The sequence below is a fragment of the Diadema antillarum genome, unplaced genomic scaffold, assembly GCF_040938485.1.
Source record: "Diadema antillarum isolate AM-2024a unplaced genomic scaffold, OU_Dant_1.0 seq00000415_RagTag, whole genome shotgun sequence".
In the NCBI taxonomy this organism is placed as follows: Eukaryota; Metazoa; Echinodermata; class Echinoidea; order Diadematoida; family Diadematidae; genus Diadema; species Diadema antillarum.
In genome coordinates, this window is record NW_027271401.1 from 420,549 (window position 1) to 524,843 (window position 104,295).

General features: G+C 39.0%; 2 protein-coding genes across 2 annotated transcripts; both read left to right on the forward strand.

Moving 5' to 3' along the window:
* The first annotated feature begins 15,435 nt into the window (after positions 1–15,435).
* Positions 15,436–76,799, forward strand: LOC139732365 (CD81 antigen-like). Its single transcript, XM_071643231.1, has 6 exons — positions 15,436–16,129; positions 64,052–64,249; positions 65,409–65,582; positions 67,644–67,766; positions 68,602–68,685; positions 76,713–76,799. The coding sequence occupies exons 1-6, from the start codon at positions 16,061–16,063 to the stop codon at positions 76,797–76,799; spliced, it is 735 nt and encodes a 244-aa protein (XP_071499332.1). The 5' UTR covers positions 15,436–16,060.
* Positions 76,800–83,595: 6,796 nt separating this feature from the next.
* On the forward strand, positions 83,596–95,702 carry LOC139732372 (meiosis 1 arrest protein-like). Its single transcript, XM_071643239.1, has 12 exons — positions 83,596–83,644; positions 84,481–84,638; positions 85,870–86,052; positions 87,462–87,616; positions 88,229–88,311; positions 89,080–89,169; positions 89,673–89,758; positions 90,477–90,611; positions 92,439–92,552; positions 93,418–93,657; positions 94,356–94,487; positions 95,517–95,702. The coding sequence occupies exons 1-12, from the start codon at positions 83,596–83,598 to the stop codon at positions 95,700–95,702; spliced, it is 1,611 nt and encodes a 536-aa protein (XP_071499340.1).
* Positions 95,703–104,295: the final 8,593 nt, after the last annotated feature.

Sequence of the window (104,295 nt, forward strand, 5' to 3'; positions counted from 1 at the left end):
TCGTATCATCACCCACTGTTTACTTTCCTTCTCTTTTGTTTCACTGATCTCCCTATCTTTTCCCCCTCTCTCGCTCTTTCTCTCTCTCTCTCTCTTTCCCTATATTGGAGATATGAGAAAGGAAGGAGAAATCGGTGTGTAGCTTTGGCATCATTATTCCTCTCACTGTTTTTCCTTTTATATATGAGATATAATATATCTATAATATATATATACACACATATATATATATACCTATATATATATATATATATATATATATATATATATATATATTATATCTTCTCTGTCTCTGCCTCTCCCTCTACACATGTTTTAACCTGAACGTCATTGGTTTGAAGAAGTAGTCATCTGATATTGTAACTGATTCATATGGAATGAGTAAAAAACTAAATAAGAAGCCTGGCCAAATTTTGTTAGCAACCTTGTACAAGAGAGAACCGCTGTAAAGCGGTGGTGGAGAAGCGGATCATTTAGTCATTATGGTTCATTACAATTTCACCCTGATTGTTAATCTATGTTTTAGAAGTTATACAAATTATTATGCTGTCGGAAAATAACTTTTAACGACACCTGCAATTCGCAGTCATGATTATGAGTAATTCTGCGAACTGACTGCGACATGATAACTTTTCTTCCATTTCCATCCCCATTATTACATGCTTTATGTATAATATATTTTTTTTTTCATCTGCTACTCATTTTCATATGTACTTTGTTAAATCACGTTCTGCAATTATTACAAATATCTTGTGCATATGCATTGTATATACTTTTTTTTTATTTGATAGAAGTAAAAATAAATTTGAATCTTGAATCTTGAATCTTGAAATTTTTCTTTTTGATAATGGGTTCGGAATAATTCTCTTTCTGCAGTGTTCGGTACAGCTAGTTAAATAAACTGTTAGATCCTATTTCATGTTACAGCTCAAAAGTAAACGGTTAGAATTAAAAGATGTTCCGACTTAAAGGGGAATGAAGCTTATATATATATGTATATATATCAATATTTGAAATATGTATATATGCATATATATATATCAATATTCCAATACATATATATATATATATATATATATATATATATATATCAATATTTCAATATATATATATATGTATATATGTATATATATATATACACACCTGTACATGATATACATGTATGTATGTAGATTGGGTAACCAGTGAATATAAACATATCAATAGGACACTTCAGTGAAATTTGAGGAAAATCGGACAATACGTCCAAAGAAGTCACGAATTCATACTCATGTACCGCCATGGCTGGATAAGAAGGGTGCACGTCATGAGACCGACACTCACGAGTCATACAGCCCACGAATCATACAGCCCATGAGTTCGATACTAAGCAAACAAGGCCCACGAGACCGATACATTAAACCCTGTGTCGTATCTGTCGAACTCGTGGACTGTAGGACTCGTGGGAATGGGTGTCAGTCTTGTGGGATGCCTCCGATAAGAAGACTTCAACAATAAGTAATGTTACAGTTTGACAATTACGGTAAAAATATAGAAAATAAAGTATTTGACATGCATTTCCAAACACAATAACAGATCTTTTGGCTTACCTCTTTTAGGAGGCAGGTAGAAGGTCATTACACTTATCATCGTTATGTCAGTTGAAGGAATGAAAAGTTTTCATAAAATGTTAAATTTATGGCATTTTCATCATGTTGATTAATTGTGATTGTGCTAACATCAAGTAACTTTCAACAACAATTATCACGTTCACATTCTTTCACCAAATGATCCACAAAGCATATTGAAACTACAAAGAGGTACGTAAGTACATGTATCCTTGAAAGAAAGTGTCCATTGCACATACATGGACGTGTGCTCTTAAAGTATAGCTTTCAATCCAGGTGTATCCAATAAGGTTATATTATGACGTCTTATTTTCCTTTCTTTATCCTTACCTCCCTCGTTGGATCTTTCTTTCATTCTTTTTATAGTTTTTTCTCTTGCATTCTCTCCATTCTTCTTTCCTACCTTTGTTTTACTTTCCTAGCTGCTTTAATATACTTTCTCTTTATTCCCTTCATTCTCTCTTTAAAGGTGATGTCCTGGCCGAATTCCACTCCGGAGACCTTGAATTGCAGACCGGAATATCGAGGGTTTGTATCCTGCTACGACGATGAAATCTTTGACCAAGACACTAAAGTGTTATGACTTTGACCTGATATATTCAACAGGGAAAATAAAACAAGTGATAAAACTAGGCTACAGTAGGTATCAGTTTCCGTAGGACCGTATTACAAATGGCAACCTAATTCTACACGAAGGGTCCATTCGAGGGTTGCTGACCATGATTTAATCTTAAAAGTGAGAAAAGAAAATGATTCAATGGAAAAAGGTGTTGTGTTAATGTTGGTATAATTTTTCACACACGGTTTCTGTTCAATGCGATGCAAGTAGACTGACCCCCGAAGTGATAATGTCACAGTCTCTTGCCATAGCTAGGGTTGGGACCAGGTGCGAGCACAATGAGCAACGTTAGGGTTCACAGACCGGGCTGGGTGAGGTGTTTTAGAACCAATTTCCATAACGATGCATGGCCATGACATCACACTTTGCTATTCTATCAATCTATAGGGGCCAAATGGAGGAATATATTGAACCTGTTTTGAATCTGACATAACATTTATGATCTGGTTGGCTACTGGTCTTTAAGCATTGTTAAGTAGTCGGCGATTGGTCGGGAATTGGTCAGCAACTCGTCATGTCGTCGACCAATAATCGTCATGGCAAGAGCCAGAAATAATCTCTTATGGCAATCAGTTGTCAAGAATTTCAGGGCCAATCAAACACACACACACACACACACACACACACACGCACAAATGCCAAACTAGTCTGGTCATCAAAAGGTTCCTGATGCAACGTTAACCTGACAACCACGTGCCAACCTCCAAGAAGCAACTGCCCATCAAGACCAGTCAATATTGATGGGGTCGTAGAATGGTCGACAACCGGTCTTTGTTTATGGGTTACCGGTGCCTTTGAAATAATCAGGGTTGTTTTGTTGTCACACATGTATGAAGAACACTCCTTTAGGATGTATTCTTGCTATTCGTTGGTAATTAGATTTGTGTCATTTATTAACAAAGGAATTGATCTGTCCAGGAGGGTCATAGTAAAGATAGAATAAGTAGAACGACAATAATGAATTTACCAACGGGTGAACATTACTTTACCAAATCGCTGGCACTGGTATTTAACTAATGCAAATGAGAGTAAAATGACATTGCTGTTGACATTCAAAACAAACTCGGGGCATGGTACTTTATCGAAGAATTATTGTAAATAATTCGATCTCCTGTTCTTGTCCAGACCCCCCCCCCCCCAAGTCAGAATCGCACATGAGGGCGACAGAGCACGTGTATACAAGTTATACACCCTGCAAAACAACCATAAACTTCCACGGTCCGTTTTTACGTCAGCGCGTCATCAGAGTTGCGTAATCTTTGACGTTGCAGGCTCCTCAAGTTACCAAACTCTGTCCCGGAAACAGAACTTTTCAAGGTCTCTCGGCTCTCATATAACAAAAAAAAAAAAGTTAAAGATGTAGTACTCGTCGGTTATCACGGGTTTTCTGATCATTGTCAATGTTTACGTATGAGTAGCCAGGTTTGTCGAGGAACAACATTAGATAAGAATGTATTCTTTCAATTTGCTGGTGGGGTGAGAATCATGTTAACTGCGATATACTGTATCGTGAATAAATTTGAATTTGATACGTCAGTGTGTGCCGCCGCCTCTCCGACCGTCCTTCCTTTAACCTTCGCTTATCGCACATAACATTGATTAATTCTTTCCCTTTTCTATAAAATGTGTAGCTTATTCAATGATGCGCACTGGCAGCACAACAAACATAGATCATGATAATGTTTTTCAAGGTCGTCGTTGGAATAGAACGGAACTGGACAAGTTCCCCCTCCCCCACCCGCACATATACATACACGTCACATGCATACTTTTATTGAAAATTGCATTTACTGCTGGAAAAAAAAAGAAGTATCGCAAAAGCCTTTTAAAAGTATATATATATATATATATATATATATATATATATATATATTGTATAAGATTGTCACTAAAAAGCAGCATTTATTAGTAGTCTGTCTCGTATCGTGATTTGCTGGGTGGGGTGGGGTTAAAAAAGGGCATGTATACTAATCACTTTCAAGAAATTAAGAAATTATACAGTATGCCCACTCCAACAAAAAAAAAAAGAAAGAAAAAAGTATCATGTCTTCAAGATTAATATCATATAAAGAAGGGGGGGGGGGGATATTGTCCCGAATCTTCGGAGAGAGAAAGAGAGAAAGTCAGAGAGAAAATACCATGGACCAATTTCGTAATATATTAGTCCTGGTGTTTCCTTGGGTTGCACATCGAATACTGTTATCCAATTTAATGTTTGGGCACGTCGTAGATCATTATACACTTCCGTGCTCATCCCTTTATTTTGATGACGATGATAAGTTAACTGAACAAACCGATAAACATGTACAAATACTCTGTTCAGAAACAACATTACCGGAAAACTTCAAAATCTACTTGTCTGATTAGAAAACCCTAAAAAAAAACTGCATTATCAACTTTTTTTACCGAGGATAAAGGTATTGGACGCAGATCTTTTCTTTCTTCTCTTTTGAAATTGAAAAGAGATGAATACAAATTCATGGAGATTGATTTTGACTCATTACGATTTTGAATATTTGATACTCATCTCTCATAATGATGAAAGACAGAAAAAAGACGTTCTATTTAACAACTGTCTCGCCGTGATAAAATACGGTGCACACTTCAATCCTGAACTGTTTCAAGAAACGGTATTTTTCAAACCCACGACAAAACCTCTTCCATAAAAAACAAAAGCAAACTAGAACACACACAAACAAACACAACGACTTCAGGAATAGTTAGATCCATTGTTTCATGCCCTTGCGATCAATATACCGTTATAATATTAGTAACCACTCCCATAAATGAAAAAAAAGGCTACTATAGCTGCACAGACAAAAGAAATTCCTCGCACAAAAACAAGACACAACAATAAATTACAATAAGGATTGTAGACAATCGTGCTGGTATACACCACTGACGTATCCACTAACACGAAAGAATCTCTGGCTACATTTTTGTTTTACACTCCAGTTTTTTCCTGAACCTTTTTATAGGATATCTTTTTGTTCGAGTTTGTCAGAACACTGCGCGCTTGTCAAGTCATTGTGTTGTGCTTTTGTTTGTATTTCTGTCAGCCTATAAGAGTTTATTGACATTTCTCTTCTCTACCAGTAATTTTCGTGACATCTTATCCCTGTGTAAGGGCTGAGAATGTGAGGGTAGCAATTTTCAGGCAAGTTGCCAAAGAAATATTGGCATTTAGAACAATCGCTGTTAAAGCAAGACAACAGAGAGACTTCGGAATAGACACCACGCTGACTTGAACATGGGAAACCATGCACATTTTGGCGACCTTGAATTGATCTTGTGTGACGTCGTATATCTAATCCTCCAGATATTTCGTAAAACGTGCCCCCGAAATAGATTATGCAATAAGGGAAATTGCGTTTCATTTTCATCAAGCTTTATCCATTCAGTATCTATAAGATTTACCTAAGAAAATTACGATATTTACACGAAGTTACCCAGACGTACCTCAAACACACACCATTGTAGTTAGCCAAGCATAAGCATAAGCTTTCAGACGAGTTTTAGTTTGTACGGAATTCGTTTTTGTCCACCACAGCTAATAATTGTAAGGGGCATAATACATTTCAGCTAAATACTTCGGCGTGTACGTTAAAGGAGACCTCCGGATGACTTTCAGATTTTTACATTTTAACAACTATAAATCAGTTATAATGAGGACAGAGTTTCAGAATTTGTGATAATTGGGATAAAGAATAACACAATTTTCACAATTTAGAACAAACTGCAATGAGCAAGGATGATGCAGAGTCACCATAAGAATGCATGAGTTGGGGCTCAAGGAAGCAGAACAAAAGAAGAAGAAGAAGAAGAAGAAGAAGGCATGCATAGATTATACACAGGTGAACTCGTAAGCAAGCGGTATTGTAATAAAAGTACACTGCTACATCTCTGAAATATGTGAACCCCATCATCCTTGTTCAGTGTAATTTGTTTAAGGTTTTTCAAAGCATTGTTTCTCTGCTCAAGAACCAAAATAAATTCCACAAATCTATATAATTATGGAGTTGTCGATTGATATGTACTACATGATGTGAAATTATGAAAATCGTCTGGAATGTCCCTTTAAGGAAGAGAATACCTCTAATGCACAGAAAGGGACGGAGAGTAATTCAGGCCATGATTAAACATCCCTTTGCCGTAGAGGGGGCTTGACGCGCTGAGGGTTCAGTTCGGGACATCATTACCTATTCCAGTAGAGAGTAAGTGTTTACGCAACGTCCATGTAATGCACTTCTGTCCATTCAATTAACAGTTTAAGTCAGTGAATCTAATTTCTAGTCCAGGGAAAAACTTAACATGACTGTATACACTCATCATCACATCTTAAATAGGGTAACAAACTCATAATCTGAAAAAGTGGTTGCATGCACAGGTGAAGTGTCCGTATTAGAATGTCCTAGTACAATATGTATGCAGTACAGAGTGAGTCAGAAAAGCAATATCCCATCATTTTGAAGTTGGCGTGTTTGAAGTATGAACATTTATCCAGGGTTTCATGACATGCCTTGGTAGAGTTTTCCTCCACGCATTTTCTTGTACCGATTTCATGTGGATCCTTGCATGCATGACTGAAATAACGGACATCATTTAGATAGAAGACGGCAAAATCTCACTTGCGCCAAGTAGCAGGGTAAAGATTGATCTTTTAAAAGAATGTATAACTCTTCGTACACAGAAAGACACACACACATCCTCAAACACTCACATGATTTTTTAAACATGGATACCACTAAAGCACTGATTATTCAAGTCAATGTAGGGCAATTTGTCAGTTGCAATGAACAAATCTCGACGGAAGAATTTCACTATCATTTGACGTTTGCATTACACAGGTATATATATTGGTTGGAAATGAGAATAAAAACATGCCTGAATGAATGAATGCATGCATGAATGATTGACTGACTGACTGACTGACTGACTGACTGACTGAATGAATGAATGAATGCCTGACTGACTGACTGACTGACTGACTGACTGACTGACTGAATGAATGACTGAATGAATGAATGAATGAATGCCTGACTGACTGACTGACTGACTGACTGACTGAATGAATGAATGAATGAATGAATGAATGCCTGACTGACTGACTGACTGACTGACTGACTGAATGAATGAATGAATGAATGAATGAATGAATGAATGAATTTGAATAACTGAGCAGTACCCGCTGCATATTGTGAGGATTAGAACCAACACTTTGCTGTAGGGCGGAAGCTCGGTGGCCTAGTGGAGATGACGCCTGTGCGGAGATCAGAAGGACGTAGGTTCGAATCCCGCTCGACTATGTACGCCAATGATTGTTTTATCATGGCTACTACTAGCACACCGATCAATTCATTGCTTACAACGATGTATTTACTTCGATGGAGTGCAATTTGTAAATCAGTTGCAAAGTAAAAGATTGTTTGACGTTGAAAATGGTAATGAACAGACGTAAAACAGAATGGCGAAGATAATAGTTATGACTATTCGTCTCATGGATGTTCTTTTCAGCTTTGTTTGTGATTTTTATTTTCCCGATTTCTCCTTCACTCAAGGCCCAATTCGTAGAAAAAAAAGTTAGTGACAAACAAGGACATATCTTGACTTCGTATTGTTTTGACCAACCTCATTTTGAAACATAAATTGTAATATGAGCCTGCAGCACTTTTCATCGGGTTCACATAGGAGAAAAGAGAGCGAAGAAAATGTTTTATTATACCGGGTGTCCCCCCAAAAAAGTGGAACGGTGGATTTTCAGTACCTTGCGTTCTAAAAGTGATATATTTTTTGACATCATTAGAAAGAGCATCTTCCGCAGAAGACCATGACACCAAAATCATTAAATTTAGTTGAGCACTTTTTATTCTACGCTAATTTCTGTAAATGCAGTCATTTTCAATTTTTTGCGACTTATGAGATAATAATTTGGGTGCGACACGCGTTCCATACGGTGAATTGTGTAAGCTCGTTGATCCATGTCAACAAAAGATAACGCTTTCATATTGGGAGCGCGCGCACACACACACACACACACTGTTTTTTCTTGGCCTGAGCCCAATGTGAAAGCTGTATCTTTTGTTGACATGGATCACCGAGCTTACACAATATTCACCGTATGGATCGCGTGTCGCACTCAAATTCTTATCTCATAAGTCGCAAAAATCCGGCAAAATTTGACAATGACTGCATTTTCAGAAATTGGCGTAGAATAGAAAGTACTGAACCAAATTAAATGATTTTGGTATCATAGTTTTCTGCGGAAGATGCTCTTTCTAATGATGTCAACAGATATATAACTTTTAGACCGCAAGGTACAGAAAATCCACCGTTCCGCTTTTTTGGGACACCCGATATAGTCTGAAATCAAGAGATTATTTTACGCGTTAAGATTTGGGCTATGAGTTTTGCTCGGTTTTACTGCCCTCTGCAGACAAATCGAAGAAAACTAATAGCTCAGTAATAATTTCGTCTGTTGCAGTCATAATGATAATGATGATGGTGATGATGATAGTAATAGTAATAGGTTACCAGTCAAAGATCGCATTATTTTTAAGATTTGACTTTTGACTTTTCATTGCATTCAGGGCGCTGCTCCTCAGTATAACATTGACTTACTCCATAATTACATCCCTGCTAGATCTTTACGCTCATCCAACTCCGGTTCTCTGATAATTCCAAGATTCACTACAATATGGGGCACACGTGCTTTTGGCCATGCTGCTCCCACCTTATGGAATAACTTACCTTCAGCCGTATTGTTCTTCATCAGACTCCTTTAAAAGCAGTCTAAAAACTATGTACTATGTACTTGATATTTGTATGTCCTTTATCTCCTTCACTTTCTCTTCCTTCCGCGCCTAGAGCACTCTGCAGAGTGGATTTGGCGCTATATAAATCATATCAATTATTATTATTGTTATTAGTAATAGTAATAGTAATAGTAATAGTAAATTTAATAGTAATAGTAATAGTAATACTAATAGTAATAGTAATTGTAATAGTGATAGTAATAGTAATGATAATGCTAATAATGATGATAATAGCAATAGTAGTAATTATGATAATAATGATGATAATAATGAAAATGATAATGATAATGATAATAATAATAATAATAATAATAATAATAATAATAATAATATAATAATAATAATATGATAATAATAAGTTCTCATTTATCCACGGTAGCTCTCCGGAGGGCCTGCCATTATCATTACCCCGGCGTTGCTATGTACCCATTCATACATCTGGGTGGAGAGGGACATGGTGCATATGGGTAAGAACATAAACCAAGGAACATGTCCAAGGACGTGTAAGCACTGGGCGGGAATCGAACTCGGGTCCTCTGATTGGTAGTCGGGATTCTTACCCCTCTATTATGTCACAACGCTCCAAGGGTTCATTAAATGTATTTGTAATTTACCGGTACATCTTCATCGATGATAAAGAGGCGATATTCTAATCTTCATGTAAACAATCCCTCTTCACATCTTTACAGAAAAAAGAATATACATAACCTGAATTCCGAAGATTCTTTCCTAATTGTAATATTTGTCATTGATCACACGGACATTTGTTTAAACAACGCAATAATTATTATACAGAGGTTTTTCTCACAGACTATACGTGTGTCACCGGATGCTGATTCTGAAACTCTGAGAGAATTATTGCGCAACCATCGCAAATCGACCTTCAATATGTAAATTCTTCATATTCTTGTTATTAGCAATGTTATGTTTCGTGCGGCATCCAGCCAGCTATTCACCTGCAAAAAATATATGTATATATATAATGAAATGAAAGAAAATCACCTTCATTCCTTCTTTTTTCTTCTTTTTTTTTTTGCTGATTCATAAGAACAATGCCGAAATAAAAGTTTATTATCATTTCCAGTGTTTTATGAGAGGATCAGGATGCCAAATGCACTTTAAAAGTTCTGTCCTTTATTAGTATGTAGGAGCAGTTAGTCCTCGAGTTTCACAACGATGGTAAAAAAACCCCAAACACAACAACAACACACAGTTGCTATCGAATGAATATAAAAGAAACATACTTGCTATTGATACCTTGGGAGTAGAAAAGTCTAATAGATAACATGTATAAGATACACATGAGGAAGAAAATGAAGGAGGATTGTAATTCTGAGTATTGGTAACGACTTTAGAAAAAGAGCATCAAATTTACATAGCATGCACATGTAACAGGAAAAATACAAGCAAAAAAAACAACCAAAAACAAGACAACAAGAACAACAAGAACAACAACAAGAACAGCAACAACAACATAAGCAGCAACAACAACAACATCAGCAGCAACAACAACAACAAAACAAAACCCACTACCTACAAATGAATGAGAGAGCTTTAAGACATGAATTCTTTCATCTTATCTGCTACACTCTATCACTCATTACATTAAAGGGATCGTACAGTTTTGGCTGAGACCTAATTTCAGGTTTCTAACATTTTTTTTTTTTGGTGAAATAATGAGAAACCTCGTATGAAATATGAAAGAGCATGTAATACAATGAGGAACAACAATTCAGCGTTTATTTGATGAAATTTGGTTTTGAAATGGCTGAGACATCCAAAAAAGAGCGACTCTAATAAAGTGGGAACCCACACTTTATTACGATCGCTTTGTTTTACTTTGTTTTTGGATGTTTCAGTCATTCCAAACCCGATTTTCATAAAAACAAATTTGAATTCCTCTTAAATGGTATGCTCTGTACTATATCATAAGTGTTTTCTTGGTATCTCGCAAAAAGTTAAAAGCCCAATTCTCATCTCCACCAATACTGTACCATTCCTTTAACGCAGTGTTGGCCTCGAGGGCCGTGTTTGCCTGTACTGTCGGACTCATAGACCTGTAATATAATTATGCCCAGTGTCAAACTCATGGACTTTTGGGCTGTATGACTCATGGACCTTTTCAATCTTTGGTACGTCGAACTCGTGGGCCGTATGAATCGTGGTTGTCGGGTTTGTGGGATGAACGCAACGAAATGAGTGCAATCACCGGGGCCGATGAGAGTCCAGTGTGTGGGGTGCAATCCAATACACAAGTTCGTATGTTGATGTGTCGAATGTATACAAGATCGAAGAATGCATAGAAGACGTTGCCCAAAATACACAGACAAAACAATGATTGTAGGCCTACCTAAAAGGGAAAGGCAAGAAAAATAAATGGAACATGAAAGACAAGAAGGACACCCGGTAATAAAGTGCGCGTGTATATACGTCACAAAACATACATACCATGTTTTTTCTTACTCATATGCCACTTTTCGCCAAATATGGCAACCCATTCGCCTTGTAACATGATAACATTCATTGATACCTTGAGGGAGGCAGTTTATGTTTGCACGCTACACTTTACACTCTTGTCTTACAACCATAACCCGCATTTTTCTGAAATTTTCCAGATGAATACAAACTCCCAACGGATATCCTTCAGCGTAGGATAATATCACATTGTTAAAGGGATGAACAGCTTTTGGCAGGTTGAGATAAGGGATTCAAGTTATTGTGAGATAATACGAAACGTCTTAAGACATATGAAAGTACATACAATTCTAAGAAGAATTTCAAGTTTATTTGATAAAAATCGGTTCTGAAATGGCTGACAAATCCAAAAACAAGATAGAACAAAGTGGTCGTAATAAAATATGGGTCCCACCTTTTATTAGAATCTCTTTGTTTTTAGTTATCTCGGCCATTTCAAAACTAATTTTCATCACATGAACTTTGCATTCCTCTTAGAATTGTCTGCTCTTTCATATTTTATAACAGGTTCTCGTTTTCTCACCAAAAAAGTTGGAAACCTGTATAGGCCCATCTCAACCAAAACTATACCATCCCTTAAATCCATGCTCTGCAATTGAAAGTCGACTGAGCAAGTGAATAAGCAGGGAGTGCATTGACCCAAAATATCTTTTTTTTTTCTACGCGTCAAATGTAGGTATTGAATTCCATTCTTTCAACAAATATCTACTTCTACTGACGCATTATGACATATTCCACCTTAACGTGAATGATTGGTAACGATGTAAAATTTTAAGTTTTCTTGTGCAGTTTTTGATCCCATGGTGTGTGACAAAATGACGTTATGTTTTGGTCTGTCTTTATTCTAATGATATGCGTTTGGTATATCTTTTTTTCTTGCTTACCTGTGAGTATACAGGTGTGTGTTTGTGTGAGAAACAGTTATACATGTAGGCTGTGTATGGGGTGAAAGATACCTTGGTGTATTTGTGTGTTGGTGTGTGCGTGCGCACTTTACAGGTACAGTGAGTAAAACAAAAAGATGAGAAATAGAGTACAGGGTTTAACATATCAATATTACGACGCTCACATATAGATTACAATAATGTTGTCCTTGCACCAACTGAAAGCTAATGTAACCGAATCTCATTATCAATAGTTTCAAGGGGAGTATGAATGTAAATCAGGAACGCCATGATCGTTTCACGGAGGGACGATAAGCAACTGTGTGTCAACAGATGGCGCAATTGTATTTAAGTTAGACGGTCTCTCGTTTCTACCCTTCAACCTCCATCGGGAGCCAAACAGCCGTACTACTGGTAGCGCTGCCGCACTTCAAGTACTGAACTTCGAGTATGCCCACACACCCCGGCACTTATTGACGAAAGCAAAAGCAGAAAGATAGAAAGGAGAAGATATTGAACACCAAAAAAACCGAAGAAGAAGAAGAAGAAGAAGAAGAAGAAGAAAAAAGATGAAGAAGGAGAAAGCAAGTAGAAGAAATGGAACAATTAAAGTAAATATCACCACAAAAAAAAAAAAAAAAAAAACACCCAGCAAATTATTTGATGAAGAATGAGGAGGATGAAAAGAAAATGATATACGACGGAATATCAAAGTGGAGAAATAAAGAAGAGAAGAGCACAAGATAATGAATGCTAGAGGAAGTTGAAGGTAAAGGATAAATAATACAAGAGGGACAGACAGACAGACAAACAAACAAACAAGCAAAGGAAATAGGACGATGTGAGGGCTTATCTCATGGATATGAGCGACAGTTTCTTATGTGCTGCAAAAAAGAAAAAAAAAAGTCCCTTGAAAGGTCCGGGAACCTGACTGACAGAATGACGGATAAGGAATAGTTCAATTGACTCCGTCTGGTGTAATAGGCATTACAGGGGGCCCGTGCGGTAGAGATGTCTGAGAGCATTGCAGCTCGCAAATGATTGTTGTTGTCATGGAAACTATTTGAACACTGACTGCTAATTGGTCTTCGCTCGACGGTTATCTACCATGGCAGCAGCTGCGTCATCATACTCCAACTTATGATTTTGCTTTGCAAACTTTTGGGTACCACTCTTTTGAATACTAGTAGTAGAATATTGGACATAGGAAAAATACTTGCCGATCACTGCAGACCCTTTGTCACAAGAAAAATAGAAGCCCCGATGTTTCACCTCACAGTTCACACTGCGATCGTAATTTCTTTTAAATCTTATTGATTTAATGAAATTTTCATTTTATCGGAATTAATTCGGCAGTTGACAATGAGTCGGCTTTGCCAGACATAAGGATACCGCATGCAGTTCATGACGCCACTGAAATGGAATGACATTATTCACATATTATTCATTTCCATTTTATTGCACAGTTATAAAGTGGAATCATTTGACTTATCTCTTTAAGAAGGCAGTTGGAGTGATATCACCGTTTACACATCAGTGCTTTCCATTTAGAATGTTAAATTTGTTGAAATTCTTTGAATAATTTCTTTATATAGGCAATAGTATTGTGACAACGCGAATTGTTTCATTTTAGTCTTGATGGATTGAAGATTCATAACGCGTGAACGATTTGTTTGATCTTCCTCAAACTCATAAAAGCGTATATTCATATACTTTGTCTGCATCAGTTTAATTCAGATATATCTTTCGGGTAAAGATCTCATAAATTCTGTCTTCATAACATAATTATTTTTGTGCTATACATCAGTCATGGAAACCTAAATGATATGCTCCCGTTTTTTTTACGAATGTTTGTTTGCATTAATTCCGCTTCTCTGGTAAAAATGAAAAGAAATTGCAGTGTTATCGTTGTTATAAAGAAGTAAACAAAACAAAGGCAAATTACAAAGTAGCAAAATAAAATCACAATCTCATGTAAATAGAATACTATGAAACATTTATGGCTGTATAATCATAAAGCCAGTCCATTTTGATTCAACAAGGAAGCACGAGACAGCAAGCGTAAGCATCGATTTCACTTAAAAGCAAAATATTTCGATTCTGATTATTCCATAAAGATGCAGTGCATTGTTATCAGTTCCTTGTGTAACGAGAGAATGATAATCAGCAGGCTTACGTGTTGTTAGACATGTTAGACGCACGTAGTTTACCATCTAACGGAGATAACGTTGTCGTGCAGAATGCGACGCACCGGGTTATAGCTCGCTCGTAAAAACAGCTAACCGCTGGGTGTTCCGTACCTAACCCAACCAACACAACCGCCGACCACTCATCATACACACAGCTCATACAGTGGACATTTGCACGAAAAGCGTGTCTGCGTAGTCTACATTATCAGACACAGTGTTTTTATTTCTGGGTGTGTGGTCATGAGTGCAGGTGTATTTGTTGTAATCATTTTTACGCACGTTTAGCTAAATTGTGTACACTATTTGATTTTCTGACAGTATAGCAAGGTATAAAAACGATTCCATACAATAATAGATTAATAGCTCCGTTACAGGTATTATGCTATCCACTTGTATTTCAATCCCTCTACGGTTTTTTTTTTTTTTTGGTGATCTTATTGATGCTTTATTAATGATAACGTGCTTATTGATTTACATGGACAAGTAACTTAAAATTTTCGGAAGATACTGTCGTATTTTCTCTATGAGTGCGAAAATTCCGTTCGTTATAATATCTACGAGAAAATTAATACTTCTAGATTATCTATGACTTTATATACGACAGTGGGAACATTATTTCAAATATCGGTTCCTGGATTTTTGCCATAACGAGACTTCCCCCGCATTAGACTACGACTTGATTCGCTCAAGGGGGATTGGACAGTCCGCACCGTCGCGTCCGAGCCCCTCACCACCCTCGCCTGCTTTTCGTCCGCTGCCGTACGCCATTTACGTGCAGCCTGACATTTCGCTATCTCGCCGCCCCAGCTGTGGGATTAGATAGTGATAAGCACCCATCATCACGTCAAAACTTTTCTCTATCACTTCCCCCCAAAACCGGGAAAAAGAAATGAGGAGAAATTTGCTGCATGCAAGAATTGCGTTATTTTCCCCTCAAACATTTACTTTTCTCCCTCCTCTGTATTTTCAGTTGATGTAGAAAGCAATTGCAATTAGCTTTCTTTAAACGGTGCGAGAGGTTTTTCCCCCGAACTGACAGCTCGTCACTCACGTGCCATGCTTACGAAGGTTTAGATGAATCGGCGTATTTGCGACACCTACGTTTCGGGGCGTTCTTGTTTTCGTGGGCCCGATATATTTATTTCCATCCCCAGCCTACCAAGGCCGTCATAGCCGCGCTGATCACGCCAGCCCCTGCCAGCGACAGATGGTGATGGTGATGTTCTGTAGTGGTGTAAGAGGAATGCGGGGACGTTAGGGTTTGATTTAACTCTTGGACTGCCGATCAGGTTCTGGTCTTCCAGCTCCCCCGCTCGTCATCCTGGAATACTTCATACTCGGTTCACTCTCTCCCTCGCAACTGCGGGACGGCAAGCATTCTGAGCGGGGTCGCGGATCCAAACCCTCGGGCGTCGGCCGGCGTCACAACCTTCCCAGCACCGATCGGACGAAGAAGAAGAGGAAGAAGCGAAAAATGGCAGTGCGAGGCGGGTGCATGCTCATCGTCAAATGCCTACTGTTTTTCTTCAATTTCGTGCTCTGGGTAAGTAGTGAGAATCAATCTAATCAGAATACCACGGATATCTTAGCACTGGGTATTATTGCTATTACTAACGTGTGTTGCCCACTTTACCAGGGTGGAGTTTTTTTTGTTATTTTTTTTTTTTTTTTGGGAAGGGGGGGGGGGAGTGGGGGACGGATCGTAGCAAACCATCTTCTTGAAATCCACAAAAAGATTATGATAAACTCTTATACTACTGTTTATCATCAGGTTTGTCACGATTTGCCAAGATTGAAGACTAAATATGAGAAGATCAAACGATGTAGACAAATAATGTCTACCATGCAGGTTGGACGAAAACAATGTACTGCACTTGCAACAGAAGGAAACCTATAGTTCAGTTCTCTTGTACAAAAGTTCAAGTTGCTTTCTTTAAAAAGTGATTTAAAGATAACGAATGAATGAAGGAATGTGAGAAAGAAAGAAGGAAGGAAAAGAAGAGAGAAAGAAAGAGGCAATATGTCACTCTTGTCATGGTCATCTAGGAAATGATATGGATGGCATTTGAGTCGAATGGTGAGTGTAAATGTGAATGCCTGTATATAAGGCGTCTTATTTCTTTGTAATAATGATTTCATATTATTTTCACCATCGAATGTGATCATTGAAGTACATTTCAGTATTTTTAGATTTGAGATGCATGAAATTCAGAAATTGTTCTCTGCTAAAGGCAGAAATATTCCCGATAATCAAGATCAAAGGGAAATTAATCATCTTTTACATTGTACCTGTGTGAAAAACTCTATCGCAGACTTATTTCTTGTTTGAGAACACAAGGCTCTCGAAAAACACATTATGACACCTCGGATTTGCGTTGACATAATTATATAGCGTTGCTGTGAGAATAATAACTAGGAAAATGCAACGTACATACAGTTTTACTGGTGTAGGCAAATGCCACTAATCTAAATACACAGTTATAAATCTGCATGTTTTTCGTACAGCGCAGTAGTCATTTGATAATTTTGACTTTGCGAAACGCGCGTCGAACTCTTTGGATAAGCACAGCGCTATGCTTATACCATTTACATTCGGGCGCGACCCCCGTGTTGTGCGCTCCGTAGTTTCATCATTGCGCGTTCTGGACGGGGCCCGCGAACCTGATTAAGTTCTTCACTTAAAATAATTCGAATAACTGGATTATCTCGGAGGGGTATATCTTTCCTCGGGCGTGACAGATAACACCCAGCAACATGACGAGGATCGATTTCTACGGCAGGAGATTAGTCCCGGTTATAAGTATCACATCTATGAAGAGTGCGAAGTAAGTTGAGACGTCTTCATTTTGGACGGAGAAGAAAGAAGAAAGAAAAGAAGAAGAAGTAAAAGAGATAAACGTAGAAGAAGAAGACGTTGATAATGATATCTATGTGTGTTACTTGGCCGGCTATCACGATAGCATGATGTGATGTATGACGCACAAATGCTCCGTCATCTTTTCACTCCATCACACACCAGAATGCACATAAACATTTTATACACATTCAGATAAAATCACCCTCTCCCCCTCCTACTCTCTCTCCCTCCCTCCATTTCAGTTACATTTCTCGCTCTCTCTGTCACACACACACACACACACACACACACACACACACACAAACACAAACACACACACATGCATGCTCTCTCTCTCTCTCTCCCTCTCTGTGTCCCTCCCCCCCCCCCTCTTTCCCTCCTTTCCCCATCATTCTTTTTCTTCCAACACTGGCGTGACACTAGGCGATTTTCACAGAGTCATGTAAACATACACTGTAATGTTTAGACGAATGTCGCCGCAGCATTGACTTGCAGTCCGCGTTTTCGTCTCAGGACATGCCGTCCAGACAAGGTGCTAACCTGACCATTTTTGACTGAGTAATAAGAATGTCTCTTATAGATTCATTCTGATTTATGTATCTTTTTTTTTCAGGTATGATGTATCAAAGTGAAATTCACCTTCTTCATCTCTGTCTGTAGTCTTCGTAGTGAATCTTTTGATAAATCCTGAGTCTGACCAGATAGACCATTTTAGTTCAATTATCTACATTATTTTACCCACATCTTCATCATACATAATTATCCTGACAACGAGGAAGTTTATATGAAGACCTGCCTAACATCTCTGCAAATTAAGAAATGATGAAACCTGTGTTACTACTGAAATTAAATGCTTGAATTAATTAGTATATAATGAGTTTCAAAGTCCTGATTTGGCAGTTTTTGGGAAGGAATCATACACTCATTGTAGGAATTTGACAGAATGCTTTGAAAGGTGTGTACACAATACTACAATAATGCTACACAGGGGCGGAGCCAGGAATTCCGTAAAGAGGGGGCGCGTAAAAAAAAAAATTAAAGAGGGAGGGAGCGCACGCACCCCTCCCCCATTTTTTTCTTTCTATATCTTTTGTTTCGACAAAAAAAAAAATGAGTATAAAGGAAGGGGGGTGGGGTGGGCGCGGCCCCGTGCGATCCTCCCTGGATCCGCCACTGCTACATCAGAGCAGATATAGAGAGACTGAGCTAATAAAGATGATAGAGAAACAGAGCTAATAAAAAAGGAGAGTCACACACTGCGGCTGCGACAGTGATGGCCTCGTTGACCGTGTTGCGAATGCATGTTCTTGGAAATCCATTCGATCGACACTGAATCGTACCTTTGCGAACATGAATACGTGACATTCGAATTGTCGTTGTATACGATCATGCCGGTGAACACCGACAAGACAAATACTCAAAGGGATCAATCATCGGTGATGCGACTCTCCCCTGCGTCGGGTCACGCCATTAACAGTCCCAACGCGAATCCATCATGTTTATATGTTTAACCCGTTGCATATTGATTGTCACAGAAACCTACGCACTGGACAAAGTCCCTGGGAAAGAAAGGATTAAAAGTAGCAAGATATCGTCTTTCAACACAGCTGGGGATCTTGAAATAACATTTAACCAATAATAATTGTGATGGTGACGATTACGATGATGATGCTATTAATATGCAATAACAATTTATATAATAACAAAAACAGAGCTACCAAGTCTCACGCATTCTGCGTGAGACACAAGCATTTAGGGGCCATCTCGCGATCTCACGCATGGCACCCATTTTTCTCACGCATCGGGCGAAGTCTGCAACTTGGGCCTATGATAATGAACATAGCTCAAAAGATTAGAGTGATAGTTGCAAATGAAGGTATATTTCCCTTTTGTCTGTCAAAAAAGTGAAAAATAGTCACTTAAGTATGCACCTGATCGCACCATTGAGAGCTAAAAATTGAAAAAGCTCCCTACCGTGGGAGGCCACGGGGGGGGGGGGGGGGAACCCCTCCCACACCCTCGCTTGCGCGCACATTAAAATTACCGAGATGCCGAGTCATGAAAATCTCACTCATAAATTGTTTTTGAACTTGGCATCCCTGCAAAAATAACAATGATAAAATGGATACACTCGATATAAGTGATAAGGAATAGAGAGGGGCATATAACAACGCAGTGGTTTTATCTAAATTAGTGGCAGAGAAAAATCTTTCTTTCAACGAGATAAGAGATGTGCAGGTTCTAGATTAGATAGAAAATGCTAGATGCAGTTAGGTTAGGTATGTTATATGTATACATTATAATGACGTATAAAGATTATCATCATACATAGTTTACCTATTTCTTGGACACATCTATATTAGTATGTAATCTATATAGATTTGTATCAAACAAATTGATTAATAAACTAAATAACTTTTTTAATGTGCAGGGCAGCAGATTACATTCAAGAAAGTGCATGACTCTGTAGGTATGCATTTTACTTTTCATTGTGTAAAAGTTCGTCCTTTGTAGTGTTTCTTCTTCTCTGTTAGGATGATAAACTTTGTTGTGCACGAGTCGGATCATATTGCACATCTCCTTTCTGGCTTTGTCCGACATTCGAATGATCGTATGATGAGGAAGGGCTGCCTTGCGCACTGTCGTCTTCACGAGATCAGGTGTTTACTTCTGATTTAGAGAGGAACCTGCCAAAAGTCACGTGATTATCGACGTCCACCGGACGAAATTAAATATATCAGGCAAACAGAAGTCCGTAAACAAACGGGGAATTGATTTATCGCATCTTAACTGCCTGTATGCCTAGTGTATCAATAGCGATTCAATGTCGTCTTCTTCTAGTCTTCAATCTCCAACTTTTCTGCTGCTATTTTTTAGTTCAATCTTTCACTTCGTGAGTTTTGATATAGGCGATTTTTTTTTACATTATTTTACTTAACTATATCAATGCTCTGTGTTTTAGCCGGTTCAGAGTAGGTGCTTGTCTGCAATGAACCCTGATCCACAGATTTGTCAAAATATGGATTGATCTTTCAAGAGCAGTTGATAAAAGTCACGCATTAATTAGGGATAATAACATGTCATGTGCTCCGGGAATTGAGCTTTTGCTAATTTGGTTGAAAACATTCACCTGTGCATCCTATATGCACCCTAATTCGTATAAATATATTTTTAACATGCACAGTTTCGTGAAATGCCTATCCAGGTTTTCATATAGGCCTACCTCATTAACAAGTCAAGTTCAAGGAAAGGTCTGAAATGACCTTTATTTGCTCTTCCTCAGATTTTAAATGTGAACACCCCTATCTGTACGTACTTGTGCTCAGCTTTATGTTTGACCAAAATAATGTATAAACGGTTCTCAATAACTTTATTCTGTATTCTTTTGAAACTGTTGCTCTTGATTTGTAATATCGGAATGAAAATAATGTTGCCGCTTTTCTTTCAAAATACTGTTATCCCCCGAGTCCAATCTTTCTTTCCCCCTCTTGTTCATCCGATATAACATTTAGTTATATGCATTCATTTTCATTCTCCTTTTTTGTTTATTTTTTAACAGAAATTTATTGATGAACCACGCGTCTTTCCCAAGATTTAAAACTGCCGAGACGTGGCAATTTCTATGACTAGAAAAATATTTTAAGGTGGCGAAGTCTCTTCATGTAAGCCAGAGGTTAATGATAGTGTTCTCACGCAAGCCAAAATCCAATGTCGTGTCTGGATTAATAAGACTATGTGCCTACCTCCAAGCCCTGCTTCTTTTCCTCCGGCAAGTTGACTCGCGGAGTGTTTGGAAAGCAACGCCTCGCTACCTCGGGTGTGTGCTGGGCGAGGAGAGGTGTCCGTGACGGTCGTTTCTTACCTCAGCCTCTCTTCGGCTCGATAAGTGATACGCTCTGTCCGCCGTCGGCACTCTATTACCCCTCGCTCTTACGCGAGAGGGGAGAGCAAACACAATATCACGGCCAAATCAAGTTTACGAATTTAAACCTTTTACTCCCAGTATTTCAAACCGACACTTTCATCATTAGACGTGAAGTTATAGCCAGTTAAAAAAAAAAAAAATGGATAAAATGATGTGGAAACTGTCATTGATTTTTTATTTTTTATTTTTTATTTATTTTTTTTTTTTGGGGGGGGGGTTCTTTGCATTAACTTGATTTGTTGTTAATATATGACAAAGGATCTGTGATATTTGTTCCTTCAAGGCTTAAACACTTATATCAAGTGCATTATGATTTTTGGTAAGTGCGTACGAATTGATCCATGGTGATGATGGGGCAAACCATCGCAACTGACAGTCTTCAATGATGTATCAAACATGGACGTATAGGTTAGCTTTGTGCGTTAAGAACTTGGGATTAAGACCAAAACAACTGAATGATTCCTTCAGGCGTTATAATAACTAAACGTGCCTTTTTTTCCCGACATGTTTGTTAATTTACAGATCAGCAGTAACAAGTTGCGATCTTAACAAATCTAATTTGTAGTGGGAGACAAAGTGAAGAAACTCGCACCTGACAAAAATGCATTGCTGGGAAAATTTAGATCTTAATTCAGATTTTCAGGTTCCACCACTGTCAACAAACCAACAAACATTATAAGTATCTACTCAATCACATCAATTTCATAGAACTGCAACATTAAGGCGATCGCCGGTTAACTTTTCATTGAAAACAATCTAGAAAAAAAATCGGTCTGTTAAGTATCTTTGATGTCACCTTTATAGGACACTCCTATCTACACCTGTTGGTGGTTTATGAATTTGTCAGCAGTGATTCTAACTGCTTTAATTGTCTCATAGCTAATTGCTTGTTCGACCTTTAGCAGCTAATCCCTACCAATGCCTCCTGCCAGCACAACAATAAAAGAGATGTTTTACTGCTCTGACATCAGGATAATACAAAGTCTGATGGATCCATAAGACAAGCGTGTCCGCACGCACAGGGTCAGGAAATCAATTTCAATGATGAGGAAGAACATAAAAAAAAAAAAAAATGTTCTCCGGGAAATTAATGATCGCTCCTTGGATGGACACTGGTGAACGTCACGACCGAATTCCGCCATGACATTCTTACCTTCCCCCCTCCCTCCCCCCTCCCCCGTCCCCCTCCTCTCGCCTCGATTCCTCAGTTCATTGCGTTTTATGTCAATTCATATTTGTCATTTTATTGAGGTAAACGAGAGGACGTGATGTGAACATGTTATTACACCCTGGTCATAATCGTGATAAAGAATGTGAGATTGCCAGTATTGAGTATAATGGATAAGGGGGGTCAAGTTCTTACTTCCAAGAAAAAGAAGAACGGTGTTTATAGCAAATTAATGTTCATGCGATCTTTAATGTCGAGATGAATGAATGTCTGTTTAAGGTGACCAGTGATGTGCTTACCCATTAAAAACATATTCGATGAAAGGCAAGCCCAGTGCAGCAAAACCTTATCTTTTTCTTTTCTCTTTTCTTCATCATCTTCTCCTACACATGTCATGTGCCTTGTGCTACATTTTTGCTTCTACATTGTCTACTGCTTCATCGAATCTGTGTTTCTTCTTATTTCTTTTGTCTTCTGCTTCTTCTTCTTTTTCTCTGTCGACTTCTACTTACATCATCATCATCATCATCATCATCATCATCATCTCATCATCGTCATCATCATCTTTATCGTCATCATCATGTTCCAATCTGTCTTTAGTTCTATCGATTCTGTGCTTCTTTTTTACCTCCGCCATATAGATGAAACCTACGTTCAGCGGAGGCTATTTTTTTTTGTCTGACTGTCTGTCTGTCTGTCTGTTTGTGTACAAGATACTTCGAGAATGGATGATATGATTTTCATCAAACTTCTATGTAGGGTGCGCTTCTTATGAGGTACGAAAGAAGCGATTAAATTTGGGAGTGATGATGTCAAAGGTCAATATCATAGGGTCATAAAGGTCGTAAAATAAGCTTAATCTAACAATAACTCACGAACGGATAATTTGATTTTTACCAAACTTAAAGGCTGAGTTCATGATAAAGTAAAAAAAAAAAAGAAACAATCAAATTTCGGTTCGTGAGGTCAAAGGTCATAGGGATATAATCATTTCATCACTGTAAGTTTTGTAAGTTTTGTTTTTTAGTACCTCTGTGCCTATACGAAATAGCGATAATCTCTATCATGGTTGTCTGCCGGAGGTATAGTCTCTCGGAGTGCTTCTTTTGGGGTATTTTTCCGGCACATTGTCTTCTCCACTTTTCCAATATCCTCTCCTGGGCATCATCTTCTACTTTTCTGCTGTTCCTTCTCTCTCTTCCTCCTTTATCTGTTTCAACTGCGTCTCTATGCGGATCGACAACCCCCCCCCCCCCCCACCACCACCACCAATGTCTCCACTCCCGATTCTCCTTAATTAGTTCAGCATGCATCACTGACCAATTTCTTTCCATCAGCCGAAATTATTAAACTGCAGTTCCCCTCATTTAATCGATCATTACTTCGGTAACCTTCCAGTTTCGTTCACGAGCTTCCCTCCGAGTAGCCTTCTGCAAAGGCGAATCGCTATAATTTCAGCACACGCACACAGACTATACTGAGTGCAGTGGACTCGCACACACAGCGCGCGACCGGCGAGCAGCGAGAGTAGCGAGCTCGCTCGGAGCAGGGAGGTGAGACAAAATTCACCTCCCTGCTCGGAGCTGCTCGCTGTGTGCGTGCGCGAGTCCACTGCTCGCTAGCGAGTCCATTGCGAGCTGCCTTTGCAAAAAGGCTATGCCTTCGAGACAACCACAGCAGGCGACAATCGATCAGTCGGCTGTGACAACTTGACTTTCATATAGAGACAATTGATCGTAATCGGAAAACGACATATCTTATCTTATTTTTTTTTAATAAATGGTTTTAATTCTATAGTTTTGTGCGTCTCCACACACAGAAATATTACCCTCTCTTTTCACACTATTTTTTTATTTATTTATTTATTTATTTATTCATCTATTGATTTATTTATCTATCTTTTTATCTATTTATTTATTTATTTAATCAATGGCCTCTTGAAATTCGGAGGGAATTATGAACGATTCGAAACAGGCTTGTTTGCATCATTATTTTATTTGGTGTGTCTTTTATGACGAGTTGTGCATTTATAGCTGTTCATTCTTTTTTTTATGGTATATAGGCCAAGGACCAGAGATAAAACTTCGTTCTCAGTGATCGCCTATCATTCTCCGAAAGAATATATTATGGATAGTAAAGGTGGATTAATCGTGGTATCAGAATGTGAGATGAAAGGTGTGGTATACGACGCATCTGTGGTACACTTTTGTTTATATATATATATATATATATATATATATATATATATATATATATTGAATATTTCTTTCAAAGGGAGAGATCATCGGGCAATATTTTGCGTCTTACAATTATCCCTAGACGTTATTGATGAAGTTGTCCTGTCATAATGAAAATTGTGAATGGATTATAATCTAACCTGAAATGAAGAAGATAAAAGAATATTTCGCTACATTATGATCCATTTAAATCATCCTAAACGACAGCTTCTTCGATGATGATGTCATGGGTGTATTCTTCAGGGCAAACCTTCACCATCAATCCAGGGGTTGGCGTCTAAAGAGAATAATAATGTGATCTGCGCTACCTGCGGCGAGTCATGGTCCTTGTGCTCTGGGGTAAGAAGGGGAGGGGGGGGGGGGGTATAGAATGGTGTATGCTGAGATAGTTAAGGGATCATATTACTCGGCAGTATAAAGGAGACAGTCGGACAGTCATCGGTGTGGTGATGTAGGTCTCTCTGTGACGGGAGTATTAATTTCAGAACGATTAGATTTAGGTGAGCGCATGATCAGTGATAAGTGACTGATTTCATTCGAGCGGACGTTAATAGGTTGAGCAAGTCTAGTGGTAATACTCGTGTACGGATTTGACAGTATAAGCCAGGGCTTCGGAATTACGGGGCAGGTCATGGGGGTGGGGTGGGGGGGGGGGGTGAGGTGGGGGAAGGCTAGATGTTGTGGTGGAAAGAGATATACGGTGGGGACAGATATTGGCCTGCATGTGCGAATTTCGTATAATATGACAGATGAATGCATTTACAAATTATTGCTTCTTATATAATAATAATGATATTTCCCGCAATATTCACTCAGCCCTTCCCTCCGTTCCTCTTTCTTGCAATTCTTTCATTCTTTCACTCATTTACTATACTCTTGGTCTACTTTAAAAAAGACAGGTTTTTTTTAGAGTAATCACAGGTGTTAATACTTCATAGAACGATCTTCTCTTATCAAAGAAAAAACGTTAAATCAAATATCATGAGTTCGTACATTAAGCACACCGAGGTTATTATGAGCCAGTACACTAATGAAATAGTGTAAACAGTTTTGAATGTGCATTCCGCTGAACTTACGCCTACACTATACACTGATTAAAGAGAGAGAGAGAGAGAGAGAGAGAGAGAGAGAAACAGGTACGCATATGCTTTGTTATAATCTGCTGGAGAGAAAAATGGACAGTCAGTAAAGACGAAAATGTGAGAGACAGGGAGAGAGAGAAAACAATAATTTATCGGATTGCGGTTATTGTTATTATTTTGTTTGTTTACACAATTGATGGTTATCATGATCATCCTTATCTTTGTTATTGTCATCTTTATTTTAATTCTGAACAAATGTTAAGGAGTATACATAAAGAAAGAAAATAGGTAAAAGGGTTTAAAACGATGTGTGTATAACGGCAATAATTTAACTTGATTGTTTAATGCAACCTTTCATGAGCATTTTATTATGAAATTGCATACATTAGAAGTGTAAGTCACGGTGACAATCTGATCATTTTCATTTATTTTATTTTCTGCATGATGTTACTTCACTTATAAAAACAATTCAAATTGTGGAACGAATGTTACGACATGAATGTGTTTGTCGTAAATGAATATCACAAGGACATGGGTTCGAATCCTCGCAGAAACGAATATCCTTGGGTGTGGTATTTACCCCCATCCTCCTTCCCCATTATTGTGTCTACAATGGCAGGATAGCAGAAATACCCTCTCGGTAGGATTGTGGTAGTATAAAAGGGGGCTACCCTTCTGAATTAATTTTAACAGTGTAATTTTAACCAAAAGGGAGCTTTACCCTTCTGAAATAATTCTAACAGTGTCATTTTTAACCAGCAATATCGATGGTCAATGAAGTGAATGATCTTTATTGAGGTAGATCCATCAAATCAGATGCGAAACCTGTAATGTAAGATTGGCACCGACACAATCATGATTAATTTGCTTGGTGCAGACTCGCTTATCTTCAAGAATTTGAGAATAGAGTATAAGGTATGCAATTAGAGTTATTACACTTGACAGTGATGCGGAAGACTATGTTGGGGCATAGTACCATATTCCCCTAGTTGACTCATTCTCTTGATATGTTAACGAGGCATCAACTCAAGATGATGTGACAACGAGCATTACGAAGGAAAGAATAAAAAAAGAAGAAGAAAATTTAAGGGGTCTGCATCTCGTTTGCAGGGGGTTCACAAGGAGGGGGGCACAACAGAACGAAAGCTCTCAGACATCTCTTTCAAAATGACTGGGTGTGTGTGTGAGAGGGAGAGAGAGAGAGAGAGAGAGAGGGGTTCAGATTGGACGAGGCACTGTGACGTGGCCATTGTGATGTATTCCCTTGGGATCAGTAGGCATTGGTGTTGTACACTTCGTCACAGATAGTGTCAGAAGTGTTTAAAGGGACACAGTCCTCACGAAATTTAAAAAAAAATATGTTGTTGTTGGTACCTCCAATGAACTACTTTCACCAAAAACAAACTTTCAAATCACCAAATAAGCTCGTACATTTTGGTTGAAAAAGTGTGACTCTGCATGGTGAATATGCTAATGAGCAAGTCTTGGCGGAGAGTCATGCGTCATCGATGCACAACTCTTCCCAGCCGTGTTCTGCTCGTTATCCGTACGCTCCCTAGTTTACCCGGATGCATGAAGACGTCGGTGGCTACTCCGACTCGTATTTGACATTGTTTCTACGTTGTGTGTGTGTGTGTGTGTGTGTGTGTGTGTGTGTGTGTTTGTGTGTGTGTGTATGTATTGTGTATTATATTCGCACGTGTGGACGGTACAACTAGATGATAGATCTACGGTAGATACGCGTACGCACCCCGTACGCGGTTTGCTCTTCGCACTTTTCCAGTCTCAAGCGCAGCTGCAGCCCTGTCGCCGCTCATGCATGTTCTATATAGTACGTACAGAGTGTACATATTTAGTAGGTAGAAACGATTCTACACAGGCCTGCTGCTAGTACACTATAGGGGCGACCGCATTCAGCGTCGTCTGGTCAGGCTATCTTACATCAGTAGTTTTGCTCGAATCGTGCAGAAAATTTCCCAGGAAAATCCTTTTTTCCTTCCCAGACCCACAGAAGTATCGTGAAAGGTGAGCTGTATGGCTGGGAAATATCGGTACAATGATGCCGAACATAAGAAACTTAGGGCCTACAAAATCTCGAAATCGTGTTGTGACCTACCTGTGCGTGGACAATTTGAGAAGCGATGTTTTTACGTGGACCGGCAGGCTGTGGCCCTCGGTTATAAACCGAGAAAACTCCTGAAACCAGATGCAATCCCGACCATTTGCTCACATGAGTTATAAAACAGAAACACCTCGAGCATCGACTTCGAAGAGAACCGAGGAAAAAAAGCGTAGAGAGGTAAGGAAAGTGGCTAGCTATGTTTAATTTACCGTGGGCCTGCAGCCGGGGTTGGACTGCAGTACAGTGCCACTGAGCTAGCTGCTGCCAGTGCCGACTGGACATGCACGGCAAAGTGGAGCGAAATCATATCCCTACGACCCCCTGTGTTTACCCTTCCCGGCTCACGTCATATTTTTTTTTTTTCGAGGAAAGGCGATTATCTGACTACTTACAGAAATACTGAGATACAAACAATATTTTCTTTGAAGAATTCGACTCTCTCATGCACAGGTTATCTTCGGTTTGAATGCCAAAATCGACTGGACGGAGTCGAGTGTACTGTGTATACATTGGTATGGTAAGGATTTGCGCGCGAGAGTGGTTTCTACGCTAAGAAGTATGCAACACGGACGGAAGCTAGAAAAGGACCGTGCCAATTTGATGTCAAGTTCATGGTTTATTTGGTTTAAAATACATATAAATTTATGTTAACAATATCAATTTTTCGTGAATTATATATATCTTAGCTTGAAATATTTTGTTTGAAATTATAAAACCACAAACTTTCACATTATATGATAAAATTGCAACTAATCATTTGAACACTTAAATTGGTTTTTAGAGGCACGGCTGTCAACTTGGTGAGTAGGCCATGCACTACGTAGCATCTTTTTGCCGGCTCTTACACGATCGCTTGCAGGAATTATTTTTCAAAAATCGCGTACAGAGACAATTTTTGATGTCCAAGCGTATAAATTGGTGAAAGTTTATATTTTTTACTCTTCTTAATTATCAGAACAGTGAAAATTCAGGACTGCTTCCCTTTAAGGGGATGCTGCAGGGACCTATGTGGCGCCTTCCGAATTCCAAGGTATTGGTTTTACCCCATCACAGATCCATCGAGGGTGTCATTGGCATTACAAACGTTTCAATGAAGGATGAATTCTTTCCCTTCAATTTGTACGTAGTTAATTTGGGTCCTTACTGAACCTCGTGTAATAGTACTTCGTTTGAAGGGAAGATAGTTGTCCGTACTAACCCTTTCTGTGCAAGGGACTTTTTGGACAGTGAGCACAACGCAACAGGCTTTCATATCCCAATCGGTATTCAAACCAAACAAAGGGTTAATAACATATTAATGATTCTGATCCGAAGGATAGTGCAACGTGCCTGAGCAAACACCTTTAAGTTGATTGAGTGTCAATAACACCGTAATGCCAGTGAAGGTGGTAATAAAGTGGTGATGATATGAGATGCAATGCAAGTTTGTATGGAGTGACAATGGTTGCAAAACCTGTTGTAACGCATCATCTGCAGAAGGTTGTCCAACATGAGGTTTAAATAGATCTGGACTGAGCCAGTGTCTCGCCTGATTGAATCTGGCTGTTATTGAGACACGTGACGTACGAAGGAGGCAGGTGTCGAGAGAGTTGGGGCGAGTTGTAGTGTATCATTCCCTCTGGGAGATGGACCGTGACGTTATGCTGTGAAAAGGGATCTCCGCAGGACATCCCATGGCTGATGGAATGCACACGTCGTCCCATGTACCACTCGCCCGAACTAGCGGTTCAGAGCGCTAATGAGTTGATTACACTTTTATCATCTGCACATTAAAAAAAAAAAGAAATATATAAAAGAAGATACAAAGTATGGGAAGAATTACTGCCAAAGAAATGACTGATATCATTATCCAACATGATCGAACATAACATCCGATATCCGTTATCCGATATCATCTCTCGAAGTATGGCACATCCTCTGTACCGCATTTAACCAGCTCATAATGCATACCTTGACATTGTAAACTAAGAAATAATGGAAATTAAAGAAAAACACTCAGTAGATGAATGCCCTTTCCTTCAGATAATCCAATTTTTATTTTCATTTCGAAACATTATAGATGGAAAGTACAGCCGTACAAATGACATTTAGTATTTTGTGTTACATAATTTTACATCCTGTAACATATATCAACAGTTTAAATGAATAATATTCCGTATGCCTTTGTATAAATATAGGGTATATACATATATATATATATATATACATATATATATATATATATATATATATATATATTATATATATATTTATGGAACTCACCAAAATTTAATTTTCTCGGCAACGAAAGACGACTTGTTCACTTTGAACCTCTTCAGAAAGAAGAAAACATTTTCTATAGCATATCTCAGCAACAATTCAGGGGGGGGGGTGAATCAGACTTCTGATGAACTATAAAGATTCATATAACTCTTGAAGTGATTTTTTTTTTATGGTTCGTATAACTTTTAGTGAGTATTCAACTACTTTTTGTACTTTCGGTTTTTTTTACATTTGCCGACTTCACAACGCTTATAGCAAGGAGCCATTTTCCAACTGACTTTCCATAAAGGATGGGGTCCACCCCACCCACCCCCTTTTCCCATAGGCCTTTGTCGCCTACACTCCGACCTTTATTATTACAAACTCTTTCACCCCATCACTCCACACTATCCTCCAGTGGTTACAAATCTGACCTTAGAACTCGTCCAATGACGAATTGAAATGGACAACAGCTGAGCGCAGAGACATCATAGCAGTATTAAACACAGACTTCAAAACAGTGCACGTAATAATTAAGTTTATTGCTGGTTGTAAAAGAAATTTACTCTATGTTCATATCAGTAGTAGATGCGTGTATAATGCACCATAAATCCCTAAGCTGAAATACGAAGCCGCAAATTGGCAATTTCTGTGACGTGATGTACATTGTCAACGTAAATCAATTCAAGTCCCCATTAATTTCGTGAGTTCATGGCCACTGTAGATGCGACAAGATTTTTATTGTTAATATATCTTCATTGCCTGCCTGTCTATCTAAAACGTTATAGTTTGCAACCATGGTCGCTGCTGAGTGGTAAATGTTAAGAGTGATTTGGGGTTACACGCGACTGCATGAATAGTTCTCTTGCAATGCTAATAGTTCAATGATTGTTTACTTCTAGAAGATTATGATGTACGCCATGAAAATGTCTCTGGAGCATTTTTTTTTCAAGTGTGAGAAAATTGTACTCCCCTTGGGCCGCTGCATGCAATGAATTTAATGCATACAATCATGATACATACTTGCTTAGTTCAAGTCAATTTAAATCTTATTAAAACATAGATATTTCACCTTCGTTGTAACAGAGAATACATGTAAGGTTTCATAAGCAAAACAAAACACACTGAGAATAGTATAAAATATTGTGGAAACTTATAGTAATCATACATTGCCATGAAAAGTGTTCCACGTCCTACAAGCTTGGGCTTTTAGTGGATCACTCTTTTCCGTCGTTATGATTACATTTTTTTGTTTTTGTTTTTTACCATGACAAAGTTTGTATTGTTTCTTTTTTTTTGCTATGATATCATTCGTGCATCTGATTATGCTTTATAAATTATTGTGTTTATTGAACTGTCCATATGATTGAATGTCAAATTGACAACTTGTACTGCTCTGAATCATGTGTTTTTTTCTCTTTGATTGAAATGAAACAAAAAACTATTAAATTGAAAAACAAATTTAACTGATAAAAATGAAATAAAACTGTACAAACTGCGAAAAATAGAGGGACCCAAGACAAAGTTTGTAGACAAATCTCCCTATAGGTACCTTCTTCATGAGATTAAACAAAATGTGCGCTTTACACGAATCACATCAAAATTTCATCAGAATATTATGGATACTTGTCCCACTTTCTCGCATCCAACAACCCCCTCCCTCCCCCTCACACACACACACACACACACACACACACACACACACACACACACACACACACACACATAAACATACTGAGCAAAACAGAGAGAGGGGGGGGGGGATAGAGAAGGGGGGGGGGGAGTAATGTGTCTTTATGTGGTTTTGCATGCACTCTGATTAACCAGAAGATTGTAGCGAGCCAGCTCCGTGCTCCGCTTATTCCCCTTTCCACTTCAGTAATGACGCCGGAGAATCACTCACAGCGAACATTACCCCGGGGAACATTATCGGTTGTCAGTGTCATGTTGCCTGTAAACTTTCTCGTTTCTTGTGAACTTGTGAACTTTCTCATTTCTGCCCTGGATATTATTTCTGCTTTGTGTAATTTTGATATCATGATCACAATCGATTAAAAACAGGAAAGTGGGATGTTCAATCATGAAGGATTCGCTATGATGGGCTTCCGCGGTGTTGAGAAACAGTTACATAATCTTTTTTGGAATTTTCTAAGACGTTGTAGACGAATCTGTCGAAACTTTTCATAGATTTGCCATTTTGTTTCTCTGCTCGTTGCTTCAAAGCTTAACCTCTTCTTTGTCCTTCTTCGTCCAGCGGAACCAGAATGTTATGCTGTCCATACTGTCGAAGAATATATATGTTTCTCTAGGAACAAACGTCTAACTTCATTTTTCTGGTTACAAAGAAAAACAATAGGAAGAGAGAGTCATATCGTCACTCATCGACGGCTACAACTACGGCACGTGTAATAACGATGACCAGTTATCCATGTCCGCCATGCCATATACTCACAGGGTATTGGAATTTAGCCGTATCTCGAAACAGAACACCGGAAAACAATTTGGCGCGGAATGCCGACAATTGGCGCGATTCCGAAAGTCGATAGATGTTGGTTTAGCCTTATAACAAGGCTTGGTCGTGTCTGGAATGTTGATTTGGTGTGAGATGCTAAGCTTGTGGATGAGGGGTTACGGCCGCTGAACAAGGCTGAGAGTCACTTCCTCCTATACTAGCACGTGCGTTTATCAAGGCCGAAAGCCGTTTTTTACTCATTTTCAATCTAGCCTGGAAAAGATTTTAGACTGGACAATTTTGGGATAAAAATAGGATTATTATTCAACTTGATTTCGGATACGCAACACTTCGAACACGAAACATTGATATAAAACTAATGACACTGTTTCCTTTTTTTTTGGTCACTTGACGTGCTAGATCGAACATATTATTTTTTTTTTCTGGGGGAGTTAAAGCAAAAAGAATAGAAAAGATATGAAAAAATAACAACTTTGAAACTTACCTCTCCCTGCATTAAAACCTTTCATTTTTTAAAACTGACAATGCAGACGTTCGATCGAGAAATGGTGAATCTCCCCCCTTTTCACTTGGTCTTCAAAATGGATACCGTGGATACAATCTTATTCATGCAGAGTAACGACAACAAAGAAAGTCGGTAATCATACATTATCTCCGGAAAAAAAGAGAAAAAAATCCCTTCATTCTGCGGACGAATATGGCTATAGGCCTGCATTTGAAATGAAGGACGTGGGAAAAACCAACGGACAAAGAGAAGAAGAAGAAAAGAAGAAGAAGAAGAAGCAGAAGAAGAAGAAGAAGAAGAAGAAAAAGAAGAAGAAGAATGGTTCAGAGTTCAGACGTTCTATCGAGAAATTCAACCCAGGAGGATGTCATGCCAAACTCGGAACGTTTTGGTTTATCCACGATTATCTGTGTTGAACACACTTTTGCATGATCTCTCACATAAAAACTTCGTCATACCGTGGAGGTGGAACTCTCTTCCGCCTCCCTGGTCATTGATACTGACCTTTTTGTTTCTGCTTTCTCGCTTGCCTTGGTCATCCCCCCCCCCCCTCGCCACATCTGACACACAGATGAGACGTAAGCATGGCATATAGATGAAAAGCCATGCGTCCTGTAAATATATTGGACAATGTCATTGACCCTTTTGAATTGCCCCCCCCCCCCACCTCAGAAATCTGCCCATTCCCATAATCATGTACCCACACTCTCAGCGGAGACGGAATAGTGGATGTACAATGCATAGAGCGAAACTGCTGACATTTTTGAACCAGCTGCAGGTACGACACCCCGTGTCTCCTCTTTTCCACCGCTGAGGGGGTGACAAGATGAACTTTTCTCGTCATTCGTCCAGTGCAATTGTGGGCAGACGATTGTCACGGGTGTGCTGTTGAAAGTGACAGGCAATCAGAGCTGGATGGCGGGAAAATAGGACATGATAATAATCGCTCATACTAGGGAGAGGGGAGCGAATGTCCACCGGCGAACTCTAATGATGTACAAAGTGTAGAATAAGATCCAAGTCGAGGTCTGGGAGTGTTCATAGAACATGTCATCTTCTACGCAGTGGAGCGTGTAATGCCGCTACCTTTCACATTTTGAGGAAATTTATATTCCTCTATGTTCATTTCATTCTGTCTCCTCTTGGAAAGATGAGTGGGGGAAATCGCAGGTTAGCATGCTAGATAGCAAGATGGAACGAAAATAGTTTAACGACATCATACGCTGCGTTTTCCTTCAGCATTATTTGTTTTGTACCCGTCAATTATAAATGTTTTCAGATGCAATTTACCCAGGCTTCATTTCTCCCTCGTTCTTCTTCTTTCTTTGCTCTTTCCGCCTAATTACTGTTTAATTTTTTGTATAATCATTGTCTCCTTTTCTTTTTCATTATCTCTCTTTCGTTATATCTATTTACCCGTCGATCCATCAATCCATCTGTCAAGCTGTTTCCTATCTACTTGTCCCTATCTATTTGTATATCATTATCCAGAGAGTGATCAAATTTAGTTTAAATCAAATTGAATTTCATTTTACGACAAAACGTAATGACATACACTTCTCCTTTTTTTTGGAGAAAGAATGATGCAAACAATGTATTCCAACTATATTGTAAAATGAACAACAGTATACAACGATACAAAATCTATCTATCTATATCTTTGTGTTTAATTATCTATATCTATCTTTCTATCTATATACTTCACTGTCTATTTTTATTTATTTATTTATCCATCTATTTATTTATTTATTTATTTATTTATTTATCTATCTATCTATCTATCTATCTATCTATCTATCTGTATACCTATCTGCATCTATCTTTTTGTCTGACTCTCACCCACAAATTCCAGTCTCGTTTAAGGCGGCATGGTGTTTAAGGCTCCAGTGGGTATCACGCTAAAATGCTGCCTCAAAGCACCAATAACAACCATGCCCGGAAAGAAATTGATTCATGGATCGGTAAAAAATGGCGACATCAACAGACGGCGGAAAGGAAGGATCTCAACGTTTAGCCGACAAACGAAACCGCTCCACATGAGCTTAACTCTGCAAACACGAACGGCCCTTGGAAGAAGTTACCGCTGCAGTATATAAATACGCCACGATGTTTTTGGCGCACACGCAGGGGAGATCTAAGCAGTGCGAAATCCAAAAATAAACAGAGGTTTACATTACAGACACGTCATCCATATCGCAAGTCAAAGATTGGAAATGGAGAATCCAGCCGAAGTGTATATTTAAACATTCAAGAACACACAAACATAGATCTTTTCAAAAAAGAGAAACACGCGCGTTCGCACGTACACTGTGGGAAACAGGTTCAAACAATGTCGTTATAGTCCATGAGCCAAGTCTGAAAAAGCCCTTATTTTTCGATTTGGTTGCACCCCCGGAGGGCCCAAGATTTCTTGTTTCCAAAAGATAGGTACAAGTCTGTAGTTCATGGAAATGACATTTTTTACCTTGAACTCTTGATCGTTACCATGGCAACGCAGTTGATATATCACAACCTTTGGTAGTGTGTGCAATTTCAGTGTCAAATCAAGAAATTGGGTTAAATAGTTCAAAGTTTATTTTTTCTGAACATATTCTTGGCATATAAGTAGTATTTTGTAAGAATGTAGGTTGAATAAATTTCTTGAAAAATGATTGGTTTAAATGAACATGAGTGTTGCATTATGGGTACTAATGCCGTTTGAATGTCATGTGACTCTTCTCATTGTAAGTCATATCAATGCATTGTCAAAATTTTAGTAAATGTTATTTTATATTGGCATTATTCAATAAAAATGGACAAAATTCGTTATAACGGAGCATATTCATAAAGAATAGTGTCTAATGACTTCAATTTTCCCATATTGAGGCAGACTACCAATTTGTTACCATGGCAACTGAAGTCATGTAAAGAGCATGAAAACGTGATTCTGCCTACACAAAGCTCCAGTAAGGGCAATAATGTCTGTAAAGTGTACAGTCTTAAAACCAAAACTTCATTAAAAATTATTGACTGTCCCAATAAAGGACCAAAATGATTGACCTACGAACAATTAAATATTTTTGTCAGGTCAGTGTTCAGTGTCATTTCTAGGTCATTCTCAAGGTCATTCTCAAGGTCATGCTCAAGGTCATATGATACAGTGACATCTTGCAGTTTTATAACATGGTTATGTAATAAACACTGCAAAGAAAATAAAAAAATATATGATATACTAAGCAATGCTAAAGGAGCACCATGACATCAAAAAATAAGTTTTCAGATCATTAAAAAGCGCCCTCTTTTGTCCAAATATGAAATAATACTTCTACATCTGAAGAAGACAAAGATGGCGGAAATGGCGGAAATATTTCTTTGATGGCATGATCCAGGTGTAAGTTGTTTTTGTCATAAGGGAGAAAGCTAACCAGCTGATACACCACGAACAGAGAGCATTGATTACAATAGGTAAGTGTTTACAAAGTTTGTGTTAATCTTTGATCTCAATATTTAGAACTAGAAAACCAAGGTCTTGAAAGATTAGTCCCATATATTAATTTTCATGTAAGTTATATGAACTTTCATTAAAGGCTAAAGCGTAGTCTTCGTTAAATCTCAGTTTGTCCAAACTATCAAAAAGGAAATCAGTTGTTCAGATTAGCATTGGCATTGTGACAAATAGATAACAATAGTCAGATTAAAATAATTATATCTGTATATCATCAAGATTAGGTAAAGAATATGGACCAATGCAAGAATTAGGTTCAAAACTGTTTTTTTTTTAACCCGTTGAGGACGAGTCCCGAGTATACTCGGGCAGGTGTCTATGGGAAATGCGTGTTGTAGCAAAATCAAACCGTCCTCAACGGGTTAATTTAGACCAAAATGTTAAACCAGGACCAAGATCACGATCACGTTATGAGCTGATGAATAAATATGTTATCAATACTACGATCATTGGTCTTTGCTAGTGAACAAAACCTTGTACCCTATCCTAATATTAAGATTTAGAATATGATTAAGAACATCATAAGGCTCAGGCACATATCAAATTAATATCAGGAATAAGACTTAGTGACTTAAACTGAGTCTAAGATAAAATATCAGGACCAAGATAATGGAAATGCCATGATCAAATTAAACAAAACAAAAGAAAAACCCAGTCAATGTTGGTCAAAATAAACGCTGAACAAAGTGGGAAAATACCGGAATTAAGATGATAAAATTTGATATAAAGAAAAAAACATTCTCATATTTAAGAACAAAGTCAGTATGATTTAAACCAAAAGGAAAACCAGATCTAGGTCAAGGGCGCAATGGACATAGTGATCACTACTTAGTCCAAGCTACTCCTAGATTCCATGGCACAAGGTTGGCAAAGGGCCCATTGTGCCACCTCCGTGTATTTTCTTTCTTTTTCAAGCGATTGCTCTAAAATTTGGCGCAGATGTAAAACAAGTCATGATCTAAATTTGGTTCCATAAGAAATTTTAATAGTATTATGGTGACCTTCAGATATTCACTATCTGAAGGTTGCCACGTGCGGGCGCTATTTCATAAAATGTGCCACAAAGTAGTGAAAATGTAGACCATTTGATTTACATTTTTTTAAAATTGTTTTAGCCCAAAAAATAAATAAATAACTGTCAGACAAAAATATACAGGATCTCCATTTCCATCGAAAACCTTTATTTCCACAAGCTCTTCCTTTAAATCACTTTCATAAAATCTCAGGGAATATTTCATTTAAAGTATTTTTTTTTATTTGCACTTTATGTCACGTTTTATATCACTAGTAGACTTAATTATAAACTTGTTTGTGTATGAACTCTTTTTTTCAGATATGGATGCCTTTTCACTTAATGTATCCCACCAGCCGGTCAAGCGGTCAGTTGTGAGTGAGAGTACTTCTCCATCTATTCATGATGGACCACCACCTGAAAAGCAAACAACTAGAGCTAGCATTGCTCCAAGAGATCTCAGGAAATGTATCTTTTGCCAAGCAATGACCTATGTCAAGTCACACTCGGGTAGTAGGGTGGCAGAGACTCTTATAACTTGCCAATCTCAGGAGGTTGCCGAAAACATCCAAAGAGCCACAGAAGTCAGAGAAGATGAAGAACTCCTACTAGCCATCAGAGATCTCACAGTCATGCACATCAGATACCATAAGAGTTGTCACAAACGCTACATGAAGCGCAAATCCTTGGAACGCTTGACTCAGAAGAACGATGCTCACATTACAAACTCATATGATGCTGCATTTGATGCCTTAAAGGAATACATCAATACTGAAATAATGAAGGATATGAAGGTAATGCAGATGGCTGATCTTCGTAGGAAGTTCAAAGAGCTCCTCTTTGATGCTGGCACTGAATCTGACTATCGATCAGAAAAACTTAACAGAAGAATAGTGAGCCACTATGGAAATCAGTTGTCTTCTTGGAATCCGAAGAATCGTTCCCAGTCTGAGATGGTATTCCTTGAAGAGGTACCAAAGGGCCAAATTGCTGAGGCAGGTGCGCAGTCTGCATCTACTTCTGTGGAAGAAGAAGCATGGAGCAGCGACATCATCTCAAATGATGAAAGTGAGGGAAAAAGCTTGCAACATGTGGTAGTTATCGTACAACAGGCTCTACTTCAGGTGAATTCAGCGGTCTCCCAACCCATTAGGCCTGAAGATATAGATTAGAACAATGTTCACATTCCGAATTCTGCGTGTATAACCTGCTGGCCTGCATTATTCACGGAAAATGCAAGTTTCAAGTAGATCAATGGGTTTCTGTACCAGCTACCATCCATCGTCAAGTCCTCTCTATCAGTCAAGATCTCATACATGCCATGAGTCGGGGACGAGTAAAAACTCCAAAGCATGTGGCACTTCCTTTCCTTGTAAGAACCCTAGGTGGATCTTCAGAAATGATAACTGTCTTGAACAGAATGGGTCATGGTTTGTCTCACACACAGGTAGAAGAGATGGAAACTTCGCTTGAAGAAAATGTCTCAAAGACTTACTCCAATTTGCCAAGCAACTGACAAAATGGTGTATTTGAGACATTTTGTTGGGATATAACAGTGACCTTCAAGAAGAGACGCTCTCTGGACGTGGAACTACACGCTGCACTAGTGGCATATTACTACAAACTAGACGTCAAGAAACAGGGTTGTCACAGTCTTCCACCAATGCTCGAAACACAAAATCTGACGGCGCCGTCAACAATTGCAGGCGTTCCATTAAGCCCGAGCCAAATGCAGTGATGACGTACCAATCAGTTCCAAGGAAAGGACCAGCTAGAGAAACTAGTAGTTGATCAAGATCTTCTGACAGCATCGTCTTCTGAAAATGCTGTAGCAAGGAAAAATGATTTTGCTTGGTTCTTGACTAGGTTGGCGCCTGAGGAAGTGATGTTCCAAGAATGTGATGACAAACATCAGAATGTCCCCAGCTGGACTGCTTTTAACAGGCTTATTCAGGAGAGCGTACAAAGTCTGAGCACTATCAGCTATCGCCCGTCAATCGATGCAAGCCTGACGGTTATGTCTACTGTTTACACCTTGTTGAGTAGGGGGTGTGCGTGGCTGCATTGATGAAGAGGATTCATCCCCTATCACGTCGCAACCGGACAGTACCCCCATACCTGATTTCCCATGCCCATGACGTGAGGCCCCTTCCCACTTCCCACTTCCCTCCCCTTCCCGGCAACCGAGGAGAACTGTGTGAGACTTGGAGACTGGCTACTTGCATACTACCGGTCCAGCACTTTCAATGTGTGTGATCACCAGCCCCTACCGATGATGTCTGGTCCCCCTATGCGCCTACTCGTGGAAACGGGAGTCAAACCAGTGGCTCACCATACCCCCATACCCATCCCCATCCGTTGGCAGGATGACGTGAAGAAGGGCCTTGATCAGGACGTCCGACTCGGGTAAGCCCAGGCATACGGTTGACTTCCAGGCACTCAATCGCCATGCTACCCGCGAGACCCACCATACACAATCCCCATTCCACCAGGCCCGTGTGGTTCCATCTAACATGCACAAAACTCTGTTTGATGCATGGAATGGATATCACAGCGTTCCCCTTGATGTGCGGGACCGCCATCTCACCGCCTTTATCACCCCGTGGGGTCGCTATTGGTACCTCGTGGCCCTACAGGGGTACATCGCCTCGGGGGACTGCTATAGCCGCCGGGTTGATGACATCGTGGCAGACTTCCCAGCGAAGACAAATTGTGTGGACGACACACTCATGTGGTTGGATAGCGTAGTATTCAGGATGCCTTCTTCCAGGTGGCTTGATGTATGTGGCCGCAACGGCATCACCTTGAACTCATCGAAGTTCGTCTTTGCACAGCAGACCATCGAGTTTGCCAGATTCGAGATAACCCCAGCGACTGTCCGCCCCTGCCCGTGCTTCCTCCAGGCCATCCGCGAATTCCCCGCACCTGAGAACGTCACCGATGTCCGCAGCTGGTTCAGCCTGTAGAACAAGGTGTCCTACACCTTTGCCTCTGCAGACCAGATGCTTCCCTTCAGAAGACTCCTCAAGCCAGGCAGCCATTTTCAATGGACAGACATCCTGCAAAAGCTCTTTGATGAAGCGAAGTCCCTGATCATCGGGGAGATCCAGGAAGGTGTCACTATCTTTGACAAGGGAAGACCCACCTGCCTTGCCACGGATTGATCAAAGGACGGGATCGGTTTTTGGCTGCTACAGAAGCACTACCCGTGCCGGAGCACCAAGCCCTTCTGCTGCAAGTCTGGTTGGCGGGTCACCCTCGTCGGCATCTGGTTCACATCTGGGTTCTGGATGTTCTGGATGCCCTCGATAAGGCGCGTCATTTTGTCCTTGGGTGCTCTGACTTGACTGTCGCTGTGGATCACAAGCCTCTGTTGAAGATATGTGGTGATTGCTCTCTTGACACCAGTCCCAACCCCCATTTTCGCAACCTCAAGGAGAGGACCCTGCGATATTGGTTCCGTGTGGTGCACATCCCGGGCCTTTGTCACACTGCGGCTGATGCTCTCTTATGCTATCCAGTTAGTGAGTCCCTGCCGCTACACCTCCCGGATGACATCGCCAACCTCCAGGGACCCACTAGTGAGTCTGGCCACATCGAACTCCCATGTGGCATCCTAGCTGCCACCCGGTGTTGTGTGGAGGGCATGACGGACACTCCATAGGTGTGCGCCCAGGGTACCCCCGATGACAATGCCATCGTTGAGTCGGTCACTTGGGATGACGTCCTCTTAGCCACTTCCAGCGACCCCCCCCCTCTTACTCGACTTGGTGGAGAATGGCTTCCCAGACTGCCACGATGACTTACCTGTTGATCTTCGTCCCAGCCGCTACACCTCCCGGATGATATCGCCAACCTCTAGGGACCCACTAGTGAGTCTGGCCACGTCGAACTCCCACGTGCCATCCTAGCTGCCACCCAGTGTTGTGTGGAGGGCATGGCGGACACTCCACAGGTTTGCGCCCAGGGTACCCCCGATGACAATGCCATCGTTGAGTCAGTCACTCGGGATGACATCCTCTTAGCCACCTCCAGCGACCCCCCCCCCTTCCCCCTCTTACTCGACTTGATGGAGAATGGCTTCCCAGACTGCCGCGATGACTTACCTGTTGATCTTCGCCGGAATCACCAATTTCACGATGGTCTATCCAGTTTTGATGGGATGGTGCTCTACAACGACCGTATCGTGATTCCCTCCACTCTGCGAGAGAAGGCCCTTCGAGCCCTCCACTCGGGCAACCAAGGGGTTTCTCAAATGTGTTCCAGGGCTGAATTCTCCTTCTTCTGGTTTGGGTTGTCATCTGACATAACGGACCTGCAGGCACGATGTTCAACATGCAACTGCATGGCTCCCTCTCAGCCGTGCGCTTCCCCCCCCCCCCCCCCCCCCCACCCGTCAGCCCTGCATATCCATTCCAGTGCCTCGTGGCCGACTACTTCCACTATCATGGTCGGTCCTTCCTCGTTGTGGTGGACAGATACAGCAATTGGCCGATCATGGAAGAGGCTGCCAACGGGGCCGCCGGGCTGCGATTGCTGCATTTAGAAACATATTCATCACCCACGGCATTAGCGACGAGCTCACCTCTGACGGTGGGCCTGAGTTCACGTCCAACAAGACTAGGACATTTCTCCGGGCTTGGGGGTCCACCATCGCATCTCCTCTGTCGCGTTTCCACACAGTAATTGCAGTGCAGAGGTCGGGGTCAAGACGGTCAAACGTCTCATCGCCGGGAACACCACTGCTGATGGCTCCCTCGACACTGATGAATTCCAGCGTGCCATCCTGCAGTATCGGAACACTCCCAACCGTGACACTTGCCTATCCCCTGCTCAGTGTGCCTTCGGTCGGCCTATCCAGGATTTCATCCCCATCCACCCGGGCAAGTATCGTCCCCACTCATCATGGCGGGACACTCTTTCATCGCGGGAGAAGGCCTTGCGGAATAGGCACATGCACGCTGCCGGACTTCTCTCCGCCCACACACGGGTACTCCCCCCACTTTCCGTTGGTGACGACATCCGCATCCAGATCAAACAGGCCCCCACCTGACAAAGTGGGACAATTAGACTGGAATAGTGGTTGAAGCGCGCCAGTTCGACCAGTATGTCATCAGGGTGGACAGCTCAGGACGTGTCACACTCCATAACAGGAAGTTCCTCCGCACGTACCAGCCGGTTATCCCTTGGGCGACCCTCACCACATACCCAGGCCCCTCTACGGTCTCGCCTCCACCTCGTGCCATTCACCCCACCACGACGTGTGGGGTGACAGCCCAAGTGATCAGCCCAAGTGATCAGCCCGTTTCCTCCGGCTCACCAGACCACGCCCCTACCTCACAGTTGCCTGTGGGCCTGGAACCATGCACGCTGCCGTCTGCCCTGCTCCGTCTGTGTTCTCTTTCCATTCAATGCCCCGGGACGTAAGGAGGAGCCTCTCCCTGCAGCACCAGACGCTGACCCCTTCCCTCCCACGCTCCGACGCTCTACACGACGGAAGGCTCCATCCGGCTCATCTCCATTACTTTCTGGATTCCACGTTTTATTGCTCCAAAAGCCTTGGGCGGCATAGATAATTATTTCTATAACTTGATATATCTTTTTCCTTTTGCAGCCTCCATTGGACTTAGTGTGATTATTGCTTGATTTGAACAATTGGATATTGATAGCAAAGAGCAATACTCATCTATTGTTCTCCTCTATTTTCAACAAATTTCATTCAAAAGGTATGTTATGTCTTTAATTGGAGTCATAGTTGTCAGTACTTTTTATAATTGTGCAGAACAAACCATATCCATCATCAGGGCAAGGAAACAAACAAAGTATATTTATCCTCTCAAGTTCATGTATATTAAAATCAAGCATGATAATACATTATATATTTTGTAAGATATATATTATTTTGTGCCCCTCCATCTTCATTTTCAGCTACTGAGATAATTTAGAAACAGACTTTCACCTTACGGTAAAGAAACATCCTGCATTTCATCCTCATTGAATACATTGAATGGATTGAATGGATTATCCATATTGAATTAGACATGTATGTAGACTATCCGAGAAGAAGAATCCAAGGAACATTTGTTAATAACAGTATAGATATGCTATTCCATATTATTCTATTCTGTTCTATGTGTTGTTGTCAGTTTGGTGAAATGGCAAATGTTACAGATCTATGATGTTATTATACACCCATGTACTTGTACAGCCTTAGAGGAGGCAGTGGAAAACTTTAAGTTTTCACATACAAAACAAGAATTGAAATCGGGTTAGAAATGGCGAAGGAGTAGCATTTTGTAGCAAAATGTACAATATAGGTCAAAGGTCAAGGTCAAAGGTCACAACTGAAATTCTGTGTAGAAGTTTCAAAGCTCCCATGTAGTGCTATCATATAAAGCAAACAGAATCAAAATTGGCTCATAAATGACAGAGAAGTAGCAAATTGAATATTTTGATCACACACGGACGCACACACAGACACACGGACGCACGGACACACGGACACACACACGTACGGAGCCCGTTTCATAGTCCCCTGCTCGAACTCGTTCGGCGGGGACAAACGTATTTACAAGATAAAATGTTATAAACGCCATGACCTTGAAAATGACCTTGAGAATGACCTAGTGTACATGGTTATCCTTCATTGAAAGTCAATATGAAATGTGTGATACTGTTCTATTCAGTTTTGGTTATAGATCATTTTTGCACATAAAGCACTTTACTGTCACATATATGTAGCCTACTATAGGGCCGGAAAGCTATCATGAATCATTTGCACTAAATACTGTTGTTGCCATGGTAACAAAAAGGAGCAATCTTTTCATTTATTTAGAAAAAAACAACAACACACTTTGTAGATTGTGAACTTTAATGATTTGATCATTAGGGATTCTCGCAAAGGAACTGACTTTTATTATATAAATCAAATGCTTTGACCTGGAGTATGACCTTGAGAGTGACCTTGAGAATGACCTTGAGAAGGATTTAGAGGGTAAACTAACCAGATACCCTCTATTGAGAATACCTAATGCTTAATCACGATAAATAATGAGAAATGATAAGTTGAATGGTCATTATTTCACATTGTTACACATTTTAAACACAAATTTCTATCACGTGGGCCTGTTACAGAGCCAAAAGCTCTTCTTTGCACAAGAGACTCAACTTCCGTTTCCATGGTAATAACTTAGCAGACTGAAGTCATGTGGTAGAGTTAGAGTCAGCTTGCTTCCTAGTTTGTGTAGCGAACTCATAGTAGTATGTACAGTTCCTTGAAGGATTTGACAAAAACTCTATCACAAAAATTGGTGATGAATTTGTATAAATTTTGTGATATTCAATAATTTGACCTTGACGTGACCTTCATATCCTCGAAGAATGAGCCATGTTCATATTTATTGCAAAAATCTTTAGTAAGTTACTTAAGCCTTTATTCCAAGACAAGATTATCCTACTAATTCGATTACTTACAGAAAATTTTAACCTTTAATATATTGTCTCATTCTCTAGAAATGACATTGAATCGGCACATGGTTTAAGAGGTTGTGATATATCAACTGCGTTGCCATGGTAACGATCAAGAGTTGGAACCTAAGATCATCATTTCCGAAAAGTAGAGACTTGTACCTATCCAACGGTACCAAGATATCTTGCGCCCCCTGGGGGTGCTACGAAAATGCAATTTTCAGGCCTTGGCTCATGGACTATTATGACGGATAAGAACCTTAGGATTAACTTTTCGGAAACGAAGCGCTTAGAAAGGAATATTCTGTTTTCAAGCAAATCAGGATTAGGAGTAAGAAATCCCTGGGAAATTCAAATAAACGATTAGTATGTTCAGAAGTCAAAATCTGGTCATAAAATTGAAACTTAATAGAAGGAAAAGATGAGAAGGTATGATTTCATGTCTCTTCAGGAATTTATTTTTGGGGTTTTGTTTTTGGTGTTGACAAACTTTCTTGCGTATTAATGGTATCGGTATTATGCAAGGAAAAAACATGCTCATATGATAACTTGAATTGTTTTGAAACTCTAAATTAAATTCTGAAATACTATGGTAATAGCGTAATTTTGCTGCCTGCATTTCTTTTTTAATCAATCATTTACAAACACTATAGCTGCATATATCTTGACTTAAATACGAAACCCAAACTAATAGAGCAATCATAGAAGAATGCGTAACAGTGAAATTCAACCTCCTGTACAAAGGTAGCGTTTTAATTCGAATTTCACCTTATTCTTATATTTTTCAATAAAATTTCATACAAAACAATCATACAATATAACAAAACACAAAGTACAAATTAGGTGAACCCTTCACCTGAAACAGTGGTCTATTTACAGTATTGGACCTAATCTTATTAAGTAAGAGAAATACGATGACGCCTATATACTGACACAAAAGCAAATTTGTTCAATTATCGCTCCCAGAATAAAATCACGTAACAAAACGAGTATAGACTATATCCGTCGCAATAGGATAAAAAGCAAGACAATTATGGAGTTTCCGTGACTCATAATATTTTCACTGAAATAGGAATAGACGATGATTGCACCACCTCATAACTATACTTTCTTTTTGACCTGTACACAATCTTTCAGGAAGTTTTCTATTTCAAATGAAGAAAAAAAACATAATTGTATCAAACTCTATAATTATGTAAGCGAAGATGATTTTAAAGAATTAAGAGTGGATCACAGAAGGATGTGCTGTAAGAACAATATGTTTCTATATTATGTTTTTAAGTAAAGTAAAGATATGAAAGGTGTAAGGTTTACCTATTATGCATAAGTATTATGAAGCTGCTTTTGAAATCCACTATTATATCGCAATAATCATGCATATTGGAATTATATGTGACCCTGCACCTCAAAACAAACAAAAAGTCGCCAGACATGAATTTTTAGTTGAGACCATATTCTGAAAGAGCAGACTTTAAGCTTTAAAATGATGTATAACTCAAATCAAATGGACTCTCCTAACCTATCTAAATATTGGAAAGAAAGCACAAACTCAGGAAAAGTGGGAACTGAGAAAAGAGGCTCTGAAGTACAGTGTCTATTCAAGCGCTTAATCTTTACCAAACCGTGCTGGCTGTGCGATGAATGGGACAAAAAACAGGAAGTAAACCACCAGAGTAACAACAATGAAGGGATTATTAAATTAAATTGAAATTAAGCATGCCTCTTTAACACATTGTGTCCATAATTAATGCCAATTTTCAAAGCAGTAGCATCATCTTTTCAAAAGTTATTAGAGTTGAAAGTGAAGAGTGTGGACAAGGTTTTTCAGAAATGAAAAAGGGATTCTAAAGACACACCTAATCACACTATTCTACCAAAAATGTTCGAGATAAACTGCTAAAAAAACACACTTTCCTGCCCATTTTATGATACCAAATTTTAGCATAATGTAAAAGAAGACCCGCTCTTTCAGAAAATATGAAAAAGTCAAGTTCGGCTAGGTTGACCCATTTCACTTATTTTCAGTCCTCACGCAAAATCAGTGTGTGCGACTTTATGTTCGTTTTGAGGTGCACGGTCACATATATTATTTTCAACTCTTTTTCCTCGTTGGAACGTATTTCACTCTGATATTAAATTTTCAATCTGTTCAATTCGACTCCTTATACAGAAAGGAATTTCTTCCTCGATGAAAATCTTATACAGGAGCAACTGATAGTACAGCAACGAGAAAGAAGAGTAACAGCATTGAGTAGCAGCATCCCGCCTGTCCTTGCCGTGTTCATATTTCGTATAATTTGAGGATGCTGCAGCGCGACTAGCATAACTTTCTTGTATACCATTAAAATTACCAACCTTCAACACGCCGGAGAACATGCCCGTCGAGCTTGTCTAATTTGGTGCGGAGCAAATCTCGCAAGAAAAATCAGGGACGAAGTTGTAATCAAATTGAGGGTCACCCTCGCGTTGGACCAGGCATGACGCCAAGGATAGCCCTATATAGGCCTATAGTAGAGTGAATGCAGGAGGCCCGTGGCAAACTTGCCCGTGTCCTCTCAAGTTGGCTATGGGAGTCTATAAATATGTCTGCACCTTTCAATAATGTCCTCAACCCCATGGTAACCCCGGCTTTTTATTAACGGTTTATCATATTACCCCCCTCCCCCGTCCCCCCATATGCATAGTCAAAATTGGGAAATTGATAAATCAGTGTGTCTGTGTCTTAATAGTGAAGACAAATTTTCGATTGTTGAAATACATTTTAAATTGAAATGAAAAAAAAAAATCTATATTCATTTATTTAGGCGCCAAGGAGTTTAAAATTCCAAGCTTTATACAAAACACGACATTATTGAAAGGTGCAGATTCCTTTGTGGGTGAGCGTACTGCGTTAAACGATGGTTAAAAAGAAATATGTTTCAAATGAAAAGTGGCATGCACGATGTGTTTGTTTGTATGTGTGTAAGTGTGTTTGTGTCCTTTCAGCAATATACAGATTGTCTTGCAAAGTGTAAAAATGATACAATACAGCACAATGGCTTTATTCCGTCAGGGATATCCGTCGAGTTTGAATGGCATACACAGAAGCCAACTTGTGGAATACACAGGACAGACACACAGGGCAATACAGGCCAGACAATGATGTACTACCAGATACTATATCAATATTAATGGGTTTATTTGTGTGTGTATTTTTTTCTTTTACTGTGGGACTACATGATAATGTCTGGGTCAGTGAAAAAGGTGAATTACGAATTATATCCCCTCCTCAGCAGAGCTACTCTTGATTAATATTCGTCATCATGGAAGAACTGGATATGAAAAAACAACAACTTAATGTGATCTTCTCTAACTGAATTAATTTCTGAAGCAGAAAGCTGAAGCTGACTGGAAACTTTTGACGTCATAACGCAATCATATTATCACGTATCTTGTATCCCTTATAATTATAGACATTTATGTTAGTATACCATTGTCTTTATCATTGTCATTATAAGCATTATTAATTCATTATCACGATAAGCGACTGTGTAAGATACTGCTGTTCTATGGACAACGTGTCACACGTGGAACTTTCCTATATCTCTTACATTTTGATTCCAATCTTGGACATGTCTCTATTTATTCATGCGAAAACCAATCTGTTGACAATTAGTATCTTCGCATCCAGGACCACGACTCCAGTAATTGTTTGTACGCACGTGAATTCTTCATAGAGGAAGTATAGGACATCTGAAGGCAGAATACTCATTGTGACGTAGACATTAAACTTGATGGAACCATGCAGCAAGGACATTCTTTTGACTCATGACAAATTTACACACGCGACGTCATAATAGCTTAATGGCTCTACACGTTATACAGACCTCGGGAGGGAATCATCCTACATAATGAAGATCTTTATTGTTTGTTTGTTTGTTTTAGTTTGCTTGTTTTACTGCTCATTAAAATGGCGCCGCCGCTCGACCGGTGGCGGGTGATGGGGGCTCGTGCCCTTTCCGACTCGCTGAATTCGAACTGACATTGATTCCTTCATGCAACTTCCGAACTAGTCGAATAGACGTGTCCTTGATATCTGAGACAGATGTTTCTTAATTGATATATATATATATATATATATATATATATATATATATATATATATACATATATATAATGAAGTTAATTCAAGCTCTCCAAGTGCATTTCTCTTTTTTATTTCTCCTGATCATGTTATGCTGCACTTTTGAGTAATTCATACACGCACGAACGTCCTATAAATCTTTCAACTCTATCCTTCTTCTTAGTTTAGGTATGATGCATGTGTCCTATATCTCAATGCTCAATTTTGCTTCAACTATTGCCAGCTATGAAAAATTCGCCATGCAAGTCGTGCTACGCTGAGTGAGCTGCGATGTATCCGAATTGCGTGGACGCCCGGAGGAGCCTGCGTTAGACATCAATCCCTGTAATGTCTGGGCGATGAGTTAATCAGGGAAGTTCCTACCACGCAATGGAATAGCCATGTGTCGGGATGCCCATAGGTATAGGTATTGTGGATGTGAGGGAATTCGTGGTGGGTATCTACTTTATAGATGTGTGATGAAAAGATGGGGTGGTGAGGAAGGGAGGGGGGCGTGGATGGAGGGTGGTGGTGAGGTGGAGACTTTGGCAGGGGGTGGAACAGAAATATCCGTTGGAATAAATTGCTGAATTAACCCTTTTGCCCTCGCAGAAGAAATTGTTTCAATGAAATTTACCATAATTACTTAATTAGAAGCAGAACACGGTTTGGGTAAGAGATCACTTAGAACAGTGTGTATTGCATTAACTTTTACTTTTTTATTATACAATGGACGAAATGTTTAATTTATCTTTTATCACAGCGACATTGGGACAATTATTATGCACGATCGGGTATTACAATGCTGTTGGGTGACAGGTATACTGAAGTAACTAGTAGTTATTACAACCATGTCACATAACTTCACTATAAACAGTGCAGGGAAGGGGGAGGGGGAATAGGATATTTTCCAACAGGATTTGCTAGAATGATTGAAACTTTTATTCCAGTTACGAGTCTTTGACGAAAAACAAAACATTTGATTTGGTTTCTCCTGGTGGAATGTGAATGTGTATGATCGTACTTGTTTTTTTGTTCTTCAGCCATGTGTGTGTTAATAAAAGAAGGACAAATTTACTATCAAAGTATCTACATCCCGAGGAAGGATACATTAAACGAGGCTTGATAAAAAATGTAACAAGTATATGAATAAACAAGAACAAAAAAAAATAAAATAATAAGAAAGATTGAAGAAACAAAAAACAGCAACAACAAGATAAAAATGAAGGCGAGCAAAGGGAAGCGTCATTCCCTCTCCCAGGACCAGCGACTCATAATGCAATTAACACCGTTTTTACACAACAATGTTGGCGAAAGTTAATGACGAATTTAAAGGAAGTAATCGTGTGGTTTACTCCCCTCCGAGCGTTTTCAACGCGAAATAAGTTATATGTTCGGCGATCCATTCCCATTTCCAGAAACAACAGCAAAAATAAAAACAAACAAACGATGAAAAACAAAAACAAAGAAAATCCAAAAAAATTGTATCTGATTGTTATACGAGGATATTCACTTTGTTGAATAAGACAGGTAACGCACACATTCACGAAAAGGGGAGAGATAGTTGTTGACACGTAATGTTGATTAAGAGAGGGAGAGATAGAGAGGTAGATGGAGGGGGGGGGGAGAGAAATATGCAGACAGACGAAATCAGATATTTATAAATGGCTATACAAATAGAGTTCGAGGAGAAAGATGGATGGATAGATAGATAGATGGATAGATAGATAGATAGATAGATAGATAGATTGATAGATAGATAGATAGATACATAGATAGATAGATTGATAGATAGATAGATAGATGGATGGATAAATAGATATAGATGGATAGATAGATAGATGGATGGATGAATAGATAAAGATGGATAGATAGATAGATGGATGGATGAATAAATAGATAGATAGATATAGATAGAAAGAGAGAATGGTGGGAGGGGACGAATATCGGGAGACTGTGACAGAGGTGAAAGTGCACACAGGGAAGAATTTTCCTGCAGGGTCATGACGTCACGGAATGACAGTTCCCCGAAGGGATTGGTTATCTGCGGGGAGGTTGCTAAGGTGGCTAATTTCGAAAGCGGAAGTGAACTGCGCGAAGTCGATGCACCGTGTACAGAAAGGACACATGCAGTGTCATGCACTCAGTGCTCCGGTACATTCTCGTTAGCATACTGTCTTATGGTTAAATTTATAACGGGAACATCTTCCTTGGAATTTTTCCTTTAAGACTAGAACATCATCATAATTATCTCTAAACTCTCAGGTTAAGAAGGAAGAGACAGTGGAATCGGAAACCTAGGGCCAAAGTCATTCAAGTTACATCTAGGATGCAGTCCCGATTTTTTTCGTCTTCTTAGAACGCCTAAAAACATAATTGCACATTGTGACTGTAATTGAACGGATTTCAATGGAATGATGAGAACATGTGGAATTTTTCAGAATCTTATTGAGACCAAGGATATCAACTGAGAGAGCTTTGTGTCAACTATGTGTTGGAAATTACTTAATGCCGAAGCCGATGGGTTACTTATTTGATTTGAAGAGTAAACTTTGTTAAAATTTTGTTGCATCTTTGTCTAAAGTTTTAACACCTAACAGCAGTCAAAAACCACCAATGGTATCGGAAGTGAACCACGCCCATTATCAGAGAGGTCAACCCTATTGTCTTTCCTGCATTCCTCGTTTAATCATTTTTTTTTTTTTTGCTCGGCATTTTCGCCTTTATTACCATGTTGAGCAATTAGTATAATGATTTGCGACAAAACGCTCTCGCAAGATTTCCGGTACAACTCGAGGTAATCGCTCTCTGGGCAAACCATAATTTGAATTCCTCTTTGTCATTCTTGATTAAAATCACCTGTCAATTTGGAATACTGCTCGATGGTGTTTCCCCCGCCTGTCTTATTCGTTGTTTCAGACTGCTAAGCACTATCTCATATCATAACACGGTAGCACCGTATTTCGCAGAACGTTGCACGAATATTTGGGAGAACCATGTTGTATTGAGTGAATCACATCCATGTTTGCCTATACTTGATTGTGATATTTATCTTCAAAAACCCATTGGAAATGATATCTTGAATCGATATCGGTTTTTTTTCCTTTTCGGTAAAAAAATCTAGCTCGCCATGATACATGTATGATAAAGGTGTTTAGTGGAATTCGTGTAGCTCGCCTATGATGGAAACCACCGTGCCAAATATGGCATGGCAAAGTGCGAAAGCCCTACAGCGCCACACCTCGGCCGTGTTATGTTAGCAGCAGTAACTCAAGGGGAACTATTATTACCCCTCGCACCGATGAGAGATGCGACGGTGCAAAAAGCCAATTATGCGCTGCAGTCGACTTTTTAAAGCAATAATAGCAGGCATAGGAAGAAGAAAGAAGACATAAAGAAAGAACAACAATGCCGAGGGGGGAGATTTGTCGCCTGTTTTCAATCGCGAGAAACCTAGAGCTGTTTGCAGTTACCGGGGAATGGATAGATCATAATTTGATTTTTTTTTCTTCTTAATTTCAACACGAGCATAAATTTATGCGGCACTTCAACTTCAACCTACGTCAAGCTAAAGATGTCACAAAGCGGAATTAATAGCACATCCAAATTATACGTGTTATAATGCCAACGCGACATGGTATATAAAAAGAGTATACCAATGTTTCATTTCAACGGCATGCCTTGGAATGTGACGCACAGAGAGACCAGTCGTGTCGACTTATACGTGACTGCATTGAACAGCTGCCGCTGTTTACTAGATGCCTTGTAATAGCGACACTGTACAACCATTATAGCCTTCTTGAAATGCAATAAAGTGATTATGAATAGGCGTTCAAGGAGTAAGTCACAGAGAGATACCGTACATTAAGGTATATTAGTAATCAAAATGTTACAAACTTGCAATACCATAGTATTGTAAGTACGAAGTTCATTGAAATGAACATTCGAAAACAAGAAACATTATTGAAGGTTTAAAAATGTATACACGATGCCTATGAAAAAAAGTACCATAGCGATTTTTTCGTCAGTTTGATTATGTTCTGTTGTTCTGTTTTTTTGTTTTTATTTGGAGGGTTGTTTGTTTTGCTTGAATTTTTTGGTTGTTTTGCATGATTACAAACAGCTGCGTGCCATGTTGTTTAAAAGTGCTTTTAACCGACTCACAACAGGACGTCGGTTTGTAAATAAAATTTTGGAAACGTGGAAGTAAAATGTAGATTGATCTTGCTTCGAAACCAGTACATTAACCCTCTTTGATGTCAGTCACTCTTTGTGTTCAGTTTATGGCATGTGTATTGAAGAGGAGGGAATTGGATAGAAAGAATTGTGATCTACATTGAAGGTATAACGCCATAATTTGATGCAGGTCATCACGCTACTTGCATGACTTGGTCATTCTATCGAACTTGAACGCCACTATTGATTAAAAAAAATGTGTAAGAACAGAAAGAATAGGAAAGACAGGCTCTGAAGAGTTTTAGAGCACCAAAGAGCAATGAAGGTTAAATAGTCTCAATCTTGAGCATAATTTGCTCCTGTTTCAAAATTTAATCTCTTGTCAATAATATGAAAATAAACCCTCCCAATCCTTGATTGCTTAAATTGCATCACATTAATCTTCAGATTTTGGGACCACGTTAAAAACAGTTATACATTATGATAATGTCAATCTATCTCAAAAGTTGGACAGGGATCTGGGTAAAGCTATCCTGTCCTCGAGTGAGTGTGTGTTAGTAGAGATAATCCATGACGTTACCTTGTGACGTCACAATTTGCAGGGGATCCCCGAAAGGATCCGCTGGAACCAATTAGACGCTTCTATCACACTCAGCGTGCACTGTCTTTGGATTCAAGATGATTATTCATCTTGCTCGAGGATGAGGGGATGGGGGGTCGCATGCGGTAAAGTGCGGCAATCTTCAAAACCTTCCTAGGTCCGAACCCTATATGCCTCTAACCTGAGTAAGTTCAGGGAGGTGATATTGTCTTCTCACCTCTCTGGTAAGTCCCAATTAAGCCGAAGAGGAAAACATACAAAGAGATTACTTTTCGCTCATCGTTTTCCTTCAGATTGAACATCATTGTCAATGTCTATAATGATAGAGGTGAAATAGTCTCTGTGATAAATACAATGTATCTGCCTTCGTTCTTCATCTCCTTCTTCTTCTTCTTCTTTTTCCTTTTCCTCCTCCTCTTCTTCTTCTTCTACTTCTTGATCGTCATCATCTTCTTTTTCATCGTCTGAGTTCTTTTTTTTCTACTTCTCCTTCTTTTTCCTTTTCTACTTGTAGTTCTCCGACAGATATCAATTATAACAGGTAATAAGAATTGCTTGGTTAATAGCTTACAAACTGCCTTTGATGGAAGATTTTTGGAGATCGGCTGCTTGACGTAAGGAAGTTTGGGATCAGCCTTACCGACAATTACAATGGCACAACAACGCATTCCGAACTCTGAACACACACACGCACACACACACGCACACACACACACACACACACCCACACACATTAAACACAAGAGAACTATTATAGCAACAGAAAAAAAAATAATTGATAATCTCTATCCCAAGTTTCTGCCTTTGGTGATGTACAAAGGCCGACCCAGTGGAATGTCAAACAGTTTGCCCGACAAACGGTGTGGCCAAATGGTAGCATAGATAACGCAATATGTTTTCAGGGTGGCGGTGATGATAATCCAATATTGTAAGGTGAGGTAGCCTTCTGACGGTGGTGGGGGGGGGGGGGGAGGGGGTTGATCACATGTGCGGACGAAAACTGACCGGGATTATACTTTACGTTTTTATCTAATACTATGGTTATGAAATCATTGTATATCATACGGATACATGTATAACACACGCACGGATAGAATCACACACGAACTCACATATTATAATTCTAAATGATCTTAATGCAGTGTGTAAGTCAAGATAATCATCCAGACCAGAATAAAAAAAAAAATTGAAAAAAGAAATGTGTCTGCGCATGGCACTTTTGCTAAACCACCATTTTGTGTGCTTTGTGTGCCGAATACCTAATAGCGTTGCACACTCTGTCCAAAGCTCATGGTACCCCACCCAAAAAAAAAGTTTAAAAAAGCTTTCTCTGCTATATACATATTAATTACCAATTCACAAATTTCGACAGCCAGTCATGCATCAACGTTACCTGTATACCTCTAAAAGATCAAAATGAATCAAACTAAATTAAGCAAAAATACGAGAAATTGGTCGTTCAGCCGTCTTGTATCTTTTTCGTTTACGACTTCTTTCCTTTTTTATTTGTCAGTTCAAGGTGTGTTTAATGTTTGATGACGGCATTGTCAAAAATAAACGTATCCTCGTAATAATGGCTTTATTTCATAATTGTAATACGGAATATTTTAAGTTCTGATGAACCTCTTCGAAATACACTACTCTATATGCAATTACATCTCTTTCCTTTTCTCTGTCTGTCACTCTGTCTGTCTCTTTGTCTGTTTGTCTGTCTGTATCTCTGTATATATGCATATATACACAATATACACATTCATATGCATACATACACACACATACAAAAATTATACACATAAGATACATCTTTATATGTAAATGATTTACTTGCATAGCTGTATAACTGTGTATACAATATACATGGAATGCACACTCTCTTGTTATACATAATTATTCATTCAGTTATATCTCGAAATATCTACACAAAGGACTGTCTTTGTATATTGATCATCATGCTCGTGATTTCGGCTATTAAGGCGCATTATTCATGATGCAAAGGAACGAAATCATAATACACATCATGGGGGCGAGAGTATAATAGTAAAGGGAGGATGGTAAGGGATTCACCGAGGAGCTCCGGTGAAGAAACGCACCATTAGCCATCAGGGTCCGACGGCGAGTTGTCCTGTAATAGATAAACAATACGTAAATCACGGGCCGAACATATACAATCTCCTCCTACCTCTCATTTATACCAGTCATTGTATTCCCATGTATTCTCTCCTCCCTCTCTCCCTCTCCCCTCCCTCTCCACCCCTCAGTCTCTCTCATGCTCTCTCCTTCTCTTATCTAACCCCGCAATTCTCATTCACTATTTACAATATTGTGCAACCTCTTTGTATGAGGCCAAGAAATTATGATAATTTCACCTCCAGATGGTACCCAGTTGTGTGGTGTGGGATTAAGATGCGCATCAGACATATCACATCGACTTTAGCAATAAGCAGTATACTATAGCCAAACGCGGAGAATATTATACATATACAAATTCATATAATACATTTCATTTCATTTTATTCAATTTCCGACAAAGGTATACAATACAATATGACATTTGCAAATACAAAACCTTGAGTACAATGTGACAACTTTTGCATATTCAAGCGAAATTAATGCAGATCATTTTCTTTTTACAATAAAACAAAACTTAGTTGAAGGAAACGCATATACTATAATTATATTAGGCAAACTGTAACTGAATCGTATCAACATGATCAAGGAAAAATGACGGAAGTGGAGGGAAGTACTAAAACGCCTTGCTTGTAGAATGCAGTCCCCTCGCGAGTAGTAAGTATAGTAATAGTCAAACGAAACGATAAGACAAATTGCCTAGGAAATTAAGGGAACATATCAATTATTCTATCCAGCTATCATCAATCTATCTATCTATCTATCTATCTATCTATCTATCTGTCTATCTATCTATCTATCTATCTATCCATCTATCTATCAATTTACTTATTTGTTCATTTGTTTATCTATTCATTTTATTCATTTATTTACGCAATTTTTATTTATCTATTTATTTATTTATGTATTCATTCATTCATTCATTTTATTCATTTATCTATCTATCTATCTATCTATCTATCTATCTATCTATCTATCTGTCTATCAATTTATCTATCTATCTATCTATTTGTATATAGAGAGAAAGACAGAGAGGTAGTGACAAGAGGTGAACGGGGAGGGAGAGAACATGTCATATATACGCGGGATCTCTATTCAGTGAAATCTAACTACACTATAATAGCCGCATAAACATTGGATGCTGCTCCCGTTGCTCAACTTCGATGACTGTTAGTGTATAGTCCTGATGAAAATGGACATTATATAGACCAGGGAACCAGTTCACCATCAGAAAAGGGTTTTCGAAGATTCACTGTACGTGATGAGAACTGATAGACTGCTTTCTCCGCCCCCTCTCTTTATCTCTTACGTTATAATTCCCATCGCGGTTATTAACGATCCTTTTCCCCAAACGTTTATGGAATAAAGGGGGGAAAAATAAAATGTCAGCGGCCCCTTAATCGCCCGTATCGCTGCGTGAGCGAATCTACATTGATCGGCCATGGAAACGGACGTCCCGCCGACTCCCAATAATGGCGGCCACTTGTGTTTATCTTCTCATGGACAGATCGAGCGACAGGCGGCGGGGAATTGATGTGAATTATTATTCATCTCCCCTCCCGTCCCGTCGCGGTTGCATCTACTGTTGATTCCCTGCGCATTCTAAGCTCCTAGGCACAAATTGTTCAAAGTCACGTGCATTACCGAAATCGACCATTGTTTTGCTTTCTTCTGTCGATATAGACAGCAGCGTTGAGCAAGGGAGAACAAAAGCACCATTATATTGGAGCAATGATTGATCGTTATATTATGCTCTATAGGGAACGCTAAAGGGACTCCCCAAGGAACATCATACCGAATCATAACGATTCTATTTTTTAATGCCATCATTTTGCCACATAATTTGTGAACAGTTTTTGTCTAATATTCATATCAATCATTTCATATTCATATAGATACCTAATTCATTCATTTCGTTTTTTATTATTTGTGACTCTGCACCTCAAAACAAACAAAAAGTCGCCAGACATGAATTTTTAGTTAAGACCATATTCTGAAAGAGCAGACTTTAAGCTTTAAAATGATGCATATCTCAAATCAAATGGACTCTCCTAACTTACCTAAATATTGGAAAGAAAGCACAAACTCAGGAAAAGTGTAAACTGAGAAAAGAGGCTCTGAAGTACAGTGTCTATTCAAGCGCTTAATCTTTACCAAACCGTGCTGGGTGTGCGATGAATGGGACAAAAAACAGGAAGTAAACCACCACAGTAACAACAATGAAGGAATTATCAAATTAAACTGAAATTAGGAATGCCTCATTAACACATTCTGTCCATAATCAATTCCAACTTTCAAAGCAGTAGCACTATCCTTTCAAAAGTTATTAGAGTTGAAAGTGAAGAGTGTGGACAAGGTTTTTCAGAAATGAAAAAGGGATTCTAAAGACACACCTAATCACACTATTCTACCAAAAATGTTCGAGATAAACTGCTAAAAAAACACACTTTCCTGCCCGTTTTATGATACCAACTTTTAGCATAATGTAAAAGAAGACCCGCTCTTTCAGAAAATATGAAAAAGTCAAGTTCGGCTAGGTTGACCCATTTCACTTATTTTCAGTCCTCACGCAAAATCAGTGTGTGCGACTTTATGTTCGTTTTGAGGTGCACGGTCACATTTTGTCTATCTACGCATTTCTATACTTTCTAGACAGCCTATGAACATTATGCATTTTGTTCTTTATTCTTGTACAGATACATCCGTGTTTTATATGTGTTCAGTGTATATGTATGGAGGCGACATTCTAAAAAAGGATATTATATATTATATATACATATATGTTTATATATACATATATATATATATACATATATATATATATATACATATATATTACATATATATGTATATATATATATATATATATTCATTTATTATTATTTTTTTTAGAATGTCGCCTTCATATCCCTTTCGGTAAAGATTTAGAGTTGTCATCTTTTAAGAATAATCTTAAATAAGTAAAGTTGAAAACTTTTCCAGTGATCATAATCTGGAGTTTTAATAATAAGGTTCATTATACCTGTAGTGCACTATGCTATCTTTCGAAGATGTGAATATAATTATGTCGTGTGAATTGTGAGCAAAATGAGAAGAATTATGTAGATACCCGTGTATAGCACACTATGACCTGACCTAGAGGTACACGTGTATAGCACACTATGACGTGACCTGGAGGATGAAATGTAATTGTCACTGAGCAATCCTATCGACCTAAACCTACCCTTTTTAATGGGTCCCTCCATTTTTCGATATTTTGTGTAATGTTGTATCGTCTATATCACTTCAGTCAATTTTCATTACAACATTATTTGTTACCCCAAGTTTCAACAATTAGTATGTTTTCTCAATTTAATTTGTTTGATTATATGTAACCTTATTCTCTGTTACCAAAGAAAGTGAAATGTTTATGTTCTTTTCGAAAAATGAAATTAAGTTTGAAATGAATTGAATTGAAGTGATTAGTTTGATTCGTTGAAATGTGTAATGGCCGTGGATCTTTTCTACTAAGTCTACATACACTGTAGTTGCTTTTTCGAAACTTTAAGGACATGTGTGTTTCTAAATCCCATGATCGTCACTTACTGTCAGTAGCATTTGACGGTGTGTGTGTGTATGTGTGATGTGTGTGTGTGTGTGTGTGTGTGTGTGTGTTTCTGCCCTGAAACTCATTTTACACACCACTTTGAAGCGTAAGGCTGATTGAATTATGAAGCTCCTTTTAGCGTTGTTCTTGCTGTGCTCATGCAATGGTACGTTTGTGTACGTAGAGATGGATAAGAAATAGATAGATAGGTAGATAAATAGAGAGAGAGAGAGAGAGAGAGAGAGAGAGAGAGAGAGGGAGGGAGGGAGAGAGAGGGAGAGAGAGAGAGAGAGAGAGAGAGAGAGAGAGGGAGGGAGAGAGTGGGTGGGGAGGAAGGTAGGGAGATAGCGGATTCCTGTGAAAGTGTCACCTGTAACAGACTGTACACGCGTAAACAGTTCCATTAGTCCATTAGCCCACAAGGGATCAACCTCGACTAAACCTGGAAGATATTCATGAAGAAACACATGCATGCTATCTTGGAAGGCACGCAGCTTGTTAAACCTTGCCCCCTCAAACAGGATGAGTATGCGGTAAGCAACACAGGTTTGGAGGAATGGCCACGGTTAGCCTGTTTTTCTGCAGTAACGAGATTGCATGGACCCTTTAATGTGTTGACTAATACATTTTAACGCCACTTCAGGTGTGGCCCCTCAGCCAGTGTGCAAAAGGCGAAGTGCTATATGGAGAAAAAGAATTAAGAAGTAGCAAAGTATAAGATGTTATTAAAGATGACAAAAAAAAAAACTCATTAAAACAATTTTGCTTGTGTGGTGATGATGATGATAGATGATAATAGTGATGAAGACAATAATAATGATAATAATAATGATAACGATAATGATAATGATAATGATACGAATAACGATACTTATACCTTATAGTATTACTACAACTACTATATGCTACTACTACTGCTACTACTACTACTACTGTAAATAATAATGATAATAATAATGATAATCATAACAGTGATGATAATGACAATAATTATAATGATAAAAAACAACAAAGAAGAACAAGAATAAGATGAAGAAGAAGGAAGAAAATGATAACAACTAGAACATGTAGAAGGAGAAGAGAAGACGGAGAACAAGGTGTTGGAGGATAAAGTGAAGGAAGGAGTAGAGGAAAATCAAAAAAGAAAGAGAGATAGAAAAAGAGGGAGAGGGAGAGAGAGAGCTTTCAACGTAAATCGGATCAGCCCATTAGGCACACGAATTATAGCACGGTTGATCACGTTGATCAGCGTAATGGTTTTAGCCCAGTTATCATAGCCTCTGCATGACCCGGAAACGTGCCCTCAAGTTCTCTATAGGAGAAGGACCCATACAGATAGATAGGCAGGTGAAAGATGTATAAGACCTATAGGGCAGTTTCAATTAAATCACGAACGTACGTATACATGTACTTTGTACCCTACATACATACATAGAAATGCATACATACATACATACATACATACACACACAAACACACGCATACACACTTAAATACACACACATACACCGATTGAGAGACGCAACTCATTTACAGAGACAAACATAATCATACATACACACTCGCACACATACATTATTGGATGTATGCACATTGCATAATCACGCAAAAAACAAACAAACGAACAAACAAACAAACAAACATACATACATACATATATATACACTCGCAATCATGGTGATGTTCGTTATTCTAATTCAGGCGCCTTTATCCAAAAATAAGATAACTTTCAGAATAGCGAACTGTAAGTTGTAAATGCAACTTCGATCCTCTAATGCTTTTTTTTTCCCTGTCTATTAACCTTACCATAATGGGGTGAAAACATAATCTATGCTACCAAGTCTATTTTCCATTCTATGATTATATTGATATAAAGTTCATCTCTTACTTTATTGATGGGAGATAAAGAAACAGGGACAGTAAGGGAAGGGGGTCTGATTGAGCGGTGAATGCTTATCCACCTTGCCATACTATTCGAATCCCTGTTTGCATAAAGATGGATAAGCAAAGAAATTTCTAACATGGTCAAAATTTCTTTGCGAAAAGAAAAACTGTTGGCGACAATAAAAACTGACTGCAAACTTGCCTGGAACAGTTTGTGAATCCTGACGAAACCCCAACATTCACTACGTTTGCAACCATTCACCGGAAACTCTTTTTATACCAAGCTGATTTTGGCACACTATATAGTGCGACGTACGTTAAACGGTTTTCATTGTCGCAGGCAGATTGCTAATTTGATTGGAACTGTTTATACGAACAGTGACACAATCTAAAATTTCTTGCGGGCGCTGTGGCATAGTGGATAAGACTCCCGACTCCCGATCGGAGGACCCGAATTCGAATCCCACCCAGTGCTTACGCCCTTGAACAAGATGTTTTTTGCCCACTATGTCCCTCTCGACCCAGGTGTATAAATGGGTACCTGGCAATGCTAGAGTAATAATAATAGCAGGGCCCTCTGGTATAGAGCAGTGGCAACACTGAAGAGGCTACCCTGGGTTGATAAGTCATTATTATTATTATTATTATTATTATTATTATTATTATTATTATTATTATTATTATTATCATTATTATTATTGTTATTATTAAAATTTCTAAAATTCGCTATGCGTCCGCAAATATTCGCCGCTCAGTATGATACCCCTTTAGATAACCTTGTTGTCCTACTTGCCCTTCATAATGAAATAGAGAAGGTACAATTCAAACAAGTTATTGGTATTGGGAGATAAAGCAAATATAGCTACTCCAGAGGGTGCTTCCTTCGAGTAGCTCCTCAAAGAAATAACGTCAACTTTGTTTAAATCCTACTATGTACTCTTAAAAACATGTAGATACGGTTCACAGGTATAACCAACTCTCAGTGACATGTAGACGTAAACCTGGGTTGTATTAGTCCCACGTGACACGAAATACGCCCTCAAATGAATGACATTGTCTGTCAGTTCAGAATTAGGTCATGTGTTCGGCAACCGGTATCGCTGGCAGGGTTTCCGTTTCATTGCTGCTTTATCTTTACACGGGCCAAGTATCGCCTGTCTCCAATATTAGACCACATACAAATTCCTCGCGCCGAAATGGGAACGGACAAGCTATTATGGCTTGAGGCGAAGTCTGCTATTGCACTCATAGGTCAAAAGGTAAACTCTCCTGAGAAAAGACGCATACACACACACACACACACACTCACACACAAACACACACACACACACACACACACACACACACACACACACACACACACACACACGCACATTATACATGTATATAGGCCCATAGTGGGATATTTACATTGTATACCCACTTTGTCCTTAAAATCGTGAATACATCAAAACATTCAACAGTTTTGTAGCTTGAGAAATGCGTATCAGATATCAATAAAGAAGTCACTGGTGTGTGTTCTAACATGAAAGACAAATTCTTTTTCATTACCTTCTGTTTGAGTAATCGAAGCTTATAAAATGTTCTGCAATTAACAACTTCATTTACCCGATCGAAGCATGTCATATTGTTTACCTCTAGCGTCATCTGCACACTGGAGCAGATATGAACTATTTCTTCTTTGTTAAATTTAACATGACGATTGTGTTTGTAAGCAGGTTTACTTTTTTTGTCGTTCATTTGTAGATTTGGGGCAAGAATGAAACATTTGTAAAGTTTATAAGCCTTCCTTCTGTCCTGTTACTTTCCGTTTTCTCCCTTTTCTTCTTCATTAATTTTGTTCCTATTCTTCTCCGTCGCATTATCGCCGTTCACTCAACCCGCTTATTGGCCCAAAATGTTCCTGTTTCCGTTTTTCCCCCAAATCCTTCATTTCGTTCTCATCAAGAAGGGACACTTTTTGTCATTACGACTTCTTTACATTATTTTGTCTCCTTCCTTCTTTTTACTTTTCCCCTTTTTATTATCATACTCATCATCATCGTCATCAATCTGTCTCTCTGAATTTTTCTTCCAGTAAACTCTGCTCTTCTTTCATTCATTTTGTTTCATTTATTCCATTTATCAAGTTTCTACACAAGTTAAAGTAACACATAAATTTTCATTATGTAAAGACTATGATAACATAAACATGAAACAAAATCAATCAAAATCAATCTCAAGAATATTACATTCATGGAAAATGTGTGCGGTAGGAACTTACATAAAAGCAGATGTTTGTGAGTGTTGCTCTCATCGGTCTTTTCGAATATATACCGCTTGTAATAAAGTGTTTCTCAAAAGTGAAGACGCAAACTGAAAACTATTTATTCTCTGTGCTTTCTCTGTATGATATCTCCTCCCCCCACTTCTTCAGTGCGCAGGAGGCACGATTCTCGGCTTCGCCATCTGGGTACGCTTCGACGAGAACTCGCTCAAACAGCTCCCAGACGACAGCGGCATCAGCATCTATGGCGGAACCTACGTACTCATGGCCGCTGGGGGCGCCATCATGGTGGTGGGTTTCTTCGGCTGCTGCGGCGCCATTCGGGAGAGCATCTGCCAGCTCTCAACGGTAAAGCGATCCATCGAGTGTCGATGATGATGATGAAGATGCAATATTGATAGTGATCAGGGGCGGATCCAGGAATTCCGTAAAGAGGGGGCGCCTTTACAAAATTAAAGGGGGCGGGGGGGGGGGGGGGCGCACGCACCCTACCCCCATTTTTTTACTTTTATTTCTTTTGTTTCACAAAAGATAAAAAAAAGGGGGTGCGTGCGCCCGGACCACCCCGCCGGGATCCGCTACTGGTGATGATGGTGATGATGGTGATGATGGTGATGATGGTGATGATGATGATGATGGTGATGATGGTGATGATGGAGATGGTAATGATAATGACGATGGAGATAGTGATATTAGCGATGTTGGAGGTTATGATGGTGGTGATGGTAATGATGACGGTGGTGATGCTGCTGATGATGATAATGAATATGGCAATAATAATAGCACTGTTTATAGCATTGAATATTTAGGACCTAAAGAAAAATGTAATAATTGTGTGTGCATTATTTCTATTCATAATTGTAATAGAAAATAAAATTTCCATTGATTCGGGCCCTTGAAAAGCCCTTATTACCATCTTAATCAATATTGATTTTTATATTTACTGTTATTTACTGTTTCACTGTTATTGTAAATGTCATCTCTATGAATATAAGCTCTGGTGCAAATGAAGTCATTGTATACTATCAATAATATCATCATCACTGCCATTATCACCATGCAATATTATTAGACATAAATCAGTTTAGACTGGATGTAACCTAAAGTATAATGTGTGTTTCATAATGTTTAAGTACTACCTAAAAAAGTAACTCCTTTCATAGCCATTAGTGATGCTGCAAACTATAAAAAGGAAAAGAGGCAAGCAAAACGAATGTACAAACAATCAATAAAACATGACAAATCTCACCTCCTTATCATTCTAATTGCACTGTTTAATCATTAGCTACCGGAATAATGTCAACACGACACTGTTTCAAGCACGTTTACTATGCGTGTGAAAAAAAACAAACATTGTATAATAAAAATACTGTGATACTCTGACACTATGAGTATCGCTTGCCTTATACGGGCAAGAATCAATGCAAAAAGAAAGAGCAAGTATTTTGGTGCAGTATGCAAAAGCTGTATTCGTTTTCCTACTGTCTTTACGTTCTTTCTCCGTCAGTATTTCGTCATCGTGTTCGCGATATTCTGCGCCGAGATCGGCGTCGGCATCTGGGTCTACCTGGAGAAGGAGGAGATCGGCAACGAAGTCGGCGACTACTTCGTGTCCATGGTGGAGGAAAAATACGTCGGTGACGTGTCGATACAGCTCATGGTCGACATCACGCAACGAAGGGTAAGATTACATCATTTTCACCGCCACCACAACGGCAGAAAAGGTGGGGAATCCCTAAAGAAAAATATTAATGGCGAGTAATAATGATTTATGAATATGATAATGTTATATTACAACTAGTTGTAACAACTACGCATAAGAACAGACCTCCCAACCTTTCTGACTGAAAAATATGGATGATTTGGCTCAAAAGTAGGAAAGAAAGAGCAGTCCCCATAAGTAAATTATCCAGAAAAATAAGAAACTCCTCTTGAAACAAGAGCCGGGAATGGACAGAATTAAGATTCTTTCCTCCAAAGTCAGTATGGTTGGGAGGTGTGATTTAACCTTTTAATGTGTGCACTGAGTGCAAATTGGCACACAAATTCTTTTGCGTTGTACACATAAAGTCACTGGCACACGGCAGTTTATGGAATGTTTGATGGGCGGGAAACAATAGGCGTCTTTTGCTGTAAAACGTCTTCTTTGAGGATGGGGGCAGTGGATATCTTCACGATCGCCTGTGAATATCGTCTACAATGTTATCTGCTTTTCGACACTGCTCTGTTCGTTAACGATGCGAATGTTGTTACCTTTCGCCTGTAACCCCAAAGTAACGAATAAGGTATATTGTTTTTACTTCCTGATACACTTTCTGCAAAATTTATATGGATGCATGCATATAGATATAAACATTACAAATACTTAGTTTCCAAAATATTCATAGCAAAGTCACAGAGGAGTGAGGCCAAATAGGGTGTAGAGGTCCTTGAAAACAAAACAGGTAAATTTGCCATTCGATGTAATCAAAGATGACATTGTAGTTTGTCTTTCACGAGAAAAATATAAAGCTGGTATCTCACTGAGCGGCGAACGTTTGTGAACGTAGCGAATTTGAGATTCGCCAACTTTTCTGACGAATGTTTGCGAAAAATCAAGGTTCGCTTCTGCCATTAGCGACAGTTAGCGACTTTTAGCGATGTTTAGCGACAATTAGCAACACTTTAGCGAATGTTTGCGAAAGTGTTTGCGAAACGCAGGTGGCGACTATTAGCGAATGTTAGCAAATGTTAGCGACAATTTTGCAAATGTTAACGACAGTTTTGCAAATGTTAGCGACAGTTTTGCAAATATTAGCAACTGTTTGCAAATCCTTTGCGACAATTTTGCGAATGTTCTTGGACCTAGAAAAGTACCAGGCGATTATGTATAGTCAGACCCATAAAACGAACTTAAAAACTTCCACTGAATTCAGATCTCTTCTGACAACCGTTCAAGATGGATTTCCAGGATATGGAAATAAATTTCTGCCAAGAAGAGGCTCAAGGTGTTGCTATCCTTGAAAAGCTGCTTTGTCAGGCTGCTGCTACAGCTATTGTGCAGCATAAGAGAAATGAAATAAAGAAAAACAAGGAAGGAAGAAGAAAAGAAAGACTGTTTGGGTCAGAGAGTGGTTGTTGCAGAGGACAGACTTGCAGCAATTACATGATGGAGATGTCAAGAGCTTCAAGAACTTCCTTAGAGTGGAACCTTGTCTGTTTCAGAAGCTTTCATATAGAAACCATATGGTTACTTGTTCGCTAGCAGTGGCGAATCAAATAAAAATGTTAGCGACACCGTATTACGACCGTTTGCGAATTCTTACAAGTGTTTTGCGAATGTTTGCAACTGTTAGCGAAAATACAAATTCGCAAAGGTTCGCAAAGAAATTTTGAACATGTTCAAAATTTCTTTGCGACAAGAAAAACTGTTTGCGACAATAAAAATTTTCTTGCGACTGTTAACGAACCTTTTGCAACCCTTTACGAACCGTGGCGAAATCCCAGATTCGCTACGTTCGCAAACGTTCGCCGCTCAGTGAGATACCCCCTTTAAGGCAAAACCAAAATCGGATCGACCAAACACTTGTTCCCGTCTCTCCGTCTGTGTGCATACATCCTTGAAATTGTTAAATTAGTATTGTACATTTCCCTTGGTTTATAGTGGATTAAGCATATCAAAGCGATATAAAATCTATTGCTTATGCAATGTGATTTCCATAAGCTCTTTAATGAACTCCTGTACGAATATTCATTCCCCCAGTTCAAATGCTGCGGGGCTAACGGTCCGACTGACTGGACTGATTCTGGCCAGATGATCCCCGATTCCTGTTCCTCAAACTGTACGGAATGCGAGGACGTCGGGGAGTACGAATCCTACGAAGTGGTGAGTGTGTTTATCATTATCCCTTGGCTTCTACATCAATTTCTGTCTACAAATCTCTCAATAACGGTGTGCCTATAATTATGCATACGTCACAGCCACTGCTCATGAATATTCACAATAGCTATGCGTTTAGCGACTTAAATATAAAGAGGAATGTATGAAATGACAGGATGGCCGAATCGGGGGCTGTGAGTTAGTTGGAATTGGTGGTTCCGGTTATGATTCGTTCCAATATTGTTAATGGAATGATGATTGACAAATAATTAAAAAGTAATGTCACAAGGCCACGACAGAAATGTTCCTGCTGAAAAGAACACAGCGTCTCTGAGTCACAGTGTGTAACCATAATAATGAAACGCGGTGTGACATCTCTTTATACAGTTAAATTTGAGTGTTATGACATTGCGAACACGCTGTGAATCATAATTTCACAGTTTGAATAAAACATTAATATGCGAACTCCCTGTGTGAAAAACCACACCGCAGCTTGAAATCACGTTGACATTGTTAAATTAGAGCTTTTTCATAATACTAGTAGTCCACTATGAGAGCACATTGTGAACACACTGTGGGACTCTGCGTTCTTTCCAGCAGAGATAATAATAATGTTCGTCTTTCTGCATTTATACTTTCTCCCCCTATATCACAATTACATCTTTTTTTTTTTTAACGAATTCATAATACGGGGATTAACCCCTGTAAACACGTGCAAATGTGTACATATCATATTGAATCGCTTATCCACCGCTTGGGGGCCCTTATCTCATTTTTCTTTCTTCGCCTTACGACTTCTCTTTCCTTTGGCACCATTTTTTTCGTGTCTTTATTCCAACAGGGATGTAAACCGAAGATTATCGGATTACTTCAGCAAAATCTGTATATAGTTGGAGTGGCAGTTACCACAGTTGCACTTGTAGAGGTAAGGAGATTTGCCTTTTGGTGTAATAACGTAGAATCCTCATTACATTCGACTATGCTTCAAGGAGATATCTTACTCCTTTTTCATTGGGAATTTTCCCAAAGGTATAAATATTGTCTGCTGCAAGCATTTTTTTCTTTTCAGTTGAGAGCAGCAAAATCAAGAATGGTGAAATGGATTCAGTAATTCATTTGTTGGAATTCTTCGTGACATGGCGACACAATCATAATCGAATTTGATAAAGAGATTCATTACAACGATAATAAACTTAGTTTCCAGAGAGTGACATAAAGTATAAACTATCACAAAGATATTCTGTACATTTCACGCTCATTGTATAGTTTTAAGAAGGAGCTGTTCTTGCTCATGAATGAACTACGGTGACTCCCGGCCAATCACCAGATTGCTGGTTCGAGTCCCGTAGCTGCAGCGGTGCCGTTGTGCCCCAATAGATAGACAAGATATTATTTTCAGCCTCATTGCGTAGTCATGTGAAGGGGAGTAAGACCGTTGGTCACGTGATTGCTTCCTTACAAACACTCCTTGCTAATATTCCTTTCAGTAGTCATGCAAAATAAATTCAAAATGATTCAATCCAATAAAAACACAAATCGTCAATTATTGTGGTATTACGATAATGAAACAACTGATGTGACGCTCTTTTGTTGAAGGCATCGTATTTCCTTCGGAGCATTCCCTTTGCTCGATGCGAGGTTATCTCACTGACATTCTCATTTTCATTTAACATAGTAAAGCAAAGTTCATTGATCTCGTGATCAAAATTTTACTACCAATAATCATTATTTTTACAACTCTCTTGCAACGACGTGAAAAGAGCCCTCACCAGCAACGGCGTAAATCCGTACTGAGGAGTGGGGGGGGGGGGGGGGGGGGATGATCGGCGATAGCCACCATCACCACGATTACAAGCCCATAACCGGACCGGCGCAGCCCTTGGGGGGGGGGGGGGGGGGGGGGGGGGAAGCTTGCCCCCCCCCCCCCACACACACACACTTTACAGGGATCAAATGTCCCACTCTTTTCCATGCAAAGTGGGAGGGAAGTGGCAGCAAAAATATGAAGACTTTTTACCCACGCCGATGAAAATCGGCAGGGGGTTATGTAAAGGGTTCCGTATGTTTGTTTGTTTGTTTGTTTGTTTGTTTGTTTGTTTGTTTGTTTGTTTGTTTGTTTGTTTGTTTGTATGTTTGTTTGTTTGTTTGTTTGTTTGTTTGTTTGTTTGTGTACAAGATAACAAGAGAACGGGTAAACGGATTTGCACGAAATGTTCAGGGAATGTTTGGATATTGACAGGAAAGAATCGATTAGATTTTCGTGATAATCGGTTGACCCTTGCAAATTCTGTGTGACCTTGAAGTTTTGACCCCATGGTATAGTGACCATTCCGAAAATTTCCCGTTTCTCACTTTGCGATTTTCCGCTACCATACGAAGACATAAACTCCCCAACGATCCGACTTCGCTGCTCAAATGTTCGTAAGAATTCCGAAATTTACGTTTAGGCCTATTTGAGGGACTATGTCCTTCTAGATTTATGAAAGTTCGTTCTCCGTCATCACAAACTGGCCCGTATTTTGATGATTTTTCAAATTAACATTGATTGTTTTTTTCGTTGGAGGAGCATTTTGCTCGGTCGCAGTCACACTGCACGATATGCGCGCTCAATGTCAATGCGTGTGCAAGGCCGCTGAAAATGCATCGCGCTCTACACTGTTGGTGCAAAATTGCACCGGGGACGTTGCGGCGCTCGTTGGTGGCCGAATACTGGTGCAGTAGACATTTGCATTCAACCCTTGCATTGAATAATTCCCGTAGACACTAATCATAGGGGTAATTGCCTAGGGGGTACGTAAATTTTGTTTTTCTTTTTTGCTTTTGTGGATACCATCAAAGATCGTACACTCATACGACCTTTGATATTTGATGATTTTTTCAAATTAACATTGATTGTTTTTTTCGTTGGAGGAGCATTTTGCTCGGTCGCAGTCACACTGCACGATATGCGTGCTCAATGTCAATGCGTGTGCAAAGCCGCTGAAAATGCATCGCGCTCTACACTGTTGGTGCAAAATTGCACCGGGGACGTTGCGGCGCTCGTTGGTGGCCGAATACTGGTGCAGTAGACATTTGCATTCAACCCTTGCATTGAATAATTCCCGTAGACACTAATCATAGGGGTAATTGCCTAGGGGGTACGTAAATTTTGTTTTTCTTTTTTGCTTTTGTGGATACCATCAAAGATCGTACACTCATACGACCTTTGATATCATCACACTCTCGGCTTGCTATAATCAAAATATCCCGCAAGAAAACGGCGTATTTCTCGATTTTTAGCGCTTTTTCCGCGACCCGTCGCGTAGACAATACTCTTAAAACTGGACTTAATTCGCGCGCGCTTGGAAAAGTTCCGATTCTGCACTTTTGACGGTGGAATTTGGGATTTTCGATGGATTTTTGGAGGAGACTTAAGGACTTTCCTGTACGTGAATGAGTGTTAATACCGTATGTGTAATTATGTGATTTGCGTGTGATGTGACTGTAGAACCAAAGATCGTACACTTCAGTGTACGATCTTTGGTAGAACTCACTGGCTGGTGATAAAGCACACTGGCAATTAAGTGGCCGAATTCTGGTAGATGACCGAATGCACATTATGTTTACCCCGACTTTGTACTTAGGCGTGGGTCTGCCGCCTTTGACGGCCCCTCTCTAGTTGTTATTGTTTTTATTTGTTTGTTTGTTTGTTTGTTTGTTTGTTTGTTTTTTGCTTGTCAGCCGACTTTTGGCGGAAAATCAGACCTTAAAAGTATGAAGACTTTTTTTGTTGTTGTTTCTCTTGTCTTTTGATGTTCTTTCTTCTTGACTGTCAGGCTATTTAGACACCCCCCCCCTTTTCAAAAACGTAGCGCAGCCCTGAATAATGCCCAAATAAATTCAATAAAATGCTAATATGAATATCCATTTTTACCCACGCCGATGAAAATCGGCAGGGGGTTATGTAAAGGGTTCCGTATGTTTGTTTGTTTGTTTGTTTGTTTGTTTGTTTGTTTGTTTGTTTGTTTGTTTGTTTGTTTGTATGTTTGTTTGTTTGTTTGTTTGTTTGTTTGTGTACAAGATAACAAGAGAACGGGTAAACGGATTTGCACGAAATGTACAGGGAATGTTTGGATAATGACAGGAAAGAATCGATTAGATTTTGGTGATAATCGGTTGACCCTTGCAAATTCTGTGTGACCTTGAAGTTTTGACCCCATGGTATAGTGACCATTCCGAAAATTTCCCGTTTCTCACTTTGCGATTTTCCGCTACCATACGAACACATAAACTCCCCAACGATCCGACTTCGCTGCTCAAATGTTCGTAAGAATTCCGAAATTTACGTTTAGGCCTATTTGAGGGACTATGTCCTTCTAGATTTATGAAAGTTCGTTCTCCGTCATCACAAACTGGCCCGTATTTTGATGATTTTTCAAATTAACATTGATTGTTTTTTTCGTTGGAGGAGCATTTTGCTCGGTCGCAGTCACACTGCAGGATATGCGTGCTCAATGTCAATGCGTGTGCAAGGCCGCTGAAAATGCATCGCGCTCTACACTGTTGGTGCAAAATTGCACCGGGGACGTTGCGGCGCTCGTTGGTGGCCGAATACTGGTGCAGTAGACATTTGCATTCAACCCTTGCATTGAATAATTCCCGTAGACACTAATCATAGGGGTAATTGCCTAGGGGGTACGTAAATTTTGTTTTTCTTTTTTGCTTTTGTGGATACCATCAAAGATCGTACACTCATACGACCTTTGATATTTGATGATTTTTCAAATTAACATTGATTGTTTTTTTCGTTGGAGGAGCATTTTGCTCGGTCGCAGTCACACTGCACGATATGCGTGCTCAATGTCAATGCGTGTGCAAGGCCGCTGAAAATGCATCGCGCTCTACACTGTTGGTGCAAAATTGCACCGGGGACGTTGCGGCGCTCGTTGGTGGCCGAATACTGGTGCAGTAGACATTTGCATTCAACCCTTGCATTGAATAATTCCCGTAGACACTATTTCATAGGGGTAATTGCCTAGGGGGTACGTAAATTTTGTTTTTCTTTTTTGCTTTTGTGGATACCATCAAAGATCGTACACTCATACGACCTTTGATATTTGATGATTTTTCAAATTAACATTGATTGTTTTTTTCGTTGGAGGAGCATTTTGCTCGGTCGCAGTCACACTGCACAATATGCGTGCTCAATGTCAATGCGTGTGCAAGGCCGCTGAAAATGCATCGCGCTCTACACTGTTGGTGCAAAATTGCACCGGGGACGTTGCGGCGCTCGTTGGTGGCCGAATACTGGTGCAGTAGACATTTGCATTCAACCCTTGCATTGAATAATTCCCGTAGACACTAATCATAGGGGTAATTGCCTAGGGGGTACGTAAATTTTGTTTTTCTTTTTTGCTTTTGTGGATACCATCAAAGATCGTACACTCATACGACCTCTGATATCATCACACTCTCGGCTTGCTATAATCAAAATATCCCGCAAGAAAACGGCGTATTTCTCGATTTTTAGCGCTTTTTCCGCGACCCGTCGCGTAGACAATACTCTTAAAACTGGACTTAATTCGCGCGCGCTTGGAAAAGTTCCGATTCTGCACTTTTGACGGTGGAATTTGGGATTTTCGATGGATTTTTGGAGGAGACTTAAGGACTTTCCTGTACGTGAATGAGTGTTAATACCGTATGTGTAATGATGTGATTTGCGTGTGATGTGACTGTAGAACCAAAGATCGTACACTTCAGTGTACGATCTTTGGTAGAACTCACTGGCTGGTGATAAAGCACACTGGCAATTAAGTGGCCGAATTCTGGTAGATGACCGAATGCACATTATGTTTACCCCGACTTTGTACTTAGGCGTGGGTCTGCCGCCTTTGACGGCCCCTCTCTAGTTTTTAATGTAATAACGTAGTAGATATTTTCCTGTAGCTATTAATTGTATTCTTCAATTTTCTTGATATAAGTCAGTAAAGCAATCATCCCAGGGGCATCGTTCCGTTTTAATGATGGGGGGGGGGGGTAGGGGAGGGACTTTGGGTTTGAATATCTGTGCGAGGGAGCGGAGCGGCCTAGCGGGGGGGGGGGGGGGTGTGGGAGAGGGGTATCCCCCTCCCACACAAGGAACATTTGACATTTTCAGACCTGAAATTCAGCGATCTGGTGCACACTTTTGGTGAAATTTGGGATTTTTTTCCTTAAAAAAAAGTGAGAAAAAAATATTCATAGATAATTGAATGACTACATCGTGGTATTCAGCTCTTGCTCCGACTGTGCGACATCACTGTGAAGGCCTACTAAATAGTGGGGGCCTATCACCGGCGTAGCCAGGATTTGATCTTATAGGGGGAGCGGTTAGATGCGAGGGAGCGATGCGAGCGAGGGGGGAGGGTGTGGGAGGGGGGTTTCCCCCTCCAACAGTGAGAACTTTTTGCATATTGATGTTGTAAATGGTGCAATTTGATGCATTATTTTGCGTGTTTTATCGACTTGAAACAGTCCAACATGTTTAAGGTTGCAGTACATTTTATGTAGATTATTATTAAACAATTTTGCTTATAAAATGGTATCATTTAGAGAAACTTCTTGTATTAATTCTTAAACTGAAGATCATGAACGCGGTCATGAATTTTGACATTGTACAGTCCAAAAACGGCCGTTTGTAGCTACATTTTTTCGCTTAGGAAATTAAGGGGGGCGCACGGGGCGCAACTGCTGGCAATTACTGGCAGCAACATCAGGAGAATGACATAACGATTAAATGCGAGCGAGCGAAGCGAGCGAGCTTGAAAATTGTGACATTTCACAGTCCTAAAACGGCCGCTTGTAGCTATATTTTTTCGCTTTGAAAATTAAGGGGGGGGGGGGGGGCGCACCGGGCGCAACTGCTGACAATTACCCGGCAGCAACATCAGGAGAATGGCACAGCGATTAAATGCGAGCGAGCGAAGCGAGTGAGCTTGAAAATTTTGATATTGTACAGTCCAAAATCGGCCGCTTGTAGCTATATTTTTTCGCTTTGAAAATTAAGGGGGGGGGGGGGGTGGGCGCACCGGGCGCAACTGCTGGCAATTACCCGGCAGCAACATCAGGAGAATGGCATGACCATTAAATGCGAGCGAGCGAAGCAAGCCAGCTTGAAAATTTTGACATTATACAGTCCAAAACCTGCCGTTTGTTGCTGTACTTTTTTCGCTTAGGAAATTAAGGGGGTGGGGGCGCACCGGGCGCAACTGCTGGCAATTGCTGACGGCAACATCAGGAGAATGACATAACGATTAAACGCGAGCGAGCGAAGAGAGCGAGCTTGAAAATTTTGATATTTTACAGTCCATAAACTGCCGTTTGTAGCTGTACTTTTTTCGCTTAGGAAATTAAGGGGTGGGGGCGCACCGGGTGCAACCTAATGCTGGCAATTACTAGCAGCAACATCAGGAGAATGGCATAACGATTAAATGCGAGCGAGCGAAGCGAGCGAGCTTGAAAATTTTGATATTTTACAGTCCAAAAACGGCCGTTTGTAGCTGTACTTTTTTCGCTTACGAAATTAAGGGGGGTGGGGGCGCACCGGGCGCAAATGCTGGCAATTACTGGCAGCAACAAATATCTCGTAAACACATTTATGATGTAATCTGGGGAATTTTCAATCCCAGAAGTGTATACTATTTTACCCTCGTTAATTGAAAGTATCTAGATATCTCCTCCCACCCAAGGAACATTTGCATTTCTTTAAACTGAAGTAACAGACCTGGTGCACACTTTAGATGAAACATTTTGAAATATGTCGATCTAAAGTGTATTAAGTAGAAATGACTGAACGGGGAGGGTATGGGAGGGGTTAGTCCTATCCCCCTCTTACGCGAGGGAGATTTTGTATTTTCAGAATTGAAATTCAGCCATCATTGGGTGAAATATTTAGACAGTTTTCTATCAAAATAGTAAGAACATTTCCACATCTCGGGAGTTACGGGGAGGAGCAAAATGATCTGTTTGTCCCCAACACTTTTATGGGGGAACCATCCCCCTCCCCCTCCATCGACGCCTCTGCATATGAGGGAGCTTTTGTAAGTGAAAGATCCGCTGCACACTCTTTGATAAATATGAGGAAATAAAACGTCAATCTCAAAAGTGTACTAAGTCTATCGAAAGGGACCTAGTAGCAGATTTTTTGCATATTCATGATTGCAATTCAGCGATCCGGTGCATAATTTTGGCGGTACTTGTCCAATTTTCCATAAAGAAAGTTCGAGATTTGTCCTCATCTCGGGAATTGCTTGGAGGACAAATGATTTGTCTGCCCCCAACATTTCCGTAGGGGCGGGGCAAATGCCCCTTTGCCCCCCCCCCCCCCCAATAGATTCGATGCCCCTGATCATCCCTGGGTATGCCCATAGATGTATCAGAGTCATCATCGTTTCAGGAATGATGCAGGAAATGGAAAGGGGGGGGGGGGGTTCAATTATGGCGGTATAGTTTTTTTTTATTGTTTGTTTGTTTTCGTACATAATTTGCAGATGGTCCCGAGTTGCTCGCTTCCTATAGCATGTTTACATGTAAGCCTATATGCTATTTGACGTTGTCAACGTCTGGACCATATCTTATGTCGATATTACCTTCTTCGCGGGCGAGCGAAGCGAGCGAGCGCTTGAGAAAATTATGTATACACTATCCTACAAGATAGAATACTGTTCAGCTCTGTTACCTGTCTTAAGGCGGGCGTACGAACGTCATGCAATATGACAAAAATGATACAATCACATTTCTGCTTCCTCCATTTTTTCTCAAATTTCAGCATTGTTCAGGGGGGGATGATTGTACAGGCCATCCCCCCTCCTCCATTTCAGGGGGGGATATATCCCCCCATCCCCCCCCCCCCCCGGGATTTACGCCCATGCTCACCAGGTCCAGCGCATATTACTTTGTAAGTGTGTGCTCTTGTTCGTCTTGTTTGACCTGCAGGTATTGGCTATGATTCTCACCGTCTTGCTATGTCGGGCAATACGACGAGACATTGACGATGATGACGAGAAACCGTACAACGCTTGATAGAAGTCAAATGTATTTACAGCGAATTGCCATCATTGGATTAAGGTTTCAAAGCTGTGCAGTCGAACTGTATCATTCATCTATCAGAACATGATATTTGTAATTCTTTGTATGTCGGGGAACATTACATTACTTTGTGGAAGAAAATGCAATTATGACTTATAGCTACATTGTACATGATTGTATCTATATTACGATTTACACGAATGGTTATCTACAGAACGTTGCGTTGAGGTTAAAGGACAAGTTCACCTTCATAGACATGTGATGGGTTGAGTGAATGCAGCATTATTAGTAGAACACATCAGTGAGAGTTTGAGCAAAATCGGACAATCCGTTAAAAAGTTATGAATTTTTCAAGTTTCTGCTCAGTCACGGCTGGATGAAAAGACTACTATAGCTTGTGATGTCAAATGAGTACAAGGATATAAAGAAAGAATAAAGAAAATTCAACATATTTCCATTTTTCTCGCATGACAAAAGAACACTCGACTTCTCTCTTTCAGAAGGCAGGGGGAATAATATTACCCTTAACATACGTCAGTAGCAAGACGAAGAAATGTGCACTTTATTCAAAAAGTATTATTTAAAAAGTAAAGTTTTGTGAAATTCTCTTTTTATTTTCATTATAGAGTTGTACGCATGTGACATCATACACTGTGGTAGTCTTCTCTTCCAGCAGTGACTGCGCAGATACTTGAAATATTCGTAACTTTTGAACGGCTTGTCCAATTTTCCTCAAACTTTCACTGATGTGTTCTACTACTCAGTATTACTGCTGCATTCTTTCAATCCTTATGTATATGAAGGTGGACTTGTCCTTTAAGTGTAATTGCCAATCACGTTGTAAAAGAAACCTATAGAACTCGTCGAATGACTACCACTACAGCATTCATGATGTTAGTGTGTATGTGTCCAGTCATGATATACCACTTGCTGATCTAACATTCATGTTAGAACAGTCAGTATCACATTCATTGCCTATAACAGCAAACAATTTCCTGTCAGTCGAGCGGAACTTTTTCAGCAGCTGGCGACCAAAGAAAACGCCCTCTCGTGCTTTGAGGCATTTCGTTTGGTCACTCCGACGCCAGAACGTGTTGGTTGTTCACAATCTATATGTACTATAATATAGGCCTACCTATTGTGCGTGTGTATAAGTCATTTTGAACACTAGCAGATTGTTTGTTTGTTTGTTTTGATACGTGTAATATAATACAATGTCAGTTTGTCGTCGCTATTATTAATGTTTTGATTCTCTAATTGGTGACACTATGTTGAACACATAAGCTGTTATGAAAAGTGGCTCTGGCAGCTCGAATAACAGAACTGTATATGCTTCATAATATCATGACATTCATACAGACTACATTAAATCCGTATACTGTTTGTAATGGGTTTATAAATCACTTAAGTGTTATTCATATTCAAACTGATATTATGAGTCAAAAGTGCACAATCCAGTTTCTACGCAGTTTTCTCTGCTTTTCCATACAGTCATCACATCATTCTCAGTCGCCTTAAAAACGAACTCGAGCTTGACTGTACTTTCCACTCTTAGGGACGTTTTTATTATGCCATCGTGTGTTTGAAAATGTTGGTCTTTTACTCAGAGAGATTTATCTCAACTAGACGAACCAAACAAAAATGTCATTGATTGATGAGTTTCAAAGAAAATTAGGTTGCTACAGTGTATACTTTTCAATTCGGGAATATTGCGTGGAAACCTTAGTATGCATAAGCAACAATATTATTATTCAAGACGTTTTTTTTTTCTATCGTTTTGAATGCATACGTGTCTTCAGGGGTAAGAAAAAGGTATTTAATTTATACCCTAAAGTTAATTGCCATTAAGTTCACATCTTGTCTTTTTTTCTTCCCATCTATGATACACTGTACGTTCTGTACCTCAGTTGACATTTTAATAGAAATTGTTACTAATTATTGTTGTTACCTTCTGTTATCTGCATTGATTAACCAATATCTATTCAAGATTATTTTTTAGTAACTTTGAGTTGGTTACGTCATCGCTTTGTCTGCAACAATGCAATATCAGTTCAAATAGCATTTGAAGTTGCGTATACATTACTGTGGAGCCGTGAAGACAACAATATGGATCTTTTTTTTTCCAGAAAATCGATGTTTACAACATAATTGTCAACATGTAAATAGCAAAGAACTTTTCAAGACGATAGAGAAAGTACTGGTAGAATGGTAAATCCATTTGGTTTCTGTGAGTATATAGGCCTACTCATATAACGTGCCAGAATACTGCGTGAGTTTGTTCGAGTATTTCACTATACCCGTGAGCGTAATGCAGCAGTGTGATAAGGTGTAGTAACTGGCAAAAATTGATTATGTTTCGATATAAATTTATAAAAGAAAATATATAACCACATGTTCATTCATGCTGCTTAATGATATCCAGTGCTCATACGCACCCGCTGAGTATACCATTGCTTTCGAAATTAAGTGATGATTAACTTGTTCAATTTGATTATGAAATTTCCAGTCGCTGGTGGGCTTTTATGTTTCAAAAAATACGAATGACTATACATGTCATTGTAATACTATAGTTAAGAGAGTTATGATTACAAGAAAAGGACATAACGTGATTTCACCTAACCTTTGTTTACTTATGTTAATTACCAGCAAATGCCGTTTCGACAGGATTACATTGTTAGCGATATAGGCTATACCCGAATTAGCCCCAAATTGTTGGTTGTGAAAGAACCATATAATTATTGTTTTCATTTCTAAAGCAGAATACCTTAAAAAATCATAGAAAGGTAGTAAAGACATACTTGTCGAGTCGGAATAATCTTGTGTTCTATAGTATAACATTCGAAATGGCTGAAACCTTGCGTACATGCTTTGTACATTGCTTCTTGGTGTGAGTGATGTGTTCAAATTTTAGACAGAAGTCGCCTGTTGTTTTTTTCCTCGTTAGATATTAGGACCTATAGTGCACTTTTTATTGCTTCTACAAAGTGCGAGTTATTGTACATAATTGTTAATAAAGTGTCTTTCAACGATATATCAAACCGTGTCTTATTGTTCTTTATAACGAACGCAGTCATGGTTCCATATTCCCCCTTTTTTTCTAATATTGTGCTCCTGTTAGCCAACAGTCGTTGACATTTGAGGAAATAATACTTTCGGAGAGACCAGAATTTACTCAAATTTTAGTCAGTTGAACCTCTATTATCTGGCCTCCCTTTATCCGGATCTCTCTATTATCCGGACGCAATCTCGCCGTGATTTTTTATCTTTTTTTAATAATTACGGGAGAAAAGGGGGATTCCCAACTCCTACACAAACACACATGAATTACATATACTTGATACATTTCTTAATGATTATTTAGGTAAATCATCCCAAGAATTTATAAAAGAAAATGATTTCATTCTTGCAAACACGAACCTCTATTTTGGGGTCTGTTACTGAGTATAACAATGAAAAGGTTGCAGTATACACATTACTACATGTGGTACTACAATGGGCTACATCAGTACATGTGTATGTATATGTACATGTATAAAGCATTGAGTCTCCCGTATCCGGCCAAATCCCTTATCCGGATGAGCCCCGGTCCCGACTTGTCCGGATACGAGAGGTTCAACTAGGTGGCGTAATGGTATGAGCCCAATCTTTAGATTCCATCATACCCAAGGAGTTTTCATGAACAGCTGATGAGATTCCACGATGATAATGATCAAACTACCGTTTTGCGTTTACGAACAAAATCAATGGAGTTTTTTTTTTCGGCTTTTGTTATTTAAGAATTACATTCCTATTTGTGAACCTGCGTCACAAAACCAACAAAAAGTCGTCAGACATGGATTCTAAGTTAAGGGCAGATTCTGAACGAGCAGAATTTAAGCTGAATTGGTCTTTCATAAATGATGTAGGCCTTCCTGTATTGCTCTATTCCAATGGACTCTCCTAACCTACCTAAATACTGGAAAGAAAGCCCACACTCTGGAAGGTGTAAGCTGAGAAAAGAGCCTCTAAAGTATATAGAATCTATTCAAGCGCTTTGTCTTTCACCACACCGCGCTATCTGTGCAATGAAAAATGTAAACAACCAAAGCAACAACAATGAATTTATTAAAGGATTAAGCTTAAATTGAGCGTGCTTTATTAACACATTCTGTCCATGATTAACGCCAACCTTCAAAGCAATATATCCTCTCTAAAGTTTTTATAGGTGACAGTGTGTACATCAACAGGTTTTTAAGAAATAAAAAGAACACTCTAAAGACACACCAACTCACACTATTCTACACACACACAAAAAAAAAATGTGTTCGAGAAAAACTGTTAAAAACACAATATCCTGTTCGTTTTATGATCCCAGGCTTCAGCATAATGTATAGAATAAGAGTAATTGGTCTTTCATAAAATATGAAAAACTCATTACTGGCTAGGCCGACCCATTCCACCTATTCAGCTCTCACACTAAATCGGTGCGTGCATATCTTTGTTGGTTTTGCGATGCACAGCCACATTTACCAGAGTTTTTAGTGTCACTACCAATGCCCGACTAACACACAGTCGTGCGAATTTATGCTGTGTGGTTTCCTTTTTTTGTACCAACAAAATACAAAAATCCCTGTTAACAACTTTGATTGTTGTCATTCTGCATGCGTATGCTACGGTGTGGCTATTTGAAACAAAGAATAGTTAGGCCTACAGAGCCAAATTAAACAGGTTGTTTAGGCCCGGGGTCATCCCACTAGACCGACACCCACGAGTCATATACAGTCCACGAGTTCGACATTGAAAGCAGGTCCATGAGTCATACATCTCACGAGTCATACAGCCCAATGAGCTCGACAGATACAACACGGGGCTTTAATGTGTCGGTCTCGTGGGCCTTGTTAGCTTTAGTGTCGAACTAATGGGCTGTATGACTCGTAGATGTATAACTCATGGGATGTATATGACTTGCGAGCTGCACCTGTATGACTCGTGGACTGTATGACTCGCTACGGTGGGTGTCGGTCACGTGACGTGCACCCGTAGGCCCTACATACGCCATATCACTTTAACATCAGCATTAAAACAAATAGTTATAAAGCAATGGATGAAGCACAGTGCACAAACAAACATAATCAAGGTTCCTACGAGCAATGATGGTCCTTCCTAACCGACATCATGTAAGCTTTGAATGACCATGACAGAAAGGAAAAAACAAATACTCAAACAATCCTAAAACACAATTTGACCTGACCTGAGAAATCACTGCATGTACTTACAGGAACAACGCCAATCAATACAAAGCAATTGAATAGGGCCAATAAAGCCCTTTTTACACTTGTGTTTCTTAACCCCGGACTTTCTCTGACCCAGGACTATCGGTAGTCCCGTACCAATTTTTTCAGCTTTTTACACTGGCCAAATTAGTCCCGTACTATCTCTCTTCCGGGGCTAAGGAGAAAACTGACCTTTTTACACTCGTATTTCTTAGCCCCGGACTTTCCAAATCACATGAATATTCATGATTACGCTGTGTACTGTACACGTACACGCACGCACGCGCACCGGCAGCACTTGATTACCTCGTTTCTGATTGGTCAGTGAGGGTCGGACTTCGTCTCCGTTGCTTAGCCCAGGATTATTTTTTTCGATCTGTTTACACTCACTAACTGCTTGGCACCGCAATTGCAGTGCTAACCCTGCTATTTTGCAGGCCAGATAGTACATAGCCCCACCGTTGGTACGGGACTAAGCAAAAAATTACTAGTGTAAAAAGCCCTTAAGTCGTAAGAGATGAATTTGCTTTATGACGAACACCTATTCCGTCGTGGCGTATCCAGGGGGGGGGGGGGGGTGCTCATCGGGCACACGCCCCCTTTATCTTGTATTAAAACAAACGAAATAAAAAGAAAAGCAATGAAATAAAACCCCGAAGTAGCACAAGAAAATTCTTTTTTATTTTTGCGCCCCCCCCCCCCCTTTACGGAATTCCAGGATCCGCCCAGTATCGGGCCGGTAATTTGCTTTGCTAAACATTTTCTTTACATAAAGCATTGTAGCGTTCCCTTCGGGCAAGGAATAACCCCCAAATAACTTCAGGTTACAATTAATACATGTATCTATCTTACCATCTAATTACAATGCCGGCGCCACGTTTTCAAAAGTGTTTCAAGGGTTTTGAGCTAACAAGCAAAAAAGAAAAAAAAAAGAAAAGAAAAAGGCCTTCAGCGCAACTTTTGGGACCACTTCCGGGATTCTTCAGCTGACTAGCGAAAAAAAAAAAGAAAAGAAAAAAAAAGTTCTTCAGCGCAATAGGGGCAAGGTGGTGACACCCTATTTGTATGGTGCTCGCTCCCCACCCCCCCCCCCCCCGTCCCCCGGTTCCGCCGGCCCTGAATTACACATATCAAAGAGTGAACTACAATATCAAACCTGTCCAGTGACATCGCACCTGTATCACTATGTGGTGGCAGTATGTACAAAGAATTTATGAGTAGGTGAAAAATTATGGTGAGGAGAAAAATTTCTTTGTGGCCGAAGTACAAAGAGCTTACCAGTACTCAGTAGGCCTATGTCATGTCGAGTAACGAGAAGGCTATAGAGCTGCGATATGTAAATACAACTCTATGGAGTAGGCCTATCAACGTGGTGACTGTGGTGTGAGGAGAAAAATCTCTTTTTGCCGCAGTATTAACACAAAAACAACATTTTTTTAAAAGTGAGCCACCAACGTCGGCCGTTCGCTTCGATCAATCATCGCGTGTATGTGGATGTATGCACAATCATGCTACAAACAAAACGCGTCTGAAACGGAATGGATAAACAAAATCAGATGGTGCGCTCTGTGTTTACAAGACAGCCTGGTAAGACAGAATGTTCTTTCCTACAAACTCTTTTCACCCACTGCTTCGCCTTCAAGAACTAAAAGTAATTGTAACATTATGTTTGTTTCGCTCTTTTATGTACCAGACTAACAAGTGTTATGAACTTTAACGAATGATCTCAACTGCGATTAGAAGTGCTACGTACCGGTAGATATCTAACACGTTAGTCGTTTGTACGTGTAATGTCACGATGTGTATGTATGGTTGAGTGAGGGCCATGGCTAGAGCCTAGAGAACTTCTATTAGTTCTACTGTACTGTACTAGATCTAGTCTAAATTAGAACCCTATGGCATGCCTACTCCTATATTACTATTAGACTAACTGTAGTTAGAGCTTACATGTGTTTAGACTCTTACTATTTATAGTCTAGAGTCTAGATCTAGGCCCTAACAGTAACACCCTCCCTAGGCATAAAGTAACATTAGTTAGGCCTAGAATCTAGATACCCTAAGTGTTAATTACAAAAATTTCATAACTGAAAGAATGTTGGACCAGTCTCAAGAAAGTGCAGGAGATGCACAACTTCAATCAAAGTTTTAACATACAAAAAGGCGTGGTCTAAAGTTAGGTTGTAACCTAGCCCGACCAGACGCCATGCAAAGCCTGTCGCTATTCATAACAGAGACTGGACTGTGTATAGTTAGTTGTATTTACCTAGTCCTAGATGTGTTATGCAATCTAGAATTTAAGAAACGAAACTAACATTAGATCTATTTATATACACTAGACTTGGTCTAGAGTCTGTATCAAGAAATTATTTTTTTTTTCTTCAGAGATGTTTAGTTATTTCTTCTTTCCTTTCCTTTGTACGTAGCTCGGATTGTGCTGGTAGACTTTTCACCACCTTTTAGTGCCGAGATCTGCCAGACTCTGTACCAGGTCCTGGAACACACGCTGTCTCTGGTCTGCTCCATGACAGGACCGTGTAGGGTTCCATTCTTTGGTCTCTTTGCACTTGGGGCTCACTCCGAGGTAAGATGTTGGCCTTTCTTTAAAATCTAGGCCTTTCTGAGCCCATTCAACTATCTACCAGGTACTGTTTTGTGGTTGCCATCTTGTGCCAAAAAATCTGCCAGTGCTGGTTTCTCTTCAAACTTCAAAGTTTGCCTGACAAAATGTGCAAAACTTTCAAGAAATATATTGCTCCATAGATTGTGTAAGTGTGCTAATTGTGCTTACCTGCAGTGCCATGTATATTTCTTCCTCAAAAGTGGGATATGCCTTCATTTTTTTTTTCCTCAGGAAAGAAATGTTTAAGCATCAAAACCAAAATTCCTATTTTTGTGAACACTGGAACAGAAGACACTCATCTCCCTGTATGAATGCATAGTAACATAGGAGACATATAAAATTCCTGCATTTGAAATACCCCACCCCCTCCTTGTCAAATTTCAGAATTAACAAGAATGATTCATCATGCAGTGTAAATGATGCCATGATAGATTTGTCGTCAACGGTAGATGTGAACACCTTGTTTTATATTTCTATTGTGAATTAATGAGTAGACGTACACTGCAGTGCACTGCAAAAATTCTTCTTTTATTCTGTAAGCTTAAATGTTGGTGCTTTGGGAACTTCTGTGGGACCATAAAATTCCTTGTTCTACCTGAGTGAATTTTTATGAAGAACTGTTTGCTTAGTGACATCATCAGCATCATTCGTATTAGATACTTTTTTGTGGAATGGGGGGTGGTAAGTTTCCATTTTCAAAAAATGTATGTAATCATGTAGTGATGAACATTATCTGTTCACAGAATAGTAGACAAGTAGTGAGCTTGCCACTGCCATCTTGTAAAACTTCATGGAGATCAAAGTAGTGACAAAATATTGCCAAATTTCAAAAGAATTGTGTACAGCATTTAATATCATAATGACACTTGGACTAATACTGCATGGCCTAAACAAAAGTTTGCTACTTAGCATAAGATTCTAAATGATTGCTCCCAATTTGAAAAGATGCAAATAGGTTTTGTTTTGTTTTGCTTCGTTTTTGAATAGTCCGTCCAACTCCTCTCCATATCTTTCTATCCCCAGCCTATTAACACTCTTCCTCCTATGTACTGCAGTGCTCCATAAAGGGATGATTTAATTACTGGAACTGGACTTTACAGATGCTTTAATATTCCAGCCTAAGCAATTAAATTTTAGCTTTGCAATATGAGTCTCATCAAACCATTCTGTCGTTTATGTCATTTTTCTCCAGAACCTCTTTCCGCTGCAGCATGTTCGAGGCAACTTTCCTCGCCTGCAGAATGCTCTTCGAGAATTGAGGTCCTACCAGAAGCAAGCCACAGCCGTCACAGAATCTGGTGGTAGGAACCACCTTCCACAAGCACTGCAAGATGCAGTGGCTCAGTTCAAGCGCCAGTCACAAACTCTCAGACAGGTACATTATGTAGTGATAGATATCATTCTCATCTGGTGTATGTTATACAATGTACATGTATACATTGTATGAAGTAGCTATCTTTCGATACATATCAGTACAGTGCACTCCCGTTATAACGAAATGCTCGGGACCGGCAGTTTTCTTTCGTTATAATGAAATTTCGTTATAACCGAACAAATACAATATCTAACAAAAACAAGGAAACCACGTTTATATACAATGTACATCATATTCTGTTTGCTGAATACTCACCATACACTGGAAAGCTATGTGAAATGTGATGGGATAGCTGTATTACAATAATAAACGCAAGTTCCTCTCAGAAACTGTGCGTGACACAAGGAGCGAACACACAGTGGTGAGAAGCGTTCACCCAATGCTGAGAGGCTATTATAATAATATACATGTACTTGTTCCGCTACGTATTTTCGAAAGCAGTTCGCATTTCGTTATAACGGAGCACATTTCTTTTGTTTTTCTTTGTCTGTGGCGCTCGGAAAAGACTTCGTTATAACAGAAATTTCGCTATTACCGTGTTCGTTATAAGCGAATTTTGTACCATAGACTTTAATAGTGATAATTTTGGGACCAGAAGATTTACTTCGTTATAACGAAATTTCGTTATAACCATGTTCGTTGTAACGGGAGTGCACTGTATAAACATGATAATTATACCCCATACGGAAAGTGCATATTTCAAGTGTGATATTTTGTGGTGGTTATATCTAAGCCTTGGTATTTTGTTTAATCCTTGAAAGAAACGTTTCTTATGACTATCTTACGTGCATAAGTAAACGGGCATACAATTCCATTAGCTCATTGAGGATGGGCTGATTTCGCATTTCCCACAGACACTTACCCGAGTATACTTGGGGACTTGCCCTCAGTGGGTTAAGACAGCGGTTCAAGCAACGTGCTTGAAATAGTCACTTTAAGAAGCATGAAAGAGAAAACAAATATCATGCTGATTTATGTACAATGTCCTTACTCAACTTGATTGCAGTAGGGATTCATTGGCAAGTGGTCATAGGAGTGGTGCAAGTGTTTGCAAAAAGGGAGAAAAAGTCAGAACACGCCTCTTTGCTAAACTTCCAAATGCATACATATAGATGAAAGAAAGCAGTTTTGCTTTGATAAAAGAACTACACCCATGAGAAGCCTTGTTTTCAGTGCTCAATGCTCTTCACGCCACCAGAAATGGAGGGATAAAGAAACATAAGTCATAAAAGTTTGAAAATATTTCATTGCAAAATATGTCCAAAAAAAGAAATAAAGTAGGATGTGATGAACTTACAGCAGAACAATAAATACTAGAAGTCAAATTGTAAAAAAAAAAAAAATAATAACTGCGCCTTTACCTGTTCTAAGCAGTTATTTGTTTGTTTTGTTTTTGATTTGCCATGCAGACAACAAGTTTCAATGCCCAGCTGGAGGTCATTATTGTCACAAGCCAACAGGGCGTCCTCGTGTCTCGGCAGCTGGAAAAGATCATGGGGGACATGGACCTTGAGTGTCTGAGAGTGAGTAAATTCTGCCTTGTGCCTGTGTGTATGCTGTTATGGTTCTATTCTGCAAAAAATATATCATTAATGATATTACTTTCATTTAAATCAGCGTGAAGTGGTTGAAGAAAGGCAAGGAAAATGTACCGCAATAGTTATCTCCTATTCGTCCAATGAAATAAGTCAACATAACAGTACAATGAATGAGGGAATGTAACATAAAAATGATACCTATCTCACTCAGCCATTATCATGACCACATTTTGCTTGGTGAGATTAGTATTTGTGAAAGGTCGCAAGATCAAACACCAAAACTTAAGTGTTCCACAATGTTGTTCTTAGTTGTATGGCATTCTGTTAAAACTTATTTTTCAGCAAGGTTCCTTCGCTAGACTTTTGAAATGACATGATTTGCCCTGACAAAATTACACACACACACACACACACACAATATCATTCGTGCGATTTTCGAATGGAATAATACTAAGCCGGTCTTCTTTGAAATGATAATCTGTCACCCAAGCATTGCCTTTGAAAGGATTAAAAATCATTTATTGGGCATCAAAGGGATGAAAATCTCTTCATATCCCCCAGAGAATCCAGGTGTTAAGTGTGTTCAGCCCAGAGAGTGTAGTCTTAGCGGACGAAGACCCTATCTCCAGCCAGCAAAGTTCATCGACCACAACATCATCCTCAACGTCGGGCGAGAACCTGCTCAGCTCCGGTGTTCTGGAAGTGATCACCATTGAACCAGGTTGGTGTCTCAAAGACATCACTAACTTTCACTATGTTGCTGTCTTATATTTTGCTATGCTGCTGTCTTTATATTTTGCACAGTTGCAAACCTATAATTTACTAGCATTTATTGTGGCAAGTAATGTACATACTAATCAATACTGATGAAGAGCAAACAGCAACATCCACGTTTGGGTTGTGGTGTTTCATTTAGCTTGACACAATATCACTGTTTTACATCACGCTATGCCATTTCTTGTAGAAATATGGGTGCCAGAAATTATGAAAATGAAATAAAAAACACCCTAAACAAGGCTTTTTGTAATTTCATTGAAGCAAAACTTTGGTGATCAGGGTATTAGTAGTTGTCAGCTGGTATGTTTCTATAATATCAAAAGTTTACTTGTACCATGAATCATTCAGTTCTTTGAAAAAAAAAAACAATTATTGTAATCATAAAAAATGGGATTTAGTCTAGAGTGGTTTTGTTTTGTACTATATAAATTCATACATTTTGGGTAATGTATTAATGTGATAGGAAAACAAAATATGAAAATATAGACTTACTTCTGTTTTCAGAAGGTTTCATTTCCATCTTGTTGCTTGGGATCATCAGTTTGAAAAAAAAAAGGAAAAAGAAAAAAGAAAAAGATATGCCAAAAGGAATCTTACTCCAAACTTGTTCTTGCTACATAAGTATCTTAAGTTTACAGTGGTTCTGGTTTGCCTATTGTGCATTAATTAGAATATGATGTATCGTGATTTTCTCCTGATTTGATACTGCCAGATGAGTTGAGTTTCCAGAATTTCTTCACTTCCTGGTTTCACGACTACAGCACGGATAAAGAACATCTGCACATCTTGTTTCCAGGTGCTGGTAAGCACAGATAAAGACAGTCTAGTGCTCGTTGAGTGGGGAGGCATTTGACAACAATAACAATAACAATAACACCAAGAAATGGAAATCTGCAGTTAGCATTTGATAGCTTGTATTAATCTCTTTGATTCTTATAAGTTGTCCCCAGCTTAAATGTGTGATACATAATTCTTTAGCATGTAGTACTGTATTATGACATTGTTATTTCTGCCACTACACAACGGAAAATGTCAATTATGTCCCTGAAATGAAATGTGTAAATTTTGCACTGACTTATGGGGCTCCATATAATTTATGCAGTGTAATTTTAAGTTCATTTCACGTTCAATGCAATATACATTCAAAATTTATACCATTCCCTTAGGAGAACACCGAGTATTTCAGGACTTTATGAAGCCCTCATCAAATATCATTCATTTAATTGCACATCAAAAACCTTTGTTACACGGTTGAGTAGATATCTTGATGCTATTATTTGACTTTCTTGCCTTGCTTTGACATAGGTGTGACCTCAAGTAAACTTGTGCTGAAATGCGACCTACAGGAACGATTGATCAGCCCCACCCTACTTCCATTCCAAGCTCAGTTTGTAAGTTGCAAATTAATTACAATTAATTTCAAATTTAATTAAGATTAATTCAAGATTAATTGAAAATTAATCATAATTAGAGGGATCTTAATTCAGGTTGATACCAGTAATTCATTTTGAGGGAACAGTTTTATCAAAAAATAGATGCTAGATATCCCTCAGGAAATGCCCCTACTCTCCAGGACCAACACCTTTTTAAGTTTTTCACAAGCAACTCACCTACATAGAAAAATAATATTTGATTGGTATGCCACAAGTCAAAGAAACGACTGAGTATCATCTAGAAACCATTCTGAGAGCAGTTTAAGATTTTTGCTGGCTCGCTTGAATTGCTCAGTACTAGATGTGTTGAATATCATTTTTTTTTTTTAGTTAAAAAAAAAGAGTCAAATTGGTGACCTCTCCATCTAAAATCAAACATTTAATTCAGATATTGCATGGATTTTTATTGTACTCATATCATCACAGGGGAATGCAATTTCTGCAGCTCATTTTTTTTGGTTATGACAAGTATGATAAGACTGTATTTTGACAATTTTTGTATTACAAATAAAAATGAAAATTATTCCCTTAGATTTATTTCAGGTATGAACAATTTCTTTGTGAAACAAGATTATTTTTGTTTTTGTCTGTGCAAACATGGAGAGACCTAAATGAAATGAAATGACATGAAATGAATATTGTGTTAGCAATGGTCATACTCCCCTTACCATTGCAGCAGCTGACCACTGCTCCGAGTCCAGTCCACAGCAAGCCTCCCACACAAGGGTCATCCTCCACCACCCAAACAGTGCCGGTCAAGAGGCTGCGGGTCATACAGATGGTCAAGATCAGTGGGGTATGCGATTCTGTGGTGAGTGTTAAAACACATAAACTCAGACGCATGCACGCACGCACACACGCTCACACAAACTGTTTTGGCTCAACACTTCAGTCAAGTTCACTGCTTCTAAGTGGAAAATGTAAAAGAAAACGCAAGAAAAATACGGGTTTGTTACACTTTCAAATTATAGGACCATCTTTTTTCACTCTTCTAGTTATAATAGACAAATATTTGTGTGTGTGTGTGTGGGGGGGGGGGGGGTGGAGGCGGGCTAAAATATAAACAGACAACTTGGCAATTTATTTCAAAACAAAAGAAGATTAACTCTTTATGTGCCATGGTGGAAACCCCCTGTGTGCCACGTTATTCTGAGACACGAAGGTAGTCATGCTTTGAGAAAGAATTCTGTTTTTCCAATTTGTATAACTTCTACAAATTTCTGTTAAGATGGGCATAATAGTAAGCAAAGTTAAAGACGAATGCCAAGCTGTGTTTTGATATGAATTGTACGACAAATCTGTTTTCATTTTGTTTTTTTGAATGATCAGTTGCTACATTACTGTAAAGGCATGACTTTTGCACATAAACCGTGACAGAAACTTAGAATGTACGAGCAAATCTAGTTGGAAACACCGCTTGATAGTCAATCACCACATAGAATGCAAGCTGTATATGAGAGGAACAAAAGCACGAGAAACGCTTTCATTGTACCGCGGGATTAGCAGTGATTAGCGATTTATCGATTGGTTTTGGCGGCTTTGTTTGTTGAGCAGAATATGTGAAGTTGGCGCGCCGTCGACTGAGTCGGACGTGCGAACGTGGCACATAAAGAGTTAAGACTTTAAGACTCAATGCAAAGATATCCCCAAGTCTCTTGCATCTTCTAAACTTCCGAATGCTCTTTTTCCTTTTGTATAACCATAAATTTCATTTATCATATTTTGTAATATTGACATCTATTATGTACTTATATTTTATGTAAAAAAGGAAATATATGTACGAGTGCTGCTGGAGTTGGAAAAATGAATGAATGAAAAGTATGGCAGGTTTCAAACTTGACACTTTTCTCTGCTGCTGTCCACTGTCAGTTTGAAGTATTTCATTTCACCTTGTCTTAGTTTGGTTCCTTTTAACTCAATAGTTCTTTAGTCTGGTATAGTGTTGGTCATATTTCTTGTTCCTTTTATCATGTTTTGATTTGTTCTTGATTGAATCTAAACATTCCTTGTCTTTCTAGATGAAATCTTAATCTTCCTTATTGTACTTCTTCTCTCCTTCTTCCCCTTTCTTCTTCTTCTTCTTCTGATTAAGTCTGCCTCCTTCAATAGGCTGGAGATTCTTGCAGACTCTGCTATTAACATTATAATACAGTTTATTTACAGATATTTACAAGCACATAACAAATTTGGAGAAAATACTGTAAAACGAGGAATTTTCGCGTGCACTTTAATTTCGCGAATTTCGCTAGCGCCAAGATTCGCGAAATTAAAATGCACGCGAAAGTCCATGTTTACACTACGTGCATTGAACGCCAGTGGCATTTCGCGAAAATTTCATGCCATGAAAAAGGCTGTCGGCTCCAATTCGCGAAAAATTCATGCTGCGAATATATCATGTTTTACAGTAACTAGCCACTGTGATCAACCGTTAGTCGGTAACAGAATGATCCCACATATGGCGCTGAAACAATTTCTGACAATATTCTTGTAATGTACATGACACTTTTTCCTTTTCCTCATGCTTATTGCACTTTTGTTTTTATAGCTGCACATAGCAATTTAAAAGCAAAGCTAACTACAGTAACATTTATTGTCAAAACTATCACTTTCTTGACTATGCATTTTTCATGATGGTCAGATCTTTGGTCAGCCGGCCGTAGCTCGAGCGACGTCCTGCTGGAAGCTGGACTGGGAGGAGCTAGATGCCAACCAGCAAAACTTCCATGCCCTCTGCCACCTGCTCCATGAAAAGGTGCTGTACCACCAGTCTCTCTGCATCTACTGTATGACTCTGGGATTTTAGCTTTAAAGAGACTGCACAGTACTGGTTTAGGTGACGATTCAGGTTTATAACATTTTTGGTGAGATAATGAGAAATCTCGCACGAAATATTAAACAGCCTGTAATTCTAAGAAGGATGCAACATTCATTTGATGAAAATTGGCCTTTAAATTGATGAGGTATCCAAAAAAGCAATCCTAATCAAATTGACAGGTCACTGCTTTTATTAGGATCTCTTTGTTTTACCTTGTTTTAAGATATCTCAGTCATTTCAAGAGCGATTTTCATCAAACTTTTGATTCCCTTTAGAATTGCATGCTCTAAACATTTCTTAGAGTGGTTTCTAAATATCGTACAAAATGTTACAAGCTGAATCCTCACCTCAACCACTACTGGATAGTCCCTTTAAACTGAAATGGTATTTTTGCCATCAAGACTTTTCTGTTTCAGATGTATTGACCCACGTATGCCTTCATATTTTCTTCCCATGTTTTATCTGATGGTGGTACTTATTATCTTGTTTCTCACTCATTCTTTTCTATATCCCCCTGGGCTTAGCACTGGAAAGTAGAAGCATGCCTCAATTACATTTTCCTCTTGTCCGATGCTAGATTGCATCACCATATCTCAATAAGAATGATAAATCTGTTGTAATACTGTACTTCATAACCTCTTTCTTTATTAGAAAAAAAAAATCATGGCAGTTATCCTCAGTGGCATTTTTTTTTTCTCTCTCCCTCTGTCTGCCTGTCTCTTTCTCTATTTCTCTCTCTCTTTGCCTTTCCGTCTCTGTGTGATTCTGTTGTGGTCTTTATATCTGTATCTCTCTCTTGTAGGAAGTGGCCTTGTTGACTCGTCTAGACCCCAACGAGGTGACCAGCTACCCTTACTCTGCCAGCAGTCTGTCAGCCATCCCCAAGCCCAGGGGACACTTCCTCATCTTCCCTTCCCCAGCTCTCTCTCTGCTGATCAAGCCAGTTGCTACCAGCGAGCTGATGCTTCCAGGTGACTTCCAGCCTGTGGCAGAGAAACCGGTTTCTGATGCGGTCACCATGGTGATGGAATACCTGGACCAGGTAATGCCAGGAATGACCTCAAGATATTTTCTTGCATCTTTAAACCACTGATAGTTTGCAATTGCTATTTCATTTTGGATTTCTTTGTTTTGTTTGATGACACAATCAGGTGTAAAATAAGGAAAGAAAGAAAAAAAAAAACATGCTCAGTGCACTTTTGTGTTTCAAGCTTTATGAAAACATACTATTTTTGTGTGTAGTATGTATGATAAATGTGATCAAGAGAGTATGGCAAATAATACTTGGCAGTTTATACTAGGCAGTTTCTTGCAAATTGGGAAATTAGAATGTTACCTTCAAGAATTTCTTTTTGTGCTTTTCAATGCCACAGATTAACTGAGTAAGCAGCTGTGTTGAAGTAAGGTTAACTCAAAAACAAACAGAACATTATGTTGCCATTGATTTCTTTCCCCCTTGTGTATAATCTAAACCTTACCAATATATCACATACATCTTGGCTTAGAAAAAGAAAACTAGATAAACGTGGAACTGGATTCAACTGCCTGAGAAATTGAAATTATGATGAAAGCAGAATCCTCTTCCTTGCACGTACCTCTCCTGGAAGCGCAAAGAGGTTTATTTGTGAGATAATAGAAGAATAAGGACCATTTCATAAAATCAACATCAAAACAGAATTTAGCAAAGAATTGAAAAAAGTGAGCATGTTGTATTTTCTTCTTTAAATTACTATTTTATAGCTTGAGATCTCGGAGACATTCAACCCTCTCCTAGCCAAGTCTAATCTTACCCCGAGCCTTGTTGGTTTGCTGACCAGGAGCACAACATCGACAAGGCAGCCTAGACGATCACGCCCACCACAACCAGCTCAGGTGGGTTAAGAGATGAAAGATCAGCACTTACTGTCTTCAATTGCTATGTTAAAAGGTGATCTCTGCAGGACTCTGTGTGTGACTTTTCCTTTTAAAACCATCAAATCTTGGGCCTAGTTTTCCTCAGAAATGATTATTTTTTCCAAATAAACTTGGCTTAAACATACTGAAAAAAAGAAGGTAAGCTAGAACTAATCAAACTCATGAAAGTGGTATAAAAATGTCCATTTTAACAGCAATACTCCTTTTAATCTTAGGCTGTGATGCAAATCGCTACTAGTAAATTAGATGCATATTTAGCAATTTCAAGGTTTACTTTGCAACCGAGGTGAACAGTAGTATATGAATAAAATAGGTCCCAAATGAAAGCTTTTTTTAATATACCCTATACAAAAGTAATAAAGAATTCTCCTGAATTAAAAAAAGCAGTATAAAACAAAGCCAAAAATTCATCAAAGCCCAGACATGCTTTTAGGACTTGATTTTTGGTTAAATTCTTGTAAAGTGCCACCTAAAAAATGTTATGTTTTGTATAATACATAAAGTTTCAAGTTTTTAATCAAAAAAGACCCTGCCATCAAGATGTTAAAGTAGCAGATGCAACCATTTTCAACACAGTTTGGCAAAAATCAGCTGTGCAAATTTAAGAGTAAACGACCAATTTTGCAGGAGAGTAAACTTTCAAACCTAATAGGCTTATGAAAAATCCAGTTGTAGCATAATCAATTACTCACAAAAAGAGAAAAGCATAACAAAAAGCATTTATGAAGTTTTAGAACATTTTTAAACTCTGAAATTTTGACAAAAAACTAGTTGTCACATCATTAAACTGCATATACGCATCTTTACATTTACATGTAGATAGTTATATGAGATGTTTCATATTCTACCAAATATCACCTAATTTTGCAACTAGGGTCATGAGGTGGTGTTTTACCTTATTACGTGTACTCAATCCATGTAAATGCATGGTAACATAACACCATTGTTCTAAATTCCTTCATGTTTCTTATGTTTATAATATACCAGCCTGCCTTTAGCTACACCCCAATGGGAAGGGCGAGAGGGAGGGGACGGGGCCCCACCAGAGGCCCTCCCCCACCCCAGCATGGCTTCCAGACCGCCACGAACCTTGTCCGGTCACCGGCCGGCCCCAGCTCTAAACGCTTCTGCACCATACCCATGGAGAGCAGTGTCTACGACTTCGAGTACTGAAGACAGCGTCACAATGACAGACCAGGGACTGCTAGAACTGCACTCTATGGCACTTGCCCTGTGGCCTCATGGGGCAACTGAAACATTACTCCTGCTTGACCAAAGCTTCAAATGGTTAATATATCGCTGGGGAGCCCTCATGAGGATATCAAGCACAATGGAAACTCAGAGCATGCAGAAGTTTCAGCAATACTAGCACGCGCAAACTATAGAAAAGTAAAGCTCTTACCTGCAGCTAGATGTTTGCAGCCCCATGACATCCCTTACCTAGCGATTATAGCAGCTGCTAATGCATGCAACCTCGATGAGGAGTATGATTATGTGTGTAAGGATTGGAATGTGTTAAAATGAAAGGTGTGCGTTCACAAGGACTGCATGACATTGTGTGTTTTGATCCTTGTGCTAGTGTAGGCACTGTATCTTGAGAAGTACACTGTCATATTTATCCACAGTAAACAACAATCCCCGTCAGTGGTGAATGTACTACTTTAAGTTAAGGGAGGTGACCTCCATGTTTAATTAAAATCACTCATGCCTTTTTGTACCGAAGCATGCAGTAGATCTAGATACCAAACACTGTCAGTATTAAAATGCATGTGATATATATCAAAATAGGTGGCTATCGATATTGTCTACTCACAATTCTATTCTATTGTTGTTGTTGTTTTTTCTGTGCGGAATTGCTTGAAACTTTACATAACTTTTGGAATATTATAAAGACATATATCTGGACTGGACAAAGAACAACAAAGCCTGTTTTGTCTGGAACTCATCCAATCCATGTACATTGTAGCTGTAAGTCATGACTTCTAGCTATAACACGGTAACATATTGAAATAACCCCTTCAAACTAGTGTGTGGCTGTACATATTGGATTTTGTTAGCTTTCTCTCATTTCGTTACACTGATCGAACTTTCAAAGTGTCATGTGCTCTGGCTATGTTATGTAATTTTAAATCTCCTTATTCAAGGCAAAATACTTTTAAAGGCAGTATAAAGATGTTAGTTTTTAGCAATTGATGTAGATTATTTAACAGTGTGTGGTGCTTGTATGTATACAATCTCTCAGCTCTATGAGCTGTGTACAAATGATAGGGTTACCAAACCAGCCCACAAGATAATCACGTCGTGGGCCAGTGTATATAATGTGTCTGGGATATGGAATATCCATTTCAGCATGCGGGGTAACGTATTACCCATATCAGCGATTGATTTCGTTAATAGATATCCAGAATTTAGATGTTGTATGACAGCATACTAGCAATTTGATTCAGTTTGTGCTCCCTATCTTGCTTCTTTTAGGCTATTTTTTTTTCTTCTTCTATTGCCTCGATTGATTCTGCCACCTATTTTGCAAATATAAGAACATGCAATCACGGCAAGGCAGGTGCAATACACACCTCTGTCAACTTATTGTGATAGCGCCATCTCTCGGCAAAATACCACCCGCAGCATGCATTGCGTTTTATATCGCAGATTACAGCTGTACCTTAATTTTACGCTCCACACGGAGTATTGATAAATATTCTTGAGTATCCGGAATAGATTGTGTATTTTGTTTTTGTTTTTATCTTTGTCTTTATCAAAATGCTTCAAAATGGAACTTTGAACTTGTATTGCAATAAAACAATACACTTTACAGCTGAACACTCAATAGGAGTGCAACATGATTTGAACACAATGCGTATCATTGTGAATAACGTTGTGTTTGTCTTGTAAAGAAAATTATGAGGTTTGCACTATTTTACCTACTATACTTTGTGTGACTGTGTCTTTTGTTTGCTTGTTTTTTTCTTGAACAGAATGGTCTACAGTAGAACTTATATCATGTGTAGATATAGACCCATACACTTCACAGGTGAACATTCAATACAACTTGATTTAAAGATCATTGGCATATCATTATGAATATTGCTGTGGCGAGGTTTGAATCATCTTACATATATACATTGTGATTTATAAGTTAATGAACAATGACTGTTCATCGATGATGGTACTGGTAGTATCTGTGTTATAAAGTGAAGGTTTATTTCATCGTTTATAGCGTGGGTCTGCTAGAAATCAAAGCGACAGGAATACTGTAATGGACACGCTCAGATATTTGGTTTTCAACAATAACTTTCAAATGGTTTTATTTTACGGTACAATGTATAGCATAGGCACATCACCACAGTAACAGCCACTGGATTGAATAATCTTATCAAACAGTAATTCGGGCTATAATTCAGCTTACTATTACATTAATCAATTATAAACTTCACGGCTATGAATCTGACAATGTAGCAATGTTAATTGGCAGATGTATACAGTCAGGGTACAATTTATACAGAACAAGAGGTGATAGATGCCATGATTTAAAGCCATTGATATTTTCAGGAAAAACCTTCCAAAACATTCCACAAGAGTGTGCACGGAATACCTACATGCAATTCTATATTAAAAAAAAGGGGAAAAAAAAGAAAAAAAAAAAACATGCAAAAGCTTATTCATGGGTGTGGGGTGGGAACTCTGCTTGGTCCACCTCGATAGGCTTTAATTGGTACATGTACCCGGTACAAGAACGAGGGTAAGGTATCCATGATTGATGAGTCATGCATATCGTACCTGAATATCTGTCTAACATAAAAACACACGCAGTTTGCGCTGACCATTTTTTCACGTAATGTTTTTCAATCATTCTTACTGTAAAGGACACAAAAAAATGTTAGCAACATTATATGACGTAAAGAAGAATTGAAGCCGAAAACTGCAATTGCTAATAAGTCAGCTTATTTGTAGATAACAATAAGCACTTCGAAGGAAAGGACAAATATGCGATATATGAAATGCATTTGTAGCAAGTTCCCCTGATGTAATTAATCGATTAACCATGTTAACTATGAATATTTATAACGATGATAACGCTGTTCACTTTCAATACGAAAGTAAACGGTGCGAAGGATTACATTTAATTTGATTTGATCTAATGACTTTCGTATTGTCTCTTTACATTACGCACAGTGTTGGCAGCATAAAATTGCTAACAGAGAAATTCTAAATCCATTTGTATTACAATGTGTAAAAGAATGTAAAGAGATACAATGAGTAAGAACACATAAAAGGGAGGGGTGATATGTTTAGAAATGGGATAGAAGAAAGGGGAGAAGGAAAGAAAAGATTTGGTGTGTCAAATAGATTTCAGAGTCATCACCGTATTTGGGTTAAATGAATGGATTGTGAGATTGCCTAAACAGAATGTCCTTGTTCTACTGAATTAACGGAAAAAATGGCAACTGTCCGTTTTGTATTGAAGTAAAGCATTTAAGTGAATTTTGCAAGAAGTCTAATGTCATTTAACTTGCATGTTTCTATTCCTGCAAATTAGGGATTTGAATGGTCTTGAAAACCTGAATCAGTGGATATACATAAGGTTTACTTTTGTGGAAGTAATCCAAAGTGCTATTATAACGACTTTTTGAAGCTGCAATATAATAGTTATGTACGATGGGATCAAGGGGTTATGAAGCATAAGTGAATTGTTCATTGGAACAAATATTTCAGCTCCTGTAGTCCAGGATCACGTGTCCTGTATACCAACAACAAAGAAACATAATGTAAGAAATAATTGCACATTTTCATTTTCATATGTTTATACATTCACTCCCACGCGCCCTAGTTGGGATTGAAACTCATGGATGCAGTTAAATTCTACATTACATGCAACTGCACCCTTCAGGAAAAGAGAAATAATCTATCACAATCATTCGAAACAGGACCATACTATCACTTTGCTCTCTGACTTTGATATACAAAACAGTCTTGATTAGTTTGAGGTCTTGAAGAGAGTAAAGTAAATCTTTCAACAGAAAAAGAAAACTGAAAAAAAAAGAACACAGTTGCCAGCAGGTGGAGAAGAAAAGTACAAATAAGAGAAATATTTACATCACGGTGTATATCAAACCTTTATTCTCAATAGTTAAAGGGGAATTTCAAACGATCTCCATAATTCAACATCATGTAGTAGCTACATAAATTAACATCTCCACGTATAGATTTGTTGAATTGTGGTTCTTGAGCAGAGAAACAATATTTTGAAAAACCGTAAACAAATCACAGTGAAAAAGGATGATGACATAGGAGGCTCACATATTTCAGAAATGTAGTTAGTGTAATTTCTTTACAATATCGCTTACTTGCGAGTTCTCCTCTGTATAATGTATGCATGCCTTCTTTTGTTCTGCTTCCTTGAGCCCCAGCTCTTGCGTTCTTATGGTGACCCTACGATGTCATTATCCTTGTTCATTACAATTTGTTATAAATTTTGAAAATATTCTTATTCTTCATTCCATTTATAATAAATTCTGAAACTCTGTACAACTATTAGTACAACTAATTATAGTTGTTCAAATGTAAAAATGTGAAAATCATCCGGAGGTCTCCTTTAACCGAATATTGCATAGTTACACAACCTGGATCCTTCCGAATGGGAGTTGTCTTCGCAAGTTAGTCCTATTTGTATTTCATGGGAAATGGTACATGATAACATCTTGAACTAGCCCGACATTTAAATGACTAGTTGCAACGTATGGCAAAATATGTGTTTTTCTATTGTAAAGATATCAGAACCACCAATGACAATTAGAAGACCCCACAGTTGTCTCATCTTACTGCCTTGATTGAAATAATACTTCTGTAAGTGTAATTATTACTCATCATCAAGATTAGTAAGCACCATCTATCACCTCATGGTCATTATCAATCAGCACGTATTGTGTACACTCGTTGTAATAAGGGTAATGTGACAACCATGTCAACTTGTTATAAATCCAAAATGTTCAATCAGTTGAGGACACATGTATGTTCATTAAAGCCACATTAAACAAGTTAGTTTGTAATAAAAGATATTGAAGATTCGTATTCGTGCGTCCATAATTCAGTTCATTGGCGTCACAATAATGCTATACTATCATGTATAAGCAGAAATGTTGTTCAAGAGATATAGAGAGTAAGATGAAAGAGACAAGATACGAAGAGGAAAACAGGGAACGGAAGACATTCATATTCTACAACATGAAAACATGATGATGTCTTCCACACAGGAACACGACTGAATTGGAGGTAGAGTGGTACGGCGCTGAGCTCCTGTAACTTTGACAAGCACATCACTAGTTTCTCGAGTAGAAGACGAAAGGTTTCCCGGTGGCAGCCAGTTTGTCAACCGAGTCACATGTCGGGTTCTAGGCGCGATCTTGAGGGGCGGTGCATGGCATGCGTTGCTCGGTGCATTGAAATGACTGAAGAGAGTTTCAAGTCAGACGGGAAGGTCGGGAGGGGGTGGGGGGGGGGGAGGGGGGCAGACCTGGTCAAAGCAAACAAACAAACAAAACAAACAACAAACACAAAAAGAAAGAAAGCAAGAATCAAACGAACAAACATAGAAAAAGAAAGTGACAGAATTTCCGCTTTTTCATGGAAAAAATAGATATTAAAATCAGTCTGGCCAGATATTTACACTTACGCTTCATTATTATATTCCGCATTTTTGTACAGAATCGATGTGACACTCCAGTTGATTGCGAGTTTAACACAAGACTGCCAATTTGAGATGGAATTAAACAAAAATATACCGATGTACATGGAAGATATGATTAACGTGCTATGATCTTATGAAGAACCCACTGAAATGCAAAGGCTTGTGGGAAATAGGTTCCATCGTAGAAGGAAGCTCCCGAAAATATCAAGGAAAGTTGATAATACTAACACCTCCTTTCAGTGAAGTAGTGTATTGCAGTGTAGCAATACAATTTGCATTTTCTAACCTAAACTTCCTTTCTTTGTGGTCATCCTTTTTGGTCAGTTTCATCCTAATGGTTTGTGGTGAGGAACATGGCAATTTCTTTTATGTGATTACTTTTGATGTCTTAATCATAGGTTATGACTTTAAAGACTTTATAGATGTGTTTGAAAAAAAAATAATTGTATTGTTCCCTTCGTTGGGAATATCCCTCAGTTTTAACTCTTCTATATAGGGATGCTTGCAGGCTGCTCATTGTCCGCAGAATGGGAGAAGAATGCCTCTTTGATGACTGTGCTGTGCCATCTCATGCCTTGTGGATGTACAGTAAAACCAGCAATGACGGTCGGGGGCTATAGGCTGTAGGTCAAAATTTAAAAAGAAAAGTTATGTAGGAATGTTGAGTTTAAAGTACTATAAGATTCGATGCTGAAATATTGCGTAAAGTTGCATGTACAGTGTTCATTAAACAAGGTATTATCTCATTTATCTTTACGTAATTCATGCACAAACTTTCAATCATGCAATCATTCCTGCATGCACATAGGCCTATATATTTTTGAACTTTAAACTTTAATCTTTCAACTTTTGAACTCACCACAGGTTCCTGTTATTTAAAGCTTTACATCCTCGAGATGATCTCATAGTCTCTGAATATGATAATGTAGAGGCGAACCTTTTCAGTGTAATGCAAAAGGAAATAATGTTTTGCTCAGTAACGGAATCAGCTCTTAAGTTGTGTTGCTGTACTAGCAATACATGAATGACGTATGAAACAAATAAGGTTATTTTGCTTTCAATAATTCTTAATTAAATCTCAACCTTCACTCCTCTGATTGATACTGTCTTGCTTTCATAATTCTTAATGTTGGCTTATTTCGTGTGGCGTCCAAACCTTTTTACACATCGCAATTGGATTGTACATGTAGTTCAAATCCTTGTTTCAGTAATTGTTACATGGAATGCTTTCCTGTAATTTTATAATAGCCGACTGCGTTATGTTCCCAACAGCATTACATACACGTACAATCTATATAGGTGTGATCCTTGCAAAGTAACGTAAATACATGTAACAACATATCTATTGCAGTTCAGTTCATCCCTAAAAACACCACTTGTAATATTGAATATGTTACTCTTTTAAATTTTTATTTATTGTCACTTTCTAATTTTTTAGAATTCTGTTCTGTGCCTTTCTGTAGGTAGTTCAACCACAACTTGCGTGTGCGAACATTGCCTGTTATGCGTGTGTTGTTCTGCTGCATGGGCACTATGATGATTAAAAAACAAACAAACAAACAAACATAATTACATGTGCTGTTCACTAATCTCTGTGTTGATGAAACCAAGGGCTCTGTCCTAGATCTCGATCAAGGTCTGAGACAACATCAAGGTGGAAGGTGGGGTCCGATCGACCCTGGTTAGATGAGACTGTCCCGGTTGTTCTGCCGGAGGCCGTTGGCAACGGCACGGTCGATATTCCCACATGCACCACCATCCCTTAGACTGCCTGGAAGCCCGCCTTCGTTGCATGTCAGCTCATTGAGTCTGTGAGTTGTTAGTTATGGTAGAAACTGATAAAAAAAAGTGAAAATGGTTTCATGACTCATTTTACCATTTAAAATCAATTATTCATATATTTTTTTAACCGTACATTTTGGCATGTACGGACAGATTCATGCCTTCTCTTTTCTTACTGACACTCCCTCCCTACTGGAAAGAACACAGTGTCCCATGGTGTATTCACAGTGTGGTCACATAGCCGACTATGTGAAAACGCTCGAATTTAAAAGTTTGGAGATGATTACACACTGTTGTTTGGTTTTCATAGAGTGTTCACATGTAATGTTCTGTGCCACACTAAATTAATGATTCAAGGGTGTGTACAGTTCTGGTTGAGGCGAGGATTTAGCTTTTAATGTTTTGCGAGATACTCAGAAACCACTTTATGAGGTGTCAAAGAGTGTAGCATGCAACTCTAAGGGGTATCAATAGTTTATTTGACGAAAATCGGCTTTGAAATGGCTGAGAATAATATATCCAAAAACAAGGTGAAACAAAGAGATCCTAATAAAAGGCGTGGCCTGTCGCGTTTTATTATTATCACTTTTTTGGATATCTCAGCCATTTTAAAACCGATTTTCATCAAATAAACGTTGAATCCTTCTTAAAATTACATGCTCTTTCATATTTCATGAGGTTTCTCATTCTCTCACTTAGGTAACGCGAATCCCCACCTCAACCAGTACTGTGCAGTCCCTTTAAAACGCTTAAATTTAACAGTGTGAATAGATTTCACACTGTGTTTACAATGTGTTCATATTGTGTTCACGCTGTGTTTCTCACACTGTCGGACACTGTGTTCTTTTCTGCTGCAGCAGGGCTCCTCACCCCTTCATTCCTGACTTTAATTCAAAATAAAAGTATTGGCGTGTTTTTCTCTTACTCGTCAGAATGATCCAGCAGGTAGAACACGAGGGTCGTGAGATCTAGAAAGTGGTCAGAGAATATCTCCATGAACTGTAGATTCTTGTTGAACTCGCAGAATGTCCATAACAGTTGAACCCTCTACCCTGTCAAGGTATCACCCACGATGTCGGCTTGATCTTCTCCACCCACAGACCCTGTTGATATCTGCCTTTCCTTTAGGTGAGCTGTTAAAAGGATGATAATTATAGTAGGCCTATTCGTTGAGGTGAGAATTCAGTTTGTAACTTTTTGCGAGATACGTAATAGGAGGTTGCTTTAGGAAATGTTAAAACGCACACGATTCTGAAGGGAATTCAACGTTTATTTAATGAAAATCGGTATTGAAATGGC

Excerpts from the sequence above, each read along its gene's own strand:
- LOC139732365 (XM_071643231.1), top strand. The coding sequence starts at position 16,061 with ATGGCAGTGCGAGGCGGGTGCATGCTCATCGTCAAATGCCTACTGTTT. Across the intron at positions 16,130-64,051 it reads TCTTCAATTTCGTGCTCTGG|TGCGCAGGAGGCACGATTCT; the intron begins GTAAGTAGTGAG and ends CCACTTCTTCAG. Across the intron at positions 64,250-65,408 it reads GCATCTGCCAGCTCTCAACG|TATTTCGTCATCGTGTTCGC; the intron begins GTAAAGCGATCC and ends TTTCTCCGTCAG.
- LOC139732372 (XM_071643239.1), top strand. The coding sequence starts at position 83,596 with ATGGATAAACAAAATCAGATGGTGCGCTCTGTGTTTACAAGACAGCCT. Across the intron at positions 83,645-84,480 it reads TGTGTTTACAAGACAGCCTG|CTCGGATTGTGCTGGTAGAC; the intron begins GTAAGACAGAAT and ends CTTTGTACGTAG. Across the intron at positions 86,053-87,461 it reads AGTCACAAACTCTCAGACAG|ACAACAAGTTTCAATGCCCA; the intron begins GTACATTATGTA and ends TTTGCCATGCAG.